This window comes from Lipophrys pholis (assembly GCF_963383615.2).
Source record: "Lipophrys pholis genome assembly, chromosome: 11".
NCBI lineage: Eukaryota > Metazoa > Chordata > Actinopteri > Blenniiformes > Blenniidae > Lipophrys > Lipophrys pholis.
Window position 1 is genome coordinate 7,322,701 of NC_137631.1, and position 144,179 is coordinate 7,466,879.

Consider the following 144,179-nt stretch of genomic DNA (forward strand, 5'->3'; position numbering starts at 1 on the left):
AAATACAATATCGTATTCACTAGAAATTGTCTTTGTACTACATCTGACATGTTGGAGATGTTAGGTAGTGTCATGTGAGCCTTTCTTGACTGCATGGCATCTTGTTACAAACCGTTCTTTTATAATAACGTTATGATTGTTGAAGAAGATTAAAATATTCTCAATTCATAGTGACTGGTGGATGTTTTCAACAATCATGATGCACTCAAAGCAATTATTTCTCAAATAATTCTTGATTCTGAACCAAAGTGAAAGGCCGTCATCTCATAATGCATTTTTCAAAAATTTTTGGTTTCTGTTTTAGGTGTTTGTGTGCGATCATTGTGTCTTCATGAAAAGACAATTGAAAGTAATGTAACATTTCTTTCACATTTGTAGTGAAACTTAAAAATTTAAATAGACTAAAACTGAGAAAGTACGAAGAGTAACATATAAGATCACCACATGTAAAATATAATATATATATCATACAGAATATGGTGGCAAAGCCCTGCACGTGCAAATAAGATCCAAGTGCAGGGGTGTTAGACGAACGAAGATTACTTCTGCAAGAGCTTTACCAGCTCGGAAAATTTGCAAAAATGTGCAGAATCTGAAACAAACCTGTGGCCTCGACTCTCCTGTGTGCTTTTTGTTTAATATAAAACTCATTTTGGGATTATAATGTCTACTTCCACTAGACTGCCTTCTAATTGTTTTCCACGAACAAAAAAACAGGGTTTTTTTGTTTTTTCCTACAGCACATAAAACATCAGTACCATTATTTTGTTCAATATTATACCATTAATTAACATGATTATTACTGACTCAGAAAAAATTCTCATAATTTTCTTGAGCTGTAAATACAATTCATTTAAAAAACCAAGAACAATTACATATAATGCTGCAGTCATGCAGATCTGTCTTCATGGATCTGATTGGTGCTCATGGATTTGCTCATGGAATTCAACAGGATATATGAGGAAGTTTACCGTTGAACTGGTAGCAAGGTAGCATGACGCTGAAAGTTATGGCGGCTCCCTGTGGATCCTCCATTAGGCCGATGGCACTCTGCAACAGCTGAACCCACAGTGACATGAGAATCCTCTTGTTCGAATATAATGTTTAAATGAATTAATCACAGGTAGCATGGCTAAAATGATGCCAATTCCACTTGGCTGATATACATAAAGGCACTGACTACATGCAACAAACACTGGCCAGTTATTGCAACTTTAACCCCTCGTGCATGTCTGATATGACCATTTGTTGTAATTACATGGCGGTTTTGTAACATGGCAGGTGATTTTGTTTTGTTTCGATTTATACAGTGAGGAATTAAGGTATTTTTTTCCCAGATCACACTCAAAATATAACAAGGTATTATAATAATAACAGAAAAATGTACATAAATGTAATCTTCTGTATTTAATTTTGTATTTCACACTTTCAGGCACAAAGTGTCTTCCAAACCACACCTGTGAACATTTCAGCTTCAGAGAACTGAACTGTGTAGTGTAACATTCTTAGTTTTTTAGAAACTGTTGTAGAGGGAGTTAATCAATACGTACATTTGCTGCATTTGCACTCTTCAAGTCCATTAAAGACTTATCGATCTGCTTTAGTTAAACTCACAGAATGACTGTGATCTCATTAAAGAAAATTAATTCCAATGATCTTAGTTTTCCTGATCTTAAAAACATTGTTTTAAGCAAAATACTTCACCTAATAAATGTTGAGCAATGTATTAGCCACACATGAATGTTTCTAGTAAGATTCTACTTATATTTAAATTCCCTGTACAACATTATCAACACTGGAGGTTAAAACTTGTGAAATCATGTGGAGGGCAGTCTTTACTTATGACACCGCCACTGTGAAGGAGGGGGAGACAATTAGAATAATACCTTCCAAACATTGATATCCAGTGTTAAATACTGGTAAATAAAGCTAATCTATATTCTGGTCTCCATTCATAGAGTATTTCTTCTGGCCTTAATTAGTAACTCTAATCTTTCACCTCGTGCTCATGGACCATGGAACCACTGTTATTGCAGTTTTATTATGACAATTTGTGATCAACCACAGTTTAATAATGAATGAATTAAACAGAACTAAATGGAACAACACCATTCTTGACTGCTTACCTCACCGAGATTACATGATGTTACTGCAACGGCTATCTGACATGATCATCGGGAATCTGAATCTGACGAATACATAATGAAAATTACAATCCTCTCCCCTTTGTACGGTTCTCCTGTTTTCATCTTTCTAAACTGTGTCGTGGAGGACTTCTGCTGCTACATTTTCTCAACACTTCTATCAAAACTAGAACGAGCACTCGGTAGAGCGAATGCCTTCGCCAACGCCACGTTTCTTTGCGGAACCAAGTTAGCAATGCTAGCATGTTAGCTGTTATCTCATGTCAATGCTAACTGGCCTGTCAGATAGCAACATCGCTTTGCTCAACACAGAACGGAGACACACAGAGATAAAGCACTAACCGAGTCAATGCGCTCACACACATGTGTTTCTGGATACTTGTTGAATTAGCTGTGAGCTCCGGAGCGGAGTTAGCAGTGCGCGAGCAGGCGGCTATCGACAGCTTCCTTGTTGCAGCGCTTATGAACACTCCCTCCTCTTTTGGGGAACCCAAAATCTAATGGATTGGTCCTTGGATGATTACAAACCATCTCTTAAAAATTCATGCAATTCGGGTCAGTAGTTTTTACAAAAGGTTGGTAAAATACATACAGATAGACATACATAGCGATAGATAGATAGATAGATAGATAGATAGATAGATAGATAGATCAGAAATTTCAATAATCCAGGTCAGAATGTTACAGCATTTATTGAGGGATGACAAGAAATCTTTAGGATAAAAATCCAATTCAAAAAATATATACCGTTTATGTCATTTTTTTAAATAGTTTTTGCTCATGCGTAGTTCTGGAGCCCCCCATGAGACGGCGCTCTTCTGGATGTCCTATAGCAGGGGTCTTCAACCTGAGCCTCGAGAATCACATGTGACTCTTTAGTTCCTCTGTATTGGCTCTCTGAAGCTTTCTGTCGAACAGTTTCCCTCCATTTTGCATAGCTGATTTACTTTCAATAAGACTCTTCTGGTTAAATTGGTTCAAAAACTACAAAAATAACTGTTTCTAAGAAGGCAACAAACTGCAAAAATGTCTACAAACCAGAAACAACTGTCAGAAGGAAGATTAGCTTTAAAAAAAAACAAACATTAGAATGCAAAAAGTAGTCAAAATGTTTAAAACTGTCTGGAATGGAGCACAAACGGGTCTAACGGTTAAAATGGCTTCAATGACGAGCATGACTAGGAAACAATGATCAAAAGTTAAAACAACCAAACTAGCCGAATCAGTTAAAATAGGCTAAAAAAGTTAAAACTGCTCAAAATGACAACAAAAGTTAAAACAGCAAAAATAAATCTAAATTGTAGTCATGAAATGTAATGAATGTGCGTTTAGCAAAACTACATTAATCATTTTAATAAGTTGTGTGACCTTTTCTGATTAAACATTTTTAGTGGCATTTGTTTCACACTGTCTTTCAAGAAATATATAAGTGGAAGTCTAACTGCGCACGCACGCACGCACGCATGCACGCATGCACAGTCCAAACAGCCATTTTAATGTTTACCCTGGACAGTCATCTCAGGACGAGAGAGATAACATACACTCATGAGACTAGATGTACTTTTAAAAAGAGGCAGTGAAGAATTGTCAGTGTTACTGGCCGCGTTACCATCTCAACAATTTGTAATTAGAAATTGTGGAAATGGAAATGTCTTGCAAAAACCTACTCACATAGCAGGAGCAAGCAATATTTTGGCAGGTGGCGTTTCCTCTCATGAAGCACAGCTTTGGAAGGGAAAAAAAACAATAAAGCTCCACATGTCACTCAAAATATAAATGTTATGGTGAGACAAAAAAAAAACAACCCCAAAAAAACCTGCTCCTGCCAGTCTGAAGTCGTGTCAGACACACTCGGCCTTGTTAGAAGAGCGAGAAGACGATAGATGCTGAGGCTGTTACATGATATACTCCATCATAACTGTGGACCCAGACAGTTAACACACACAGCCCAGTGGTTTGCTACTGTCTGCAGCATCGGGCAGCCGTACAGGAAAAACAAATACAATTCCGCTGCCTGGTCGTCTGCAGGAGAAACAATCTGTCCACAAATCCTCCGAGACCAGGGGAGAGGAATGTGTGTGTGTGTGTGTGTGTGTGTGTGTGTGTGTGTGTGTGTGTGTGTGTGTGTGTGTGTGTGTGTGTGTGTGTGTGTGTGTGTGTGTGTGTGTGTGTGCGCGCGCGCTTAGGTCTGTTGGCACAAATAATTCCAATATTTAGTGCATTGCTTAATTTGACAGTTATTTTAGTTATACATTCCTACACAACATAGTTGAAAATAAACTTTAGTGAGTTTTAAATGAGTTGTTACTATCATTACAGTTGGTTACTAATCCCTCTCCTCCAATATGAGGGGGATGAAGTCACTTTGTGCTTATTGTCACATACAAGAGGGTAACAGAGTTCAAACAGTTCAGGTGTGTGTTTGATTGTATACTTTCATGTGTACAGAATAAAGAGTTAATTTCATTAGTATGGGCTGTTTTGAGAAGGCATTTAGGTCTGTTTTGTCTTTTTTGTGAGCTGCAGGCCCACACTGGTGTCCCGCTGGGAAATCTGACACAGGGTCATTTACATAGCAATTGTGACTTGAGGTTTTGCAGAGGGGAGGGGGAGTGAGGAACCTCTGCCGACAGTGTATCAGTTTCATGTTATATTGTTAATACTATTGATTATTATTATTATCATCATCATCATTTTTATGACTGCCCTAACTGCTGCCTAAATGTGCTTGTGAAAATTTGCACGCACGTCAGAAGTGGAGAAAATGTTTTACATTTTATAGTCTTTGCACGTGTGTCTGGCAAAATGGCTCCACAGCGCCCCCTAAATTGTTTTTACATTTCTAACATCTACAGGCAACAGGTTTAAAAAGTTTCACCTATGTCCAAAGAAGTTCGGTAGACATATGGAGCACATCGAGCTGCAGAAAAATGTCGCCGATGCCTATTCTGGGGGCTTTTCCACCAGTAAGAACCAGGGGCCAGTTCAGAGCCAGGGCCGGATTTGGCACCAGTTCTTTGTCTTTCCACCGCCAAAGAAAAAAATAATAACGCGTGGGAACGAGATGATAAGTCGCTCCCTCAAGTTAATAATGCGAGGGAATGAGATAATTTAATCCGCGATCGCGGAGCCGGTGGATCTCGAGAGAGAGCTGCTGTGTGTGTACACACACCTGCCCTGTCAGCTGCGTCTGATATATAATTTAGAAGCAATTGTCCATTGTCGTTTTTTTCACGCTTTTAATCGTAACATCATTGTAACTAACTTCAAGTCCAGGTCTTGTTTTGTGTTATAACCGCAGGCTGAGGTCTACATGCATATATATATATATAATATGTGTGTGTATGTTGTATGTATTTCATTGGTTTCAGACAAAGGCGAGGCTCCACAGCGCCACCAAAAAACGTGGAAAAATTCATGTCAAATCAATGGTTTCTCACTCTGACGTACACTAAACCTCACCATGAACCACATTCCAACGTGCGTGGGAGTGCGAGGGCACATTCAACGCTGCTGGCAGCTTTCATTTTAACTTGGGACCACGAGCCGCATCACCAGTGTGAACTCAGTTTGACGGAAACAGACTAACTCCATTCCTGTTTTTGCTAAATCAAATACACAGTGGATGACGATGTATTGCTGTGAGACCAAAAGACCGTCTCTTGTGCCTTAATATCTGTATTGTGATCTCATACGATGAGCGAAAAGCAAACATGAAGCCACACCAAGGCAATTGTTTGGAGACTTCTAAGATTAAAAATGTTGAAGCCCTTGCACATTCTCCACTATTTTCCATACCTTTTTTTTTGGTCTTCTGTGTCTCATAGTTTGGTTTGTTTATTTTCTTCCTTAAGGCTCCTGCAGTGTAGATGGATGACCTACAAGATGGCTTAATTTATGGTTGTAGAAGTCGCAGAGGGAAGTTGTTAATAAACTCATGACTGCAAAACACTGCAGAGTCAGTAGGAGACTTAGCAGAAGGAACATCGGATTGTAGCAATTAAACTTGCATCCTGGGTATTTATAATGTCGATGCAATATTCATGATAAACTCAACTTCATTTGCACAAGGTGGCGTTGTCGCTTCCTTCCTCCACTCACAGTTTGCATTTTCTCCCTGGGAGAAGTGAGGGGCCTTCTTCAGTTACTCTGGGTTCCACCCACAATCCCAAGACATGTGCATTAGTGAAATGTTATTAAATTAACATTAAGTGAGTTCTAATGTAATAGAATATGTGTGTATGTCTGTTTATCTGTCTCTCTTTCTGTGTTCACACTGAGATGGACTGATGAGTCCCAGTGACCACAAATTGGACAAAACTGTGAAAAAGATGAATTGATGGACTTCGATTTGATTAATGTGTAATTTATGAGGTTCGTGCAAAAGCCAGTTCACTTTTCAGATTGCGGTATGACACACGCACGCACCAACATGCAAAAAAGAAATCTCTGCCAAAATAGTTCCAGGATGTGTATCTGGGATGAGGTTGCACAGAAACAGAAAGAGCTCAAAGTGTTGAACTCTACATGACATATGTTGCAGAAAGAATACATCTTTTCATTGAATGTTCTTTCTTCTGGGAGTCTCGAAAACATCTGAGCAGCACCAGTGATTTGTAGATCTAAGATTTTAAAAAGTAGATTCAATAAGTGACTCCCACTCTTTTCATTTTGAAGGTACAAACATGTGTGTTCGAGGGTGTTTTGACACACGAGACGTTCAAAGCTGTTTCTCTCTCTCTCCCTCCCTCTGCTGGAGTTCCCATCGTCCCCCAAGACCAACGGTGTCCCTCTCTTTAACACACACACACACACACACTCTGAAATTTAAAAACACAGACTTAATAAAAAATAAAAAAAAACACCCTTTGAAACTACCAAGACTGGCTGCTCAAATTTTAATCACCACATTTCATTAATTCATTCCTTTTTTCCACAAGCGCGCGGCTCTCCATCCAATGAGCGCCGCCGCGCCGACGTACACAAGCCTCAAGAGTTATTTTAGTGAAAGAAAACCATTCAGAATATTCATTTTCTTTTACTGAAAATTAATCGCATTTGTTTATTTTCTCCTTTACGGCGCAGGAAAAATAAATCGCAGCCCTGAATGTGATCAAGGCCACGGGTCTCGGGGAAAACAAAGAGGGGAGCTTTGGAACGTCGATTTAGATGGAGAGTCGATGCTGACCTGCCCTCCCGTCGTCCCGAAAGGCACAAACAAATTAAGGTGCACGCAGCAAACAATTAAAACACAATTCTTGGCGGTCGACCAGATGTTCCGTTGAAGACAGGTTTGTTTTATCTGGAAAGCTTGAGAAACAAAAAAGGTTTTCTGTTTTACACCGACTGTCTGATGTTGTCTGGGACCGACTGAGGCATCATTGGCTCATTTCACACCATACCGTCATATGCACTTTAAGCCTTAATAAGTTCAGATCCGACAACAATTTCCACAATGTGTATTTGTGCAATACTTCCTCAACATATGTCACATTGTTAAAACAATTTTTTTTATAAATCTCAGCGCAACTAAACAAAAAAGGAAATGTAACGGTAAGTATAAGTTTAAGTAAGTGTAATCTACCTAAAGATAATGAATTTAAAGATGAGTAAATCAGTCTGAAATGTAATGATATTGTCATATTGTCCACAACATGCTGATATAAACACAGTAACACTTCATGTTGTTTTCTGGTTCAGTTTTTAGTTTTTACATGAAAGAAAAAAAAAAGTTGTGACCTTGGTACTTTTTGGCTTGAGAGAATCTGTAAGATATTTTTTTCTTTCTTTTTTTTTTTATGCGCCAAATCATCGTTTGAGCTACTTAAGATAAGTAAAAATATCAATAGTGAAATTGTAAATCATGACTGAAACTTGTAAATTGTAAATCATTACTGAAACTTCACAGAAACAGGCCGAAAGAATGATAATCAGAAATCTGAGCTCCACATAAGGTGATATCCTGAGTGCAGTATTTTGTCAGTATAAATACCATTTTAAGTTTTATTTTTTTTAAGGTTTTTAAGGACTTGCAACTGCATTTCTGCCAAATGTGTATAAATTACTCTCTTCCTGTAAATGTAATGCAGCGTAATCCTTTTATTGAGAATGAGCATTCATAAAAACTGCTTCACTGAACATATCCGTACAGTCCATACTATCCTTACCTTGCTTTTTCTTTTTTTTTTTAACATATTTTATCTAAGGAAATTATATGGTTCTAAGTTAAAATTCTGAGCACTGGATGTCACTTGAAGGCAGCAACAGTGAAACAGTTCGGCAAGTAGAGATAAATTGACTGAACTCAGATGAACCGGCAACCAGAACACACAGAAGATGCCCACGATATACCACGTCCACCAGGTGAATACGTTCACATACTTGGGTACAGGCGAAACACATCAGGGCAGGGAACAGCAATCAGACATGAGGAGGGGGAAATCAAGGAGCCTGACACAAGACACAGAATTAGAATATCCAAATAACACAAGAAACAAAATGTGTACCGTGACACCATGCAAGCAGAGATTACCTGGAATAGAAAACAAGACAGTAGTGATTTCTCATTATTGTCTAACCAGTGATCCTGCATTCACTACGCAACATCAGACACATTGATTGGAATGATGCAAGCTGGATTCTGGATAACTCTTTGGACGGTATTAAGTATTTGGGTGACATTAAGCATTTACACTCCAGTAACTTTTGGCCTAAGCTTGTGACCACAACTGTATATTAATTTACAGTCCCGGCTCTGGTTGTCTTGCAGCAATTAACATCCCACTGGGTCCACAAAAGAAAGCCCACTGGGGGATGACCTTTAAATATCTGTAAACATGAGTTTTACCCTCTTAATTGGCTTCTCAACAGTGATGGCACATACAGTAAGTCATAATTAGTCTTTTAACAGGCCCGCGTGTGGTGCCGGGGGATACTAATGTGCAGCTGGTTTTGTGTGCGCACACTACACAGAGATGCATGCAAACTTTTCTTATACATAGCCTATACTGTAAGTATGTTCTTGCTTTATAGTCGTCGGCTGGCCGATCAGGCCGAGAAGCGATTGGAAGGCCGAGCAGGCTGTAATTCCGCCCCAGTCTGTGCAGCAGCCACCCAATCACTGACATATTCGGAACTTTTTGAAAACACTCCAATTCCATTTCCGTGTAAATGGAGCAAACTGCTACTTTTCTTAAAGTCACACCACAGCTTTAGTAAACAGTTCTTCTCCTTGTGCACGGGTTGATGGAGCATAACAATGTTTCCTCCAGAGTGTCATGACTCCCAGTCTTTAGTCTCCTGGGACTTGATAGTTTTATAGTTGACAGTCACCCCGAATAGCAATCCGACCTATATACGAATGTCTGTGTACTCCCCATTGATAATCTTTATGGCGTATTGTTGTCTGCATGCATGTGTGATTTCATTACAAAAACAACCAGCTGTACCAACGCGTGGGCGAAAGTGAAAACGACATAGTTTCTGAACCCAAAACGTTGTGTTTTCACTTTGTTGTGTAAACGAGGCCTTAGAATGGCTCGGGTAAGTAAAGGAGAGTATCTTTGGCAGCTTAGAGCAGCTTTAGGAGTATCTGCAGAAGATATCAGACAGTCTGAAAAAACGCTCGCTCAGCTTCTCAATCTTTATGGCAATAACATTAAAATGCTTTGCAGTGACTCGTGTACAAATGTATATATATTCACACCCATGTACATGAGGACAGAAACAGAGAAACAGAAAGCAGAAAGTACAAATGTAGGGAGTCAAAAGTACGATGTTGAGTAAAGCACACATAGACAACCAACTTCAGTACAATAGGAAATATTTGTACGTAATTACTTTCCACTTCTGTTACTGGCAAGTCACTCACAACGGGAAGTAATCCCCCCCCCTTGATGAAGGAGTCCTCGGGCCCCGGGCGCGCAAACGAAGTGTCATCTACCATCTCACAGCAGAAACAAGGCTCGACTTTTCTGTGTCCAACTTGTAGATATGCAAAGAATTACATCATTTTAAATCTCTCCGCCAAAGGAATTCAACTCCTAAGTTTGGCCGGAAGATTTCACACTAATTTGTGAGTTTTGCAAAAGTGAAGAACTCAATGTGAGAACCTCTGAGAGCAGTTTCAAAGGGAGGAGAAATTTCAATCATTTTCATCCCTGTGAAACAGAAAGCAAGGCAGAAAGAAACATTTCCAAAAGCAAAAGATGTGACACATGAAATATTCAGGTCTCCGGGGAGTCAGGGAGAAGTGTCTTCTTGCATTAGCAGCCCTCAGATCGTTTCCCCTACACAAAAATGTCTGCGATGCATGGCTTGGGACAGTGAGGGCGATGGAAAAGAAAATCCCACGCAGGGAAGCGGGCTCTTTTGAAGGCGTAATGAGTTTTGTTTATGATTTGCTTCACTCTTACTGAAATGAATTATGCAGATATTCGTCATGCCTGTTGAAGTTTGACTCCTTTTTGATGACCGATAAGTAAAACACAGACGATTCGTTGATGACTGAGCGTTTGATTTGACCTTGAAACCTCTTCTGATTGCTGGTGGATGAAAAACAAACGGGTGGCAACAACAGATGCTGCCAGCAGAAGATGATGTAGAGGGAGGAAAGTGCGCAGAAACTCCCAAAAACTGGAGGGAAAAGAAAAAAAGAAAAAAAAAGAAGAAGAAGAAAACTCAGAGCTACAATACTGGGTCTCATGGTCATGGTCGAAACCAAAACAATATCAAAGGAACCTGTGTTTTTAGGCCGTCTGTTTAGTCCTCCTCTGCGTCAATACATATTTCATTGGGTCTCAACAAAGCGAGGCAGGAGCATATTCTATCACAAAGGCCTCTGAACACAGTCCCGCGTGTACGCTGGACAACACCCGCGCGTGCACACACAAAGCAGCTCAATTGTCTCCACACTGGGTTGGAGTGTAACAAGTCCAGGCTCAGCATTAGTGCCCTTAGGTGAAAAAGAAGCTACAGTGAAAGCAAGAAGACCTTCAATTGTCTCTCCAAGGAGAGGAAGGCTTATGTAGAAAGAGAGAGAGAGAGAGAGACACAGAGAGAGAGAGAGAGAGAGAGAGAGAGAGAAAAAAAGTGCTTTCATCAAAGAGAGGACAATACAAAGGAGAAGTTCTGCACATCAGCTCTTGCATATGATGTCCCAATGACTTTTGACCCAAAGGTTGTTGTTTTTCTTTTCTTTTTTATTAACACCCTTCAAGACATTGGGTTTTTAATGTTTTTATAATGCTGCGCCCATGAATAAATTTCCAATGTGTGAAAAGCTGGCAGTTTGAAGGCAACTTTTTCCCAGCTCTGGTCGTTCTCTGCTTCTGTAAGATTTAGTCAGAGGGTCACGGAGGACCAACAGGTGGACCTTTGGGCCCAGCGTCTCTCTCTGTTGCTCTGTGAGCCTCGTTCAAAGGCTCGCCTCATCCCTGTGTGGCAGGACACATGTGAGCGCAGCCCCTCCGAGATGGCTGCAGGTCGGCGCTGGTGGGGCGCTTTGGGAATGTGTTGCTTTGGAGCGCTGCAGTTGCACAGACCTTGAATGCACCTACGCATGAACACAAGCTGACTGCAGTGTGTTCACCTAAACTGTTTCTATTCAAAGACTCTTCGGGTTTCTCCGGGGAGCTACATAGAGAACAACAGCCTCGTCCTTTCAGCCAGGTCTTAGGCCAAAGGGAGGTGAACAGCTTTCCTCACAGTCTTTTTTTTTTAATTTTTATTTCCTGATAATAACTTATGCCAAGTGCATGAATGTAGCCACATTTCCAGAGATTAAAATGGTATTTTCCCCATTTACCCAGCACCCATGACTTTTAATGTACTTGCTACTCTGCTGTGGATTAATGGATGTGCTGTTCTTGAAATGAGGTAATGTCAGGCTTATTGTTGACATCCACAGGTATCTGCCACAGAAGCAACAAGGAGTAATCTTCAGTCGATTGCTCCTCTTCTGTTGTGGAGAAAAATAATGAGATGGACATGCTGAGAATAAGATGTTTCAAATATATTTGTTTTTGAAGGCAACATAAGCGTGGAGGAGGAATCTACTCTCTGGCCTTTGGGGGACACTACTCAAGCCATGTTGGGGACACAGCAACCATGTGGACGAAGGTACTCTAGATGCAAAAAACTATGAGAGGTGGAAGAATAGCACTGCACATGACCCTGGATACTCCAGCCCCACTGTGAAACATGGTGGTGGCAGCATCATGCCGTCAGGATGCTTTTCTTCAGGTGGGACAGGGAGGCTGCTCAGAGTCGATGGGAAGATAGATAGAGCCAAATAGAGGAAAATCTGTTACAGCAAAAGACTTGAGGACTGAGGTGGACGACGCCCTCTCGCTGGACAATGACGCTGAACAGCCAGAGCTCTAATGTTAGAGGTTTAGGTCAAAGCATATTCACCAGCAAGTATCGTCCAATCAAAGTCCAGACCTTCATCCAACTGAAAAATCTCTGGCGTGACTTGAAAATTGCTGTTCCCATACGCTCTCTGTCCAATCTGACTGAACTTAAACTATTTCACAAAGAAGAATGGGCAAAAATGTCAGTCTCTAGATGTGCAAAGCCGGTGAAGACAGACACACGTATTTCCTTTTTTTGATCAACGCTAAGAATTAGAAAGATAATGATTTATCCACACAGAAAGTCCTCCCCAAACCCCGACCTGGAATCAAACAGGAGACTTTCAGAGTGCTAAAGGTCAGAGTGTAACCATTACACCACTGAGCAGCCCCACATGAGACCAGTAAAGTCTCACATTTCTCTGAGGATAAAATCCAAAAGGTCATTCAGATTTACCAGTTGGGATGGGGTTCTCTTTATGTGTATAGTGCATCATAACAGTAACTCAAATGATAAACAACACTCAACATTTGTTAGATAATTGCCTTTACTCCATGCATTGCATACAATAATGGTTTTCTCCTTAAATAAAAAGCATTTTCAAATACAAGTCCAATATTATACAGATCGAGTGTCCAGAAGCAAACATACCAACGTGATGGGGAAAAATGGCAAATTAATACTCGATGGGACATAAAGGTCTTTCACCAGCAAATCAAAGTATGCCGACACAAAAAACGCTTATTGCAGTATGCCTCAGATATGAAAACAGAATCCTAACAATGCTTAATAACTGAAATTACTGGAAAATGTAAAAGAAAACATTAATAAACTCCACTGTAATGATTTATTGAAACTTGGGGATTCACATGAAGTGAATATAAAATAAAAAATCTTTGTAAAAAGGTAATTGAGATTTGGTTCTCTAAAACATTCAGGAGAACATAGATGATTTAAAATGTGCAAGGATTCTTTTCTTTGGAAACAATATTTAGAGACCAGAACAAAAAAAAAAGAAGAAAAAAAAAGAGAGAGAATTGCACAGTGGTATAATATTAAGTGTTTCATTTCAGGTTAGACTGTTCATCAAGAAGCACAAACACAAACCAAACACTCACCAATTCAATAACTGACATGAGTTTCTCAGAAGAATGGAATGATCCGTCGACCTCTTTTTCTTTCCATATCACATTCACCGCTTTTAATGGACTCGCCGAGCTGCACTGGGCAACACAGTTTATATACATTTGCACAGATATCTGTAATTCAAGCTGATGCAATGCAGTTTTTTTTTGTCTTTGTTTTGAATTCACGCACATCCACATCGTTGAATATTAAAATTCATTTAATCTTCTGAGTACATAAAGTGGCAAACAAGGCTTCAGTCATTAAATAAATGCACTGCCGGGGCTCGGTCTTGCATGGCGACGAGCACGGGGCTCCCTGCTGGCTTCTTGTGGCGTGCAGGCCGTCATACGAAGCTCTCCTCCATGTTGGAGCAGAGCAGGAAGGAGTCGACCAGGCGAGGTTTGATCAGCTGCTGGTGGTCGGCCGCCTCGATGCTGTCTGGACTTCCTGCCGCCAGCCTCCTCAGAGCGGCCTGGGGACAGAACATATACATGCCTAAAATCACTATAATGCTCTTGCACACATGTGTACGGTCACAAAACAGACAAATGGGAAGGTAAATTGATGTAATAAAAATTCAGTCTCACCAGTCCGGGACTTGTTTCAATAGCACTCATTGAATCTATTTTTTTTTTAATACATCTCACATGATGTGAGGAGCACATAAGTTATATATGTGACATCTTGAGCCAATTCAGCCAGGAGAGCCTCCAACATTTACATTTAAGATTACAAATGGTCTGCGAGAGCTCGGTGGCCTTTGAAGGTAAAAATTGAACATCTACAAATGCGCTACTTAACCCTTGGCTAAAAGGATAAAATGGAATCACATTAATTTGAATAGACCGACAAGTGTGTTACAGTCGAGTAGAAGTAGAAGAAGAAAGTATTTTTCTCGCCGTGGAGAGGCTTGCCCAATTAGGCCGCTGACCATTATGCGCTTCAAATCCCCTCATCGGCCCTAAGATGTGGTCGTAATAATTACAGCAAGAATGAGAGAATGATGAAGTGCGAAGAGCAGTATTATTCATGATATGTACATATTTAAACACACAACGTTTGAGATGATGGGGACCAGTCAGTTATCTCAACACGGCTTTAACATACTGAGGTTGTGATATACTTTCCATTTTCGAATATTGCCCTGTGGATGTAATTAAATTGAGCAGTGATTTGTTGCAGTGATATTATACATGCAGGCCTGTGGTTTAATGCCCTTGTACTACTGAAGTCCCATATAGCGAGTCAGGCTGAAAATGTATAGTATTTTCAAGGTATGCCTGAAATAGGCAATTTGAATCTTTGAATGATGTATTTATATTCAGGACACAGAGTCGTTTACACATCTGTAAAGCTCTGCACACACACACACGCACACACATACACCCACACACACGATTCACAACCTACCAGGCAAGCGACCAGCACCGAGTCACTGTTATTTCTCTCAGTAGGGGAGCGACACAGTTCAATAAGACGAGGGATAGCTAAAGACAGCAGAACACATATTCAGTTACAAGCTTGAGTTATTCTTTCATACTGACGTCCAACTGAGACGCAAAGCAGCAGCACACTGCACTTTTTACTATTTTCGGTTGTGTGGTTTCTGAAATAAAAACAGTATTGACAACAGTGGGGTTTTTTTTTTGTTTTGTTTTTAAAAAGAGGGGAAAAAGAGTTTTCTTTCACTGGCTTTTGTTGTGGTTGTGTAAAGTATCTATAACCCCGGTTCCAAAACAATAGAGTCAATGTGTGAAAATGTAATTAAAAACAAGAGGCAGTGATTTCATTTAAAGATATATACAATTAGATGCTGTGATGAAGTCATTTTACCATTTTAAAAGAAGCCTGATTTTGAATAAGAGGGCAGAGACACTCATTATGTAGCAAGTCTATATATACAAGGGGAAAAAGAGGAGACCACCTGCTGGAGTTTTGCCGGTAACACATTCAACGTCTCACCCAACTCCTAGTTTTGTACTTGTTTATTTTAGAGACTAACTCTGAAATACTCATTCAATACTCAGTAATATTAGTGATATGTTGCTAATTCGCCACAATGGTTGCAAAGTGCTTCTCCTGCTGTCTTTCATTATTTTTTAGTAATTACTTTCACAGACTTGTGTTTCTCTGCCCCATTTAAGGTATGTGTTTAATGAAATTCATGATAAAATCATCAAATATCTTGGTATGATGAGAAGAAAATGTGTGCCCGTAAGAAATAAAAAATCTTGTTTTTATCGACATCTTACACACTGGAACTTGGGTGATAGAACTCAATTAATAATTGGAAAAAGTACTTTTTTTTTTTTTTAAGTAGACAGTGTAGACATTTCTATATCAACTGTATATTCTGTCTTCAATTGAAAATGGAGAACCTCAAGGCTCCATTCAAGGTCCTTTTTCATAATGATCAAGCTTGAAAATCAGTGTGAACAGATATTACAGTCTAAGGAACAGCATCACAGCATCAGCTGCATCACCTTTGAGCTGGATGGCTGTCTGTGCTACGTCCTGGTCTCTGCTCAAACGTGCCAGTGTGACAGCAGCTTTCTGCTGGACGCGTTCGCAGGCTGCGCCCTCTGACGGACTGGGAGATGACGGCTTTTCCCCCAGCAACAATAACAGTCGCTCTATCCCTGAAAGACACAATACACTGCTTTAAGTTTAAAAAAAAAAGGAGGACAAAGGAAGAAGTACTTTCAGCTGAAACAGTCCAGACACACTGATCTGAAACTCCCCAGACAGACAAGTACTGTATACACAATTGAGACACTGTGAATCAGAAAGAAACCAGACATTAAAGACATAATGGTGAAGGAAAATGGACCAGAGGTGTCACTGAAAAGCAAATAAAATAATACAACACCTCTCAATACAATAGAAGTAAAAGATAAAGCAGCAGAGTCAGACAGACCTTCAGCAGGTCGTTATTCTACAGACACTCTGGCTCGCTATCAAGCCCACTCAGAGAAAACTATAAAAATGTGACTGGAATACAGAGAGAAGGCTTTAAATTACAGTTTCAGATTCTTGTCCACGTTTGTTTTTATCTCTGATCTTTATTATATCAATTTAAGCAACATTTCAGACCACCAAACCACCAAATATATGAATGAATCTTTTCACTGAGGTGTTTTTAGGCATAAAAAAATGTAATACGTAAATACATCATTATACTGATAGTGTTCCTGTTTGGGTTGGTTCATCTCTGGAAGTTGATACAGTGACTCTAGTTAACTATAAATAAATAACAAAACGAATCACATGCATGGTGGTGTTTGCAAAGTAGTGTAAAGAAGGTGGAGTCAATAGAATATGTTCTGGATCTGAAGGACACCCAGCACCACGTCGCAGGAAAAACATAAAAAGCAATGATGGAATGAAAGGAGAGATCAGAAGCAACCAATTAAATCTTCTTCAATGGAAAGATCAACAGTTCTATCAAGCTGAATCACATAGGCTACCCGGTGCTGCCCCCTTGTGGACAAACGGAGAATCACAGCGTTTTCTTGAAGTGGTGTTGAGATTTTCATGATTCCTTACAACTAATGATGGAAATCATAAATAGTTTACCTTGCTCCTGCATGACTTCAGGAGCACACTGCTCCAAGACTGAAAGGTTAGCCAAGATTGTCACCACCTGAAAATTCAAACAGCGATAAATAAAAAGGTTGGAACTGCAAAAGCTCCTCATGATAAGCATCAACAACATAAATTGATATTCTTGCTTTTTTTTTTCCCTCTTCTTTTTGAGTATGAATGAAAGTATGTACCTGGTCTTTGGAGTACGGCGTGTCGACTCTCTGGCGGTCTTTGCAGGCTTGCAGCAGGATGTGAATGGCGTTGAGCTGCAGGAGAATCTCACAAGCCATGCTATCAAAGAAGGTGATATTTGCCAAGGCTGCAGAGGCCAAGAGGAACACTTCACCACAGGAGGCACTCTCGCACAGCTCTGAGGGAGTGAGACAAGACACCAGTTAACAGCGATCCTGTTGTGGGGCCTAGTAGAGATCAAAGGTCGGGGTGGGATTCTGCTCACTGATCAGCGCAGTAACTATGTCATGCATGCTCTCCAGGAAGCTGGCGAGGTGCTGTGTGGACGTGTGGTGAGGAGACGTGATCTGGGCCACCACGGCAGCCGCCTCTGCACGGGCCGCTTCCACACTGCTTTCATCGGTCAGGATGTCGGCGAGGCACAGGATCCCGTCCACCTGCACAGCAGAGGCGGAGCAGAGTCTGACGGCAGCAACACGAAGGCAGGCTTATCTTCTCCACTTTACTAATCGTCCCAACCTTATGGCAAACCGAGTGCATTTACAGAGTATTTCTAAAGAAGGAAAGTAGAACCTGAACCTGATCTTTAGATGTGAGGCCACCACTGTTGATTCAACCTACAGTATATCTGGTAAAATACTCTGCCTGTGTTTGTGGGAAACACTTTGAATAGTGTCTTTGGGGTCTCTCTTTCACACATTCAGCAACTGAAAAAAAAAAAAAATCCTACTTCATGCTGATGATGTGTGAATAAACTCAACCAAACCACATTTCTCAGGTAGCAGACATTTCATTTAATTTACCCATGTAAAATATCCATGCATCAAACATATAGTACATTTCTAAGATAATAAAGTGTTTAAAGAAATATGCTAAATGGAGAAATGAAATGGGAATTGTGTTCAAAGAATCCAAATTTTGACAAATAAAATGCTGATTATACTCAGGAGGGACTTATGGCCTTAAAAGTAACAAAGTAACATGACAAATACTCAAAAAGAATACTTTGTTGCAATGATATAACTATTTTTAATTGATCACTTCTACTCCTGGCACCGTTCCGACCCGCTCCAGTAAGTTGTGATAAGTCATGCCCATGAGCACCTGAGTTCAAAGGGCACATTTGGTTTTACCAGGAATGCGAAAAACATGGCAATAATCATCAAACACATATTTAAGCAACCAGAATAATAGATGGTCTTAAAATAATGTTAATTTGTAAGATCTTATCAAAGCTTTGTGAAACTACTTCTGGGATGGCTTGTTTTCTTGTATCATGTCATCTGGGGGGAATTTTATTTTACTTTCTTCTTTATCTTCTAAAAGTGTGTTTGATGTTCTGCCCTGTCTTGCTAAAACATATAAAGTTAACCATGACTCAAAGATGAAGTCCTTCAGCACTGCTGCACTGCTCACCCTTTAAAGCTCTGAGATCTGGAGCCTCCCCGGACACTGGGACGCGACAGTGACGAGCCCAAGGTGTCAGCTTGGCTGAAGCTCGCAGCTCTGCCCGTAAAGGCATCACAATTAAAAAAAAACCTGCTTCGATTTAATGGCCACCTCCAGACTGGATGTGCTGCCGAGAGGCTCTTTTATATCTGACTGGCATCAACTCAGGGTGTGTGCATCACCAGATTTCAGGGAGGAGCTTAACATCATCACAGCAGAACTGGAGATCCAGGGATACTAATAATATATATATATATATTTTAAAGTTTCTACCTAGTTATGAGAGTGCTTATTGATCTCATCTTTGTGTTTCTGGTTTCTTGTGTACAGAGAGGGTTTTCAATCTGGAGTGCAAGGCCTTTCATGCTCCGGGGTTTTCAAAGTCAAAGTAAGATGATAAGACACTCTGAACTAGAAAAGTGTCCAGTGTTTTGGATCAACTGAAATGTTTTGGTAAATCAGAGATCAGAATACTGATTCCACAGGCTTTCTTAGAAATAATGTGGGCGTCCCAAGAGAAACCACCAGAGAAGCACTGACGTAGATCAGAGGTGGTTTGGGTTTCATCATATCTCTAAGTTATGAGAGACTCATTATCAGGTTTCTGCGGAGCTTCATGAATAAACATTAGCTTTATGCAGGTAGACCGTGAAACTGAAAATATTGGGACGTCACCCTCCAGGAGCAGGAGAAACACCCTCTCATTTACAGTACCGGCTTGACTCGAGGGCCTCTGCAGGGTTTTGAAGTGTCCCTGCTTCGACACACCTCATCGTAATAAGAGGCTCATTAACACGCTTTCTGCTGAAATTCATGAAATGAAGAACTGAAGGAGCTGCTATATACATGGAAAACATGCACCATCTGTAGTGGCCACGTCTGCTGGAGAGGCTTCTTTAAGAATAGGAGTTGTAGTATCACGGCCCATCCACTGGAGGGCAGTATTGCTCAGTTATTTCTTTATTTCGCTTTGATTTGTCTGCAGCGCTTGTCAAGTTTGCGCGTGTGGATGATTGCTTCCAATCTGCACTCACTCATGCCTGGGTCACATGATGAAGCCCGTGTCTAAATTGGATTTTAAAAAGTGCATTGCCCAAGAGATTGAAGGTTTGGGTTTCTCATTTCTTTGTGAAAAATTTAAGAAGAACAACGTCCATCTGACAGAGAAGCTGCACAACTCATTACTTCCCCCAAACAAAAGTTTCCATACGAAGTGGAGCAAACCATCAGCTCTCAGCCACACCTGTCACTCTTATTACCGACGAGCATCGCCGCGCGCTCAGCTTCACAGGGCATTTCCCTATTTTTGTCCCTGTGGACGTCAGCAGCATTGTGCCAGTGTGATTCACTGACGTGGAACAATCCACCCTCCCCTTACCCCCGTACATCCACCCTCCCCAACCGGCCTCCCTCCCATACCCACATCTCATCCTCCTCCTCCTCCTCCCTAAAATAGGATGTTCCCCGGCTTCTCATTTACCGGACAGAGGATGTAGCTCATTCAGTTTATTCTCAGGACCAACGTCACATAACTTCAGTTAATTTTCTTTAGGAGTCATGCCAAAGTTTGTGGAGGCTGCTCACTTGAAGAAAGTTGACTCTAAGCTCAGAAGAGATACTAAACGATGACACATCTTGAATGGAGACTTTCTTGTCGCATGAAGACAATGTAACTCAGTGTACTTACCCGAACGCTATATCAGAGTATTTCCATTTAGTTCAAGCTTCGACCTTATGTCTTTAGTTCCTTTTGGTATCCTGTTCAGGGCGCTCAAACACACCGAGACAGACAACCACACACACACGAGCATTCGCACCTCGGGGCGGTTGCAGCGTTACCCTCACATGCATGTTTTTGGACTGTAGGAGGAGACTAAAATGAAACCAATGCACACATGGGTATAAAATGCAAACTCCACACAGAAAGGCCCGGCCAGGAGTTCAACAGCTCCTTTTTTGATACGGTTAAAAAAATAAAATCCAGTACACAATTTCACTGTCCACTTTGCAATCCAGTATTAATATCCAGCCTGTCAATCAGTAATTCCTTTGGAAAAGGAGCGACGATGGCGCCAAGAAATGAGGAGTACTTGTAGGTTCTAGTATGGTGTTAACGTTTCTTCTTCTTCTGCTTCTAAGTTGCGATACCCTGAACTCTGTAACACAGTGTGTGGAAAGCGCGATGACGTTCAGAGGCTAAATATATTTGTTTCCGTTTTTAGCTATTAGACAAAAGGTGAAACCTTTACGTACGTCTTGCCGCCATTAACCTTCAACACCCGATGAAATTCTTTTTTTCCCCCCGCCAGCGCGCTATGGGCCCTTTCTGACTTCACGCAACTCACCATGTTATGGTTCCGCAATGCTCCAGTTGGGGATAAAACTCTAAAGTATATCAACTATCCAGCCCCGCAGGTACGTGCTGGCCCTTTTTCTTGATCGCTCTTCAACGCTGACAGTTGCGCTTCTCAAGCCTGAGCGATCGCTGGTGAGTAACTGGTGGCGTCGCCTTGCCTGACAGCTTCTCCTGCGGGGACGAGGCTGCTTAATGTAGTGCGGACTTTTGTTCAGAGTGTTCACACCCGGATGATTCACGCCGTCCCAGCTGCTCCACGTGTGAACGGGTACCGCTGTGGCATCATTATTCCCACCAAAGTTATATTTGCGTCTCCGTAAAAGCTCGCCGCGCACAGGTACATCTGCTGTTTAGTCCTGCTTGAATTCTCGGTAGAAAACAAACAAAGGCTGAACAAAGATGGGCGTCTTATTAGTCTCCCTGACTCACCTTCTTCCTCTACACACACACACACACACACACACACACACACACACACACACACACACACACACACACACACACACACGAGTCATTCAGGCCTAACAGTTTGACCAGAGGTCCTATATAATGATCTCAATGCTGTGTATCTTATCACAAGTCACACTTTCAATTATCAAGAGGGGAAGAATGTGTGATTCACCTACACTCAGTCTGATGGCCGTTTCCTCTTTCTATATCATACAGTAAAGTTTTAATGGTGATTTGTCAGCACTGAGGGGAGTGAACTTTATGAACCCTTTCACACAAGAAAAGTCAACATCGACCAAAAAAAAAAAAAAAAAAAAAAGGGAAAATGCTCCAGTTGCAGGAAAAAGGTTAACCTTGATATGGAGTCAAACTTTTGACCTCTAAACCAGCGAGGATGTGTTGCTGGTGCCTTTTTCTATCGTGATGCAGTTCTATTGATTTTTGATTTGGGGGGGAAAAAAAAGCAAAAACAAACGTGTAAATATAAAAAGGTAAACTGTTTTCTTTCTCAAAAAAACATCTCACTTGGGAGCGAAGCAATATGGCCTTTATAATCGGAAATAGTTATATAGTATATTGGAAACTAAGAACAACCAAGACACCCTTCACAGAATTCCTGAATATTTGACCTGCAAAAGGAACGGAATACTTTTTTTTCTGTCTGATTGTACATCTTTTACTACGACATGTGTTTCTATGCCATCTCTGCTGGGAGCTTCCAGTCATAACACAGTAAAAACGAGAGTGTGGTTGAAGACAGATAAAACCATCGGCGTGAAACAATATCTGGACTTAATGTCACCGCAGGTTTCACTGGAATAAATGTAGGTTCTCACTCTTCTTTTTCTGTCCTGCACCACACAGAATTGGGGATCTCATATGATCGTTTGTATTCCAATTCATTCAGGGTTTAAAGTTTTCAGGCCAGAACTTATATTATGTTACATATGTTGTGACAGTCTTATCTCTGCACCAAGGTGTCAAATCATTTCATGTGCATGACAGGTGATGTTGTTGGCTGTTGGGTTCTTGCTTAAGTATTTACTGTATTCAATGGGGGTAGAAAAGGCTTAGATAAAAAAGGTTTTAATGTGATAATCTAGTTCAGATTCTAACCTAATTCATTTTAGTTCAATAGGGATTTGTCCATCACACTTTTTATTTTCATATTAAGAGCAATGTATCTAAAGATACTCACAATTTGACAATGCTTGTGTGTACAGTTGTTTTACCTTGTCGAGTTGGTTGATGCCTTCCTCCACGCAGCAGATGGAGGCCACCGTCCTCAAAGCGTGGGCGTAGAGGTCTCTGAAGCGGTCCTGTCTGCAGATCTTAAACAGCGCCACCACGGCTCCCTCCTGCACGAGAGTAAGAAATCTTTTAGGCGTGGAAAGACGCCAGAAATTCACAGATCGGTTAACTAAACAGTAGAATAAGTAAGACTGAATCCAGCGTCATCCACTGCTTAAGTCTTGTTCACGTGAACCTGCTAAATGTCTGTTTTGTTGTAATTATGGACATTTTCATATGATGATGATTTCATTAAATTACATTTTTTCGGCTGGTGGTAGGTTCAACTGGGAAATTACTTAAAGCTCAGAAGCTTGTACTGAAGTTTTTTTTTTCCCCTCTTCCAGATTAATCACAGGCAGTGTATTTATTATTCCTTTACTTTTATTTTCCAAGAGAATAAAATGCGCGCGCGACTAATTCACAGCTGTGCACCCCGTCCGACTTTCACCTGTATTTCAGAGTGAAATTACCTGCTAATTCTTTCCTGCTGTTTAACAGCTTCACCGTGACTATTAACAGTATTTAGCGTGAAGCTTGAGGTCATGGACCTTCCAGTCGTTTCGCCTTTGTTGCCGTGTTTTCTTACATCGTTACTATTAGCGCGCTCCTGCTCTGCAGCTGGCTCATTGCTGCCGTGTCTCATGTGTGCAGCCCAAATTACAGGCAGCATTTGGCCGCGTTTACAAGGAAATGCCCAGAGTCTTCATTTAATACAGAAGAAGTATGCACGACAACGTGGTAATTAACGTTCACCCAAAATAAGATCCTTCCCTCAACCTTAAACGTGATCTTAACCACAGGGTTGTGTTGGCCAAATATAATCACAATGAGATTAAGAGCACGTTGTGTTTTGTTCACCCACCATTCACCCTGACAGCCTCCCTGTGGTTCAAGCACTGTACAACCTTTATCGAAAGCCAGGCTGCAATACATCCGTCATACATTATAAGGCAGAGAACACGCTAATAATGCACCAGGGAATTTACTGGGGCTCGGACCCCAACAACTTCAATAATCTCCATCCCATCTCTAACCTACCATTTCTTTCTAAGATTGTGGGGGGGGGGGGGGACGACACGTTGCATCGCAAATCCACAGTCATCTCTCCGACAACAACCTCTTTGAACAGTCTGGCTTTGGTCCTCACCATAGCATGGAAACAGCTCTCATTAGACTCGTTAACGACCTTCTGGAAGCAGCTGACTCTGGTCTATTATCCATCCTCCTCCTCCGAGATCCGAGTGCGGCGTTTGACACCGTCACCCACTCCACCCCTTTCTTCCACAGATTGGAAACCATTGGATTATCTCACACACCCCTCGACTGGTTCAAATCAAACCTCTCCGGCCGCATCTCACTTTGTTCAATTAAAATCTTTCAAATCCCAGCTGTCCCCCCTTCCTCCTCTGGTGTCCCCCAGGGCTCCGTCCTGGGCCCCATCCTCTTCATCATCTACCTCCTCCCCCTTGGCCATATTTTTCCGAAAATAATAATATTCGATTTCCCTGTACCTGCAGATGACGCCCAGCTCTACCTTTCCACCAAACCCACCTCCACCCTCCCACCAACCTTCCTCTAAAACTGTCTACAGGACATTCAATCCTGGTTCTTCCTTGACTTCCTCAAACTAAACAGTGACAAAACAGAGGTTGTCCTCATTGGCTCCAAGTCCACCCTCACTAAACCTCACAGTCTTTCCATCACCATCAAAAGCTTCTCTGTTTCTCCCTCACCTCACGTTAAGAGTCTGGGTGTCATCCTCCACAGCTCACTATCATTTCAAGCTCACATCTGAGTGTATGAAAGGTGCTAACAAATTATTATTTTTTTTAAGTATTATTACCCACACACTCGTGAATCCTTAAAAGAACAAATGGAAACCTGCTCTTCTCCCAATGTCGGCTGAAATAGGTTCAACCCACACAGTCCCTGTCTTCACTTCACAGCTTCTTTGCTCTACAGTCTCCATGTTGCCTTTAAGAATCTCACCTGAACTCATTTGCAAAATGGATGGACGGTTCCAAAATTGCGTTGGCTGAAAACAAAAAGTGCACAATAGATCAGAGAAAGGACTTTATTATTAAAACTACATGAAACACCCAGACCCAGAGCTGAGGAAATTTATTTTATGTCTGCTTGCTGTAATTAGTCCTGCAATAAACCCCACTTTTTTTTTTTTTTTAACCAAATTGTCAGTAAATTTGAGAAAACAATTGCCAATTTGTTTGAAAAAAATACTTTTATTCAGAGTACAACTCTCTACAGACTCGCTGGACAAGCTTCAAACCACCAAATTGTTGCTTAAAGTATGCATTATTGTGCAAAATGATGGATAAAATTGTTCCTTCCGAGACTGCTGTGAGGTCCAACAACCCCCGCTGATCTAAGCCAAAAGCAGCATGCTGGTTTTAAAAGGTCCAAGAGACCCAAAATGACCGATGGATTTGGCCACCATTACCCCGCAAGCTTGCCAACCACTGAACATATCAAATGGCTCGCGCAATCTATCATGTCAGGTAAAAACAGCCAAAATATACATATTTCATGAATGGAAAACACAGAGCAGAAAAAGGGATTATCTGCTAACCGTAATAGCTGAGCATTTTCTACTTGGGTGTAAACAAACAGAAATAGCTCCTATGTTGGCTCAATGTCCACGCTAAAGCACCCCTTTGAAAAAAAAAAAAAAAAAAGACAACACTTGGAGGTATTGAACTGCATTCACTGCGCAAATAGATAGAATTACCTGGAGGAAGACGAAGGCTGTAACTACCACCATTATCCTAATAAGGCCATTATACTGGGCTGGCATGTCTCATATGCTGCTAAGGCCATGCTGCTGGGACTTTGAGTGCTTAATCATCCCGCCCTCCAGTCTGACCGCTCGTCCCTGTTTTCTGCCTACGCAATACCAGTCCCTCATATGTGGAGGAAAAGCCACCGCTGGATGATAGAGTCAGTAAACCTTTTGAAACTCCGGCATACTGATTCTAACTGCTCAGGAGGCGATGGAGAGCCTGTTGATCCCATCATGATACTGTGACGCAAACGTCACCTAGAAAATAACGTCAAGAATCTGAATGAATCCACTTTCAGCTTTGGTTTAAATTCTTTAGCTTTTACTGTCGGGATTGTGACTAATAAACACTAAATTAAAGTTTTAATGGGTTTTTTTGGGGCCCTTATTTACATGACAGTTGAAGTGAAAAGCCATCATTTTTGCATTTTCGATTTTTGAAAAGTTTTTCCTTCACACAGAGACAATGGTGTAGTTTTCACGTTGGGCCCCTAGTAGGTGCTCTTGGTTGCTTTTGAAATGAAACCACGCATGAGCCTTAAAGAACCATTTGCTTTAATCGTGAGTATACGGATATCCGTATGGACAGATGATGAAGTCAGATTGCCATTCCAGGTGACTCTCAACGATGAAACTACCAAGTCCCGGGAGAAGATGGGTTGGGAGTCGTAACACTGTGCAAAAGAACTATTCCCCATGGTTGTGATGCACATGTGATATAGCACCGTTGTAGTTGTAGTTGCGTTTTTCCCTCGTTTCCAAGGAGACGAAGATGGAGCGATTTCAAAAAGTTGCAGTGACTGCGACCAACGTTGTCACGTGAACGGACGACGCAACAAATACTGTCCGTTTTCACATGAGAACATTTTGTAAATGAGGCCTTGGCTGAAGACTATCACTTCATCAACACGCTTTTCAAGCTGTAATACTTTCAAAATGCGGAGCAGATATCGCCACCCACCTAAATGTATAGAGTGCTCCTCAGATAAAAGTGAGAAATATACTCAAGGCTTCCAGCTAAAGCATTGAGACCACCTGTCTTATATTGGGTAAGCCCGTCTCCTGCTGTCTCAATAGACGCATCGAGGCATGAACGCCACCTGACCTATGAAGTTGGGCTGTGTTTATCTGACACAAATATAATAGCAGCAGATTCTTTGTGTCATGGAAGATCCCAGGTCAGGCTTTTTTTGTGAACAAATGCATCCATTAGCCTAATTGCTGGTTCACTATTTTCCTTCCTTGGACCAGTTTTGATATATTCAGACCTCTGCAGACGCACACAAGCTTTGGAGATGCTCTCACTGAGTCTTCACAATAGGAGGTTTTGTAAAACTCACTCCAAATCTTTACACTGGCCCATTTTTCTGATTCACTTTCGTCTCATTATCTGATCATTGTTATCATCTGACACAATCTGACACACACACACACAAACACACACATATATTCTGTCACTTCACACATTGTTAAGCTTGACGGTCATTTCTTTCCCTTCTCGTTGTCAAACAACAACACGCGCCGTTGCCTCCACTGACTTCATCCTCGTTCTTTAAACGGGGCCCACGGAGCACATTTATTGTCACGCAGTTTTGGTACTTGCCACGTTTGCACCATCATGAGAAGCCCGACTACCCGCCTAAAAATGCTTCCGTATCCGTGAGTTGGCTTGCACAGGCCTACGTAGCGTGTAATTCCTTTCCGTCTAGCAGCCTTCTGAAGCTTGTACTTACTCAGACGATGCAGCAGCTTCTTGAGGCTGTTTGCATCAGAATTTTGGAAACACTGAGGCTGACTTCCACTATTCATAAGAAATATTTGGAAAAAGAACGGTCCTTTGATATTAATTTCGATCTAAAGACAGATATGACTGGCGACTTGTCTTTATAGGGATGTGATACACTACCTACATGAGCTGCAGTGGACTTCTAAACACACTCTCCCCACACAGTTGTGATGACACACTGACTCTCACCAGGCCTGAGTTATCGTCACACCCGGCGCTCTCAGAGCAAGGACACACATATTAAGAGCCTGCCAGCATGGACACATCTACATCAGTATCCATCATGACAGTAGGTAAACATCGAGACAGCGAACGTGTGTGTTCATCATGACATGTTTTGCTCCCCAACAGTCCAGCTGCTGTTTGATTTACAGAGCAGCTGTAATAAACATGGTCAGTTCTAAGGATGTTTCTCTCACTCTGGTCACCTCAGTGTCAGATTTTGTATGTTGGCGTGTGTGTTTCCTCTCTGGATCCGAAGGTGATGGGAAATAAATACATAAACTGAATAAGTATGAAAAGGAAACATGCCCAGCTGTGGTGTAGCTTGTAACTTGCTTTTGGTGCGCAGCAGAAATGCCCGTGTAAAACGTTTGGCGTCAGTGTTAAATAAACTGTGTTGGTGTTACTTTAATGCCACGCAGCTATAAAATAACTTTGCTGGTGTTATTTTTAACATTTTCATATTGTCAAACTGGAGTGTTGATTAGCTGGGGTCAAAATAAGCCACGCCTACAAACACGCCTGCAAAATGAGAATCTTTTTTTTCAGTGCCATTTCTTTTTTTTTTTAATTCGGTGGACAGAATTATAGAATAGAATAGAATAGAATAGAATAGAATAGAATAGAATGCAAAGTGAGGACAGTGTTGCATATTGGAGCAGTGGTTAGCACTCTTGACTCAGAATGAAATATATATACGACGCCGATGACGCTTCTGTTTCCCTCCCCCTTGCAAGCAAAAGTAAAGATGAGGTTTTTCCAACTCTCCATTTTTGCCGGAGTTTTCAGATATAATTGTTTTCAGTGGCTGGTATATATCCTTCATTTAACCAGGAAAATAAAACTGAAATAAAATAAGACTGGTAGCTTTGTTTACGTGTAAACGAAAGGCCCAAACGCATTGAAATATGCAGATGGCTACAGGTCGAGCCTTCTGTCTGTCTTCTGCCTTAGAACAGTCATTTAAAATAACATAAGTTCATCAAAGGAACAAAGTTTACCTCTATCCCTGTTAGTTAGCTTTTGCTTCAACCGAAGTTAGAATATGCCCACGATACTGGAGATGCATTTCTGACTTCAAATATCAATCAACTTAACATGCTGCTGCTTCCACTCCGTGTCACTGGTCATTAATCCATGTATCTGAAGAACAGGTCTTGTGTTGATTTCTGCGTTATGCCGTGCTCCAACTGACCGATGTAACCTGAGCTGTACTTAATGAGAGAATCAGTTATTAGACTGACCCACACAGTGCTGACAGCTCAGCTAATGTCTCACATTACACACCACGAAGGCCGTCTAATTAACAGAGGTGATTAAAGTTCAGGCATAAATTACTTCTCCAAGTTACTTTTATGAATAAATTGCGAAATTAGGAAGTAGTAACTCAATGTCTTCGGTAACTTGCACAACACCACTCATCTTTGTGGTAAACAGATGTGTTTTGTTGAGTTTTTGATCTTAATAATGATGATTGCAGCAGAGAAAGTTTGATTGATTGTCTGTACACTACTTGTGGAGAATCAAATGGCTGAAAGAAACACATTTATGGGGCATTTGGCTGCTAATACATGCAGATGAGGGCGTCACAGACTGGTGATTAAACAAGGCAATAGGAAAAGATTAAATAAATTAGATTAAGTTTAGTTCTGTATGAGTAAGCAAACACTTGCATGCAACAATATTTGATCAAATATTTAAATACAAAAATGTTGTTTAATTGTATTTTACTGTAACTCTCTCACCAAACTCAACGATTTATGATCTTGTAAATATTACTCTACGTTGTGTTTCTCTGGTCATACCAGCAACATTGGCGCGTCATCTTGCGGACTAGATCAATATAAATTACAATAATCACACAGTTAATTCATTTTCCAGGGGAGTTGTCACTGCTTTGCAGGCTGTCGTGTGTCTATAATATGAGGATTAACATTTTTACACTCCACCCATCTTACACAGAAAAACAGTCACTGTGCACTGTCGGCAGCAACACTGCCAAAGCCATGGGCAAGATGGAAAGATCAGCTCCTCACGCAAACAACAAACTGGACTTATTCAAAAGAGTAGCGTGAGTAAAGTTGTCAGGCTTTGTGAAATCACAATGAGAAAATATTTCGAGGGTGAGGCGGATGATATTCACTACTGTGAAGGGTGTGTATGTCAGAGTGAGACAAACAGATGGATGGAGGCTAATTAATTCAAGTGGCAGGTGGATGTGTTCTGTATCGGGTATTCATTAGCAGCCATTGGCAGTCGGGTTTCCCACAGACACCTCCCCGAGGGTTCAGCCAAACGGAGAGTTAACAACGGCTGAGTGGATTGAAAGGTAAAGACACCTGAGCAGCCCGCATATGTGATCAATGCCTCGTCTTAATGGGAGCTGACAGTATTGATCTCACAATCTGGCCGCAGAAGGAGGAGGCGCGCATATGTGTGTAGGCCATCAGGAAGGGTCTTATCGAGAGTGTCCTGGAAGCGGCCGGTTTACTAATGGCTGACTGAGACTTGCTGTCCGGGCTGTCTTTTCTTATCACACAATGAAATAGCCTTTTAGAGGCATGTAGGAACAGATAGCTGGCACGTGCCGGTCACATCGTCAGTATGGACGCTGGTGAAACGTACAGCTCAAGGCAGGGTAGGTACCCTGTATCGCCAAAGAAACCAGTGAAAATAGGACCGGCTGAGTATCCGTGTAGAGTTTACATGTTCTCCCTGTGCATTCTCTTTATAGTTATGTCTGTGGTCATCTTTTGTTAGTTTCTTCCAATCACAAGGAGGTGATCGCAGTAGGAATGTACAGTGGCATGCAAACGTTTGGACGCCCCTTGTCAAAATTACGGTTAATGTTCAAAATGAAGGGATTCCCAAAGGGCAAAAGGGTAAACATCAAACACTCTTTTGCAATGTTTTTAGCGGTTTACGTGTTGTTTATGTGTTTTCCACACATTTAGAGTGAAAAGGGGAAAGCAGCACCCTGCAGAAGAATGGTAAACTCAAAAGACTTGACCTCTCAGATAACTTTGGCCAAGTTGACAGTCCTTCGTCAACCAGTCGGGATCATGGCTGTGTTTTATCGCAAGCATCTTTTCTTTGGTTTGATAAGATATTCCTGAAACATTATTGTGTGATTTAAACCTGCATTATTACCTGCTTGAGACCTGGCCTAGGTCTCATTTTGGTGGGATAAAGGATATTTTTCATTAAGAGACAAATCCTAAGCAATTTTAAGAACCTCTGAGACGTTGGTATCTTTTTCACCAGATCTCAATCTCTAGATCCCGAGACAGCAGTTGTCCTCATTTTGACTTGTCCCTACAGTCACCTGGACTTAGGGACGGAGTCAAAGGGGACACTAAGATCTTCGGACTGCCTACAAAGTGTCCTCTCAACAGAACTAACATCTGGGTACTTTGTTTTGCTCCCTCAGTCCAAAGATATGCAGTCGAGCTTAACTGGTGACTTTAAATTACCCGAACATGTTTGGCCTCTGATGGATGGGTGAATTATCCAGGCCTTCACCCTTAGATTCACCTAATATCAGCTCTAAGGCACTTTGACCCCAAGTTGGATAAAACCGTATAGCAGATGGATGTTTTGTCATCAAATAGCGCCGTCATTGAACACTGGGCCAAGGGTTGTTACTCTTGTTGGTCATGGACCGAGTCCACTGCTAAGCCCACTGTACCTTGGCAATGATGCTGCAGAGCTGGGGTCCGTCCTGGGTGAGGGACAGCAGGTTGCTAATGGCACTGCCGATGGTGTGAACGCTGTCTGATGATTCAATCTGTTTGATCAGGACCTGCAAGGACAAAGAAACCTTGAGCACATTCATCATGACACCAATACAGTCAATGGTTCTCGACAGTGTCGAGGGGCTCGTTTTCAACGCAGAGGGTGATTTAAAGCCTCACTGTACAGCTTCTCTGACATAGAATCAAATTTATTGTGATAGCACGGCTTGATGGAGCCAGCAACCCATTTATCATTTTCCAGATGCAGTACAGTACACACTGCATTGTCTTGGCTTCAAACGGAGACATTACACAATGCTTCACAAAATATTGACAATGTATCTCAATGCAAATTGAATCAGCTCAACTGGACTTGGTTATATGTCTTTGCCCATTATTTAAGTGGCTTCATCATGAATAAAGTGCAAATCATCTTCTATTCCTACCTGGACAAGTGACAATATACATAGACATTAACACTGTAATAGCATTTCATACAGATCATGCAGCATCTATTTGGACTGAATGTGATACATCGAGCAGGCAACATGCGTGCTATAAACAGTTATAAACTATGCCTTTCTGATGTTTAACTGAAGCGAAGCTTTATTTGTTTTGCAGCTCACAGTGGAAATCATGTTTGAGAGCAGACCCTGAATTAACGTGCTTTTTAATGTTTGTTTTATATTTAAGAATCATTTCACAGTGTCAGGAATAAACACAGCCTCCACTGTTAAGATGCTGAAATCGAAGTGCAATTAAAAAAACAAAAGAATTTCCTCCTCACTTGGAGCTCTGTCATCATTGCATGTCTCCTGGAGGTTTCCCAGCTTTTTTTTCTTTTTCCATCAATTCTCTCTTTCTATTTGTTTGCAGGCGGTGCTCCTCTGTGGTTGTTCTTCTCATCAACCTGCTCAATACTTACCGCTGGCTGGCCTTTCCTTTCTCCCTCTGCAACCATGTTACTTCAGTCTGTTCATGCAAGTAAGCGTCAAACTCGTAAGGTCGCTTCAGTTACAACTTCTCTTCAACTTGTCTGCTCACAGAGGTTTTTGTTGTTGTTGTTGTGTGTTTATGTGTAAACTTATGTACGACTGGATTTATTCTGTATTGCGACCATAAACAAACTGAAACATAAAAAAAATAAAACCATTAGATTGGTATTAACCTATAACAATAACCTATAATAATAACACCAAAGGCTAAAGTGACTCCTACATAACCTTATCAGAAGAACGTGAGTATAAAGATTGACGGATGTTTTTTCTGGCGGCCTCAAAAGCGGCAACAATCGCGTATAAACACAATGAAAATACTTGAGTTACATACCCTAATTTCATTGGCCAAAGCCATGTCAATCATGTTGCTGAATGAATCACTGACGTCCGTGAGGATGTCATGGATGGCCTCCCTCATCGACTTCAGGAAGAATTCATCATCTGTGTGAAGGCACCTGGAGGAAAAAGTGGAAAAACTACTCAGATCCAGCTACTTGTACGTTGCTTGGATTCTACTCAATTAGATTCAAAAAATAATTATGTTTAGATAAAAGTTCAAGTAAAAGTTTTGGGGTTTTTTCAAAATCGATAGCCGGTAATTTATCTTATTTGATTCAATTTAGCAGTATAAAACATCCATGCATTAATAGATTACACTGTGATGATTTATTTAGTGTACAAAAAGCAGGAATGTTCACTGTTAAAATACAGAATTTATCAAATCATTGAAAGCGTGAGCATAGTCAGTACTATATTTTACTATATATTAAATTACATGATATGGTTTAAAGTGTCCTTGGCCATAAAAACATTGCATACTGGAAAATATACTAAGTACATGTACCCAACATGCTTCTTTATTATAGTAATGACAGTTTGTAATTCAAAACTTGGACACTTGAGTGCAGGTCAATGTTGCTGCTCTGTAGAGTTTCACCTTTCCGTGATATTAGTCAGCTCCATACACTTTTCCAGTAAAGATTTCTCGTACTAGAAGAGATCAGGGGAAAAACAACAAGATGATCAAGTATCAGACAACCAACTGTTTTCATTTTAAATAAATTACATTTGGACTCTTAAAGCCGCATCCAAGATCATCCGTTACCTTCTGCATCTCGGGCGGTGTGCTCCGTGCAGCACTGTACTCGTGCACGAGCGAGCGCACGTGGCAGTTGGCCCTCACGGCCGTGCTGTGGACCCTCTGCCAGCGCCCCTTCTCCAGCCGCTGGAACATTTTGCCCAGCTCTGTGCTGACCACCAGCGCTCGGCGAAGGAGCGTCTGCAGGTTGTTCCTGGCCACGTGGTCCCCTGCGCCGGCCCCGGAGGCCACGATCAGCTCTCCCTGCTGGGAGTCCTCCTCCACCCCGATGGGCTTGGCCTGGAGGACGCACATGCACTCCACCTCGGTCATGTGGCGGAGGTCCTCCATCCAGCGCTGGACAGAGTCCACCTGCAGGGACTGCAAACGTGCACTGTGGGGAAACGAACACAAAAGACTGATAAGAGGCTGAGTCGGGGAAAGACACATTTTAAACTTGGACTGTGGAGGGCCAGAACATACATTTTATCCCATTGTGCTCAACATTAATATATCTTTTATAAAAAAGATTAAAAAGTTGTAATAAGCTCCCATTGATGATCGTCATCGATCTCATACGTCTTTGAGTGTTGTGTCCAAAAATGATATCAGTATGAAGTACAGGGAGAAGAAATAATCTTTTCTATAATAATCTTTTTGTATAACTTCCTATTGACCCCTCAAAGCACAACAGAAATAGTGCTTGTGTTCACTAGATTCATCAAATATGTCTTCGAAGAGTTAACAGCATCACACACATGCAGTGTAAGTTTCCTGCACTTCATTCTGACCAGCACAAATCTGGATTCTTCATTTCTTTCTTGGATGTGAGGCTAGATTCTTCTTGTCATTTGATTAATCTCCTTTCCTTGCACATTGACTTCTGAACTAGCTGTGTCCTGATTGGTCCACACTGATGTGTGTTCTGTAAGCGTACATGCTCTGAAGATTCATGAGGTACATGTATCCTACACATGAACAGGACTGTTATTTAAATGTGTTATATTGCATTGTTAACATGTGAAGGATGAGTTCATTCAGCCAGTCAACTCTTATCATTAAAAAGTGAGACCAGTAAACGTTATAGTGCGGTTTTTCTTTTTTTTCTGAGTTTGTCCTCATTTTGGACACCTTCTCTTGTGTAATACACAATATTTAAACTTGATGTTATTTCAGTGCTCTTGTAAATTTGAACCCCCTTTTTTTGTATTATGCTCTGTTTTTTCATTTCCTTGTTGGCAACAAGAAGCCCTGCTGAGGGAATATCTTATATATATTTATATATATTTATATATATTTATATATATATATATATATATATATATATATATATATATATATATATATATATATATATATATATATATATATATATATATATATATATATATATATATATATATATATATAATTGCCAGAAATATTTATCCACTTTTATGATACAAAGAGGCGGCATTTTCTGCTGGGTAATTTCTCTATATTTGTGAAACCATAATATATGGCAGCATGGTGGTGCCTTTCTCACCTTGTTGTTTTCATTGTTTTTTTTAAATGAGGTTTCAAATTTTTGTTTTCATTTTCCAGTATTATTAGTGCAAAAATATTTCACTAATTTTAACCATTTGATTGTGAACTGGATGCACATGTCTTGCTTATTGCCCATACAATCTCTCAGATAATATGGATTTAGAAGCAAAAAGAACCAGTACAGTCTTGCACAAAGTGTAGCTGACTTCAGACAAATGGTGTTGGGCATTGTGTATCTTCAACTACGGCGTTTCTGTGTGGTGACATGACACAGAATAAAGTACAATGACGCCGACCTGAGTTCATTTGCCTCTATTGATCAGGGTCTGTAAAGAAAATTCAGTTTCGTGCTTCTGAATCGATTTGCTTTGAGAACATCGACGGAAAAACGCCTATTTAGTCTCCGCGTTGCTTCTCTGTATTGATTCTAAACCTAAATTTCAAATCGGTGCACAACTGGTATCACACAGTGTATTCGGTGTAATAGAAAATTACATGTATGTGGAGGACAGTGAGCGGTGCTGACCAGCCTACTTGCTGAAGCGTGAGATGATTCATATGAGACAACTTCCCTCCCCTTTGCCTCCTACACATTAAATCACACGCTTAATCAGGAGAAAATTAAGAAAGTGTTGACCATAAATTCAAGCCGATGGTAACGATGACACATAACCTGTGCCATGCTTGTCCTTTTCCTAATGTCCTTTTAATTTTCCTATTTTTGTCTTAAAATAATGTTAGATAAACAACAATTGATTGTATTTCTGCCGCAATGAACTGCAACCTGCGCCTCCCTTGAAAACAAACTGAAGCAGTGATTTCAGAACAAACTCGTTGATGTCATTGAAAAAAATAAACCAACAACCTCAGTGTAAGTTTACAGCAACATTTTTGTGAAACGCATTCATAAAAAAATAGATTTATTAATGCGCTGATCTGATTCCCAACAGTTTTACTACACCAGCCATTATCTTTACCAATAAAACCTCTTTAACTCCTTTAAGGCCGTACAATAAATGAACAGCCCTCAATCCTAAAACACCTAAAATCAATACTGTGCGCTCCAGGTCAATTATCCACCAATAATTGCCGCCTTGTGTGCTTGTTAGTTTTAACCCCTCATTTCCCCTTCAGTGTGACAGCCGCTCCCATGATGTGCTGCTCCGAGTAAACAGTCCTCCTGCACACTTCAATCTTCCCACTGACGCTAATGAAAGGGAAGCTTAAGGGGGCAATCCAGACCCCTACACCCGATGAGCCAGAGTCCCCTGGAAGAGGACGGGTCGATGGATACACAACCACTTCTGCTTCGAATCAACACTGGAGGAAAACGTCTCTGGTAAAGATGGATCCTCCACTCAGCCTATTTGGTGTTAGCTTCACATTGAGGGAAATGTCTGCTTGTTAGGGACACTTTAGATATCATTTTGGATAATGAACGTTATGTGACCCCAAAGAGGTGCAGTTGTGTTTGTGTGTGTGTGTGTGTGTGTGTGTGTGTGCGTGTGCGTGTGCGTGTGCGTGTGCGTGTGCGTGTGTGCATAACAAACATTATTCTTTGAGACCAACAGCCACCATCATTACATAACATTTTCAAGCCAGCTGTCAGCAAGTCCTGGTTATAAAAGAATGAATCATTTGAATGCCACTACTCTGATTAATAAATTATCAAAGCTCTGTGAGGAGCAGCTGTGTAAAGACAGGAATGACTCTGTAATCTTTGTGGTAGGCTACATCACCCTGCTGAAAGAGGTTCTCCTGGAGATTCTGTTTCAATGAAAGGGAATGTGTAACCAGCATCACACTGCTTGTCTTCCACACGTAGTGCATCCCAATGATGTGGTTCTCACTCATTCAACTTGTTGTCAAACGTGAAGTGTACTATAACCCACCAGACCAGATCACCTCCCTCCGCTGTGCCGCGGTCCAGTCGGGACGCTCATGTGTTCACTGGAGCAATTTGACAACATTGACTTGCTCTGCAGCTGCACAGCTCTATAAGATGCTAAATTCTGCCAGTTTTCTATCAGAACAGCCACGAACTTGTGCACTTGTTCTCCTTGGATGATTCCTGAGAGAAACTGACCACTTCAGACCAGGAGCTGCACTTATCACAGCTTGGCCTTTCTCCAACTCACTGAAATCCTTACCCAGCCAATTTGTTTTTACCTGCTGGACAGAATGTGCAGTTGATGCATCATATATTAAACCCACTATCACACTCACTAGAAAATGAACGTTACCTAATTCACACACCTGCTCACGCCCGTCAGTGGTCATAATGTTACGGCTGTCAGCGCAACCACAACCAGTCGACCGTGGAGGAACTGCCATGTGAAAGTGGTCAAACGCGCCGGCTGGAGAGCGAGCGAGCCCAGCGGCTCAGACAATAAATCTCCCTGAATTTGTAAAGAGGATGATGATGTAATTAGCAGTAAATATGGGCAAGAATACATAACTGCACAGCACAATGTTCCACCGAGTAACAATCACTGATATGGAGCTTGTTCTGCTAAGTGGGGTGAGTGGCTTCACTGTGATTATCAAGTCTTCTGAAAATGAAAGAGTTATGAGGTTTTGTTTAAATCAATCCAGGTGATTAAGTAAGTTAATTTGTCCTAAATGCTCTTTGCCAATGAAATACTCCCAATCTTTGTTTCTGCTTTGTGCCACATATCCCCCCCCCCCACCACCACCACCACCAAAAAAAAAAAGATTCTCAAAATATAAATCATCTGAGATAAATCACTTCCTGGTGAGTAACACAGTGACTCAAAGTAGATGAGGTCAAATTAGGCAGAAAGAGCTTGATTACCAGCCACTACTGCCACAATATGGAAAGTGATTAATTTGCACTGTTTATTGGTGATTTACTGGACGACACAGAAACAGAGGCATTGTTTACGGGCTACCATATACTTTACTTTGACACTTGAATGCTGAGAAGTCATGAACAAATGACTGTGTCATTCTCCCAAATGTAGAAACGGCGAGCAACTTCCCGTTCAGAGGAAATGTGGCCAATTCAGACCATTTTCCTCAGTTATATAACAGCATCACATAAGGATGAACTCATCTTGATTTCCACGCCCGGCAAGCCACAAAATGTTCCCCCTCAGTCGGTGGGGTGGGGGTGGGGGGGGTGGGGTGATAATAATAATAGGTTTGTTTTCCAAAGGAGGAGAAGCGGTGCACTTCAGCTTGCAGGGAATGACAAATATTTACATGCGGGGCCAAGAGAGGGTCAGGCGACAGCGGCTCTATTATCTGAGACGGGGATCCCGGAGAGATGAAGCATCGCCGCTTCTCATCTGCTGGGCTGCTGTCAGCCAACAGAGCGACGGTGGCGGCAGAAGAGACGGCCATCGCCTAATAGGAGACCTAGTTTAAAAAAATCAACTTTTTTGCAAAGACGTATGAAGAGGATGAAGTATTACTCATGCATTTGCAAACAGGAGCCCGCTTTTAAATCATGATTGTTTTTTTTTTTTTTGCTTCAGCATGCTCGTTAGTCAGATCTCATAGACGTGATAGAAACTCTTTCAGCTCCTGAAATAAGTAGGCAGTTAAGCATATCTTAAAAATCCCAAATGTAGTTGGGAGCCGTTATAATGTTTGGTGGCAAATGTTACCAAGAAATGAGAAAAAAAAAAACTCCCAAATGTCGGTGGAAAGTGGCTGATCCACGTCTCAGAGAAGGCGAATCCCTGCAAGATTCTATTGGCGGGAACCGTGTCGGTTTGCCACGTCCAGCTCATTCTTCCTGTAATGCATCAGGTGAAAATGATAACTTGTGCTTTTTAGATGATTCCCTTTTTAACTTCCCGCGTACTTGAGGCACTTGGAGTTCTGCTGGATGAGTCACTGAGAGGATGAGCCCCAAACTGCTGTGTCCCTGAGCTCAACTCGGCTTTATGAAACAGAGAGGATGAGTGCAGGATCACTCTGCTCCTGTTTGAAGGGGTAAATGTAAATTTAAAAAAATAAAAGCTGCCAATAGTATATTTTCAATACACTTCCAAAAAGTTCGTAACGTTTTATTCGTGAAGTTATTGTATTTATTTCTCTATTTCTGTCTGCAAATACTTTCTTTCTCTTTAATTGAAAAATAATGGATAAAAAGCACAAAAGCTCAAAATCTTCAATTTTTTATTAATAATCTTGTAAGACCAAACATCTGCAATCTTATGTCTTCTTTAGTTTGTGAATTTCTTTAGTTTTCTGTAATCTTTAAGAAGTAAAAAAAACAAAACTAAAATGTATTAAGTTAATGAAAGAGTATACTTTTGTTAAATTACTAGAACGCAGGCATTTAGGCAGATTATACTCAAATGTTTGTTGCTGTTTGGCTCAGAGATTGTTAAAAAATAACAATAATAAAAATAAAAAAAACAGCTGATCACCTTGAATTGGTTTTATATATCTTTTTAATGAATTAGAAATCATAGCCTGAACTTGAACCTCCTCTCACTGTAGTGTTTACCAATGTTACTTGTCTTATTGGATTTGATCGGAATCGTTCCTGTAAAAATACTATCGCAGGATAAAAGGAAACTCTCTGTGAAAAACTCTATGATTGATTCATGCAACTAACTTGTAACCTGCTGAACCAGAGGTATTTTCCAAAGCATTTTTAATAAAAAGGCAATTTTGTTTTTATTATGTTGACTTTGATTTATTGTATTAAGTTAATTTAATCATCAATTGCTTCTTATTCCTGAAAACTGTTTTCCTGTGAAAACATAAAAGCATCCCTCCCACCTATTTTAACGGAATGCTTCATTACAGCGTGTGAGTCAGTTTGTTTGAGGCTAAAAACAGAAATATCCACAAGAGAGCATGCTGTTAGCACTAATCTCTTAGCGTGTGCAGACTGTGGGTCATTTGCTAATTGCATTATGAAGACGGTGACTAAAATGACAGTATAAATGTGCTTCAAACCGCATTGAATCACATCTCCTTTCCACACTCAACTCAGTACACACGGGCGGCGGAACTCTTTGTTAGTTAATGAGCAATGGAGGATGATTTGTGAAACTTTCCAGCACCTGCCGTCACTCAAACGCCGCAGTTAAAGAGCAGCAGGAACTCATTTGTTTTTGGGGCCTGGTAGCCCATTGCAAGGTTTTGCTGTATGTCTCACGGGAGCTTTCAAATAATTCAGGTGTTGTGTACAACGCTTCTCACACCGCGACCGCAAGCTGAGTAATGTCTGCTTCTCGTTGGTCGTCTGCCTGACGAATGGTCTCACCCAACTATCGACTTCACAAGCATCCCACTAGTGTTATGAATTAAATGGTGCACTCTCCGTGTGGCTCCAGCACATTTAGAGGTGCTGTGTCAAATCGACATGACTTCATGTACAGATAGGGTTACTTAAAATATACTACGGTCCACACACTTCTGAACGGATTAAATGCAAGGAGCAGGGGGAAGTTGACTAAGCAATGCTGGTTTGAATGGGATCACTTTGGAATGGTTTTGTTTGAAAAATAAAAATAAAATACAGAAACGTGGACAGATGGATGGATACATTTACTTTCTAATGGTATTCCAACAGTAATAGTTGTCCCCATACTTGGGAATGACGCTCCAGAAGCGAAGAAAGTCTGTCCTCTCTCTCCCTGGCTGGTTTCAGTTTATAAAAAGTGTTTTTGCTCCAACCAGCCAATCAGAAATCAAACCCCATATAGTGTCATCAGGGGTTTAGCCAATCCCAGTCAAGGTAGGCCCTCACTTTGACCTTCCCACAATTAGGCAGCTCTGCTCTGGCACATGGCACAACGAGAGGAAGGACTTCCTCCTCTTCCCAAGATGGTCATGTGTGGGCGGAGCCAGTCCAGCTCACACAGACACAGCAGATTCTGAATGCAGCTCCTATGATCCAACATTCCAATGAATGACCCCTTTTGACACTTACCACAAGATGACACATCATTTCTAGAATCCTACGGACTCAGTAAAGGATCACCGTTTGTAATGCTAAACCTGTGAATTTTGGGTCTTCACCAAAAGAATGGGTTTGTCAATATGAGTTGCTGAAATAAATTAACCTCAAGGTGGTTCAGGTATGGGTACGAGTTGTGGTAATAACCCACTGAGGTGAGACTTGTTAGCTGAGAACACACTGGTCAGATTCCTTTTCTCGGCTGGTTGGGGAGCAGCTCAGGGTCCCAACAAAGTGGCTGGGGTAATAACTCCTGGGTCTATTTTTTTTTTAAATTTTTTTTTTTTGCACTCCATGTTTAAAACCAGAAATCCACATGTACGAGGTGTGAAAAAACATACGTGATGGATGGAAAACATGAAATTCAGGAAGCCAGAGGGTCCATTCAGCCCGTGGGATGAGAAATACATTAACTTCCAGGGCGAATGTCCACAGTTTATGGACATTTTTGTGGGTAAGATCGGCTCCAGCCACCCGCTGCCCTAACATTTGGTAAAGCCATATAAAGTATTGATGACACAAAGTTTTCCCCGAATAAAGATGTTACCATTCTGTCCACCGTCGGTAGCTCTATTTCATTAAGATTAGCAGATATAACATGAAGCAGAGACCGAGAACTAAACAGCTGATTGCAGTGACAGCGGGCCCCCTCTTTGCTCTCACAGTTACATTAACACCAAATCCACAATGCTTTAATGCCCAATGAGAACTGCAGAGATTGTGCCGAAATTGCCAGTTGTTCTAGTTAGGTTTTGTAAAAAGTTCATTAAATGTGAACATTTTCAGAACGTAGTGTTACTTCTTTGCACTAAAACAATGAAATGTATGTTATTAAGCTGTTGTTTTACTTGTCAGTCCCAGTCGAGACGATAAAGGGTTGAGGTTTCCACCTGAATTAGATTAAGATTGATAGTCCTGGATTAATGCAAATAGTGTTCGATTTTTAACTTAGTTTAATTTCTAGGATAAAATATCCACATCGCTTCCTTGATTTGTCCATCACCGCAATGCGAGCACCATCGCAGGCCAACTATCTTGTTTAACAGGAAAGACACATGGCAACATGTGCTGCTTTATGGTATTAAATCTGTTTTGAGTTTGACTGACTGAGCGTTCTTCCCTCTGTCTGCTCATTTGAAAGTCATTTCACACAGTACAAGCAAAAAGGAGCACTTCGCTGTCGTCCAGTGTCTGACTTTCCTGAACGTCAGACTGACGCCTGACGTTGCTCAGGAGCGAACGGAAATGTGTCTCACATACCACGAACAAAACCACAGCCGAGCGAGGCACGGCAAATGGAAATGTTAAAGCAGAATGTGCTGCAAGATTTTGAAGACCCGGCCATCGTGGCTTTGGCTTCAGGCGAAGGAGGAAACAAGGACACTCTTGTCCCATAAAGAATTAAATATGGAGGCATGGATCCAAAGAGATGAAATAGGATGTTAGAGTTTATCCCTTTTTCAAAAACTTGAATATTTCTTATCAGAACAGCTGCACTCGAAATTTAAGTTTTTTTTTCTTATTCTGAAACAGCTTTATTGTGTTAAAAATTGAAAGATGAGAAGAGAAATATTTTTGAAATGTTCTTAAAAATGGTCCATATAAATGTGCCAGTCAAGCCTTGATGATTCTTTAGGTGGAGGTCGAGCTGGCACTTCTCCTGAGGTAGCACATGTTCAGGCGGATTTTGCGGTTTCTGTCTGATGGTACAGTTGAATCCTGGCAACGTGGGCCAACATCTGACTTCCAGATGTTTCGGAGGGCTTCTAATGTGCGGCCCGGGCCAGATTCACCTCGTACAAAATGAATTAACCACGCTCCCCACCCTTCAGCCTCATTCTTTATCTCTTTGTCTCAATTCTACCTTTCACCTCGACCTTATTTCGCTCAGTCCTCCACACATACCTGCTTAAATGCACAATAAGACGTAATAACAAAGCTCTGCAGTCGTATGTGAAAGACATCAAACTGTGGCTTTTCAAGGCATCTTAAACACTCTCCAGTTAAATCTCTCTCTCTCTCTCTCTCTCTCTCTCTCTCTCTCTCTCTCTCTCTCTCTCTCTCTCTCTCTCGCTCTCTCTTTCTCTCTCTCTCTGGTTGCTACCTCTTTTCGTCCAAGCCTTTCAATGCTTCTATCCACATCTGCAAAGCCACGCTTATGCAACTTTTTTCCCCGATTTCTAGTCACGTGCTGCTTGTGATCGTCCACAACACATAGTAGATAACACATGCAAACAAGTGAAGGCACAGAATCACATCGAACCTGTTCGGGAGCAGCAGAATGACTCAACAAGTCTCTTTCAGACTGTAACCTGAGGCCTGATTGTGTGTGTGTGTGTGTGTGTGTGTGTGTGTGTGTGTGTGTGTGTGTGTGTGTGTGTGTGTGTGTGTGTGTGTGTGTGTGTGTGTGTGTGTGTGTGTGTGTGTGTGTGTGTGTGTGTGTACCCATTCCATCTGTGTTTGCAATTTATTTTAATACAATTCAGCCATTTGACTCCTTTCAACAGTTGATTTACCGACTGTTAGCGAGCCGTGTGCAGCACAAATAGGATTTATGTTTGAGTGTGTGTTGGAGAGACAGGCAGTGAAGGCAACTCGCAGATTGTGTCTTTGCGCGTGTGTGTGTATGCGGGCGCACGCGTGTGTTCTTGTGTGTGTGTGTGTGTGTGTGTGTGTGTGTGTGTGTGTGTGTGTGTGTGTGTGTGTGTGTGTGTGTGTGTGTGTGTGTGTGTGTGTGTGTGTGTGTGTGTGTGTGTGCCTATGTATGGCGTGACAGCTCTACTGATGTGATATTCAAGGGCATTCACTGTGCATCCGCTGCAACGCTGTATGAGCATTTGTAAACACCAAACTGTCAGAAGATATATATTCAAATTTATATCAGTGACTGAAATAATTTCAACCGCAGAGGCTTATGAAGAGGCTTTCCCCATTTAAGAAAATAAGCATTAGGCATTAAGGAGTTTTAAAATAAAGACATGAATCACCGGTGGTGGTTGAAGCTGCTTCGGAAGTTGAGAGCAACAGTTTATAAAGAATCATGAAGGACTGGAAACGGAGATGTTTATGAATCTCAATTAAAAAGGTGTGATAGAATAACAGACATAATAGATGCAACAAAATAGGAGAGTTTTAGATATGAAAATGACCAGATGTCCAGCATGAAGTTGAGTTTCCTAACAGAGCGTGAGTCCAGCTGAAGTCTGCTCACATATTTCTGCTCCCTGTCAACTGTTCGTGAGCGCTCGACAGCAGCGCAGTCCTGTTTTTGCATGGGTTCCTGATTGTTTGGTATGTGCACGTTTCTATTCTTGGCTACATATGTCCAACAGATTGGTCAGCATATTGGGCTGAAATCTTTTTCTGCTAAAAATGAACAAAAGCAGAGTTAAAACTCTCACTCATTGATTCCAAATAAAAGATACAGCAGGGATGAAAGAAAGTGGAAAAAGTACTGCAACTCAGGCAAGTCTACAAAGGAAGGATCATTGATTTGAAAAAGGTATTGACATTAATGACAGATGTGAAGTCCGACTGCACAAAGTTCCAAGACTCGGAGGCTCCAGCTTCAAAAGCACAGCCACATATGCTTTAAAGTTGGATTGAGGGACAACTACCAGAAACCCAAAGGTTACATGAGGTTATAGTTCCACGTTGCAGATCATAGCAGGCAGATGTCTGACCATGTAAAGCTCTAAAAGTGTCCACAAGACTTGTGCTGGAAATAAAATTTAGAATTTGACAAGGCATCCGTGTAAAGATTAAGTTTGGAGAGAGAAATCTGGCAAAGTACTTAGCAGTGACATTCTGGGCCGCTGAGACAAGTGAGCAGGGAATTCGCAACAGTCTAGACAGGATGGGGGGAAAAATCATGAATTAAGGGCCTCTAGACGACATCTCTTTTCTAGAATTGAATGAACTACAGACAATTACCTGATGGTTGTTTTAATCAGTGGGACGGTAAGTAAACTAAAACATGTCTTATGGTAACTATTACTGCAAAAAAAGGGCAATCTTTTTTAATACGGAAAAAAAACCTCTTCATAAACATGGTATATGACAAATAAAAGGGTATCGGGAATAGAACCTGGAGGTACACCAAATAACTGAGCCAAAGTCTGTTTAACTTGTGACTTTGCTCTTAATATTGATCAAAACTTTCAGTGGTGATAATCAATGGAGTAGATATTTTCACAGTAGTATACCATTCACAAAAAAACAAGAAAGACACATAAATCCAAATTGTTGTGCATCTAAAGTTTGAAGGAGCTGCTTCGCGGCTGATGATAACTATTGAGACGACGGTAGAGGAAAAACATCTATGAAATATCCAACTCTGTCAGTCGAGTAACAAGGTTATATTTTCTGTACAGATGTAGGATCCTTGTGATGAGAACAGTGCCCAAAATGCAGACAATGAAGAAGAAGAAGAAGAAGAGCAGGTGGGCTATGTTTACTTAAACATTTCTGAGCCTGTTCTGAGGTAAAGCAGGAAAATGATAAACCCGCTGCAGGAATAAGAGAACCGCCGCCTCCATGGAACTGAACCGAGGACAGATGCTTTGTGTGCGAGAGCAGGTGAGGTGGCATTTGTTTGCCTTGCCTCTAAGGTTTTTGACCCTTGCACCAATTGCAGTGAAGTGCCTCCCATTTGTTGACCTTGGATCTTCACCGCGGCCGCTATATTGGTTTGCTGAACCAACAGCTCTATCCGGCCGTCAGTCAGATATTTCCTAAGGCAGACATGAAGGTGGGGAGGAAGTGATTGTTTTTAGCGTCAGCTCAGACTCATCAGTTTGACGAAACTTGCGCTGATACCGTACAACATCTGAAGATCCACAACTACATTGAAATTTTATCTAAAGTCTTTATGGTTTAAAGTAGGCTACTGTTTTTCTTTACTTTTCCACATTATAATTCAAATGTCTTGCAGCTCCAATAGAAGTGATTCAAACGAACGTCTTGTTATCAAACCATTCAGAAACCATAATCTCATTTAAAGTTGAAGTAGTCGCGGTGAAACTTTGAGAAAAGGGTACTTTAAATGTTCACAAGCAAACAGTATAATAATACTATATTAATATAAAGTCATGTGTTAAATGTATTAGTTAATGCTGTTGATATTGCATATTATTGTATGAGTAACGCAGACATGTTTAAATGCAAGATCATAATAAATGTTACAGGTGCGCCAGCTGCAGGTTGAATAAAGAGACTTAATGAAGCTTTCAATTCCAAAAGTAGAAACTAGCAGCTGTCAATATAAAACTGTCATTGCTTATAGATACGCTTTTGACATCAAGAGTATTTGATAAAATACAGCAAGCCTGGCATCCAACCAAAATTCAAGACTTGGAAAAATGTGAGGAGTTAAGCACAAGAGTTTGGATGCATCGTTTGTTCTTAGATTATGAAATGATTTTATTCGATATGTTGTTCAGTCTCCTACTGAAGTACCAGTGTCACTGAAAATAATGTATGACACAAACCACTTGAGCGCTCCAGAAGTGGACTGAAATGTTTACCAGCTGTTGGGAAGTGAGATTAATTCCATAAACTGTTCCTTGCTGATGGGAACAGTGTAAATGCTAATGCACAAGAACCTCTTTGGTGGTATCAGTGAGCGCTCACCATGAACAACATTATGCTGCAACAGAAATGTCTGCCTAGTTATTAGATTCATGTGGTACAGTGTAGCTCTCTGTGAACTTACAAGATCATAAATAGTTTGTTCCAGGCCGAGCAAAACCACCTTAACATCACATGATTAGAACGAGCAAACAGCCTGAGCATGCTGACCTTGCAGGCGTGCATGTGTTTATTTGATATTTATATGTGTCCTCACAGAAAATATATAAAGGTCTTTGTGTCTTTCACAGTTTTTTGTCTGCACAACTTTGTTCAAATAAAATTTCCAGTTGATGAACAACTAAAAACTGCTCTTCAGAATAAAGGCAATAGTAAAAAAATATAATATTGGCAAAACAGACCCGTCCTAATTTTTTTTTTTTAAGGTTTTTGTAGAAGTTTAATAACTTTTAAGGCATAATGCAGGAAAGAAAATTGTCCACTGGTGGAAGAGACTTTAACATTAAAGATAAAAGTTTAGAAGTAGCAGCCATTAATGTCATTTGTTGATGAAGAAACAGTTGACAAAGATGTGTTTTATAGAAATTAACTAAAATGTGCAAAATCTTGTTTTTCTCCTCGGCACGGGATAATAAACTTGAAATTTTCAAAATGCGTTTGATTAATAATTTTCCCCAAAGTCTTGATTAAAACACGCTTAATATATTTCAATGTCATATAGTGAACGGACAGGTAAAAAAGAAAAAGGTGCAGAGATGGCCTGCGACTTGCCTCATCGGTGATGAAGAGAGCGAGCTGCTCTGTCTGGAGCTGCTCTGTCTGGAGCTGCTCTGAGGAGTCGCCGTTCTTTCTGATGCCATCTCCCTTCAGGTCAGCACCTGAAACACAAAACAGGAAGTCTGAGGAACAACGCCGGCTCCAAATCAACATGTCTAAAATCGTGGAGAGGTGTCGTTTCAGCAGCCATAGTCATCCGACTGAATTGTTCCTTTACTTCAGTCATGCACGCCATCACACAGCTTTATTTCTTAATCCTAGAATTAGCTTTTTATTTCAAGATTACACAACTTCAAGGGGAATCCCACACACTTTGACACCGACGGCCATTTTAGAAGCAATAATCAAAGTAACAATAACGAGCGTTTGTATTTGTAATGGAAAAATAAATCTCAGCTTGGCATAGAAGAACATGCAAACTCCACACAGAGATGAGTCAGCGTCATTTTCTTTGAAACTCTGTGTGCCTGCTGGATTGTCTCCGTTCCACTCAGAGCTTGGGGGCCTTTCTCTGCGGAGTTTGCATGTTCATGTGCTTCCATTTGCTCTCACAATCACAAAACACGCGTTTGAGATGAACTGTTGTGGGAGAAGGTTGTCTGTATTCCTGCGTTCAGGATGTGCTCTGTGTTTGTCCCTCGTCAGCTGGATCCACTCCAGACCCCAACGAGAACCTTTTCAAGGGAAAAGGCTGAATTCTCATTGCGTTTCAGGGCGACGGTTTACATGAGAACAGCGTCTCCAGCTCCGCTCCGAATTATACGTTGGACAAAGAACCGATATTTAGAATGTTCTGCTCTACTGATTGATCTCCCACTGTGCATCCTCTCCTTTGTATTGCTAACCACCACTGTGTTATCCACTACAAAGTCTCCTTATTGATCCGCCTTCAAGCTTTCTATTCTTGTCTTGCCTTTTTTTTCCCCCCTCCCTACAAGTAATTCAATTATCAATAAACCTCCCTGTTTTAAATAGCTGCAAGACGCTGGTGTGCCAGTAGAATAATATTTCTTATCTTCTAATTTATTGGCTGGCTGCCAGCCAGTGACTCTCTTCCCCACTTTGAGCCTGAGCAAAAGGGGCTGACGCTCTTAAGTGCCCGCAACTTTATTCTGCTGTTTTATTGATGTATCCCATTTAGATTAGTCCCTTCTCAATCGGGAGAAGCCACGGACGCCCTCCTGAGTGAACCGTGTTCTAATCCTTTTAGTTAATGATATCCTGCTGTGGTGTGGTTACAGATTTCATGTTTACTGCGTGGTATAATTAGCAGGTAGTTCCAGAGTGGGATGGTTCTCCATCTCGTGCACACACGGCCTCTCGCCCTCAGGGAGTGTCAGGGAGCGGATCTCTGCTGGCCGTGCCCCGCTATCTTATTTTATTAAATGCTTCCAGAGTGTTATGAGATCAATAAAAGCAAACAGCTGGGGGAAAAGCGGGAGGGGCGGGATTCAAAGTGTGATGCACACGAGGCTTCACTTTCTCATACCGGCGTTCAATTTCAGTGATCAGAAGTGAAATGCAACAGAGCGGATCTATTTAGAGTGGGGTGCGAGGACAAGGAAACACCAAAGGAGTCACCGAATCTATATTATGGTTGCTTGGATTGTCGCGTAACTCCCCAGGTTACATAATTATGAGTAATAAGGTTGAAAAAGTGAGGGAGTTTTCATTTGTCTTATTTTGCAGCGTGAGAGCCTTGAGTAATTGAATGTAATGAAGAGATACGCAGATGGATGAATGGATGTCGTAATACAGACACAAAGAGGAAGAAAGCAGAAAGAGGAAGATGCAGGGGAGGGGGTGGGGGTGTGGCGGGGGGTGGGGAGGAGGGGGTCTTTTAACTGCAGTCTTGGCAGGGCTCCTCCAGAGCCATTTTCAGAAAAAGCTTTACAGTGAGTAAGAAATTATACCAGTACCGTGCCAGGGCCATGGAAGTTTGGAGGACTGACAGGAAGCACCTGACGTTAGTAGAAAAATCCCACTTCTTTACGCCGTATCGCAACACGAGCGGAGGAGAAAACTACGGAAGAGGCATACAGATAATTGCACAGTTAGATCGCTACAATAGAGGCGTGAATTAATTATACTGCTTCTGTAATTGAGAATAGCGTCACACTTCTAACAGCTTCCATTACATGTGCCTGCAGCTCGTTGCCGGGCTCTTCTGTGGATTACCCTACAAATGGAGATGAGATGTCCAATCAGGCAATTCAGTCCTGAGCACTTAGAGTGTGCCACTAAGTGCTGTGTTAAGGACCATTGCACTGAAAGTGATCACTATCTTCCTCAGGAGAGTAGCCCCAACCTGTTTTTACTCTTCCTCTCTCTTTTTTCTTTAATAGCATCCCTGGATCGATTTAGTTTTGGTACAGTGCACTGTTGTGTTTTTGTAATTCATCCAATTTAACAAATAAGAGCTTTCTGTGCAGGCTGAGCCTGTATTTCTGTGGGGGAGCAGGTATCCGCAGGTTAAACATCCCCAAGCGCATGAAGGCTACAAGTGCTGAGGAAATATGAGTTTCTGAAGCAGATGGTCAGCTTTTGACGGTATCCCGGGCTAATTTTCTTGCTGTGGTGGACATTTCTTTTCATGTCTGGGCTGAAACCCGAGCGGCCCAGAGGGTTTCCCTCATTCAGTGTCTGTGGAGAGCGTGTCAGTCGTAGGTAAAGCCAGACAAAGGACACCTCTGTCTCAGCCTCATGTCACATGCCGGGTAAAATAACAGCCACTCAGTGACTTGTGTGTGTAAGGGGAAATCACCAAGGTGGGCGTTCCAGATTTACTGCAGCACTTGTATTTATCCTCTGCATGTGTATCGAGGGGAACGTGAATGTTGGCGTCCGCCTGTGTGCATGTTTCTGTCACTCGCAGTTTTTCCAGCCATGCTTCACGTCGTTTCTGTTCCTCATTAGCATCACATAACATCCGCATATGCAATGCAGAAAGTAGCCTTCGTTTTTTTCCCACCAGAGCACAGAGGCCTTCATTTGGTCAGATGTGCGGCAACAGTTTAAACAGAGAGGGAACCGTTTGCAAAATGCTTAAACACACAATGCAACTTACATACCAAACCCGAGGGACAAACACAGAGCTGAAGGTCAAGGCTGAATAGCTTGTTCAGGATTACATTATACTTTTCCACTCTTTTATTCAAACCAACCAGCAACGTCACTATTATTGTAGAAATTGGATTTAAATCATTTTAATTCAAACAACATCACAAACTTAGCACTTTACTGTGTGTGTTCTGTTTTTGTTTTTTTTTTGCACAGACAGCTCCTAAGAAGTTTTGTGGTTATAACAGGCTGATTGGACTCGTACACAAGTTTGAAATACAAGATGTTTCGTATACTCTTTACGTGTCTTTTGAAAATGTGATTGCAAGGAACGGGCTAGAGCAGTGATTCCGAACTGTGGGAGGCCTGACCTCCTCAAGGGGGCGCCCAGGATTCTTTGATTTTAGGGGGTGGAATCATTTTTATATATTAATTAAAGATGAGAGGTAGAAGAAGTTGCTGGGGACAGAAATGCCAATTTTTGAACAAATGCATTCATGAGTAGATAAAAGTTCCATCATATTAAGAGAAGCAACTTTTAGAATGAACATGAGACACTAAAGCAAATTAAAATCTGAACGCACAGTGATAATGCCCAACAGCTACTTCTTGGTACTTAAATTCACATTTTCCCAAGATTTTGATGTAAAATGCTGTTTAAGTTAAAGTTATTATTCAAGTCTGGTATTAAGTACTAATGTGAAGAGGGTTTTGACGCAGTACAGCAATAAATGACATCTATAGTTTACAACTCCGACAGAGGATGCAGGGTGAGGTCAGCTAATGTCGAGGCCAGCACGACACTGGCCGAGCAGGACAGAGAAACAGCAGATCTCCAACTGGTTTTATGCACAACAAACTAAGTAATGAGCTCTACAAACTCCGGTAACTGCGCTATCATTCCAGAATATTAATTATTTACTGACAAAAGTAGCCTTGCTACGGTGAGGCATTACTTCATAAAAGCTCCACCAGGCTGGGTATTTGGCAGTTATACAGGTTATCGCTCACGACAATGGGTAATGTAGGCTTCATAACCTTGGATATAAGAAGAAGTTTCACTGCACAATGTTGCTCTCCATTGAATCAGTTCGGTGCACCATTGGTGTAACTTTGATTGTTAGTCAAAGTCACACGACGTAGCCAGATTACCACCAACCCCCAACATCTGCATATGGAAAATGGTCTTGGTGTGAAACCGAGCCAGTCTTGCCAGCCACAACAGTGGATAGAATTTCTATCCCCCCTGTGTTTAATTTTTTGTGTCTTTTAAGTGTTTTAAGTGGAAATGCATAGTTTTTGCATTTTCATTTCAGAAAAGTTTCACATTTACACTGCAACCTTTTGAAAATGACAGAAATACTGAAAACGTTGTCGTTTGCGTGCCAGACCACACGTCAGCACTGTTTTTTGTCATGAAACCACACACACATGCACACAGACAAACATGCGCTATAACCATTAAGAAAGGACATACAGACAGACAGACGACCAAGTTGGATTGCTATTCCAGTCCCAGGAGAATATGGACTGGGAGTCATATGCAGAAGAACTATTAACTATTAAAAGCTTCTCTAGCCTGGTTCTGCAAAGGTTCTTCCTATAAAAACGGGAGTTTTTCCTGTTCACAGTCACTTATGCTTGCTCACGTGGATTTTTTGGGTTTCTCTGTAAAAGTGTGCTAAAATTATTCTGTTGTATTCGACAGCTACATAAATAAAGTTGAATTGAATTACATTTTTGTCAGTTTTTAAGTATTCATTTGCCCTGGAGGTACAGTATTAGTCTACTACTCTATATCAGGGTAAAATTTAAATAATCCAAACAGATCTATTTTTCACGTAAAGAATAGAATTGGTGTAACATTCCATCTTTGACTTCACTTTGTGTTCTCCACAACTGCTACATCCCTGATTCTTTAAGTATTTCCCATAAATACATATACTGCGGTGAAGTCGAATGCCTCCCAGATTCTATGGAAAAACCACCAACTGAAAACAAAAGCTGGCGTGCTGAAAACAAAATACCATCCCACCACGAAGCTCCACTCAGCCAGAAACAATGATTTTTTGTTTGACATAAACAGAAGGAATAAAACTGAGGAGAAACAGGAGTGAAATCAAAGCCACTCACCATTTTTAAACGCCAAAACCGGCTCGAAAAATGTGACAAAGTTCAAGATGAAGTGGGTCAGTCTGCGTACTCCAACTTTAATATCCTTGATGTTTCAGTGGTGCCTCATTGTGTAACCCATCCCTTGTGGTTTAGTACAAAGCGCTTCTTCTCCTGCTCGTATCCAAACTCTCAGATTGAATGAAAAGCATCAACCAGAGAAGCTGCTTCTTAAATACAGTGGACATGATCGGCATCAGAGACTGGACGGTGCCATGCTGCTCATGTCCTATCATTGAGCTGGAGACTTGGTTCACGGGAGGAGACAGTGGTCACAGTCTGGCCACACAGCTGTCATGTGGGGAGAGAAACAGAGCGCCATGGGTACTGTATGAGTGGCTGGGTGGGAACAAGCGGGAAGCCGGCTGTGCTGAACCATGGACCCGACATTCCCAACCCACACAGAGTGGGCCGGCTCATAGTGGGCCCTTGTGCGTGAACGGAGAGAGAGGACCCACACAGGGCAGGAAATATGAACAAACTGCTTCGACATTCAAGGATAAGTCAGCACAAGTCTCCTCCAAGTGAAACTGAAACTCCACCAATCGACGGGCAGCCGTCAATGAATGAATCCAGTTTCCCGGATGGAACAGAAAGCTTGTGGGTCCATTTCAAGCGTTCAACAGCTCCAAACACCAAATTACAAAATGAATGTGAATGAAATTTCTCAAAGGTTATGAAATCATTAAACCACCGGATTTTCTTAATGAGTATTTACACGTTAGGCACACACAATGATTTCTTAATTAATGATATTTACTGATTTATCAAGATTGTAATGTGTGGACGAAGTGAAAGTATTTACAAACTGGGGAAAGAAGATTGAACAAATGCTTTTCATGCAGGTTAACGAAATAGACTAATGTGCTGGATCATAAACTAATACGTTCTTTAACCCACAAATAGAACAGCACCAATCAAAGTTTCCTTCATCTATTCTGGTTTAACTCCTTCAAAGCAATTCATGGACTGTCCTTTTGATAGGGTGGTATAAATACATATAGTTCACCTTATCTACTAAATTTAGCAGGTCTTGTGCAGATGTCAAAAGGGCATGACTTTGTCTCCAGACACGACGGCCCTCTTGACCTTTATCACAGAGTCTAAACGCAGAGCATTCCTCAGATAACACTTGGCATGGATGACTTGTTTAAGTGTTGATTGTGTTTGCTTTAATGGAGATTATTTTTATACCACACTATTTATAATATTGCTAAATATGTCAACACGAGGCTCTCATGAATTCCTCTTAAGATCGATCTGAGTCTCGTCCTTTTTAATTGCCTGAAGAGTTCATAAGTCACACTGAGCACGTCTGTGACTTTTCTGTCTCTCCCTCCGGAGACATTTGTTTGTTTAATCTGGATGTTACAGTATATCCCAATACGACAGCACAAAGACGTGAAACGGTAGATTTCAACCCTTTTCCAAAGCAGCATTTGCCAAATCGATTCATCATGCAAGCTTCTACAGAGCACCTCTATTTACAAGTACTTGTTTTAATTTATTTGCTTGTATAAATGCAGCCAAAGGAAACTAAATTCTCTGGATTTGTTAAGACTGAGAGAACTGAACTTCCTTCATCTTCTTCAGCTTCGTTTAAGCGCCGAGTTCACGCCGCTCCGGTGACACCCGAGAGTTGCTCAGTAGGAACAGTGAGTACAGCCACTCTTCCAAAGTGACCTTCTTAGTAGGCAGTTTGGCTCAAAGCCAGATCTTGGGGCCACTAGGACCTAAAACAAAGAAGCTCAGACCGAGAACTCGGACTGTTGTCCAGATAAAGGGTAAAAGTTAAAAACAATCCAGTTTAATCCAGAGCGCCGTAGCTCAGTTTTCAACTGCGATCATATAATCTCTATATGCTCTCAGACCCAACAGCTCGATGTATGATCATGTAACTTATACTCAAAACAAATATGGACGTTTGGACAATGAAGAATGGATGACTGACCAACAGCCAGGAAGCTGAACATGTTCCAATGCAGAGTTTCACTTTCAGGTGGAACCATGAAACTCACCTGAACAAAACTATAACGGCCCTGTAGCTCAGATGGATTTACTGTACGTGGTTGTATTGTACCTCTGAGCCTTAACACGGTTTGCTACAAGGTAAGTGTGCAACCAAATACGACTAATCAAAGAGAAAAAGTTGCTGCTTATGACTAAAATATTGCAGAATGAAAGTATCACAGGACAGCAAGCGAGTGCAGAAACTTCCTCTTCGGTCCATGGCTCTGTCTATTTTTATCTCTTATTTTTCTTCTAGCAAGTGGCCCTCAGTAAAAAAAAAAAACAACAACAAACATTTGGACATCCCTCCTATAGATGAAAGCCCTTAAAAACAAGGCATGTTAACAAGTCGTTAAGGTTTTCCCACCTGCTCTCCAGGTTAACAAATCCAACCATAAAAAAATTCAAATTTTTTTCACTTTCAACTTTTCCTATTCCGAAGAGTCCAAAGTGTCTGAATATTACACTTAATTTGCAAAAGATTTTTCCCTTTTTAGCTGCTCGCTTTTGCCTTCCGTAGTTGAGCAGGTAGTGAACAGTTTGTAACCATGAACAATACACCGCTGAACAAAACGAGCTGCTGCGTGGTTAACTCATCTTCCAGTCAAATGAGGGCATCCACCTGACTTTCCTTCAGTTTGCAACACAGTAAAACCTCCCGCTAAAATCCTCTCTATGGGTGCACGTACACAAAGCATGCATCATCAAGACCCATGCAGCATGGATTTACTTTTAAAAAGGCACCATTCTGCCCCACTGTTTTTATTCAGCTAATGATGCAAAAACAGTGTCAACATCTTGACACATCTCAGGCTGATGGTGACAGGAGCTTCAGCAGCGTCACGGGTTTCAGTGTGACACACCGTGATGTCAGGAATAGACGTGTAGGAGGAAGCACCACTAGCTTATATTTTTATATATATATATATATATATATATATATATATATATATATATATATTTTTTTTTTTTTTTTTTTTTTTTTAACAACAAAAGTGTTTTTCACTTTGTTTGAAGGAAAGTAAAAAAAAAATGCAGAAAAGATGAGAAGATAAATGCTGACAGAACGAGGTGAACTGTAAGTAAAGCACAAATACAAACACGTTTTTTTTTTTTTCACAGGGACAGTTTCGTAATCAAATATTAGATTTATATTGTAGATGGAGCTACAGGAGCTGCCGGAAATCCACAGAGTGGATTATTAACACACACAAATATTATACATAATCTGTGTCACTACAGTTATGAGCTCAAAAACTCACAACATCCATTTTATTCAATATCCTTACCGAGGTGATCCGACTGAGGAGCTTTTGCCTTTAAAAAGTGGTGAGTATGTTCCATGAATTTAAGTCTGACATTCTACAGTTTTGAGAAAAAGTATGTGAACCCTTTGGTATTACTTGGATTTCGGCATAAATTGGTCATAAAATGTGTTCTGATCTTCATCTAAGTCACAACAATAGAAAAACACAGTCTGCTTAAACTAACGCAGCACAAAAAATTAAAAGTTTTCATCTTTTTTATTGAACACAACATGTAAACATTCACAGTGCAGGGTGGAAAAAGTGTGTGAACCTTTGGATTAAATGACTGGTTGACCCTCATTTGGCAGCAATAACCTCAACCAAACCTTTCCTGTAGTTGCAGATCAGACCTGCACAACGGTCGGGAGGAATTTTGGACCGTTCCTCTTTACAAAACTGTCTCGGTGCAGCAATATTGGTGGGATGTCTGGTGTGAATCGCTCTCTTGAGGTCATGCCAGAGCATCTCAATGGGGTTGATGTCAGGACTCTGACTGGGCCACTCCAGAAGGCGTATTTTCTTCTGTTGTTGATTTACTTCTATGCTTGGGGTCATTGTCCTGTTGCATTACCCATCCTCTGTTGAGCTACAGTTGGCGGACAGATGGTCTTAAGTTTTCCTGCAAAATGTCTTGAGAAACTTGGGAATTCATTTTTCCATCGATGACAGCAATCCGTCCAGGCCCTGAGGCAGCCTCAAACCATGAGGCCACCTCCACCATATTTCACAGTTGGGATGAGGTTTTGATGTTGGTGTGCTGTGCGTCTTTTTCTCCACACATAGCGACATGTGTGTGTTCCTTCCAAACTACTCAATTTTGGATTCATCTGTCCACAGAATATTTTTGCCAGAAGTGCTGTGGAACATCCAGGTGCTCTTTTGCAAACTTCAAACGTGCAGCAATGTTTTCTTTGGACAGCAGTGGCTTCCTCCGTGGTGTCCTCCCATGAACTCCATCGTTGTTTAATGTTTTACGTGTGGTAGATTTGTCAACAATAATGTCAGCATGTGCCAGAGATTTTTCTAAGTCTTTAGCTGACACTCTAGGGTTCTTCTCCACCTCACTGAGCACTCTGCGCTGTGCTCTCGCAGTCATCTTTACAGGACGACCACGCCTGGGGAGAGTAGCAACAGTGCTGAACTGTCTCCATTTGTAGACAGTCTGTCTTACCGTGGACACATGGACATCAAGGCTTTTAGGGATACCTTTGTAACCCTTTCCAGCTTCATGCAAGTTAACAATTCTTGTTCGTAGATCTTCTGTGCTCTCTTTAGTGCGAGGCACGGTTCACATCAGGCAATGCTTCTGGAGAACAGCACAATCAAAACAGGTGTGTGTGTTTTTTATAGGGCAGGTCAGCTTTAACCAACACATCCAATCCCATCACATTGACTGGACTCCAGGTTGTCTGAGTCCTGGCTCCAATTAGCTCTTGGAGAAGTCATACTTTTTCCACCCTGCACTGTGTGTGCACTACATGTGGTGTTCAATAAAAATATGAAAACTTGTAATTTTTTGTGCTGCATTAGTTTAAGCAGACTGGGTTTGTCTATTGTTGGGACTTCGATGAAGATCAGAACACATTTTATGACCAATTTATGCCGAAATCCAAGTAATCCCAAAGGGTTCACATACATTTTTTTGCAACTGTATATTTATATATTAGAATATATATTTGTCTTTACACTCAGTTTTGACCTGACTTTTGTGTTCACACTTTACTGCAGCATATCAGACGGAGCCTGAGGCCTCCCTCTATTCCTACTAGTTCTATTTTCCATCTAAGTATTTTCCCACCGATGTGATTGTAATAGATGTGGTCATGTAAAACACCCCACATACAATGCTCATGCCAAATAATCTTCAAGAGCTCCAAAAGACATCACATAAAAATGAAAAACATTTTTAATAAAAAATGCTCATCTCACACGGAATACTGAATGACAACTTTTCTTTACATGTAATTAGGAAGTAGATTCGTTCCATATGGTCTTTAAATGATCCCACCTCAAGTAGACAGGTTGGCTCATGGATAAGGAGAGCCACCATGGTTACACACCACTAAACAGGAGTTTCATGCACATTATTATGAAAATTATCAAAATGTATGAATTTATATTACCCATTATATTTTCAATGAAACATACTGTTTAGGAAGTAGTCAAGGTAAAACAGACAAATTAAGAATTGAAAAGCTATATAAAAGCAAAATAGGCTAAGATGTAAAACCATGAGTGTAATGAGTGAAGCTGTTAGAGGAAATCTATAGCAGAGACCCTTCGCTCAGAGATTCAAGCTTCAGACGAGCACATTTTGAACACTCTCTTTTTCTGGAGTATAATAGCAGAAACAATGAAACGTCAGAATTTACTGAGTTACTGCAGCTTTGCATGAGAAAAATCATGTGGCGTGAGAGCGCGAGCGCCAATACAGAGCAAATTAATTAAGTTGTGGGTAATGGGACCTTTTTTATGTTTGCAGGAGCCAAAAAGGCTTCAATGGCCACATTATTTTTGATAATAGTAAGGATATGATGAAATGGAGGGATTTCACCAGATGTGTCTACATTTAAACGTGACGGCACAGGGCAGAAAAAATTCTGTTACAGTGAGTTGTATGGTATTAAATGTTATAAAGTTCACACTTGTGGCTGGCAGTGCTGGAAAAGAGATTCCCTGTTTAATGGATCATTTAAGTCTGTCTCACTTTCAAAAGAAAAACCTATTTTGCGGCAGGAGAGACGCACACCTGTCTGCCTCAGAGAGGAGAAAGGTTTGCTCGTCGTGTGAAATGCTCCATCAGAGACGCTCCTGACAGCAGAATCAACCCGGGTTTTTTTTGTGTCTTTGTACTTGTGTCACTCACACCGTGGTCATCTGTTTGTTGGCTTGGTTGTAGAGTGCATCCCAAAGGGGGAACAAAAAAGTGTCCTTACTTTTTAATGTAGAAATTAGCAGAGGAGCTTTACGTTCAAACAGTGGATGTAAAAGGCCTGGAAAAGCAATTTCGAGTCAGTTGTGGACGGCTCAGTGCTACACACATTTTAATCAATTGTTCGGGGTGGCTACGCTGAACACACTCCATAAAACGTTTCACAGAGATTAGACTTTTTAATATAGTTGACTTTTTTTTTTTTTCCTTTCTTGCATGTCTTAATTATCCTTGAAGATATGAAAACTCTTCCCAGGAAACACTCTTGACTGGACTGAATGAGAAGATTCCCATGTAAGGCCAAAACACTTTTCAGTCTATTTGGGTCTGGCTGCATACTTTCCCTTGGCATAATAATATGAAAGTTGAATACTTTGCCCTCGTGGTGTTTCTAGGCAACCTGTGTAGCGTATGGAGATGAGATCAGGCAGGGTCAAGTTACACACACACACACACACACACACACACACACACACACACACACACACACACACACACACACACACACACACACACACACAGACATACACACATATACACATATGAACGGACCAGCAGCCCCAGTCTCGGCCTAAGATCGGCCACCCTGTTGAACGTCACCCTAATAAATGTGGACAGATCACTACAGCAGATAGCTGCTCCACTGCAGGACAGCCATAATCACACCAGCAACTCATTCCTCAGACACCAAAGGGAACAGCTTTCCCTGACAAAGATTAAAATTCAGCTGCATAAATAACTGTAGTGCCTCACCACAAATCTGCTAAAGTGAGCACATCGTCATCCGGGTGCTTTACAGTCAACTATAAAAGTCCCCATAATTCTCATTCAAAGTAAAAAAAAAGAATTCTAAAGATGGTAGCAGCACCATACCTCCCAAGAGTGCAAAAAAGCCCCAGTCTCACTCCAAGATAAATATCCACGTGCATTGTAAGGTTCCCAGTCCCATTGACAGTGAGTCCAGTAAATAAAGGGAAATCAGCCGCGAGGAGACAACATCCAAAATCCAACAGGAGATCGTCTAGGTGAGCTCGGTAGCTCCGGTAGCGGCTCTCACAGGCCAGAGAGACAGGAACTGGATCCTGATCCAGCCCGGTTCAGTGAGCAGGACAGCGGGGGGACCTGACACCAGAGCAGTGACGGCCAGCAAAAAACATCAGGAGCTGCTTAATAATGAATGAGCAAGACGCAACTCACACACACACACACACACACACACACACACACACACACACACACACACACACACACACACACACACACACACACACACACACACACACACCCACACACACACACACCACATGGCAAATAGGGAGTTGCACTGACATAATTGGAGACAGGCTTACAGCGTGGTCAGGTAAAAGTAGGTTATGTGGCTATAATCAGTAGAAGCAAACTTGACACATGTTACTAACAAAGTAGTCTGTCATCCCCCCGCAGCACTGAGCTTCACACACACGAGACCACAGGAGTGTTTTACAGCGCAAGTTCATACTGAGTCACATTCAGTCTCGCCTTGTAAAAGTTTCTTTCATATTGTTTCACACAGTTTTAGCACACTGTAAAAAAAATAAAAGTTTGATGAAAGATAGAAAGTTAGACTCAAAAAGAACCTCCAATCTAATAGGTTTTTAAAATAGCAAGATTGAAGGGCGTTGTCGTGTATGACTGAAGCCCGACCACGCCCACTTCAGATGCAGCCTGCCATTGGCGGAGAAGCATTCGCTGTGTGGCAAAGATGGGAAGAAAAACCCAATCAGAGATGGAGAGCGGCAAACAAACAAAAGTGGAAAACTCTTTCTTTTTTTCCTCCAAAACATCAGCTGAGTCACTGAGCTGAAAAAATGCTGACCAAGACTGAGGTTGAAGTCAGAGACAGGCGTGCATCCAAATGAAAACCTGTGGTTAGACCGACTGGCCAGATTAAATGAACGCAGAGCACTAAACTGAGACGAGAATATAAACGTGTAACACCAAATGGAAACACTGTGTCAGATATGTGGCTGGTGCCATTGAAAGAAAGCGAAGCTAAGCGACGGCTGGAGAGGAATGTATACACAAAACATCATCAGAGCTCTTTTGTTTATGCTCTGAAAGTGGAGAAGAAAACACGAGAGGTCGGGAATCGTTGTTCTAAAACATTCTGACGATGATTATTGCTGCACATTGCGGGCCGGCATTGTGGATTTCAGCAATCTGGAGTGGTTCAGAGTCTACCATATTTACAACACCAACCGCAGATTACATTTAGATTGCAATAGAAGAAGGAATGAAAGAGACAATCCTGAACAAATAATTCACAAAACTTCAGGTTGTCATTAACATTTTGAACCTACCAGAATTTCAACTCAATTGTATTTAAATGGAAACGACTACTACAAAGTCAGAAGATGATATGTCCCGTGTGTAGAAGGACAGGAATTAAAGAAGCTGTAATCATAGTGCGATCTCCATCCCTTGTGGAGTGTCCCTTTTAGCAAACCAGCAATCAACCCCTGAGCAAAGTTTAACCGTTCACTCACCTGAGCATGAGAAGCATTTGTTCTTAATCATATTCATCTTTAAAAAGGTTCTGTTAATTAAGATCACTTCATTGTGGAACCGATAGTGCACCCACTGCTCTCGAGCACAATTCCCAATGGGGTACCGCCAGGTTTTATATTTGGCTCTTTTCTTATTTTTCAGATCATTTTAATTTTCAAAGGTGTACTTTATAAAGATATGTCCTCTCTTATCATTGTTGGGCACTTAGAGCACAACTGTTCATCAAAGGGTTTAACTTATTCTGTCCTGCAGGACTCAAGGAAAGTTATCATTCTTGAGTATAGTCTCTCTAAATTAAGTGACTTGGCTTGAATTTTGATCAACACCAAAAGCTTTCTGGGTACATAAAAAAAAACGTTGACGCAGCAGCTATTTTGCCCCTTCATGGTGCACCAAACTCCTGGTTCTTTTTGGAGAGCTGTTGCAGCTCAGCGTGAGATCTCAATAAAACCACAAGACACAAAAGAAAAGTCAGTAAAATTCCAATTGAACAAGTTGTTCTGAGCAAAGGTGGGAGTTCAGAGTCTATAAAAACCTTCAGGCCTAAAATGTCAATTTTCATTTTTTTTTTAAAGAAAACGTGCCCCTCTTCTTTTGTTATACAGTTTGACTGAAGTAAACCACCTGAACACTGACGTACACTTGGGATAAAATTTAAAAAAAATGCAGTCAAAGCTTCCCAAACTGCTTTTCCATCAATTTCTTAAACATTGTAGCCAAAAGTTTAAAAGTCAGCAATAAATTCCTGAGAAACCTGGAGTCATCGGCTTCCAGGCTGGACGTGCAGGCATGTGATCCAAAGGATCCTTTGAAGCAGATTCCCGACAGGCAGCGGGAGTCCTCAACCCTCAGCGGCACTGCCTGATCTCATCCTGTCAATCACACCGGGAGTGACCTCATGGCGTTTCTGTCACGCAGCTCCTTCAGTTAGATGGAGTGCCTTTGGAAATGGCATTGGCCCAGTTATGGCGCAGCGCGCACATGTCAGATAGACCAGGCAGCCACAAAACATGGGAGCGACGCTCAATCCATAAGCACAATTTATAGCCGGCAGTCTGTCTATCTATCTACGCCCACAGGCACCTACCATGTAAATTCATGACCTCATAACTAATGCCCGGACCATAAATAAACCCTCGAATGAACGGTCAATTTAGACACTACATCTGGTCTTGTGAGTGTCCTGATTTCAGAGGCCACACACACGCACACACACACACACACACACACACACACACACACACACACACACGCACACACACACGCACGCACACACACAAAATGGCATGGAAAGAGAGAGCAGGAGGATGCAATGGTAGCAATACCTCCAGTCTAGCCCACAGCTGTTTGACATTAGGAGGTGGGAGTAGAATTAGGTGGGCAGGGTCCCTGTGTGGGTTTTAGGGGAGAGGGATAGGAAGAGTAAGAATCAGGGGTGGAGGATAGGTCCACCGCCCAGATCTGAGCAGAGGAAAACAAGAAGCACTATGGAGCAGGGTGGAATGTTTTAACCCCCACCCACCCTTTTTTTTTTTTTTTTTGACTGTTATCCCACCACCAAACTACAGGCTCGGGGTAAAAGGGGGCACGCCCAGTGTCGAAGTAATAAGTAAATATCTATGGCAGAAATCGCAAGGTATGCAAGAAAATCCCCACATGTGCCTCACAGTGTACACACGTGGCACTTCAAAAAGACACTGCAGTGTTATTTTTTCCACTTCGGGCATGAAAAGTAAACACATGGGAGAGTTTTCTGGGTAATTAGAGCTGGAAAACAGTCTGCCATGTCTCATTAAGGATGTTGAATATCCCAAGTAACAATGAATAGGGGGTTTTAAATAGAGAATTTAAATGACGTAACCAGCTGTGACACTCCTGAAATGTTTAATTATTTGGAATTTTACATTTTCATTTTTCACTTTTATTAAAACAAAGGTCAGAAATGCGCTGTACATAGACCTGAAAATGAGTAATCTGATTATTCACTGAAAAAAGATATCGTGCGTTTAGTCTTTATCAACACTCATTATTGTTTTTGTTGTATTTTTGTTATTTTGTTGATATACTGCACATTAAACACATGATGGGTCTCAGAAAAAAGGCACATTGAAGGCATCCAAACGTATGCGTCTTACGGCTTTTGACATTATCAGCAACAATTCCATTTATTATGATAATCTAAAATTAGAGGTGTAAAAATGTTTAATTACATACCGCAGCAATTGGCACAGCATACTGTATGAGTAGAGAACTGCCACATCAGCACATGTTTACTTCTGACGGGTCCTTCTACCTTATCACATGACTCAACTACTGCCACAGCTGTAATCAACATCTTTATAGTTACTGTCGCAGAGAGCGCCAGACATTGGCTTTATCCAGTGTGGACAGAGTCTCTTTTAAAAAGGACAGGAGGTTATCTTGTACTCGTCCTGTCGGGCTGAGGAAAGACTCCTTCCTGGACTGATTCAGCATCAAATGTCCAGAAGTACCGTTACAAGTGGTATGCAATCATTCCCCAATCTCTGCGGAACCGAATAGCAATATCCACAATGCGTCTTCACATTCTATTTTATTTTAAATTTAAAAAACTCTACATATCGCCCTTTTATTTAAATACATCCATGACATAACCCTTAAAGTAGCAATCTGGTGATTGTTATTCTCTCTTCTTTTTTTTTTTCTGTGTGAATTAAACCAAAAGTTAAGTAGTTCCTTAAGTTGGCACATGCATGGTTTGCTTCAAAAACTGAAAGTAACAGGTAACTACTAAGTTAGAGATCATATTGACCTTTATTTCAGAACATTCAGGTGAAAAGTGCATCTTTCAACGCCTGTTCTCAGTGTCAGTCACTACCATTATGGCGCTCGCTGAGCCAGAAACAGACAGTCGTGGAGAGGATGCGGAGGTTATCTAAACAGAAAATTACACCACAAGAGAGAACGAGTAGTGACTCCCCAAGACTCCCTGAGGTGCTCTCAACCGCATCAAGACTTTTTCACGAGGAGGAGGGAGCAGCGACCTTTCCATCTCCTCGCGAATCTCGCGGCAAACAAAAGCACGACAGAAGTGAAGCCTCCATTTCCTCTCATGATCCCCCCAGCGAACCTCAAGAAGAGCCAGAGAGCAAACACAGGAGGCGGCGATCGCAAGCCAAGACTGATAAAGAGACTGAGTCTCAGTAAACCGCGACCTTACTCCAATTAGTAGATGGAGATAGAAAGAGAAGAAGGGAGCAAAGAAATAGAGGGCAAGACGCAAGCTGCTTCAACCTGGCGGTCTAATTCAACCAGTCTGATATTGATTTATCTCCCAGCCTTGGGGACCCTGAGTGGCTGCCATATTGGGCCCACCTACACAAAAATTTATACCTCCACTCTCCTAATTGAGTTCCCCACCTCAAAGAGAGACTCTCCACTGAGTCATGAACGCTGATGTGTCAACAGCCACCGTCACCCACAATAAAGCAGCGTCAAACACGCACGCGTGACGCACGTGCAGCATCCACACTCGGCCGGGCAGAAAAAATTAAAGTGGGGACTTTCTGCCGGGATTCCAAGGGGAAAGGCTTTGTGCCGTGTGACCCGCCGTGACGTCACTCATCGCCGGTCATGCTGTGCGGAGAGATTGTGCTCCGACTTGTTCACACTTTTGTTGCCCGATATCTATTAGCCTTCTCTCCCTAAATCACCCTTCGAGTCAACAGCAGGAAACTCTTTGAACAAGTTCCTCTGATCACAGTTGTTTCTGGTCGTAAAAAGTGTCCTTTTGATTAATGTCAGAGACAGCTCACTGGCTCCACGCTGCTGAAGATGTTGTTTGTCCTCCACCAAGGTCAAAGGTCAGCAGCTCAAAGGTATAGCTGCCGGAGGCACTGGTGGTCCTGCAAGGAAGGCGGAGCAAGACACTGAAGGAGCGGCAGCGCAGCATCTGGCAGGGCTGTCTTCTTCACAGAGGTAAAAAGTATATTCATGTAGTGATGTCACAAACAGACAGTAAATCATATGGTACAGATCACATTAAAAATATGAATTTGCAATAACATGCTGGTAACTTTGACTTTTTGATAAAACACTTATGATTGCTGCACTTTTTTTTCTCATTACTTGTGTGAGTTTATGTCACAGATGACAAATAATACAAAGAATAAAAACATGATAACGGAATTGCTTGAAGATTTCTATTTAATTTGACACTTTTACTTCAGCAATTAATATCATGTATATATGGCACTCCCCATCCACTGTCAGTCATAAGATTATGCCTATTGGCTGATGAAGTACATGTCTTTTTATCATGACTCCTGTTCGTTGATGGGATGTATCAGGCAGCTCATAAACATCTTGCCCTGAAAGTTAATGTTTTATGTTGATGTCTTGATGGTGATGACTCGACTGACTGGGTCAGAGTATTTCCACAATTGCAGCTCTTGTTGGGTGTTTCCAATTGGCACTGGTCAGTATATATCAAAAGTGGTCCAACCAAGGAAAAGCAAAGAACTCCTGATCAGAAGAGGCCGCCACCTCGCAACTTCCAGGACATAAAGGATCTGCTGTTAAAACACCTTCAGATGGAGTTAAGAACTTTTACAATATATAAGGAAGTTGGCAGGTCTGTGTTTTGTTTTTTGCCAAAGTGGTTTAACTCTGGGGGTTTGGCAATACTTTCTCGTGTTCAACATGAAACTAATTTAGGAGTTTGAAAAGACAAGTTAACTGCAGCCGCCTGCTTCCAGCTTCAGCTGCCGTCACAGAGTTGAGTCACTCCTCATCCGACTGCACTACTGGATTTCCTTAATGTCCCAGCTATAGGACAACGAGCGAGTGGGTGAAACTATTGAAACCCTGATATACTCCTCCCTGCAGGACCTAATTAAACAGTGAGACAGTGCAGCGTCGGCCACACCTGCGAGTGCGGTTCACATTAACCACGGCACGCCCTCTTCAGCTGTTCACCAGACAGACGAGAGGAGAGCGCACGGCACAGAATCGATGGGCGTACCCATTTATCCACCGCCAGCCACGTGTTATGAGAAAGAGCTTTACAGATGTTTAAGGGGAAGAAGCTGTCCTCGCCTGTCACCCACTGATGCTTTTAAAATTAACTGACATCTGATGAGGTGACGTTTTCTTAGGCATATGGGAATCGTTCTAACACAACACCCAGGTTTAGCTCTTACTCCAGTCAGCAGCTAAATCTGACTAAATTATCACAATTATTCTAAAACTGCATGAAATGACCAGTTATTAAAAATAAATAAATTGAAATAGAATACGACTTTGGGCTTTTGCTTGCATCCAGCACAGAATAATTTCTGAGGGAATTCAGTATCAGCCAACTAAAACAGAATTCTCAGTCAATTCCAATGTGTTATATGTGTTTTGAGAAGTAAAAAAAATGACTGATATCTTGTTTCAAGCATGCTAAATTGTACACTCACGCAGAATGCACTTTGGACTTTTTGTGCATTTTGATCAACAATTCAACATTAACCAAAAAAAATGTGACATGAGAGATCAGTGGCCTCAAAGTCAAAGTTGTGAGAAAAAAAAAAGAAGGGATTTTGAAAACGATTTGTAATGAATGTCTGCAAATAAAAGTCGTGGGAGGCCAGCTGCAGAAAGGCTTCAATGTCAAATCTCAAACCTCAAATCACCACAGCCTCCTTCCGCCTCCTCTTCATATGAGTTATTTACAAACACAAACATTTCCAGACATTGTAAATCATATCAATATCCATCTGTCTAACACAATCTTCATTGCATCTATGAGTAGATCAGCTCCCACACCTGTTAGTGTCTTTGTTAACCTTCAGTATCCTGTCAGCACAGTTGGGTGCCAAACAATAAGCCAGGTAGTTACACAATTAGGGGATTTACAAGTATGAAGCTTTTGAATTGTGTATTTTGCTTCTTCCGTGTGATTATATTAAACATCTGCAGCAAGAAACAACAGCAGGATCTTTATGCACATCTTAAACTTTGGATATTTAGACATTCAGTTCATCATTTACTTTGACAAACTATCTTGACAGCATGGTGGGTCAGGATTTAAAAGCTTTTTTTTTTTTTTACTAAATGATGTATTCTCCAGAAAGGTTACCTTTATTTATCCCATTTTCATGGAAATTATTGTTTCGTTGGATTTACAGGTAATAAATATATATATATATATATACACAAAGAACAAAGCACAACACAAGATATTTTTTTCGTCAGTTGATCCACCCAGACATTTTTCTGTATGGACTTCTCAGTCAGAACTAACTTATCATTATAATGTATTTCTGCACATAGATCTTAAACTATATAAGCTGGTGTGACACTCAGTCACAAATACCAAGAATTGTCCACCTGAGGCAGGACAACATCTCTCCCATACAGGCAGAGAATTTACCGTATTGCCCTATTTGTCAGATAGGCATTGTCTTCCATAGAGCATCAAATCTCTTCAGAAATGACAGAAAGAGCAGAGCTCACAGTACGAAAAAGCCCCTATTCTCAGTCAATACACGGAGTATTGTCGTGTTTAACATAATTGCATATGGTCAGTGTGGCATGTCTGAAGAAACTCTTTGGTAGAATATTTGCTGTTTAGTGCACTTTTTCCACCCGGGGTGACGTCAGCTCCAGTCTGTGAGGGCTGAGTGGTTTGAGGGACTCCGTTTCCACGAGAGGAGCAAAGAAAAGGAAGGAAATATTTGAAGTAGGACGTACGTGCATATTTATAGTGAAGATGAAAATATCTGAATCACACATATTTGCATGTGTGCAAAAACACTCACGGTTTGGATGCCAACACCAAAAACTCCCTGAGAGCAGATGGAAAAACATAATGACACATCTCTCTCATGCACACACTCATTTCGCCAACACACACACACACACACACACACATACGCCTGCAGTGGAGACGTGTGGTTGCCCTGTCCTCATCATTACCGCCGGCCCCTCTGTAATCTTTGTTGTTTTTCCAGTCTGAACTCCCATCATTCCCCACACGAAACCAGAACAGACTACTACAAACAATTTTTAGCCACGTTGATGTTCGGCTCCACCATGACTCACGGCAAAATCACAAGACATTATCAATTTTGAGAAAACTGTGCAGTAGCCTGAACACATGTTCCCACAACAGGAGGTGTCCAATGCACTGTCGTGATGATTTAAGAGTCAAGTCCTCACATGACACGCTAGAAAAGCGTGTGTGTGTCAGCATGTATGCAGGCACGTGTTATTAGAAGCAATTTTCCACATGTATGTTTGTTGTCAATTTGTGACGAACTCAACGGACTCTGCTGAACTCTTGCCTCGACTTTCACTTGACTTAGAGCTGCACTATTCATTTTATTCCAAACTGAAGCATGCGAAAGAAAAAAAAGAAACTTTGCTTAGGTACAGATTATTATCAGGTGACCTAAGAGCTTTCAGCAGCTTTGTTTAACTGAACTTGTCTTGGTTTATTTTAGAGTGTGTAGCTTTGTCCAACAGCCTTCATCTGCTCATTAGCAGCTGATTTGACAGCTATTTCTCTTAAAAACACAGCTATGACCCTACAGCGTGTTACTGACCCAGCAACTCACACTTGTAGTGTGATTCGTACAAAAGAAGAAGATAAATTTGGTTTTGGGAAATAATTTTTACTGATGATCAATTATCAAGTTTAGAGACTTGGACTATAAAACAAAACAAAAAAAAAAAAACACACATGGCATGCAAGTTTGCAGCTGCAGTTTGCTCAACATGGCAACAGCATCACAAACTGGAAAACACTGGAGTCAAGCTGGTCAACTCAGTCAACCAGATGTTCAGAGGATGAAGCCTGGATGTCATGCATCACATTTTGCATTTAAATCACATCCTACATGCTGAACTAATCAGTCATGGTGACTGAAGTTTTCCAAAAAGGTAATAAAAGGTTGAATGTTTGTCTAGAGGATGATTCCCAGAAGATGAAACTTACCCCATTCTCGCTGTCAGGGACTGAAGGTCTTCCTCATAGTTCATAGTCACCTCTCAAGGTTCGTCTTCTTCACTCTGAACCGTCTCTTTCTAACCTCACACTTTGATTCACTCTAGTCTTTCCCTGACTCCGTCTCCTGACTCACAGCCCTGCTGGGCCAACCGCCTCCTAAGCCTGCTGGAGTATGACTGCCCAGAGTCTCAACGTGACCGGCCTTAAAAGTTTTTCTTGGGGAGAAAAAGCCCACATCCCACTGTCAGTCAAGCGGCGGAGCATAGTTTCAGCTGGGCCGCCATCCAAACAGACATGAAACTATTCTATTTCGGTCTGCCATATGAGCAGTGGTGCTGTTAAGAGGAAGGGGTGAGAGGGGGGTGGGGTGGGGGTGGGGGGGTGAAATTCTATGGTGGAGCATGTAATTGCACAGTGACCAATAATGGCGAGATTTAATTGCAGACCTCATCAGATGGAGAGAAACTGCCAACAAGACAAGGTAGAGGACTTTTAAAAATAAGAGTTTGGAAAAGTAAAAAAGAAACAAAACAACGCAGACCACATAAATAAATGGGGAGCTGGGTTCCAGATGTGGCGGCAAAGGGAGGGAGGGGAGAAGAAGAAAGAGAGGGAGGGACAGAAAGTACGGGCCAGATGAAGAAATTGCTATGGCAGCAGGAAGAAATTGCATTTTTTGACATGGTGAAAGGGTGTTTACCTTCCCAGGAACAGTCGAGTACCATGGAAAGGGGGACTGGGGAAGGCGAGGGGATGCCGGGCCCGGCCTGATGTTGTTTCTGGACCTTTACCACGAGCACTCCTGGGTGTCCGGTTTCAAATCAGCCTTCGAAATGACTACCTTATGGAAAAACTGTGCGTTTTTAAAAGTGAGGAAGGAAAATGAAAAATCGAAACGCCAGTTGGCCGGTTTCCATTATGGGCACGACTCAGCTGGTCTAATATTGCCGGAGTGAACCATTACCATGTGATTAGGTGAAGCAGGCGGCTCCGCACACGCGTATTCCCATGCGCTCATACGGGACTGTTACGCCGTATAGCATCAATAAACATAAGGTTTAGCTTCAAGCTGAACATAAACAGCTAATTTCCTCACACATTTTACCTCATTTCCTGTTGAAAGGAACAGAGAAGTGCTCGTTGGAACTGACTGAGAGGCTCATCGCTACGAAGGTGAGTCTCAAACTAGACACCGTCAATGGACAAAAAAGTTTCAAGACAATTACTCTTTGAAAGAACAAAGTGTGAAAGTAGTTTTTAATTAGTTTTTATCTACCAGTCTTATGTGACTCACAGCTAGAAATATTAAGGTAGCTCAAGAACAAACTCACCGCCAAAACCGTTTGGGACGGTGATTAACGGGACAAGACCGTGTTTACCAGTCTGAAACAGATCCCCAGAAGATCCACTCTTTTTGTGATGGCAGCTCGTAAAAGGCAGAAAACGTGAGTGGAGATGAATGATGGGACATTGTGTCACTGTTTCCTGGAGGGTTTTAGTTACTTTGCAGTAGTCGTTCATCTTTGCTTTTTGATTCTTTCATATGAGCTTTAATTCCTTCATATGAACTGCTGAGCGTGCTGCTTTTGAATTGCCCCCACGGGACGAATAAAGTTATTGGACTTTGTCTTGTTGGATTAAGAATTCTATATCTAACTATTTTCTACAGGTGAAACTGCCTGAACTGCATAACTATTTCTAGACCTGGAGTCTAACCCAGCTGAGATTGTGTTGAGACCGTGAGACTCCATTTACACAACATTTCGAAGTGAAAACACAGAATTTTGCTTTTGGGTGTCTGTTTACATGACAAAGGTCTTTGGAGATACTGCGCGCGTGTGTGTGTGTGTGTGTGTGTGTGTGTGTGTGTGTGTTTGTGTGTGTGTGTGTGTGTGTGTGTGTGTGTGTGTGCTGCCTATTCACCTGTTTCTCCCTGATTGCCATTCAGCAGACTGATGCAAAGATAAAAGGCCTGGATGGACAAATCTACTTATGTTCTGTTTTTGCACCTCTATACTTCATGCTCCAGTTACAAGTCACCCAACACAGCCACTCCTGATAACACTGACACTCACATTACATTCATTTAGATTTGCTTTTTCACGGTATTGAGTTTTGGTTAATTAAACAAACTTTGATTCAAATAACCAGACTTTTTTTCCCATTTTGAGCCCGGTCACAACATGGCAATCCAACTTGGGTTGGACATAGTTTTCAAAATGTTGCCACGTCAATGTAAAACTTTTCTGAAACGAAACTGCAAAAAATTCTGCGTCGTCGTAAAAACACAGGACCTTAGATGCGATGACGACTGACCCCACTATCAAATTTAGATCAATGATAAGAGGCATCTAACTCTAGCAGAGTAAAACTATCAAGCTTATTTTAGTGAAAGCATTTGCACTATTAGCATTATATGTTTATGACTATAGATACATCACTATCAGGAAACATTTTTAATATAGAGTTATTATTCTTGTTCTAATACACTGAATTACTTAGCTTAGTTGAACCAAGGCTAACCCACAAATAATGCGTCAAACTTCCAAGCCCCCCAAATTTAAAGTTATTCCTTAAAAACACTACAGGGAGCATCTCCAAGCCCCAAGATGTAGAAATGGGTTTGTGGTGTAGGATTCTGGGAAATGGACTCATGGCAAGTCGTGTTTTTGGAGATGGGGGCTCGCGTCTTGGTTTCTCTTATATGAACCATCTAATTTCCAACTGGAAGGGCCCCATTCAAAGCAGCTGTGTACCATTAGGATGGTTATTCTCACTGGCATAGTGGGATTGCTAGATTCCTACTGAGAAAGGAGCTTAAAACCAAACCGACCCCTCCAATGAGCCCCTCACCCTCCCATCCCCATCAATTATCAGAGCACAGAGAAGGGTGGGAGGGAAAGTTTCCATGTGTGTCCCAGCACGGATCCGACTTTAGCGCTGATTTTTTATTTTTTTTCCCCAACAGACAGACAGACAAGCAGACAGATAAAGAGACAGACAAAATGCTTCAGTGGAAAGACCATAAAAACAACTGATGGATGACGGTTTCAAGGCTCGAGGGGGAATGAAATACAAATAGTCCCTTCTGTTTAAACACCAATGGCATAAATTCAGATATTAGTCATACATATCCTCTAATCAAGCAAATAATAAGTCATCCAGTTGAAGAGCTGGACTTAAAGTGTCTGCAGTATAGATCCATCATGGCTAATGTTAATGATTGCAGCTTTTACCATGAAAACTGTGTGTTTCCTAAGAACTAAATATGATGTTTGCCAAAAATACATTTGTTTTCTGGGTACTGACAGCGCTTGTGTGCTTGCGCTTGATGCACACAGTGACAAATATCCTGTATTTGCTCCGGTGCACACTTGGCATTCATCCGTGCAACCAAATAGGATCAACTATATCCTGTTTTTCATTTTCACCCTTATTCAATGGGCTCATTATCCCCTCAATTTCCAAACTTACATCGCATATTTGTCGTCCAGATCTGAGGAGCCTTTATTTATCCATCCCTCAAGTGTTTGTCTTTTCTTTTTTTTAAATCCTGTCAGGGATTTTTTTTTTAACCCACTGGCAGTGCGTCTGGTGCGTTATTGTTGGAGAACGTACAACTGGAGCTGTAATTACACTTTTGCCTGATATTTATCTGCTCTAATTTGGACAATTAGTGTAATTTATATGAAATAAATGTTTATACGTTTGATATCAGACGTTTCTAAATACCAAATCATCCTTGTATTTTTAATTCGAACTCATGATCCGTATTTCTTTGGAGGGTATTTTTTGTGTGTGTGTGTGATCTTCTTTAATACTTTGGAGTTGGAGGCACGAGGAAAATAAGAAATATACAAAAAATAAACACAATTCAAAATTAATAGTTTTTTGGGGATATATGTTGAGGCATCATTTATATATTTAGTTACTTTCTGGCTTTGCTCTGTTATGTTTATTTGTTTTGATTCATTTTGGTTGTAGTTTTGAATCATTTGATTTGTGCCCACATGTGCGAAATAAACTTTTCAACTCAATTCAATAATACGCATCTATGGAAAATAAATACAAAATAGTGCATTATTGAGCTTTCAAGGTACTATGCATGTATTACAAAGGTTTTTCCTTTGTATTTTTGGACAGGATCATTGAGATCCATCCAAGGTAAAGTTTACTATTGTCTATCTCAGAATAAAACAGATTTACCACCGTTAATGACACATTATTTTCTTTATGAAGTGATTTGATGACAATGCCCAATAGGAAGCAGTCTGAGAGGGTACTGCTGAGGAATCTGGATGATTAGTTTGTGGGAGTCGTCTGAGAATATGCTGCTCCATGTTTCTTATTCAGTTCAGAGAGGAGGTTTCTTGAAAGGTTACTAAAGCAGGAGTGCTCATCTGGATTTCTCTACTTTTTAATCCCACAAAAGAAAAACTGAGTCTGAACACCGCTGTTTTTATTTGACTTCCTGGGTCCATATTTTACTCCTCACATTCTTGCTTGGGCCACACAGTGGTGTAGTGCTTGGGCACCTTTCTGTGTGGAGTTTGCATGTTCCCTCAGTGTGTGCATGAGTTTTCTCCACCAACAAAACAGTCTGTAGGTGTGAGTGTGAGTGGTTGCCTGTCTATCTGTATTTGAACATTGTCAGTTGGAATCAGCGACAGCAGCCCACAAATATGGATAGAGTGGTGTTGAAGATGCATGAATCTTTTTTCATTTGTTGATCTTTTAGTAGAAAACTGGTCATTTTTGTTCACCTCGATCTCAGAGGGAGACTCTGTCTGAGTTTTATCATAACTTGAGGCAGACTTGTGCGACTCCTCAGAGCTCTGCTGAAACTTTTTGCAAGGATAATTACATTGCCACCTATTGGAGTGCTGCTGCAAAAACAAGCAAAACCCCTAAATCCTCGGTCACCCTCTGAATGCGTCTACAAAAGTAAAGTGAAAAGTGCACTATGTAGATTATTCAACCATATATTTACATTTGACATTTTACAAACTAAGATTTTGCTTGTCTCGCTATGCATACAGCAAAAGAACAAGTCTGACTGCAGGTTTGGCTGCATTTTATTAAGCAATTCCTCATGCACTTTTTTTTTTTTTTCTCAAACCACGATGTTAAACTTGTATTGTCACGTATCTCAACTGAGGAGTCAGCCAGAAAAGCTTTCAATGAGAGTAATGTTTACACACCTGAGACTGTGCAACAGCAGACAAGTATAGTGAGCTACATGCGCTCACAGTGTGTGATTGTGCATCTGTCTGCAGAATCTAATCCATTCAAATCCCAATTACTCCGTGCCTGTCAAGTTCTACTTATATATATATATATATATATATATTTATATATTTATATATATAAAACCTTTTCGACTGTGATATAATCAACATCTGAGTGATTCAGTGTCTCTCTACACCTGTTTAAAAAGCTTTGAAGAACAACACAAGTATCCCAAACCCGAGTGTATCTAAAATACATTTTAATCTTGCTGAAATTTGTTTTCACAATATTGTTTACAATATTAATCTGTCTTCGTTCTCTTCGTCCCAGCTCGGGTCTTCTTTAGCATCTCCAAACAGAACCTGTACAATCATGTTCATGTAAATTGTTCTACATCAAGGCACAAGACAACAGCCGTTGTGGGGGGGCCTTGGGTAGGCTGATCTTTAATGGCGCTCCCTCTGGCACACAAGGAAAACAGGGTACCCCTCGGGAGGAAAGGGGGAATTATGGGAAATGTAAAAGTATGGATCTGGAACAGGGTACGGAGGGATGGAAGAGATGTGCTCTAACAAGGTGAGAGGAGGAAACAAAAAAAATAACCACTGCTGCTTTCATTTTATTTTCCAATGTGTAAAAAAGAGGAACAATATATATTTTTTGTTCATGTACATAAAGTAAAGTGCTTTTTTTTTTTTTTTTTTCACTTGTATTTGCCAAAAGCAAAAGGTTTCACGAACAGGATGGAAATGGGGACAAGTTGTCCTGGGGTATCATTTTTTAGTGTGTTTTTTTTTTTTTCCTTTAACCGTAACAATGTGAGAGTGGGTAACAGGGCCAGTTGGGTGTTTATTTTCTGCTCAATTTTGTTTTTGTTGATTTTTGTTCTCAGTGATTTTGTTGGTTTTTTTCAGATGTTTTTTTCTTGTAGGGATTCAACCACTGAAAGACAAAAAGACAAAGAGAATAAAAGAAAGTCAATGTGTAATTTAAGCTTGCTATTTTATCTCTCAATACTGATTTTCTCACTTTAAAATTCTAAGAAACAGTCCAAAAATGATACTCATTGGCAGTCTGAAAATCAAATTTTTACCATTTACATATTGCTATAATTCCTAAGTGAACAAATCAGAGCATTTCCAAAGCTAAATTATGATATGATGCGTGTTTAGTCACCGTTTCCCTGAAGGTTTAGAGGTGTTCACATCTGGATGCTTCTCCTCCGCCTTCCAAAAGCCTTGGCGCCGACGTTGGTGGGGACGAAGTTGCTGTTGCCCATGCCGCCCGACCGGCTGAGGAAGTCCGCCAGGCGGTGAGTGACGCAGGTCGCTGTGTTGCAGGCTCGCTTCTGTGCTGTAACGCTGCTTCAGGAAAGCAAACAGGGGGTTAACGACGAGATCGGTTTCGTAACTCGGCCACTAAAACACTTATATACACACACTCTACGCCTGCACAAAGTTTATCCAAGTAACATAAAAATAACAGATGTGGCTAGGATATACAGGTTATAAATACACGTCAAGCATGCATATGCAACATTAATTTATCTGCATTTTGAGATGTTTCTTACCTTTGAACTTGGTGAAACTTCGGAGATTATCAAAGTCTATTTATGTTTACTGCATATTTTAAAGTGGTTGCTTTAGTGTCCCTGAGAATGAAAATGTGCTAAGGCTTCCAGGTAGAAAAATACGTTTATTGAACAGCAAACGTGGGTGTCGCATGAGTGGATCATTTATTCACGGTTAGATTAAAGTGATCTCTCTCGATTCATTTAAATTCGAGGGGCTTTGAAATGAGATCAGATGACTCCACGTACAGCACACAGAAATGGATGTCTTAACCGGCTCCTGAATTACATTTGTGAAAATTAAGTTTGATTGTCTGAGATAAGAAGAACAAATCATTCTCTGCCAAAGAAAAAAGGAGACGGGGGGGGGGGGGGGGGGGGGGGAACGGACTAAAAAGTTGCTTGCAGGTCAAAGTCATGTTCTTTTTCATGTCAATCAAGCACGTTAAATCAGCATGCATTTGCCAATCTGTAAACGACGAAGGGAGAAACTGAGACGAGGAGAGGAGACGGAGGGTGAAATTAGGTGAAAGAGATGCGGTCGAGGCAAAAGAGAGGCTGAGGACGGATGAGGAAGGGTTAGATGCTGTCAAACGTCTCGCTGTAGCTTGCATAGCTGTCGCTCTCAGGCGCACTGCGCTTCTTGCCGGGCGTCCCCGCTCCCACATTCGTGCGAGGGAATGTCTGCAACTTGTGCAGCTCCTGAGACAGTTTGCCCAGCACGCAGGTGCTGAGGTTGGAGCAGCGCTTGGTTAAGGGCCTGTCCATGCTGTCGGGGAGGGGACACACACACAAAAGAACACATGCAGAGAACAGGCTCATAGGTAGGAAAACGTGCACTTTTTCTCTCCATTCTCCGTTTGTTTGCATGGCATCTCACACACATGCGTTTCATTCTCATGCCATCAGAGGGTAATAAAAAATCCCATCCCATTCCTCAATTCAGCATCATGCCCCTCCGACTGTTCTACCCAGCATTCAAAGAAGTTGTCATCAATCCCCTCATGCGCCAAAACCTCCACCTCCCCGCCCCCGTCAGTCCCACATTTCTTACACCCACAGAACAAACAGAAACCAGTCGCTTCCCACTGTCATGCAGCTCCACTTAATTGACATCATGCACACTTATCCGTTCTGTTAAGCATACACTGTTCTCATGCCCTGCAGGCAGACTGGAAATAGTATACTGTTCACACAAAGTCAAAATCAAAGTCATCCATGCAGGAGCAGGGTCATGACAGAAAATAGGGAATTTTAGTTCATGTATTTTCGCTTTTCCTTGAAAAATAAGCGCTTCCCTCACTTGATCGGCTGGCCACATACCTCTAGGTCTGACTGAACCAAAGTAAGAAGCTAAAAAAAAAATGTATCTACATAATTGTTAATGTCACATGAATAAGGTCTACACAGCAGCACAACAAGGACCTGCCCATTTTACCTCTTGACTTAATTGAAGCCAGTTTAACCGCCTCTTTTACACTGTCATTCATCAAATCTCCCCCCCCCCCCGGTTGATTCTGTGCCCGGAGAAAAAGTTAAACAGTCTTTTTCAAATAAAGAAGCATCTTGTGTACCTGTTTCCTTCAGTCGCCTGCTGCTCCAGCTCCTCCGCCGTCATCTGAACAAACTCCTTAACGATTGCGTTGAGTAACCTTCGGGCCTCATAGTCCGTGAGCGTGACTCGGTCTGACATGGACTCTAAACCCGGTCTGTGTGGTGAACAAGGAGGGGGGGGGGGGATTTAGGGGGTCAGAGAGGGTCTTCACATAGACGCAAGGGAATAAACTGAACAATAACATATAGTCTTCACTAGAGTTTTCACTTGCAGTTAAAGGAAGGAAGGCAGGTGTAAGAGGGTGGGGCAGAGTGAATTGGGGGGGGGGGGGGGGGGGGGGGGGGGGACTAAGACGTCACCAATACTGAGACCGATGACGTCTGAATTGGAGGGCCCACGGCCAACATGGGGGGGGAAACAATCTGCGGAAAGTGGCCCGATCTAAGAGAGAGATGGGGGGGGTGACTCGCAACCAGCTGTAGATTTATGACAAAATCGATAGCTTCATGGGAACAGCGCGGGAGTGGTTTCAATGGGCTCTCTTCTGAGCTGTATCACACTTCTTTTTCTCCTGTTTTTCTCTTTTTTTCCCCCCTCTTTAAACTAAAATATTCCCTTTTTAACGCATTAATTTGGAGGTATGAATGGCATTTCTACAACTCTTCAACAACTCTTGAGTTTACATATTTTTAAACTTGAAAAAGTTTCAAAATGTCTCCATTCATTACGGTTATCGATAATGTTAACATCTTTCTACACCCATTAAGCCAATCTGCACCATTGATCAATACATATCACACCAGAGTTCTCTTATTGAGTATCTCAACCTCATTCAATTAAAAAAAATATATCTTTTTGCATCAGTTTTGTCATCCTTTCAACTGATTTCTCCTAATTCAATCATTACTTGTTAAACTTTTTCAGAATTTTAAATTTTCTTGTAAATTCCCATTTGTTCCAGGCTCTGAAGTATAAGATGTGAATGCACCGAGTATCTCACCTGGCAGGGGCGGCTTGTGAGCAGTACATCTGGCAAATGACCAGGGCGTAGGCAACGAGGAAAGCAGAGATCTTCAACATAACCATGGTCCCCTACATGATGAGAAAGACACCCGTCACGTCAACTAGTCGTACACAACATCGCCGATTTTCACACTCGCGCAACACTGACACATCTGCAGTCGCCTCACGGTGTGCCTACAAAGCATCGTCACTGATGTTGTCCTGGCAGCTGGGAAGACAAGAGGGCTGCCATTTCCTGAAGAGGTGAGTGGATTTCTACCTTCATCCCTTCAAAACCCAGGAAAAAAAACTATACTTTTCTCCTGTGAAGCGCACATCCAGCCCGGTGGCACAGGTCAGGTACGTTTGTCATGTTGTCCTCAGCACATCCCAGACCGTGCGAGTGTGTGCGTGCGAGTGTGTGTGTGTGTGTGTGTGTGTGTGTGTGTGTGTGTGTGTGTGTGTGTGTGTGTGTGTGTGTGTGTGTGTTACGAAGAGGTCCTAGACTGTGCAACGACTGTAGCGCTCGCTGGTGCTGGCAGAGGAGGGGTGAAAAAAGAAAGGGAGGGAGGTTGGACTCTAAGCTTGGCAACTCCCTAAGGGACCAGTGCATTAGTGTAATGAGCTGCCAGCACACTCACTCTCTCTCTCTCACACACACACACACACACACACACACACACACACACACACACACACACACACACACACACACACACAGTCTCTGACACACTCTCAAATCAGGTTTCTCCTGCCCATTTTTCCCCGTCACTTGCAGCTCTTCAATTCATCTTCGCTTCATTTTTTCAGTGCTCCTCTTACTTCCTTCCATACTTTTCCTTTCCTATTCGTCTTCCAGGCTTTGGCCTTCAAGCAGCACATTGGACCTTCACAAAGCGACTGGTGGTGATACTGGTGACCACAGCAGCCACTCTCCATTCCCATCACTGACTCTAACCCATCTCACAAGCACAAAAGCAGCTCAGAGTGCCATTAAACTCCCCTCCAAGACCCAACACAAGAGTAGAACACTTACCTTCAGTGATAATCACCCAGCAAAAATAAAAATAAAAATATCTCTCTACGATTCCCTGTCAAAACACAATAAGTTGACTTTCTCTCAACTTCCAGTGCAACTCTTGATTCTGTTGCATGCAGCGCCAACGCACCAGCCTATATATCCCACCACTTGGATTTGTGCATTGACTGTGTAGGTGTTTAATTATCTGCCGGCAGCCAATCACGTTGCTCTGATGCCACAGCAAGCCAATGGGATGCCTCCCCCCTGTCCTGGCTCTCTAATAAGGGATATGGCTTCGGGGCTGACGTCATTCCTCAGTCACTAAGTGCTCCATTCACAAAATCCACCAGTCATTTGGACCATTTGCTATCCCCCCAATTTGCATTGATGTCATTAATTAAATAGGAGGCAGAACGGAGCAGTGTCCGCGCAAGAGCATCACCGGCAATAAATATTTTAAGAACCTTCCAAAAATGTTACATTTCATGCTATATCTCAAATGCCAAATCAATAAGCCGCCCCCAACTCCCCCACCATTACCACCCTCCAGAGGAAGTAAGGCGGGGCCATCTGCTGGGGAGGGATGTATACTACACAATGACGCATGCCAGGGCTATTCATTCATAATGCTGCTTGGACAGCATCAACTCCAACACTACACCCACTGCGCTTGAGCTCAGTAAAGACTGTCTACAATCAGCTTATGTAATCAGCTTGTTATTGATTGGATTTGGGGTAATATGAGCTCCTTCATCAGAAATGAGAAACTCTTGCACTTTAATTCTTCCATGTAATTACCCCACCTCTACTTCATTCTGTGCAACTATCAGCGTGTCCATTCAACCTGATGCATAGGTATCACTACAAACCAACCTAAAGCAAAGTTGTCCTCTGTCAACAGGTATTGTGTGCAACTCTGTTTGCAAAAACACTCGAGTATGACGAGTATGACAATCCCCCACCTCACCACGGCAAAACCTCCAAACAGATTGAGTTTATAAAGTGATACCACAGTCAGTCCAGTAATGATGACTGCTGCCCAGGCCTCTTCCCACACATCGAGCAAACAAGTCGTCTTTGGCAAAGACCAATCGATGACAACCTCAGACATGAGCCGTTTCTCAAAAGCAATTACACAACTGTTTGTCGTGCACCGTCCCAATTCGCTCACTTTTCATTAGTGCGCAGCGCGGGTTCAGTGTATACTGTATTTGTGTGTGTGTGTGCGTGCGTGCGTGTGTGTGTGTTTGTGTGTTTGCATGCACCAAAGTATGTGTTCGAATGTTGAATATATTTGATATGTGCATATATCTATATGTGTGCACTCAGCGTCTCTGGAGTGTGGACAAAATAAATGGGTGGTCCAGTGTGTGTGTGTGTGTGTGTGTGTGTGTGTGTGTGTGCGTGCGTGCGTGCGTGCGTGCGCGCGTGCGTGTGTGTGTGGGGGTGTGTGTGTGTGTGTGTGTGTGAGATTATATGTCAAGAGTGAAAGAAGGGGAGGGGTTGTCTTTCCTCGTCTGCGTCATAGAGGAACCCCATTAGACAGGATGAGCCTTTTAGTGCTATTGAGCCACAAGGCTCAACCGTGTCAGACGCTAAATCACTGCTGAATAGACAGCTGCTGGGTCTCGAGCCACTTTGCCGCACCTGCACTGCTTCTCTACCTGCAGATCTGCAGTGCTGCACAACTTCAACAGTGTGGATCATTCAAATCAGAACTTCCTGTTCAGCTCCAATATCACTTTTAGTATTGACCCGTCATTTTAAACACCGAGCTGTTTGTTAGTGCATTGCAAATGTTAAGGTATTAATGGGTTCCAAGTTATGGCTTTATGAATACGAGCTTCAACTGAACACTATGTGGACCTCGCAGGGTTGTAGTGGATAAAGTGGAATAACAGCATTTCAGCTCATGGTGTGGGACGGCCTTTTTGTGTGGAGCTTGCATGTTCTCCCTGTCACGTTGATTTCCTCCCACATTTCCAATACCTTTGAATGGCTGTCTCTGAATTGACTTTAGAAATGTGTCTTTGTCTTTGTCCTGTGACAGACCGGCAAACATTACATCATGTGTCCGGCCTGTGCCCAAAGTCAGCTGGGATTGACTCCAACAATGACCCTCAGTTAGATTCCGTGATATCTAGACAGGATAAATAAATCCTAAATCAATACTTTGTTTTTACAACCACTGAGCGTCAGAAATGTGCCCGCACAACAGTTATATTCCCTCATGTGGACGAGTATATGTCGTCAACATGTGCTCTCATTTTCTTTTGGGTCTTTTTTTTTTTCTTGTGGGTCATCTGCATCCCACTTCTACACCCCAGGGAGCCGAAAGCGCACGCCGCCCTGACCCCTTCAAAGTTTTTCCGGCAGCTCCTGAAAAAACTTTGCAGCGAGGAGTCGATATAGTAACCTTTGAAACGAGGCTTCCTCTGGTGCAGATCAACACACCCGCCCTGGTGTAAGTTATTAGACTACTGGGAACACGGCTGCCCGCAACCACGGAGGGATTATATGATGAGGATAAACACTCTGCTATATGTTGTGTTCATGGCTCCGCTGTAGCGGGCCAATCAAGTACCTTGTGCGCAAATGGAAATGGAACAAAAAATGGTTGCCTTGCAGCTGTGACACAAGCACAGATGAGTGGTGTTATTGATATTACGGGGCATTGGAGACTGCCGTGCTATATGTCAACGTAATGGCGGAGCTCATTAAAAGGGTGATGCAGGGTGTAGGTATCCCAGGTCATACGCGCACATGTGCGCACGTACAATATTCACACGCCATACAAGTTTGAAATTGGATGCCTTTATGACACCTTCTGTGTCTGAAACTTATCGAATTGTTACAAGTCAAACTCAGCCACTGCTGTACCATGTCACAACATCACAGAAATTCATTTTCGCCATACATTTTTATTTATGAGAGAGCTTTATGTGCTATTTGTCGCACAGCATCTCAAAATCTTTTCATGTTTATACATGCAATGTTACATTATGAAAGTTTTGATAGATTTCAGAACATGTTTGTTCGCCGACTTTGCTTCAAAATGTTTCAAAATCTAATTATTGTCCAACCAAGTCCATGTTTTCATCTAATCTTAATGTGCAAATTAAGTGAAGTCTTTCACTTTTCTATAATTTTCAAGTGTTTTCTGGCTTTCAGATTAATCTCAGCGCCTTACAGAGGAACCAGAACCCAGGTTGGGCACCACTGCCCTCAGCTCTGGCTTGAGACTATAGCAACAAACACTAAATAAACACTAATCCACAGTTTCAAAATGAGCAGCCACATAATGATCTGATGTCACGCACCTAAAATCTCACACGAAGGAGATCGACCATAGACTCGATTGTCCATTATGAACTGAAAACACACATCGTGTTTGCTTAAGGGGCACAGCGCTTCGCTCACAGCTGTTGCTGCTCCGCTCTCCACCTACACAAAACAATTACGCTGAAGTTAGCCTGACATTGGATATTGGATCGCCAGTGGAAATTTGTCGTTTGGCTTTCAATAACTTGCAAAGCAAACAATTAGAACTAGAGTAATGAGTGTATTCGCCATTGTTGGAAAAGAAATTTACAACCACAGGTCTCAATACTGGAAAGTGCCACCCGAAGATGAATGGAAACAGTTTACACCCGTTCTCTGGGGCTTGATCAAGGACTTTGGGGAGATGCAGGAAATCATTATGTAGCCAGTGGATACAGATGAATGACTTTAATACTGTTGAGGATGCTGTCACACTTAGCAGAAGATCAATCCATATATCCTTAAATACCTTCAATTGTTCTGATAATATTTCTAAATAAAAAAAGCATAGTGATACCGTGTCACACTTTTGATATTTTACCAGTGTTTATTTTCTGGCGATAGTTAGTAGTGAACTCATGTTGCAAGTGACTGCTAATAAAATGTACGTAGGACATAGTCTCTACCGTTACTTTTATTTGTCTTCATGGCTTAGCTCTGTGTTGATAATGTGCACATGGCTGTAATAATGTGATGTCCCTGTGGCAGATTAGATGAGCACCATGTGTATGAGTCTGATGATTGATTCACTCATTAGTAAGGAAGATGCTCTAAAAGCTGGATGTTAGCAATTCTCTGAAGGAAAAGATTTAAGAACTAATGAGAACCAAAAACAAAAAAACTGATAAACTAAACAAGAGCAGCAGCTTCAGGTTCATATGACTCTGAATGGATCATAGACGATGTGGATACGATCAGTGATGCGGGTATTTCTGAACCAGTAATCAGATTACAGTTACTTCTTAAAGTCACTGTGCATTAACTATTGTAAATTAAAAGGTTGCATAGAGCAGGCAGTGCAAATAGCTAAATAGATAAATAATGCAACAATAGACTACAACTACATCACCAGGTATGTATCAGCAGGTGCTGGAGGCCAGGCAGTGATCAGCACTGAGCAAAACCGGTTGTCATTTTAATGTTGAGATGTAATCTAACTTAGTTACTTTTAAAAACAAGTAAGCAGTGAAATAACTAAGTTACTTTTTAAAGGAGTAACTAGTAATCGGTAATCGGATAACTTTTTCAAGGTAACTGTGGCAAAACTGGATCCGATACATTTATAGTTACTTCCACGACTGATGCTTTGTAAATCTACGACAGTAAATGAATGAGCAACGCTTGAGTAACTAAAGAAACTAAAGCATTTTACTAACACGTTGGTAAGTAGCAGCAAGATGTTACGTGATTCACAACACTGTATGTTAACTAAGCTGTATTAGTTATTAGTTATAGTTGTTTGTGTTCATAGATCACTACATTTTATTTTCCATTTAGGTGTGATGATTTCGTATATTGTTTATTGTTTCAGGAGCCCCTTGTTGCCACACTAGGAACAACTAATCTGCTTGGGTTTTTACAAAAATCCTAGTTCCCTTACAAATATCAAATATACATACAAATGTTCCAGTACAGAGACATTCACTACCAAAGGTCGAGTGTCTGTTGTGTGTCTATGATCAAGCATTGCTCAAAAAGAAGAGAATAGATACACCATGCCATGAAGCCTGGGTTACCGTGAAGGGGTCCAGTTTTGTCATTTCAATGAATACTGAATTAAAATGGTCAAATATTATTGAAAATTCCATCAGACCCACGACTGAGCACGTGTTCCTTCTCTAATTTACGAAGTAGCAGCATAATTTATAAATCCCAAGGGAGAAATACCTTACAAACTCCTTTATAAAACCCTTTCACTGATTTGGATGTAAGAGACTAACCTTCAGATCTCTTCAATTATAGTCCTGTTAACATTGTGTTTATGACTATAAGATAAGATTTTATTCACCATGCAAAGCTTCTAGTCTACAGGGTATGCTCCAGTGCATTCCAACATCTGATATATTTATTAACACAATATGCAAAAAAACTATTTAAAGTAAACCTTACAAGAATATATAACATGTATGACTGTCATTTGTTCAATGTTCTGACACTATGGATCCCCTCCAGGAGAGCCGGGAGTGTTGATAGTGTTACAGCAGGGTGATATGATGCTCAGTGTTGGGCGCCTACCAGTCAGTCAGGGCCAGAACAATCCAGATAAATCACTTCCTGAGGAGAAAGGAAGGCGAAACAGCACTTAAGTCATTATCCAAACGCAGCCCCAAGTAATGGCTCTCAATCTCCAAATCTAATCAGTGGCTTGCCACCACAAAGGAGGCTCGCCACCTGATTAAATGCGAGTTCAAGTGGTGGAAGTGGTGTCACTCTGTGGTTTTTACATGGCGGGGAACACGGACAGTGTTTGAACACCTGGCGTGGGGAAGTTCACCGGATTAACGGGAACCGGTTGGAGAGGAGGATGCGGAGCTTCAAGCGTTCATCATTCACCTATTATGCTCTTCCACGCGTCTTTCCGTTTGTTTAACCATTACAAGAAGAGGCTTGGCAGAAGGTCACAATCAGGGGCAGGTCATCAGTTACGGAAGGATGTAGAATGTCAAGGGTGCGAGCAGGTCTTTCTACAGAGCCAAGCGTTTGTTCAGCGTTGTTCGGTCCTGGACATTAAGGAAATTACATCGAATTGTTGAAACCCCAGAGCATCCCTCAGTGTCGCAGCGTGGGAGGGATGTTGGCCCCCTGGCTCTGACTGACTCACTGTCTGAGAGTCCGGACTTGCTTGTATCTACTCTACATCTCATTCAAGAAAAAGGAGCAAATGAGGAAAAGAGATCTGCAATCGATAGCGAGATGCTTACAAATGCGTCGGATGCACAGAGCAACACCGAGAAGAGTCTGTGCTTCCGAAAAGTGCCTGTTGTTGCTCCTATTTATCATGATTACACAAGAATGAATGAAGTGAGCCGACCACCAGAAATATGCCGAATTTGAAATTGAGCTGTGCGTCCTTTGTGCTTGCCAGCTTGACTATATAAAACATTATGAGACTCATTTAATCATTTTATATCATCTACTGATATTTTCTAATAAAAAAGCGAGACGCAGCACAGGGCTGGACCCTGGTGCGCTTACGTCTCAACGTCAGTCTCACAAATAAACACAGGAATCAACACAGCAGTGCTGACGCCCTAATCCAAAGTAATTGGAGAAAAGAAGTCCTAAACCTTAAGTTCTAAGTGGCTAAAAAAGTGATGGAGAGTCTATTGGCTAACCTTTTCCTAACCGAAAGCCACAAGCTGGTTTCTGCCAGGAAAACCAACTGTCGATGTCTGTTTTGTCGATCTCAGCATGAAATCGAAGACACTATAATTTGTGGAAAACGCTGCACAAAATCTTCATTAACTGTATAACCCCGGTGTAAGAATGTTGGACAGGTATAGCGTTGAAAAATTCAGCGGATTCTAAAAACTGAAGTTAAACAGCCGTGTTTTGGATTCGCTGAATGAACATTGATGAAAATCAAGTCAGTATAAAGAGCAAACAAAGTCCACTGAGCGGTTGGTTAAACAAGTATGATAAAAAGACCTCCAACCAGGATACCACAGTTTATTTTCCAGTGTTACTAGATGTAGAGGAGGTGAGCTCATGTAATGTTTGCAGGGTCCCCAAACAATAGTCCCGTCCAAAAGCTATACAAACTCCAGCCTCATCCACACAATAACAATGTTTTAATAAAATGCATTTTTAGTCCAGGAAAGAGGACATTGACTATATTCATAGCAAAATGCAGGACACATATTGGGCTTGAACTTGTGACCGAACATGTCGGGACACGAGACACAACTGTGGATCGTCCTTGTTTATACATCAAAGTGTGTCACGGCTGCCCTTTTCTTGTATTGCGCAACTGGTATTTTTGCTCGAATACTCTGATGAACCTTCAAAACGCCGCGGCGTGACTCAGGCCGGTGCCCTGTCAGAAGCTGGGCAGAGGCAAGCAGTTCTTCTGAAGTATCTTAAGGAAACTTGGCTCTCGTCTTTGGAGTCATTTCAGATTCAATCACACTTGATCAACTTGGACCACGTCCCGTGGTATTTATAGAAAGTTAAACGTTATGCGGTTATAAAGCCTGGCCCGGACCCAACAATCTGCCATCATTTCTGCCTCTGCAGCAAAGTTGAGACTTGGAAAATTCCTGGCACTTCCTGTAACTCAAAGAATCTCAGGTTACAGTGAAAACAGAGAGGAAAAATCCTTATGAACAGAAAAATAAATAACAATAATAATTACATGACTTTCGATTTCTTACCATTTTGCCAAAACCTTATCTGCAGAGTATTTTTAGGCAAAAGTTCCTATGATTTCTTCAGTCTTGTGTTTTTTTCCTCTTTCAGAGCTCACCGTGTTCTTTTTTTTTTTTTTGCATCATATCAGTAATTTTACCCCTCCTTCTATTTCTCTCTTATCATTGCTCTCATACCGCCTCAGATGAGGTGTCTCACTAAAGCATACTCATCATCCTTTTTCTCTGAAAAGAAAGAAATCTCTGAAATTGTGGACCATCAAATTCCTGACCTGTGGACTTTTTCTTCTTCTTGTTGTGTCAGCCTCGTTGAGGTAATTGAGCCTACCAGTTAATGGTTCAGCAAGCCCTGGCAAGGAAATGAATATGGTGTGTTCAACCACTGGTCCTAGAAAGAGGACAGTTTCTCTAATCAGTCAAACGCAGTTAAAAGCAACCCTTGACTCATAAAAGCCATCATTGCGACGTGATGGATCCTGAAGCACAAGAGGCCATTAAGGCATTTTAATGAAAAGATTAGCCAGAGCAGCCAGGTGTCTCCAGAGCAACACTTGATCACGCGCCCACCGAGCTTCCACATCGCGCCACAGCTCTCCACCAGTACGCAGGCACATCAGTCAAACACATTTTTCATGACAGAAAGTCTCTTGGTCACTTGATAAGAGCAACTCTGAAGGTTTGTGTAGAAACGGTTTGAAGACACCAAGCTTAACTTTTTGCCACTATGTCAAGTCTCCAAGTCCGAAAGTCAAAAAGCGTGTATATTGAATTGAGCTGACCTTTCACTGAGACCCAGAATCCCTTTGTGTGAGCCCATCCTTCATGTCTGTGGGTATTGATTGGCCTCACATCCTCATTTGCTGTCATGTGTGCTCTGCTGTAATCAACAGCACACGATTGCGTAATGTCGGATAAATTCCACCGGCCAAGCTGATGACATGATCACATAGCGATGTGCTCGGGCAAATCAGTCAATTACTTTTTATAGCGGCCTGTAATCACTGGAATCAGCCGTGCGCGCCCTCCCTAAACCACAAGCTTTCAGATCAATTCTACCTTAAGCGCACAAAGACTGCACCGCATGACATTTAAAGCAGAGGCGATATCCTCATTAGTTTTGACTAAAATATCTGAGTTTGATAAGTCCTCAGTTGATTGGTGCAATTATCTTTGGGCAGAAACTCTCTGATCTGCTTTAGCAAATGTGCATACCTACATTCTTCCCAATTTCTAAAATCTAGTTCAAACTAAATTAAATTATCGTTTGATGATGCGAGCTTTGCACAGACTGCTGCAGATCAAATTCAGAAGTTTGTTTCTTAACCAGCGTGTGATTTGCAGAGTGAGATGGAGCGATAATGCTATTCTGATCCATTCTCCCTCTCTGATGAAATGCGTTGCTCCCTTCACAGATTTTTTTGCCAGAGAACTTAATTTAAAAAAAATACAATTAAAAAATAATAATCTTAAAAGTGTGTGTCGAAGTGTAATAGTAGTAGTAGTATTAATTCCCACACATATTAAACTGCAGTTTACTGCTTTTGTTGTGTCTGCAAATCAGTGTTTCACTGGAATGACAGTAAAGTTTTATGTAATCTAATATGCATATCAGAAACTATACGGTGCATATTTTCAGATGGATTTATTTGGGCGGGGTGGTGGTGCAAAAGAAATCATTTTTATGTAAATGTCTCTGTGTTATTTTAAGCATGTAAATTGGGTGACATGTTACCTTATAATTAAATTATTGACAATGGTAAAAACAATGCAATTGGATTTCTTCTGGATGCTTATGTAAATCGCTTGTGTGTGTGTGTGCGTGCGTGTGTGCGTGCGTGCGTTTGGGGTGGGAGGGCTACATTGGGCAGAGCTGGTTTCAAATATTACAAAGTATTTTGGCTTTTTTTTTTTATCAAGCAGGGGAGAAATATACAAATAGTGTTCACAGTTTTACTGAGAATAATCAACCTAATTGCTGTGTTGACAGATTTAGCTTTATCAGGTGGCCGAAAAATCTGCAGAGGTTTTTAAAATGATGCACTGAACTCATGGTGACGTCAGTCAGAACTCAGACCGTGGTATCAGAGGGCAGATCATGTCGATCCTTCATGACGCGGACACGTCTTGACAAATGTGCTCAGGATCAACAGCAAAATGAGATGAGTGACTCACAATAAAGCTGAACTTCCCCCTGCCATAGATCATGTGTCGTCAGGGAAAACGGGTGACTCAAACCGATCCGACAGTTCAAGTTGATTTACTCATACTTTTTGTTCTCCTGCTGTTCTGCAAAAGTTTGCAAATATTACGCTGATCAATGCAGCGCAAACCCACAGAATCATCTCATCTCCAGAAGTGACCACTCACATTAGTTTCATCCCAAAGCTGCAGAACTAGATGAGCAAATGCAATTAATGCTTAAACGTTTGCCAGAGAGCCAAAAGTAATGATTGGATGTCTCCGTATCGAAGGCTTGGCATCATCAGATGTTTCTGCACTGACAATCACAAAGGATGACAAATGTAGAATCGCTCGTGGTGCACTCGTTTTTAAGCGAGCGTATTCTCTGACATCGTACCGTGTCAAAGTAATTCACAGCATCGTTGTTTTTTCCGACTAATATAGTGAAAAGAAACATTACAGTAATTTCTGTATGTGTGTCTGTGGGGGGTGGGGGGTGACCAGCTGCATTCACTGAGTTCAAAAGAAGTGTGAGTATAAAAGTCCAATGAAGACAAGGATCATGAAGCTCCGCCTGTGTGAAGATGTCTGATCGTCATCTCTCTCCTGTAATAACAGGTCATAGAGGTCGTATGAAGTTACAAATATCTCGACATCACCTCGATATCACCGTGCTGATGGACTTTGGAAAACATTTTAAAAAGCAGCAACAGACATCAGTGCATGTGGTGTGTGGATGGTATGACTTTTTTCAAAAAACTACTTTTCAATGTATGTCTTACAACAAGTTGCTCTTTGGGGATCATAAAGTTTATCATAAAGTTATTGGCCCTCTTCCTTTTTGTTTGTTTCATTGAGGTTTTGCTCCATTCGAAGAGAGTAGCTTCTAGTTATTTGGGAATTAATCTTTGCATCTTGTTACTATCATTTCATCCTTTCCCCTTTCCATGTTAGTTTAACCTTGTGACTAACAAATTATACTCATCATACTAAAGTAGATTATAAAATAAGGAAAACACATTTTTATAGTGGCAACAGTCGGTTTCGTCCATGGCCATTTCCAGTTAAATGAAGCTTGTCGGTGGCTATAAACTGCTCAATTTTAAAGACCGGCAACTTTGAATTAAAATCTGTGGTCTTATGTCAAGCAAGAGGTGTTCAGAGAGCTGTTGTCACAGGGCTGAGATAATCTTTTCACTTTGTCTGCTGTCTCAGTACAACGCACAGTGTAACTGCTGCTGGCCATCGAAATCCAGCAGAAAATAAACAAATAAATAAATGTATTTTACATGGCACTTTTAAGAACAGTTGTTCACCAAGTGCTTTCACAGTAAAAACACACAAACATGACAAAGTCAAGCGAGACGTGAGGAAATATGCAATCAATAAAGTAGAAGACAAAACTTGCAGACGACAACACTTCAAAGGCCTAAACGATAAGAGAAAGAACATATATCAAATGAATGGGGCATCATTTTGAGTAAAAAATAAATCAATGGAATATAAAAAGTTAAAATTGAAAGTAAACTTCAAATAAATGCAAGTCCATAAAAGTGAGTTTTTAGAATTGATTTAAAAGAGGTCACTGATTCTGTGAGCCTCATCTCTTCAGGCAGGTCGTTCCAAAGTCGAGGGGCCCTGGTGGAGAACGCACGGTCACCCTTAGATTTATGCTTCGAAGTGATCCACCCGAGGCTCTAAGGCTGCGAGCAGGTTCGTACGGGGTAAGTGATATAACTTGGGGCGAAACTGTGACGTGCTTTAAAAGCAGCATCTTAAAATCAATTCTAAAACAGACAGGGAGCCCGTGGAGGAAAGCCAGGATAGGTGAGATGTGTTGTCGTCTGTTAAAACCGGTAAGAAGTCTGACTGTTGCCTTTTGGACAAGTTGGAGGCGATAAAGGAGCTTTGAAGAGATACTTGAGAGAAGGGTTGCTTTATTTACTCGTTTACTTCCTGAGGGAATGTGACACTCGTCACATGGATGATGGATATTGTCACTGAATTGTATACTGAATTTTGTCATTAATGGTTATCATCTTCAATTTGGTGGCGCCATCGTGCTGTCAAACTAAGTTTATGATATCTTGTCAACAAACTTAAAAGACTGCTGAAATCGCACTGTGGGAGCTTTGACTCATCACTGGGTTGATTATGCTCGTCTAACTAAGTTATGTCCCTCCTTTGCATCTTGATCAGTCATGTCAAACACATTTTAGTTCAGCTGCAACATCCAGCCTAATTTTATCTCGAGTGGGCCGAACCAGTAAAATAGTGCCATAAGAACAACAAAAAATGGTATACATGATGAAAAATGTCTATATTTGACCAAAAAGCAAAGATTTACAACCAAAACACGACTACAGTCTCAACATAAAGCCAATATTAATTAAACTTTGTGGTGCAAAATATAGTGAAATGTCCAAAAAATACATTTCATGCACGTTTTCTCAAACTCTGACACAATGGCTTTGAGGTTAATGCTAGTTAGCTTTCATGGCAGCGTTATCGATATCTCAACTCGTGTCTCAGTGTTGTGTCTGTTACTCTTCAGTGTATTCTTTAATCAATCGATCTTTTTTAAACTGAAAGAGAGTTCAGCAACATTGAGGCTTCTTGTTAAAAACGTTGACAGTAAGTTGCCTTTAATGCCAATGAATGTTCATATCAGGGCAGTCAGAGATTTAGCAATAATGATTTAACATCGTGGGAAACGTGATCATCTGTGATTTCAGTATTTTAAAAGTCAGTGACTTGTGATTAGTGTGTGCGAAAACCTCTCATTATAGTTTGAAATTAATAGCAAGATTGTAGAATTTGTTCAAAACAACATGTGTTAAAGTTTTATCTCCTGTTTGGTCTCTTGGGGGAATCAGAAGAGCGAGAGGGCTGTTGGGAGAGACGGGGATGTCAATGGTTGCTCTCTATGTTACTGTTACTCCCTGTGGACGAAACAGGAAAGAAGACGAATGGATTATGATGGATTACGATTGAGTCGGTGTTCATGTCTAGTTATCTGGCTCCCTGGTCCTAACCAAGATGGAAAAACATCAAACGAAAAACATTAAAGTTTGAAACCAAATGATGTCTTTGACGTCAGACCAAAGGATCTAAATGAAGCTCCTACTGAACTGCGACTGGGGCGAATATTTTTGTGACAGAACACAACAACGCTGCACCGAGTGGCGGCTGGTGATACATTTCTTAGGTGGGGTTCTTCATCATTATTAGATTTCAGCAAATGTTAACTTAATTTAAATACAGTGCTTTTATAAAAGTTACTGTACTTTGAAACAAATGCAAGCAGATGCTTAATTAGATGCTATATATACTGTATATATATATATGGAGATTGAAATTAAATCCCTGCGTCAATATTGTTTTAATTGTTGATTAAGTCTTAAGAGACGACTGAATCAAACTTTTCAAGATCAGTAGAGAAAAATATTGAATTTGGGAGATTTATGTTACAACAAATAGGCCAGGCGAGGGATTTAAATCCCAGTGGAAAGGTACAATGTGTAAAAGCTTTCGTTAAAAACAATGAGCTAATATAACATAGCAACAGCGAAGGATGTTATTCCACTGGTGTCTATATATTACGTGATGTTGTGTGTAAGGGTACTGATATTAGCAAGCTAAGCAGCTCGCCGCTTTCTGTCCAGTCTCGTAAATCCAGTATCTCGTCGAGAAAATAAAGAATTCGGCCATCTTCTATAATACTGAGGCCTTGGTCCACCGTGGACCAGGCACTCCGAGGAAACGGGAGAACATGCAAACTGAAAACAGAAAGGCTGGAAGCCCGGGTTCAAACCAGGAGTAGTAAGTCTGTGAGACAAGAGTGCTTACCTACCACTACACTACTGACCCATGTGTGGAAATGAAAAGAAAAAAACAACACAATGTCCAAACTGACAGACAATTAAAAAGAGTTGGAGCCAAGACAAACTGGGGAGTGACTTTCTACTGCCATCTAATGTCCGAAAGTGGCATCGATTCGCATACTGCCCCTTTAAGCCCGATCTCAATATGAGAAGCGTCTGACATACTAACTATCCAAATAGAAATAAGCATAAATACATGAATCCCCCGCTGTTATCATCATAGTTTCTATATGAGTGGAGTCTTATGGACATCTGTCCATTATTCTCCCATACCCTTTATTTTCAAGGCGCAGGTGGCTGGAGCCAATCAAACAAGATAGGGGTGAAGATAGGAAACACCTTAAATTTGTCCCAAGTCATTAAGGAAATAAATCCTCAAAGGAGGGAACAGAAAGGTCAGTTTACAGCAAAGGGATTTTCCTGCAGTTAATTTTACTGTCAGTGGATGTCCTCTCCCCGGAAAATCACTTACAGCAAAATTAATTACCCTGCAAAGGAAAGTCTACCCACTATCTCTGTCATTGCACTTTATTTTATAGATATTTGTATTTGCAAATGTGAATGAATGGAAACTAGAGACTCTCCAACACCCAGTCAGTCCCCGTTTTGGGACAACTTGTCAAAGTTGCACTGTGGTCAGATGGAGCCACGACATTAAAAATGATGGATTCTGCCACTCAGGCATTGGTGTGGGTGCATTTCCTGGCACCGAACAATAAAAATGATGAATTGTAAAATCCTAATCACTGTTGACATAATGAGCGAAATCAGCTCCTTCCAGGACTGCATGTCTTTGTTTGAGAGAGGAGCACTTTTCAATCACTCAGGAGGCTTCGGGTGGCATCAGATGCTTCTTCCTGTTTCCGTCTTACAGGTAATTCAAATGGCACCACATGTTCTTTCACTGTCTATCTTTAGCTTGAGAAAAAGAGTCAACCTCGCAACTGATATTACTAAGTGCCCACAATGCACTGCTTTTTTTTTTTTTTTCCTTTTCTTTTTTTGAGCCGGAATAAGCCTCTTCAGCCATTTGCTAGCGAACTGCTGCATAGGCGCTTTCGTCAACACCAGGAAACTGACGGCAGCAAACAGGATCTCTGCAAGACTCCCTCCTCGCCTCCCCTCTCCCTTCACACATACGCACCGGTCTTTTTTGTTTTTTCGCAGTAGGAAACATTAAAAGTCAATGACGACATGCAGCTCCGAGATCCATAAAACTTGTGGGCGGCAGGGAGGGCGGGGTGGCTTTCCCTCTGTTTGCAGCGCCGCCGGCGACCTTTGACCCGTCGTGTTGCAGGACAGCTGCCAGCTTAATGCAACCTTGGTGCTGCCGCCACCTTTCCCACCCATTAGTCCAGTCATTTTCCAGGGCTGATACACACCGCTGACCTATTTTTAGCAACAAGGGGATGAGATTTTTCAGAATTTTAAGCCACTTGAGGTACAAAATCACCCCAATGAATAAGCAAGAGTAGGCTTGGACATGAAAGACAATATGCGGCGATGCAACGGCATGTGAAATAGACACAGCAATGAAGTCAGAATTACAATGAGTCGTCGAAACAGTGGGGCGCTTGCCCATTTAACAAATCTATGAATGGAGAAAGGAAGGGGCACACTCCCTTCTACTCCTGAAGCGGCGTGGCTTGGACCCATCACACAGTGACTCAGGCTGCTCTCCATTTGAAAAATTAAACTGAGGGAAGGCGGAGGAGCGGAGGGGAGGGGGTGTTTGGCAAAGTTAAATGAGGCCCCCAGGAAGAAAAAAAAAAAAAGAAAAAGGAAAAACATGCTGAGCTCAGCAGAGCTTCTACAATCTCAATCACATAGAAGGAGGTTGGCGCGCTGATGTAATGGCCGCCGCCGCCGCCGCCGCCGCGCTGCTACCGCTGCCTTGGCAAAGGAGGAGAGCTCGTCAGCACAGTCCTACTAATTCACCCCTCTTCCCTCTTCCCTCTTCCCTCTCTCTCTCTCTCTCTCTCTCTCTCTCCCTCTCTCTCTCTCATCCTGGATCAAGGGTACATCAGACATCATTAACAGAGAGAAAGGAGAGGGGAAAAAGTGAACAGTGGCCAAGCATAAAACCAGACACAAGGTATCTGACTCAAACTTTAAGGAAGGGACATTTAGTGGGTTTTTCTCCGACTGCACGCATCAGAGACAAAATCCCGTCAGATATAAAACTCTTAAACGTTGAAGATGAGCGCATCTTTTCTCACACTTGTCCTCCACCTGTCGAGTTGATTCACATTAACATGATATCCAGTTGGTGCAGTCTTTACTTAAGTCCCAGTCCTGTTACCCGAGTAAAAAGTTACTCTGGTGAGAGAAGTAATGAGTCAACACTTTTGCTAAGGTGGAAGTAAAAAAAAGTACATAAATGTGCTTTTAACTTTAAACATACACTAGGCCTCATTTCAGGGGAACTTTTTTCTCCATCTTATTTCGAGGAAGGTGTTGTGTGGATGCACATGCGTGCACATCAACACAATATTACAATCTTTTATCCGATCATAAAATCAAAGAATCTTCTGAATACAAGCGCCGAAAGAAAGGTTTTGTCCTGTACCTAAATTATCATTAACATCATTTGAAACTTTTTGCTGGAGGCTGCGTGTTTTGGAAATGCCTCATATTGTGTACATTTATTCTCTTAAATAAAACTTACATACAATAAATGTAGGGAGAACAACTATGATGTAAACTTTGGGTTTAACTAGTAACAGAATAGCAAGCAAAGAATGGCTTCTTCTCTGTCGCACCTAGACGGGCTGTCATATCACTTATCTGGAGACAGAAAGAAGTTCATCCTTCTCCACATTACTGCAGGTGTTTTTCTATTCATCCTCACTGGACTAACAATCTAGTTTTAAAAATAAAATACAGAGTACTGATATCTGTTTTCAAATGAAGGCAGTAAAAGCAAAATGTCAACAGAAAAATAAAAACTCAAGAATAGTATATAAAGAGGCCATAAAAAGGATTACTGAAAACACAACTAAAGAACTAGGTTTTCATGTTTTGAGTGTTTGCATGTAAAGATCTGCCTTTTGTTCTTCCTTTTCTTTTTTGAAGAGTGAAACAAGGCACAATATTTAGAGCTGATAGATACGCGCTGTTTGTAGAGAAATCAGGACTGAGAGGAAGATATTTGCTCAATTTTCAGGGTCAGAGGAGGGAAAAATGGTTGAAAATGACTCCTATTGCAGCAAACCAGTACAAGCTATGAATTACAATAGAAAATTACAAATGCCAAAACAAACAGCGAATCCATCAGGAGCTTTCTGAAAGCCTCAGTCATTGACCAGCAATCTGTGGCTGTTTCCCATCTAACGAAACAGAAAACTGGCAGTTTTAGTTTGTGAGGTCCTCCACAGGCTGCAGCCTCATTAAACTCAGGAGTGCAGGACTGTATGTTTGGGGCTCTGATCACAAGCTGTGGATGTACTGTTCTAATAAAATATATAAACACTAAATTAGAGACAAAATGAAAGTCATTGAGTTGTTTTAAAAGATAAATTGATTTTTTTTTTTTCTGATCCTACAGAGACTAAAAAGAAACTTACAACATCTGGGTCCCAGTGAGTTAAAACAGCAGCTTGAATTAAAAAAGAAAAAAGAAAAACAAATCTCCTTGTGTTGTCAAATTGTCACATAAATTATCGTTGTTATTACAGCACATCCTTATTTCTCTCGATATTTGTTTCCTACTTTGAGTTATTCTAACCCAGATTATTTTCTCTCCAGAATTATTCCCTCCAGTTTATCCTTCAGAAAAGTGCACTGGATTAGACGTATTGACTGAGTTGCTCTGTGGCACAGAACTAATATTTGTGAATTATTAAAACTGGGTGCCATTTACCTTCAGAGAAACACTGACAGACTTTGAGCTGCTGCTGTATTGTTTAGGATTTTAGGATTTTATCCCGGATGCATGAATCCAAGTGTTAGATGGTTTTGCTCATATCATTTACGGAGCAACGTTAGAAGAAGCTCCAAAACACCTTAATTATTTAAAATGTACCTATTTCATGCAGCTTGTTGTTTGTAGTTCAATATGAAAACGCAACAGAGAGCTTCAGTGGCAAATATGAGCCTTCATATTTGTCAAATAGTGATTATTTGATCGAAAAGAGACGGAAAAACTAATTAAAAGCAAGTGAAACACCCACCATGGCCGTGTGAGGGACATGTCCATGTGGCTCTCGTAGTTTTGTCTGTGAAGCCATGAAAACTCTTTCTCTAATTTACTGCTGCCTCCTAGTGGCCAGGCAAATACACTGCAGCCTCATGAAAAAGAAAAGAAAAGAAAGAAAGTGAATAGACATTTATTCAGAGCCTTGACCTCAATTTACATTGAAGTAATTGTATTGTAAAGTTTAAAGTCTAGTAAAAACTAAAATGAAAAACCAATTTACCCAAATTATAATCATCGAATATTTTTTCTTGTCTAAAACGAATGCTTAATTTTTCTGGTAAATGTTCTACACATCAGGTGTCTAACACTCGGCCCGCTAGTTAAAACTGACTGGTCGCATGGTTCAATCTGACCCGCGGAATGACCTTGCGTCCAACGTTAATGCTTTAGTAAGTTATCAGGAAAATACTATTAAAACAAGAATCAGGGGTTGATCTTGACAGGATCTTTTTATTTAATTAGACATTTATCATTGTTGAGTCTCTTAAAAAACACAATGTTTTTCGGCAAGAGGAATGGGTACGATTGATCATTGTGAGTGCCATAAAAATGTCATCTCCACTACCGGGAGGCCAAATTCAATGAGCATTTATACTGCAAGGACATGTGAAAATATGCAAAAGATGTCATCTAAAAAGAAAAACAACAAAAAAAAACAACGGTATGTCCCGATTTTATGGTTATTAAATAAACATACATGCATTTTTCTTTCTGTTTAACTGTGTATAGAGCATTTGTGACTGATTTAATGGGGGAAATTAACTGTATTCTTTTGGTTTATTAAACCAAACAGCATGTATGTAGATGTGTTTTTCCTTTTAAAATATGCATGATAATACAGCTGTCAACCTGTGTTCAACTGAACTTCATCAAGCTTTGGGTTTTGGAGATGTGACTCTTGGCCTGTAAAGAAAATGAAAGGAGTCCACAGCGTCTTGAGTGCCGCTTCAACTGAAAAGCCCATCATTATTATTGATCATTATTGTGATATCATACTTTTTGGGAAAGTGTTAGCAGCTTGTTTTAATGTGAAAAATAATAAATCCTTGAGGAAAAGAGTCTTAAAACTCTTTAAAATGAGTAAAATACAAAGCTTAGTTAGGTCTGCAGCAGAGCTTAGTTATCAGCCCACATTTCTAATTTCTGCACTTTTGTTTTTCCAATTCAAATAACTGTTGTTTCTCGTTTATTCACTGATGATTACAGAGCCTCAAGAACAGCAGTGGACATAACCTTAAGAGCCAAGCTGAAATATCAGTGATTATCCACAGTAAAAGCATTTCCACATCAAATAACACGTTGTTTATCCCATCTGCTAAATGAAGCATAAAGTCAAGTCAGTTTTTTTGTTTTGTTTTGTTTTTAGAACAAAATTTAAAGACAAAATATGGAGGACATATTCTTCGCACATGCAACAGTCGTTTTCACAAATAAGTGGTTAGTAAACTTCAGAATATCTTTCTGTGCACTCACACTGGAAGTTGAGACATGTTTGCACTAAAACATTGAAAACCGTGCTGTAATGTTACGGGCTTATGCAGCCCCTACAATTAAAATGCGCTTGAACATCCTGCTCTATTATGTTACTCTACAGAATCTTCATTTGAAAATTGTTTTTTTTTACATTTATTCATTGATCCTCGTGTAGAAGCACTTCTACGTGTCTATTCAGCCAACCAACCACCAATCTGCTATATCGGCTTCATCCACATGTGGATCAGAAATATGTAAAATAAAAAATAAACATGAAAAAGGAAAGTTTGTTTAGTTCGTCCTTAATCGTCAGTGATTTGAACTCGGAGCTCGACTTCTTTTCCCTGATGACGTTTACAGGGAAGCGAGTGGAGATCAGATCAGAGTGCAGGCGGATTAACTGAGCCGCTTTCTGAAGCCGAGATGGTAAGTTTGAATTAAATCTCACATATGACACTCTGTTCCACACTTTACTGTGTGTCTTTGGTGTAAATAATCAGCGTCTGGTTTTATCGCGTCGTAACTTATCTGAATCTTTTTGGAACGGGATAGATTGAGCCGCCCTGAGCTAACAGTTAGCTCAGTTTGACTGCAGTGTGAGTAAGCACTTCTGGAGCTGTTAGCTTCTCGTAGCCTCTTTCAAACATGTGGGCAAAGAAATAACCCGTGGATGAGTTGTTTCAAGCCTCAAACGTGTTAAATGATCCTCTCATTCCAAATTGCATTTAAATATTATAACTGCGCCGCTTCTTTGTTGGTAATTGTTAGCAGGCTAATGCTAACTAGCTAACCGAGGCTAGGGGATGTGTCATGATTTTACTTTCGTTTTGCTTCTTAGCGTCACATTTTTCTGTCAGTAAATGTGGATAAAGTCTATTCAGAGTTGTACAAACTTCAGCACAGAGATGCAATAGTCCGCATGATGTCGGCTAACTATCAGAGATAGTTTACAGAACCCGTGTTGGATCGGAAGAGCTCATGTTTGGTCTACAACTCTTCTTCCAAAGAGGCTGAACCTAAATGTTGATCAATTATTCAGCTCTGGCAGTAATTTAAAACCTCACAGGAGAAAAATACTGCCTGTAGTTTGGCTCAGGACCTTCCGCCGTTCTAGTTTCTGGCTCCTCTGGGCGACTGTGTGACGGATTAAACATGCAAGACAATTATGTAGGTTCAGTTAGTGTCGTTTCTATAAGACTGTCGTTTCCAAACACGCTCACGTTGTTTTATTTCCTCTGCAGTTCCGCAACCAGTACGACAACGATGTGACAGTATGGAGCCCACAGGTGAGCCAGTGTTTACCCTCTCATCTCTGATCAGAATGCACACGATCCTTCGATAACGCTGTTGTCTGCGTCGATGTGTCCACAGGGCCGGATTCACCAGATCGAGTATGCCATGGAGGCAGTGAAGCAAGGGTCTGCAACCGTAGGACTCAAATCCAAAACCCATGCAGTCCTGGTCGCTCTCAAGGTACAAGTCTTTTTTTTTAAATGCCTGATCATGGTGATTAAAGACACATATTGGTTAGAAGCTGAGCCTTAAACAGTTGTGATATCAAGCCATATCAATGCAATATTGTTTTAGTTTAATTATGAGAAGCTTCTTGTTCTCTGTGTCGCTGCAAATCTTACACGCAAAGTTAGATATTAAAATTAGTTCCTATCACGCAGGAACGTGGCAGTATATTGACAAAAGTTGGTATTCAAAAAGTGTTTATGTGTAGAATTAATGCTCAATCATTAGTTCAGATGTGGTTAAAAATGTTATTTTAGTTGAGACTGCCTCAAATTTACCAAAACCGTTGTTTACGTTGTAAACATAGTTTTAGGAAAGGATCTACATTCAGATAGGGCATTTTTAACCAGCATGAGTGTCATAAAAACTTAATCTTCATGACTAGGAGGCTAAATTCTGATTGACTCACTTCTACCCTAAGGACATATAAACCTGCGGGTGATATTGATGTGCTTTTCTCTTTATGCTTAGCAATGCAGTAATCTCGATGAATGTCTAATTAAAGTGAGCTTCCTTCTCCCCTCAGCTGTGAAAAGTTATTAGTTTTGGGAATTTGACTCTGTGGGCTGTAAATAATATGAAATGAGAAATCAGTTGCACTTGCCTAATCTGCACAAAGGCTTCATTCTCCAACATATTGTCCTCTCACCGTGAAGGCTCGTCAGTTTTCTCGTTTTGATGGGAAAGTGTCGTCCTAATATTTGAAAGTATGAAACACTAAATCCTGGAGGAAAATCAATATAATATAACGGAGTTCAGTTTAGTTGTCAGTCTACATGACGAATACCTGATGCCTTACTCCCGCTTCATGTCTTGTGACCACAGAGAGCTCAGTCTGAACTGGCAGCCCACCAAAAGAAGATCCTTCATGTCGACAGCCACATCGGCATCTCCATCGCTGGGCTGACTGCTGATGCCAGACTCCTCTGGTAGGTCAACCCGACCCCGGTGGTCCGACATTAAATTGCACATTAAACTCCGACCATTAGTTTTATGTACTTACTGACACCTTCCCTCACGCAGTAACTTCATGCGTCAGGAGTGCTTGGACTCAAGATTTGTCTTCGACCGGCCTCTCCCCACGTCGCGTCTCGTCTCTGTTGTTGGCAGCAGTATCCTTTCTTGAGCTCTCGTCATGTTATTCAGCCAATTTTCCCAAAATAATTAGGAGCAGCAACTTCTAATAGGTCTTGACCATAGATGAGATCCCTAACTTTCACTTCAGAAACCCAAATCCCAACACAGAGGTATGGTAGGAGGCCCTACGGAGTGGGACTCCTCATCGCTGGCTTTGATGTAAGTCTATTCACACCTGCTGTGTTTTAACGGCTTGCTAAATCAGTACCAGTGATGTGAGGAATAACCCAAGTTGTTGTACGTGCAGGACATGGGACCTCACATCTTCCAGACTTGCCCGTCTGCAAACTACTTTGACTGCAAAGCCATGTCCATCGGCGCTCGCTCCCAGTCTGCACGCACCTACCTGGAGAGATGCATGGACAAGTTCTCCGACTGTAAGACCCGGGCTTTAGATTTCACCTCCGTTCACATTCAGTTTGTTTTACGGTTTGAAAAGATAGACGTTGACGTATCTTAGCTCCTGTTTAGCAGCTTCTGAGACGGTTACAGTAAGAAGCCGGGTTTTGTTTGACAGGTAATCTGAACGATCTGGTCCAACATGGCCTCCGTGCTCTCAGAGAAACCCTCCCAGCCGAGCAGGACCTCACCACCAAGGTACCGGCCATCGCTTGTCTACACGTGACCTACGCTTTGTGTTTTTGTGTCAGAAAATGGGTCAAAACTGCTGAATCATAATGGTTCACAATCTTCCACACGTGTCCTCCCTCTATCAGAACGTGTCCGTTGGCATCGTGGGTAAAGAAATGGAGTTCACCATCTACGACGACGACGACGTGGCGTCATTCCTGGAGGGGCTGGAGGAGAGGCCACAGAGAAAGGTACTTGCAGGATTTAAACAGCTATTTTCAAACTCTTGAGTGCGTTCCTTCTAACAATCCCTCGTTTTGTTTGTGTCAGGTCGCCCCGGCTGCAGACGAGCCCGCCCCTGGAGACGCAGCGGACGAGCCGATGGAGCACTGAGGCCGATCAGTGAGCGACTTCCAACCAATCTGAGAAATCCTATGAGAAGGAAGTCATTGTGATGTGCCACCCGCGTAACTTGTCGATCTGAAATGTTCTCTGCTAACATCCATCCTTGTGATGTTACTTTTGTATGGCGAACGATGTACCAATATACAATAAACTCCTTTTTTCTTTTGGTGAATTTTGCTGCTGTACTTGATTAACATAAGTCACAGGCGTTCAGATCAGAGACTTTATTCAACCCAGAACAGAGAAATCTCAGGAAGTTAGTACCAATATGTGGAAGATCAACATCCCTGACATTAGGTCCAAAACCTTCAAACCAGAAAAACATGTTTCGCTCACATCGTTGTTGATCGCCGACACGCTTTTCTTACAGCAGGGGAGCACACCGTGTGAATAATGTATGAAAGAAAGGGACACCGGGTGGAGATCCGGGCCGGGGCGGATCGAATGTGATGATGAATTTCAACACCCGCCGTGGAAGATCTGATACACTCAACACGTTATGACTTGAAGTCCTTTCTGAAGCAACTTCATTTTCACAAATTAAGTGAAATACCTGACGCAGTATTATTGGATCAAATAGTGAAGATTTCATAAACGAGACTAATTTTCACTAGTACTTACTAAACTGAGTTGAAAGCTTCAGGGTTCGGCAGCAGGACACATCTGGAAGGATGATGTTTAAATATGAAGAAGTCAAGGGAAGGAATGAAAAACTACAACTATTGTGAGGGGTAAACCCTAACGTCTACTCTAATATGAATGTCTTAAAACAATGTGCTTTGCATCTTTTCTTCGTTTATCTAAATTTGAAAGATTCAAATCTTTGTATTTCAATAGCATGCATCGTCTACACTACTTTCTATTTGTTTCATAATTTCTCGCTGACCAAAGGTCTCTGGTGTTGAGCCCCGGGCAGTTCAATGCCCGGTGATATACGGAAACAACATACAGTACGTATAAAAACTAACATAAGGAAGTGATTTTATGTGTGTGTGTGTACATATATATATATATATATTGCCTATGTCTTAGGAAGTTCTTTCAACTATAAATACCTATTTTGCATGAGCCAGAGGAGTGTGGCGTGAGAGCTGGGTGGGAAATGTGTAATGTCCAAGACCTGTGTGTGTGTGTGTGTGTGTGCGTGTGTGTGGGTCATCTCAGTTAAGAAAATCCCGTCTCGACATTTCAGCCATTGCTTGAAGTCTTAAAAAAAAAAAAAACAGCTCTGCATAAATACTTGTCCAACGATGCTGGTGATTCATTTTCATGCTGTCACCACCTCTCATGCTGACAGAGTCCCTGAAGGCAACTTGAGCTGGAGTTCATGTCAGTTGTGCCGCTTTCTTCGGCCTCCTCCTCTTGTTCCTCCGTCTCACTGAGCCGCCGGTCGTCTCTGTCGGCCTCGTCAGGTCCTCCACCTTCTCCTGCTCCATCATGGACGTCACCCTCAGGGTGAGCTCCAGCTCCCTCAGGACTCCCACCAGGTCGTCGTCGGGGACGCCCAGGTCGATCTGCCCCCCGTCCTCCTTGTGCTCATGCGGGTCCGCCTCCTCTTCCTCCTGTCCTGAATCGATCTGTCTGTCCACTTCCTCTCGGCTCGCCGCGGTCCCCTCGGACTCCGTCACGTCTCTGCTCAGACGCTCCACCTCCTCGGGGTCTCCTCCTTCTGGAACGTCTTCGGGGAGGTCTTCCTTCTCGGCTGGTGTCCTGTCAGACTGTCCCTGCTGTCCCGGCTCCGTGTGACAGCTGCAGCGGGAATGCTCCCAGTAAGGATCGTCTGTGGGAAGTTGGAACAACTCACTCATTCAGTTGAAATGACAAACGGGCCTCACATGAGGCTTGAGCGGCGTCAACTTGAATTAACGGATTTAGAAACACCAGATACAAATGAAACGTTGATAATAATAACTACCGAGTCCAGTGGACTCGATCACAGACTACCAAGAGTGGACTATACCAGTAAATGTGACGTCCTACTGTTTGAATATTCATTCTTGCCAAATAGTAAAAAAGATAGGAGGCAAATAGAAGAAAACAAATGATGTGATTGACCTATATACATATGTGTAAGCCATTTCTTGCTGTTTATCATTATAATCTGAACTGGAATCAATTTCACAAAGAAAAGAAAATCCTGCATTGTAGAAATTCTTCATTTTCATGTCTACAGTCAACTTAAAACCTGGTAATGTAGAAATGAATCTCCACTTTTGACTGTAGGTGAAATACAAGGAGGGGTAAAGCCCGCGGGCACGGCCTCTGACCTGTTCCAGTGGTCGCAGCGCTTAAGAATTTCATAAAGCACATGGACAATTGCGAGATATTAAGTAATTAACGCAGACAGGTCACTCCTCTCAGTCCGTAAAGGCAACGTGTCTCGCACCTTCCCAGTCGTCCTGCTTCTTCTTCTCCGCAGCCATCCCCTCCACCAGCTGGCCCTCCTGCATCACCCGAGTGATCTCCGTCAGCTGCAGCAGCAGATTCTCCTCCTGAACAGCCGTCACCCCCTTCAACCTGCAGCAAAACACAGTGAAACAGGTTGGCGACACTGCAGCCACGGCACAGTCAGACGCTCCGGCTTCAGACTTCGCATCGTATGACTGTCATGTGGTCTTTGTTGTGAAGGCGGGGTGACAAGTTGGATGAGGGTGAAGACTCCTCCGGGGGGAAAAACATGCACCTGTCAGGACTGTGGTTTGCCCCGGAAACGATGTCCTCCATCACCAGCTCGGTCTCCATCAGCTTCTCCTGCAGCTGAGCCAGCTCAAAGTCGGCTGGGGACGGAAGAAGGAGAAAGAATCAGACACCTCCGCTTTGCCGTGCGACAAAGGGGTTCAGATTAAGATCGCCGCCAGGGAGACGTACTGATCTTTCTCTTCATGTTTTCTGAGCGCACCGAAGGAAACCTTCCCTCTGACGGCTTGCTGCTTCCTTTTGATGTGATCTAACAGGGAGACAATAACAGGATTAAATAGCCACAAAACACCACAGAGCAAATCCCCCCATCGCACATCGGCGGGCTTCAAAGCAACTCACACTCAATTTGCTTTTCATAAAACAGCTCTATGGTAAAAGCGGAGCACAGAGTGAACATGTTTACCTGCATCTCAAACAGCTTTTACACGTTAGATTCTAGTTCAGATGGACACTTTGGCAATATACTGCAAATAAGGTCGAGATTTGATTCTAAAACAAATTCTTCTCTTTGTTGTTTTTGCATGAAAAGACACGATACAGATCAGTAAAGACGCTTTCTGTGCTTGAGTCCAGCAGGTTAGAGTTTACCTTAAACAGTATGTAGAGGATGTAGAGTAAGATGCCAAAGCCGTACACCGGGATGATCTGTCCTGCCAGGTTGGATTTCCCTCCGGTCCCGGCGCCTGTTCCTGCTCCTTTGGCCCGAGCTATGGCCTCGGTGTTGTGCGCCCTGGAGTACCCGGAACCTGCCGCCGCCGCCACCCGCTGGCCTCGACCCTCCGGAGCCATCTGACGGTGCAGCATCGGAGGAAAACGGCCCGAACCTGCATCAGAGTCACAATCTAACATAAACTGAAATACATATTACAGACAGCTAAGAAGACTACAGTCACAGAAGTATTGTTTACTTGTTTCTGAAAATAATCATAAGATTGTGATTTAGATATTGGAAAATATAAGTCACTGTTTCGATCAGTCTCTCCACTTCAGCAGGCTGCTTTTCCCTTACTTGGAAACATGAAACCTCAAGATTTAGTGCAGCTTTTTAATATTTACTGTAGCTGAAATATAACCGTGTTTGGATATGAGATGATGCTATAGATTTTTGGTGTTTTTAGTTTAAGCTACTTTCATTTTATGATGTTATTTACACAAACACTGCACGTTTATCAAGATCAAGTCCAAGAGATGAGTCCAAGGGCTAATCTGCTGCTGATATAAAGTAGTTGTTTATGCTTCAACACACCGGAATCTAAAGAATATACCATAAACAAGCTTCTCGGAAAGCCAATTGCGGCGCTCCTCACTGCATTCAGATGTGTTTCAGGACAATGTCACATTAGGACCAGGGTCCTATTTACTTTTTGCATTATACAACATACATCACAGTGTTTGCAAATTATTAATTAAATAAATACACGAATAAAAACAGTATCATGTTTAATGTTTCTCTGTTAAAGCTGAGCTCAATAATTAACTAAAGTCCCTCTTCACAGTCTTGTATTTTTTTTACGATTGTGTGTTTTCTTAATGTTGTCACTGAGGTTGCTGTCACAACATTTCACTGCTGCTCACACTGTTTTAACATTGCTACAGAGTGACAATAAAGGACTATTCTATTTTATTCCATTCTAAAAAGAGAAATGGATTGGTGTTTTGGCGCCCCCTCCAGGGAGGAAAGTGTCACTGCACGATCAACCCACACTAGTGATGTACAACGCATATATCGGCTTGAAATACTAAACAATGGCCATTATAATGCGACTCTTGAAAGTCAGTAATTGTAAACTGTGTATCTTGTGCAGTATATACAGAGCTGAGGTCAGATTAAGGGATCAGAAACCCGTGAAAACCCGCTGAAATGCGACGCACGCACCCTCCGGCCGCTCGGCAGCATCCTTCCTGCCGCGCGACAGCAGCATCTTGGGAAGCAGCAGCCCCACGCACAGCACGAGGCAGGTCGCCAGGGTCACCTTCTGAAACGTGGTCATGGCCATCCCGGCAGGTGAGCGGTCCCCAGCCTGCAGAGAACCCGGACCAGGTGAGGGGCACTCGGGAGAGAAGTGGGGGAGGCGGAGGAGACGCGGCGGCAGCTTCCTCCTTTTCACCGGAGGAGCGGAAGTGCACGTGGCTGCAGGACCAATATCTGACCACCAGGTGGCGGCAGAGCACAGGGTGTCTGCAATACTGCTATACAGCAGGCTAGATATTATGAAGAAGAAAAAGTAATAAGAAATGGACACTCAGAAACGTTTCTGATCAAACGTTTTTAACGAAACATGCCTATTATTATTATTTCTAAAACTAAATATTGTCAGTGAAAAAGTTGAGAAATATTGAAAATTCAGTTGAAGTAAATTCATCAGAAAGGGCCTTACAAATATTATCAGTCAATCAATTTTGAATACATGTTTGACCATCAAGTTACAGTCAGAGTTTGGTTAAGTTCAGGTACGGCAAGGACACGCACTGTGTCCACTGTGTGTGTGCAGATTTAATTCTATGTTTAATTTTGAGTGTCTTTGTCAATAAGGCACTCTGAGTTAAATTCACTTTCTGAAGTGTCATAATAAAGATTACATCATGTCAGACTGTTAGTACACAATCTGAAGCATTATTGGAATACTTCTGTCATAATAATTTGCCAAATGTCTCTCCAACGGAGAGAATAAAGAAACTTTGAAGAAAACAACGGTTTGGTTTGCTTTAGTTTAATTTAGTTTAGTTTAGTTTAGTTTAGTTTTCTGCTCAAAATACAACTCAATTTCAACTGTGATTCTGGGACTGGAGACTATTTTGTAAGTAGTTTGCGCATTCTTATCTTCATGGTTTCTCCATCAGGCCAGAAAACATACATTTAAACGTAATTAGTGACTCTGCAGTTGCCTATAGGTGTGAATGTTTGTCTCTCTGAGTTTGCCCTGTGATGGACTGGCGGCCTGTCCACGGGTCGTGGCCCGCGGGGGCGGTCTCCGTCGCTGGGTGGAAGGCGGGCGAGCGGGCGGAAGGTGTCGAGTCGGCGGCCGACGGTGGCAACTGTGGACGCTCGCTGGGTCCATCTCGCAAATCTCCCCAGCTGTGGTGCCCGACGGGGTCAAGTTCACACGGGCCTCCCCGGTGGGTCGCCTCGGCTGGCACCAAGCAGCTGACGTAGAACTGGTGACAGCCGGGAGAATCCGACTGTTGAATCAAAACAAAGCATCGCGAAGGCCCATGGCGGGTGTTGACGAGAGGTGATTCCTGCCCAGTGCTCTGAATGTCAAAGTGAAGAAATTCAATGAAACGGCGGGAGTAACTATGACTCTCCAGCCAAATGCCTCGTCATCTAATTAGTGATGCTCATGAATGGATGACCGAGATTCCCACTGTCCCTGCCCACTATCTAGCGAAACCACAGCCAAGGGAGCGGGCTTGGCAGAATCAGTGGGGAAAGAAGACCCTGTTGAGTTTGACTCTAGTCTGGCACTGTGAAGAGACATGAGATGGTGTAGAATAAGTGGGAGGTCTCGGCCGCCGGTGAAATACCACTACTCATCGTTTTTTCACTTAGACAGTGAGGCGGGGAGGCGGGGAGGTGGGGAGTTTGACTGGGGGCGGTACACCTGCCAAACTGTAACGCAGGTGTCCTGAGGGGAGCTCAGGAGGACAGAAACCTCCCATAGTAGAGGAGAATGGCAAAATCTCGCTTGATCTTGATTTTCAGTATGAATACAGACCGTGAAAAAGCGGGGCCTCACGATCCACAAGGAGCTCTGGAGCAGCTGTTGGACCAGGGGCCCATAGAGAAGTGAAAAAAATATAAATATATATATATATATTTCTTTAAAAAGAATATATCTAATAATTCTAAGTGTGGTTGGAGTACCAGGGGCATAGTAAAACTTAGAAAATGATCAGAGTGGTTGAAGTGCCAGTGTCATTGCTAAACTTGGTCAGCTGAGATCAGCTCCAGAATCCCTGAGTTGGATGATGGATGGATTTACATTTTGTGACCGAACCCGTTTTAATGTATTTTCACATTTCTTTGTCTTCACCACAGTAACTTTATTTTGATTCATATTGATTCACGCGGGTATTTAGAATAAAAGTAAATAAATAAATAAGAATAAAATAAAAAGCTTCAAGTCTAAGAGCAGTCTTTCTGCTGCCACAAAGCAGAGGGTAAGTTGAGGTAAGAGAGGTACGTCGGAAACTTTACTGTGCCAGTGTTCACACTTGAGGTGTGAGTATTTGATCCAAACCAAAGTTTGAGAAACGGTCATTAATCTGCTCCATTTCACTTTCTGCTCAAACGGTCTTCCTTACTAAAATAACATCTTAAACATCTGCTGTGACATTCATAATTCAACATAGCTTCACATCTTCAACAACAAGGCTGTGTGACGTGGACCAATTATGGTATTTACTCCGGCGGAGAACTTGCAAACAGCTTTAAATATGCACGATAGGGTTAGAAAATAAACTGCAGAAGGAAATCCTCGATCCCACGAATCGAACAGAAGAAGGTCTCCTGCAACGCGGCGGTGATTTTGATGTATCTCACTTCCCGTTGTGGGTCAGCTTCGATGCACAGTGCTGCGTCGTAGGAAACGGCCTGAGAGTTGCTTCATAGAAAGGTTTTGATTCTGCTTGTTACTCCACATAGTTCAGATGGCAATGATCCTCAGAGCAATAAAAATGCGGCTCCACCAGGGCGTCTGTTCATCAAAACACCTCTGGCAAATGTGAGCACGCCCTAAATCCCACCAAGCAACCACCTATGATAAGCATCTCCTGAAGAAGTGTTTTGTCTATAATTGTCTTTCAAACTGATTATTTTATTACTTACACATACACCGACTTTTCTTGCAGAAACAAACATTTCATCACAAAATTCTAGCTCACAGTTACTTTTATATTCTTCATATTGAAATCTGCCACACTGAAGTTCTTCTTGCTCTCGTGTGATTGAGCTCCATTTAAGGCCTTAATGTTCGTTTAGGTTTTTGCTAAATGGCTTTATGCAGAGCCAAGTCTTCAAAGAGAAGGGATTATGTGTGTGTGTGTGTGTGTGTGTGTGTGTGTGTGTGTGTGTGTGTGTGTGTGTGTGTGTGTGTGTGTGTGTGTGTGTGTGTGTGTGTGTGTGTGTGTGTGTGTGTGTGTGTGTGTGTGTGTGTGTGTGAGAGAGAGAGAGAGAGAGAGAGAGAGAGAGAGAGAGAGAGAGAAATCATCTTTTACAGACTTTTAGATCTGATGCTTTAAACGTAAGTGACCATATTTGGTAAGATTCCCATTTCTTCACATTTATTCCAAACTAGTGAGTTAATTATATATTTACATATCATAGGTGTTGCTTGGGCAGGCTTTTGAGAATTTATGACAATGATGGCAACTGTTTCAAAGTTTCTTATAAACACACAAACCATGTCACAAACTAAGTGTATCTTACTGGCTTTAAAATGTCGAAAAACATTTATTATTATTATCTGAACATGTGTACTTTAATACATCTAATAAGTTAATATGTATACTAATCCGTAATTAGGTGTAAATCCTGAAGTCATGTTAGACTTAGGTAATCAATTATAATAATTTATATATTTTATTATTATAGGAGTGTAATCCAAAAATCCAAGCAATGCACATCATCAATTTAGTGGGACTTTAGTGGGTTTTATTGGTTATTAAAAAGCTGAAATCTTACCATTGTAGTTTCAATTGCAAATTACTGAGCTGCCTGGATTCTCAGCGATTGAATCTATCACATCTCAAACATTTGAAAGTGCCTTCTAAAGTGACCAATAGCTTCAATGAGATGATCTTGTTTATGAGATTTAGTAAATTGGTGTTTCTCTAACGTAAAATCCATACAGATGTCAACAATATTTTTTATCCATCGTGTGCACATCTAAAACAATGTGTGACGATCACAATGATATATTTGTATTAACTTTTAGGCTGTTTGTCGAACTTGTTTACAAGTAGACCGAGTTACGCTTGGGAAAGTCATGAAAGTCCCACTTTACCCTGGTTTTCCGACTCCAAAGAGAAATATCTGGTTCTGTCGTGAATACATGTTTCTTTATATTCCCCAGCTTGTCCTTTATGTTGAAGGTTTTGTTGTTTGGCTTAGAACATGCGGTGGTCAGAGAGCTTTTCAAGTTTTTATCTCTAAAAACAGCTGCGTGCAGAGGTCGTAAAAGGGGTTTGAGAGTAAAATAGTAAGGCTGCGGCCTGGGTCACTAAACAACAGGCTGAAACCGACTTTAAAGCTCCATAAACCTGCGGAGGGCTGCAGATTTAACTGATAATTCTACAGAGGATCTCTGTGGGCTCACCCATTTTCATGTTGTTACTCTATTTTGACTTTATTCACAAAAACGCAATGCTTTTTAAAAAAAAAAAAAATTTTTCTTTTTTTTTTTACATTTTAGCAGATTTGAACTATGTTTGGAAATGTAAACAGAACTTTTCCACTTTCGGGTGTTTTTGATGATCAATTTCCTCTAATGTAACATTTGTAGATAAGTGATGAATGTTAATTTCAGTGTAATTTTCAAACATAACATGCCAACAGTTTACAAATTCCTTATTTACTGCATGATTTGGTTAGAGAATCGACATCCCAGTCACGTTTGGACAAATACAAGGTGATTAACATGATACCACAGAAATAGTTGTAATAACTTATGGCTCCTTTCAACATAGCCATTAAAAATCACAGGTGTTGGACATATTAACACAGAAAATGAGGATAAAGGTTTATTTTTTTATTGGCTAGTTGTGTATCCATCAGATACATTATTTCTATTTATATATACAATAAATTAATATTCATACAATATTTATTGTTTTTTTTATCTGTGTGTATAGTTAAAGCTGCATCTATCCATCCATCCATAACACACAACCAGTACTTCCAAAAGGAGCTATAGCATAAATCTTTACAATTTTGTTGATCGGCAACAAGCAATACGTGGCACCATTTCTTCCTGTGGCGTCCCGACCATCTCAGGATGTAAATAACGAGAGCACAGACTGACATGAAAACCCAGTTTAATTATCTGAGCAAAAGCATCTCCAGAGCAGAGCGAGAACAGAAGAGCAGCATGCTGAGACTCCAGTCCTGCCAGTCAGGAGATGGAAAGATGGCCGAGGTGCGGCTTGTGCTCCACGGTTACCGAACAGAAGAAATACTGCTTCGCTTTGTTTCGGGATGGGGTGGGGGGGGGGGGGGGGGGGGGGGTGTCGAGCCAGCTGGGTCGAGCTCGCCGCAAAAGATACTTCAGCAGCTGCCAGAAGGGATTCGACGACGACGGTGGAACTTTGTGTTTTTGGTTGATGGACGACTCGGCTGATGCTTGGTGTGGCCGGACTGGCTCCCCTCCATCTGTACAAACGTTTCATTCTCAGTGAAGGAGGACCCTGCACATTATTTGCAAACACTAGATCGTTCTATTTCTGTCCACAGTCCACATTAAGTGCTCTGGAAAATATCATCCTGATAGATTCATAACTCCATTTTCACTTTCTGGATGATCTCGAGTCTGTCTGATTGGAAATGTCAGCGTTAAGGTTAACAGCCTCGCAGCTCCGTAATAAAGAGTTCAAACACGGGCTGCTGGAAAACGAGTCCAATCAGTGTTTTTTTTTTTTCTTCTTCTTTTTTTTTTTTTTTTCCTTTTATCCACATCTGAAAAAAAAAAAAACTAAAAAAAAAACTGATGTACGCTGCTGTTAGTTGTGAAGTCCAGCTGGCGCACAAAGGTCTGTTTCCCGCCCTGCAGAGGAACAGAAAGAGAGAGAAACATAAATATATATATATTTTTTAAATCTCTGCTTCAATAAAAACATGCAGTCCTTAAGTATTTGACTAATTGTGATATGATACTGTAGAAGTTGCGTGCGGTTCAGGTTATGAATAAAAGGCTGTGTGATTTGTGACAAGGGCACTTTTTGAACCAAAAGAAATACATTTATGTCCTTGGCAAACACCTGATATAGTTCATGCTCATGTTTCATACTTAAAATGAATATGAAAGTTCTTTTTCTACATAAAAGTCTGAATGGAGAAAGATATTTAAGGAATAAGGGCTATATTGTATTCTCCTGCATCATGCCACACTGTTATGAAAGTCTTTTGCACTCACACAGCAAAGGAAATGATTTTTCTGAATGAATCCGTTAATATTTTCCTTTTTCGTAATTTTAATAAGATGTTTTAATATTGTTCCAGAAGGTCTGACATCTCACATCTCCAGCTCTTGCTATGTATGGTACCTCAAAACAGTGGTTATGAACTTGTTGTCGTCCGCAGAAGTAGATTTGTACAAAAACCACAAACACAAAGATAAAGCTTGCAGACAGACTGTCCTATGATTCTGATTTCTGTTCGTTGGTGAGAGTGGTTGTTTCCACCCGTGTTTGGCTTCACTGCATTGTTTTGGTACATCACAGACCAGTGATGGGGGGGCCCACAGCTTTTCTTACAGGCAATCTGGGGACTTCAGGGACATCAGGACAGTAACAACTGCCCGAGAAAACAGGATTAATTGCATCAACCCAAACCTCGCTCGTTAGGAAAAGCACCACCAGAAAAAGTTAGTTGGTTTTTTTAACGTGAATGCAAGATGCTTCTCTACACCAGTTTATATTAAATTACACAAAAAATACAAAAAACATGTTATTTAGACATACTACCCTCCACGTGGTTTCAATACAATCAACTTTGGAACATTACACAGCAACATGTACGTACCAAAGAACAAAATGTGGATTATTTACACCAAAAACAGTCCTTAATCAAATGCTCCATTCATTCCTGTTCTGAGCCACATTTGCCTCACCAACAGTGACGATTAGCTGATTTCTTGGTTGGTTTGTCTGCTAATCTAAAGATCTTGTTTTTCAAACTCGTTAAATAAAGAGCAAATCTTTTGCAAGTTTTCTTTTTAAACTTCAGTAACAGCTAATTAGCTCTGGCCTGTGAGCCGGAGCTTAATGCACTGTTGTTTCCACATAAAGATTGGCATTTATATGGGGAAAACTGCAGTTTCCAAACTAATAATCCCTTTGATGAATGCAACTCTTTATTTGTTCACAGAAGTCTTAACCCACTTGGGTTTTACACATTATTTGCATTACAGAACAAAATTCCTACGATAAATAATATTCCGCTCTCCATCTGTTCACTTTGTATAATTTTGGAAGCGATACATGCAAAAACCTAATTGGTCTCTAAGGGGCAGCACAGTTTCTTGGTTTGTTTTTTTTTGACTAAATATGGCCCTTACATTTTCTACAAATACAAAAATGAAGCTTGAATGTATTTAATTCAGTCTTCCCTTTAAATACAATGTATCTCTTAGAAAAAATTTTAAAAAATAAAAATAAAAAAATAAAAAATTATATATATATATATATATCTCAACAAACAAATATTGTTGGAATTCAGATTGGCTGACACAAAAAGAAAATTTACAAAGTTGTAAACTTCCCCCCAAAATTTCAAATTTTGCAAGTTTAGTGTTCTCTGTACGTTAAAAAACAATAAATAAATAAAATTATATATATATATATATATAATTACTGTGATTTCTCAATGTCACTTTTCATTCACAAATATTCCCAAAGGAAGACATCAGTGGGCAGGGAACAAAGAGGAACACACATTTAAGATCAAATATTCTGTTAAAAAATCCAATATCAGCACGGGTATGTGAAGAAAATAGAGAAGAAAAGCTTTTTCATCACAGTTATAGTGTCTTCCTTATTTTAACAGATGCCAACGTTAACTTTATCTGTTTAAAGTACAATGCACTATTTTAATAGATTGACAAATTTATAATAATCCTTCAATTATAAACATACTGTGAAGATTTCACTGTCATACTGTATTTTAAAGACAATGTGTTTTGCTGCTGGAAAAAAAAGAATGAAGTTTTAAAGGATTTTCCTAAGGGATAAATACATGTTCTATTTCATTCAATTCTATCAAGGAAAAAATTGTAACATTATCTTGTAGTTCCACTCTGTACCACAAGGTGGTGCAGTGATTGACTGTATTAAATCACATAGCCATAGCATTATCTTACTTTGAACTGCACTTTAAACTCCAGAAATAAATAAAATAAAACTCCACCTGCACAAAGCTGGCATCACTTTTAAAGATGCCACATTTCATTTTGGTTATTAGCTTCATATTCTAAATGCTGCAGGGCCGTTTTTACATGTTTGAATGTATTAAAAAAAAAAAAGAGAGAAGAGAATCTGTTTTAGGGTGTCCCTTCTTGTCTGAGTGTGAACTCTGAACGACCTGAAATCCTCCCAAAAGAAAAATCTCTCAACTTCCAGAATCCCTGGTGTGTCCCGTGTGGTGTTGTGTGTTTTATGAACTGTATCTGTACACTTAGCGCGGTAATGACACGTTGGGCCGCCCGTGGTTTTCAGCGCATGCCTCTGAACCGGGCCAGACCCTGAAACCTTTCTCTGATGTGGATTCTGTGGCGATCGCTGCACTTGCTTTCAACTCTCCTCCCTCCATCTGGCTAGGGCGGCTGACCACTGCTCACACGCCCATAATGAGAGTCAATGAGGGACGGGCCAGAGATGTGCTGGGCTCCCACAAGCTTTGTTTGTCTGCCTTTTAGAACTTAGATGTAGTACAAACTTTGGACCCCATACACAGAAGAAAAAAAACATGCAAACACCACGTTGACATTACGTGCCTTAACACAGCTATTAGACCAATGTGCTTACGACTACACTGTTGACATCAACTCATCGTTACTGTATGATATTTACATTTATAATCCAGTAATGTTGGGGACTGTAGAGCTGAATATTTCTCCTGACGGCCATCGGATTTGTTCAGTGCGGCAGGATGCAGATGTTTTTGGGTGCAACTGTTCTCCTTCAGCGTATGCAGTGTCCCCCAGCTTCAACTGGGCCTTTTGAACTATCTGCACAGTAATTCTGCGGCACTCTTAGCAGCACAAAATCTCTCGCAAAATGCACAAGCCTGGTGAAGGACACATCAATTAAAAAATAAATAAAAAATGTCCTATTTGTGAAAACACGAGCTCCGGTGCAAAGAATCACGATTCCTTTCATTTGTTTTTCTCACATATTTGAACGTGCACTGTATGGTCTGCTGGTGAAGTAGAGTTGATCATCTTTCAAAGCGTTGATAGAAATAATTGAGAAGAAGTAGAGATCAATAGAGCACCGCGGAAAGGGACACTATCACATTGCATTCTGGATACAGGTAATAACCCCCCCCAGACTCACTAAAAAAGCAAATCAAGTAAAGATGAAGGGACGTCAATAAAAAAAGGACGTAAGATGAAGAAGAACTCAAGCTCATGTGAACTATGTGTGCACATTGTAGGAGAATTAAACATTTAAAAAAAGTATTTGTGAGTTGTTGCGAGAGTAGAGTGACAGTATGGGTCAAACAGATGTTCTCAATCTCAAAAAAAAAATACATGCTCTGAAAAACGGATGGATTTAAAAGCGTAGGAGTGGTGTTCACACAAAAAGAAACTAAAAACGCTGAGGAAGCGGACTGCATGCAGCTCAATCAGAGAAGGAACTATTCCATCATTTTATCACTTATTACTCTCACATTATACACTCTGTTCAGCTCCGTCTCAAACTTCCTCATGCAAAGAAAAGAAGCCCCTATGTTCTATTTTGATCGGAATAATTCACCCAGCAAATGCCTTTGTTTTTGTTTTTGTTCTGCATAATCATATTGATAAATGTTATTATTACCTTTGTTGTTACAGTCTTGATTGTATTATGTTAGAAACCTAATATATCAAGGTAAATAAACCTTAAACTACATTGATTCCATCATGAGCTGCATGCCAGTGTAGCGGTTGGCACTGTCAGCTCACAATGAGAAAATCCCCAGTTCAAGTCCAGGACTCTCTATTAGGGCTTTTCCAGCAAAAAGAACCAGGAGCTAGTTCTGGGCCGGTGCCAGAGCCGGTTCTTTAATGAGCACCGCCAAAGAACCGGTTCTTTTTCCACTGTTAGCGGAGCCACGTCATTGCGTCACTCCAAAACGTGATACGTCACTGATTTCACCGATTTCGCACTGAAAGCGCTCATACAGGTACAAGGAGACATATTCATCGGTTTAGTCCGGGTCGCTCCATCTAGTCTGGCCTGAACCTCTGATGCAGACCAAAGAGCCAGAACCACATTACGTCTCTTCGTATCTCTATTGGTGTTTTGTTACGTCCGTCTTGCTTTAATCCGGAGCCCCGGAGTGGACATAGAGGGAAAAAAAATAACGCCTGTATGAGTTTGGGGCTTATTTTTCAACATTTCGGCATTAAATTGTGAATTTCTGCTCCTTTCACTTTATTTCTGGACGTGTCTGAATCAAATGCCTAAACATCGGAGAAGAATGGAGGTGTAGAATGATAGAACGCAGCTCTAAAACTGTTTCCAATGGCCGTATGCAGCCGCGCACTGCATAGCGCAGCGTCTGCAGCGCCTCAACCTGCGGTCAGAACGCGAAACAAGACCTGGACGTGACGTTAGTTATAATAATGTCACCATGAAAAGTGTGAAAAAAAAACGACAATGGAAAACTGACGTAGCTGACTGACAGCAGAGGAGCTCTGCAGCGCTCTCGAGAGCCGCGACTCCGCCAGCGCGGATTAAATAATCCCGTTCCCTCGTATTATTAACTTCAGGGAGCGATTTATGTTGTTCCCACGCGTTGTTTTTTTTTTTTTCTCTATAACCACTCTGGGGCTCCGTGTTCGCTGTAGTTTACAGAAAGCTCCGAACTAGCAGCTGGTTCTTTCCTGGTCCTTTCCGGTGGAAAAGCCCCCTATGTGGAGTTTGCATGTTCACCCTGTGCGTGTGGTTTCTTCGCACAGTCTAATTGGTGGCGATCCTCAACTCCCCCCAGAAGTTTGACGTAGCAGTTTCATTTATGACAAGATGGAACAGTTGCTCTTTTCTTCAAGGTTGTTTTTTAGGAATGTGTTCATGTCTCACAGAAGTCATTCCAAGTTTCTTTGAGTTGACGGACTGGTGTTGGTGTGAGTTATCGCAACAACTTGTAACAAAAGCTTTTACCTGAGAAGACAAAAAAAAAAAAAAAAACGGGGCATTGTTGTCAAATCAGTAATAAAAAAAGTAATAAATCATGGACCCAAACAATAAAAGACAATCTTTTCTTCTTTCTTGAGGCCTACGGATCACTCAGACGGCTGTGAGCATTTGGACTGCTGCTTCTCAATCTGTTTCCGTTGTGCCTCACGAATCCACAAGTTTGGTCACGAGTCACATTAAGGACCAAATTACTAAACATCAATCTGCTTCTTTGTGCCGCCCCTCCAAACTGAACATGTGTGTCCCTGCTGAATGTCACATTACTTGAGGTTTTTCAGAGATAACATGCTGCAACATATCTTGGCAGGGTTTCTAATGTCCTCCGCCTCTGGGTCTGAAGTCCCATGTCTACATATGGTCATATTTGGGATGAGCTCTTGTGCTCACTTGTATACCTTCCAGATATCTCAGCACATGGTTTAGTTCAAACTGTCAGAACAGCTGTCCGGGACTGTAATTCATCGACATCAGAATATTACCTCTTATTGCGGCTGCCGCTCACTGCTGCCGTTGAGATGGCCTCCTTCGTAGTCCAGCTGGCACAGGATCATGTTGTTCTTGAGGAAAAACTTGTCTCCCACGCAAAATCTGCAGAGAGAAATAAAAATATATATATATATATATATATATATATATATGGAATTGGGTCTTGCTGAGGCTGAAGTGAATCATGAGGTCCCAGAGGAGCATTTCAGGCATATTTTCAGCATCCATCTACCGCTATGATAATCAGAAAGATTAATCTTGCATGATTGCTGCCTGTTTAACTACCCGAGTCATATACAAAGTCTTTAACCCTGTGAGGTTTGAAGCTGTGCAGTGGATTTCATCACATTGTGATTACAACGCGTTGGTAATATGCTCTTAATGACCAGTGAGCGCACTGGTACACCTCCCAGATAAGTCAACTGAATTTGATCTCCCCGGCTAATTGCTCCCCTAATCTTACCTCTGGCGGCAGAGCTGACAGGCGAAGCAGTCTAAATGGTAGACGTTGTCTCTGGCTCTCATCACCATCTCAAAGGCAGGGATCAGCTTACTGCAGGCAGCGCAGTTCCCCGTCACCCCAAAGAGCCTACAGAAGGAGAGAGGGCGACGAGCAGGCCGGTCAACTGGATGCACACACAGATACATTTCAGCCAGAAAAGCTGCGACGAGGGTGGGGGGAAGAATAAGGAAAAACACTGAAATGAGAAGAGGACAGACATAAAACGTCTACCTCTCTATCTCAATGAACGTCCAGGATGCAGCTCATGCACCATTTGCAAATAATCACTTTAATTACCGCTCATCGTGATGAGCTGCGCTGCGTTTCCTCCACATTATTGATGGCTGTCTCTGCCTCCAATAACACACAGCTCTCATCGTGTTATATTCAAGTGCAGCCGAGTGTGAAAAACCATTCAAATCAACCCCCATAATTGTAATTATGAGTAGATGATAGGATGAGCTTCTCATAATAAGAACTGCAGCCGTGTCATTAAAGTATGGCTGCAACTAATCATTAAGTTTATTATCGTCCAATCTGCCGATTCACCAGTCCAAAAGCTGAAGTTTTTACCATCGGGGACGAGCAAAGGAGGCATGAAATGTTCACATTTTTTGAAGCTGGAAGCAGAAAATGTTCTATCTTTGCACTTGTCAATGGACTGGAGTGATTAACTGGTTCAGCATTGCAACACGCCGCTGCCAAAATTGCTTGAACACAACCATTGTCAACAGTCAACTCATTGATTCATTAATTTGCTCTGAGCTCCTGCGGACTAGTTGGACTAACTATTCTTTTATATCTGGTCTGAATCAATAATAATTGGAAAGAAATGTAGTGTGGAGCGGCTGTCTAGTATATCCTCTGATTAAAGGCTGAGCAAAGCAGTTTGTGAGCTTGGAACAAAGTGAAAGTGCTCCTGCTCTTATTCTGCCAGCACTGTGTGAAGGCCGGGCTGCAACTTTTCTTTTTTCTTTTCTTTTTTATATCTGTTCTAATCAAAACTTCTGCAAACAACTTATTTCCCCACACATGTGAGTGTTGAGAATATCAAATATTTCTGGATTACCACTACTCAGAAGATCAACCGCTGATAGAAAGCAGCGCGGCAGAGATGCAATGATAAGAAAATGTCACATTTTATTGGAAAATGTCACGTACTTTAAGGAGCAGGTGGATGAGAGTCAATTTATCACACTCCTCTGAAAGCAACAATTTATCCGACAACTTTTGAACCCTGTCCTCAAACTACCTGGGAACAAACTCGGTGTTGTTTTAAATGGGCTGAGCCGGCCAGCTGCAGATGGCCTCACCTCTCATTCACCTCTAACAGACTGAACAAATAGCTCCCTAAGAGCCTGACACACATGGAGACAAGTGGCCGCCGCTGATTTCCATATTCCATTAGAGGCCAGATAGAAAAGGAGGTGTAGGTGGAACTGTGGTGGGGAAAAAGAAAAAAAAAGAATAAAAAAAAAAAACATCCGAGAAAGGAGGGAAAAAGCAGCGCTGGGCTTGTGTGTCCCACAGCCTGGGACAACAAATGGAAAACGTCATCAAACGAGTGACCAGCTCGGGAACAAAAGCGAGTCCTAATTAACAGAATGTTCTAATCTAACGAGCCTGAGTCCTTCGCAGGCACCTGGTGGGTTTTTTTTTTTTTCCCCTTGCTCCTTAACGAGGCTACGAAGCTCAATGCTAATTCTCTACTAATGGTCCAATTAAAAGAAATCACATGGTTTTAATCCTGCTCTTCAAAGGCTTTTGCTCTGCACCCTTGCAATGATGAGGAAAACAGGAGGCAATCTAGCCAATTTAACTGTCAAAAGGGGTTTTGGTCTCTTAAGTGCAGCGCAGCTAATGAGCGTCTTAGCTCCAACCAAATCCAGCTGGATTGTACATGAGACTAACACATGAGTTCAGCAATGTGGCTGAGATATCAGGAGTTCTCCTGCTGACCTGACACCAGACGTCGTTATTTCAGGCAAGAAACATTGAGCCTATATAACACTCGCAAGGACCGTTAGAGGCAGGCTTAAGTTTGTGTATAAGTGGTGTCGTTGAGATTCATGGCCCCGAGATTGTTGAGGTGGAAGCCAAAGTATCTTTTAAACACACTTAGTCCGTATATTCATCCTATGCTGGCGATGAGCGGCCTTTACGAAGAAGCCGTTCAGACAACCCTCGAACATTTATCTTCACTTGAGCGTTTTACAAGGAGTGTTTGAAATATGTTGAGTGTTACGAATGTCTGCCTCCCCGCGCGACAGACACACACAAGGGTGGCAGGCACTTCGACAAGATTATCTCTTGACTTAAGAGTCATATAATGAAAAATAAAAAGGTTTGGAAAGTCTCAACATCTGCATGATAGCCAGAACATAAGAAACAACATGTGTCCGGAACCTGAACTTCATCTATCAACGTCTCAAAAGAGACACTTTGCTGTTTTCACTCCGTCGATGCACCAGCTGGTTAAAACTACCACCCACATTGGAATTTAATGGACTAAGAACATTTCCTTGCACAACTACAGCAAACACACGAGCTGATTATGCCTGTTTCCAGTCTTTTTGCTGGGTGTGGTTCACAACTTCAAATCTGCTGTGACATCTTTTAGATGTTTCTGTTCTCACCATATCTAGTTACTAATCAGTAGCTCAGTCATGACGTTTCCCTCCGTCTAAGCGAAGGACTCAAACTTTACTGCGGCACTCTTTTGAGCACCATGTTGTTTTTACCACTATTTAGTCCTCACATGCCCCACTTTGGTTTGTACTCATTAGTCTAAGTTTTACTCCCTTGCTACTAGTCTTGACTTTAACATTACTGCAACAACATTGTCGTCCTGCTGCCGTTAGACTCTTTCGAGTTTTCATGTGTTCTTCTGTGGCTGATTTCATCTTTCAGGTATTCTTCGTATTATTTCTATAGTTTAGTACCTAGGAATAATAAGTCAGACGAGCATGTTAGTTCATTAAAAATGTTAAATGGCTGTAGAAAGGCTGGCATTCATAAAGCGCCAGCTACACTGTTCTGGATTCTGTCTGGATTTCTTTGACAGAGTCAAAACATACCGAAAGGTCAGTGGCTTGCAGGTTATGTTACTGTTCTCCCCACCTTTTTGCGTTTTTTTTTTTTGTCCAAACCCTCAGAGCTCGATGCTGACCCTTACATTTGTGGTCTGCTCTTTTGAACATTTAAGCCTCCAAACTGGTTCATATTCTGAAGACTGCGACATTATCCGTCTTAAAACACAAGTCCAGGAAACCCACAAGATAAGGTTTTTACCTTCAATAGACAACAGAAATGAACGTGTCAGCGGAGGTTTTGTTGTCCCAATATAGTGACTCCAAACAGTCTTGAGTAACACGTCCAAACATGGGTCCAACAATTGCTGGACTCAAATATTACTTGTTCACCGAGGTGTCACCAGGTATCCAGCGAAGCAAAACAGAGAACGGCTGATTCTTTCTATGAGCAGTCGGCTTCTCTTTTCATCCATGTATTTACCTTACCTTGATTCATACGTCTCACATTCTGCACTCCATCTCTTTGATGGTTTCTGGAATGATTTGTGGTGAAGCTGCACAGTGCAGCGGCCAGTCATTCTCTACCACCCTATAACGCTCCTGTTACCCGAGCGGAGGCCGTACCTCAGGTAGTCTCTGCGGCAGAGGATGAGGTTGGCCCGGGTGTAGAGGGTGGAGCCCACGCGGCCCAGGCGGCAGTCGCAGCAGGCGCACTTCAGGCAGTCCTCGTGCCAGTACCTGTCCAGCGCCTGCAGCATGAAGCGGTCGCGGATCTTCCCGTTGCAGCCGGCGCAGCCCCTCGGCTTCTCTCTGGACTGGAGGGACACCAGAGACACACCTGGCGGGAAGCAGTTCCAGCAGGAAGGCAGCAAGACAAAGACAGATGGAGTTACAGTCCAGCTCTGATTTCCAATGAGAAAACCCTCATCAATAAGCCTGATCTAAGTGTGCTGAATGCCCCTTTGAACCAAAGTTAAGAGAACGCCAGTTTTGTCCTCAGTCTTTTTGTGTCTCATTTTTACAAAGTGGTATATCCAGTGTCCAACGTCAACCATTTATCCAACACAGGATCACAAGCGGTTGGATTCCAGCCGAATAGAGTACATTCTGGACCGGTCTCACATTGTTTTTGAACTGCGTTAAAAAAAAAACTAGTATACAGTAAAAGATCCATACATAGGAGAAACATGCAAACTCTGACCCAGCCTCGAACCTGCCAGCCGGTACTCATTTCGTTTCGTGTGTTTTTTTAAGATTCTAACTCTGGCTGTCATTTCAGGCTCTTTGACATCACCTGCTTGTGTCTGATTGCTGTTCCCTGTCCTGATGTGTTTCACCTGTTCCTGAGTGTGTGATTGTCTTCACTTTGTGGCTGTGGTTTATATGGGACGTTCTGTGTTTTCTGGTTGATCCTGTGATTCTGCGGGAGTTGTGTTCTAGCATCTTAGCATTTGTTTCTATGTTTTGGGGATTGTGGTCTTTTGGATTTTTTTTTTCTTTTCTTTTTTTTCCTCCTAGTTCAGCCAACAGTGGAGTCTGACATCCTCAGTCCACCTTCCAGCAAACCCCCCACGGAATCCCTGTGAGCTCTAACTACATTACAGTGTGCTTTCACCAACATGTTTTTGGCCTATTTACACAAGAAACCACACTAATCCCTCTTCTGAAAGTACACGGTCAGATTGCAATTAATGTCTGCCACTATTTCCACTTTTGTAAAGTTTTGTTTTGAACCTTATATGACCTTATAGGTGACTTGTCAATACGCAATCAAGTCGTGGTTTGTTCTGAACAACGTTTCTAAGCCGTGAAAGAACAAAACCTGATAGCAGAGCAATTTGACTACATGTCATTGCACAGGTGTGGGGAGCATAGGAGTACATGCACGGATCAGAAGAAGGAAGTGTATGTCTGTACTTACTCTCCTCCTTGTCGAGCACCATCCTCTTGGAGAACGAACAACAATCCAACAACAGGAGGAATGCCAGAGAGAGAGAGAGAGAGAGAGAGAGACAGAGAGAGAGAGAGAGAGAGAGACGCTCAAACTTCTGCCCACGCTCCTCACAGTCCCCGAAGAGGAAGGGAAACATCCATTGGAAGCGTCTTATTATTATTTTTGTTATTCACTGTGCGCAGAAAATAGCCCGTGGATGGATGAAAACAGCAGCGCCCGGGTATCACCTTGCGGGGCAGGAGAGATGTCCTCAAATCAGGAGTGTCTGCGCCTTATCGGGGCTGATGTCAGTGCATAAGTATTTCTGTATCTGCTCAGGCTGCGGCTGTTCCCCTCAAATGAGCCCTGCACAGACTGAAGCCTCCACACAGCCCCCTCTCTCTCTCTCTCTCTCTCTCTCTCTCTCTCTCTCTCTCTCTCTCTCTCTCTCTCTCTCTCTCCCTCGCTCTCTCTCTCTCTCTCAACCCGCCCTCCTTCTTTTTCTCTCGCTTTCTGAAAAAAAAAAAAAAAAACTCCCACAGTCAAATGGTTTTTTTTTTTTCTTCTTCAACGCTGCGTGCTAATTATATAAAGTCATTATGCTCAGATCTGATAGTAACCGCCCCCTCCCTCTCTGAATCAATTATTCAATACACAGTCACACACCAGGACAGCCCGGGCCTGAGGTGTTTTAGAATGAGCTTATTCAACTCCAAGGACACCAATTATCTCCAGGGCGCCCAGTAGTCAAAGCTGTGGCTTTTCAGCACCACAGATGCAAAGCCGAAACCCCCCCCCCCCCCCCCCCACCCACCCACCTCATTTTTTCCCCTCTTGTGCATAGACGTACGTGTGCACCTCTGTGTTTGTATGTTTGCATGCACAAGTATTTACGGTGTTCAGTGGGTAAAAATATACAGTATTATTACAGACATTGAAAAGGTCACCCACACAATAAAAAGCAATTATAGGTTTCTAGCCTTAAGTATTCCATAAATGCTTCAGCAATACAGGTGAATGAACCTGTAGGCTCCACTTCCATTAATGGTGCAACACTACATGAATGGCATTGGAAAAAGAGATAGTGTTCCTTTCTTAAAGGGGTGGCCGAGGTTAGCAAAGGTTTCTGCAGGAATATTCTAAGATGATTGTGAGGACGGTATAGCTGAGGGTTCAGTTGAAACCACCAAATAGATCATTATGCTACTTTTGGGGGCGATGAAAACAGCATAAAGCGGTTTGTCCAAAGTGGCTGTCGACTTGATATTAGTTCTGCTGCAGACTTGTGGGGATATTATAGTGATACTGCATGTGTGAGGTCCTGTGTGGTCAGATGTCTGAATCTCTTCTTAGATTTAAGAAACTTTCCCTGCCATGTCCATGAATATAACGGAATAAAACCCTATAAGGCAGGAGAGAGGGAGCCTTAAGCTCCGTGGATTACAGATAGCAGCTTTGTCATTTAAAAGTATCTGAGTTTCTTTTGAGTAACTTGCCTTTCTTATCAATGTGCTCATAGATGCACTATTGCATGTTGTAGCTGTTGACCCTGTATGGGTCGGTCTCATGACTGACGTGCGCCTATTGAGTTCAGTTAAGACAGGATTGATGAGAAGAATCAAGAAGAAAACAGCCAAGATAAATGACCGACATGCATGCAGCAGCACACAGTTCTAATGAAGGTAAGGGCCACAGAATAGATCCGAGTTAAAATCAATTAGGCTTCGTTTACGAAACGTTTTCAAGTGGAAACACAAACATTTTGTTGCACTTCAGGGGTCTGTTTACGTGACAACGGTGCTCGGAGCCACTGGAAATGTAACTTTCTGAGAAAGGCTCCCAAGGGGGAACTTTTGACAACTCTCCGACTCCGTCTTCGTGTGGACGGCGGAAATGCTGCTGCTGCTCATGTGCACCACAGTCATAGGAAACATGTGAGTAGATGGACAATAACAACAATAGTGGATTCATGGTGGACTCAGTGCATACTCTCCCAGGACTTGGTAGTTTTACAGTTGAGAGTCATCCAGTATTGCAATACAAAGTCTGTTCATCCCAACGTCTGTGTATTTGCCATTGTTAATGTTCTTAGCGTATTGTTCTCTGTGCATGTGCGTATGTGGTTTCATGACAAAAACAAATAAACAACAGCACCCACTAATGGCCCTACATGAAAACTCAATTGATCTCAGAGTTCCTGCCATTGCCTTATAAATGGGCATCGTTTTCAAAACTCTGCTGTGTAAATGCAAAACTTTTCTGAAACAAAAATGCCAAAAGAATGCCTTTTCACATGAAATGTTGTGTAAACGGGGCTTAGATTCAGGAATTATTCCTGCGATTGTTTGAGTTCCTCGCAGTACTGAGTCCCCCCTTAAGTAAATAGGGTTTTTGTGAAACAGTAACCACTGAAAAAAACCCTTTTTGACTTAAGTAGTTGTAATTGCATTCGTAATTTCATAATCAATTGTGTTTGTTACTTCCAAAAGTAGTGGCATTACAGAAATGTGTTTCCTTGAAATACTCCATTCCCAACATGGAACGGAGCGACTGGTGGTCTACACGTTAGAGAAACAAGCCTGTAACCAGAGGTTTGCCATTTCCACTCTCGTTGATGACAGCTCACCACTGTGGGTCCTTGAGTAAGGCCCTTAACCCCCAGCAGGAATGTGATCTGGTGTGAAACTGGTACCAAATCAAACAGGAGGATCACATGATGCACTGTGGCGGCCATCGGAGGGGATCAGCCAAAATGCATTCTCTCAGTACGCCTTAAATACCAAAGCAAAAAACATAAAGCCGCACAGCTCATCTGAAACTGTTTGTCAAATCCTCCAGGGGGTCCCGTATGAATACTACAGGAACAATGGGCACATATACTGCAAAAACGGTACAACACATCTTGATCAGTATAGTGAGTCGCCACGAGCTCATTAGTGCAACTATTGTACTTTGTTTTTCCGTAAGGTTATGGGCTTTATCAGCAGCGGTTCTCAAACTGGGGGCCAGGCCAGCTTCATGGGGCATGAAGTCACTGCCAGTGCCACAAATCACCACGGAGAAATATGTGGAGAGGACTTGAAGATGTATAAATATGATTAATGAGGTACTTGGCATTAACTGTGTAAAGTGCTCTGTAATGGGTCTGCTGCCAAGATGAACCTATTGTTTATTTTAATGAGATTAATATATGAATAGGAAAAGCTGCCTTGACTGTTGACCCATGCCATGAATTTTATTTAAGAATAAAATGAGAACACTCTAGTATACCTAAGATACCCCAAAGCGATAAGATAGAGTCACAAACCAGTTTGTTAGGCGCACTTTTGCAATCCAGTACAACATCTTTTGCTGCCTTTATGAAGGCCTTTTTGAGGCTGCAGTTTTCTGTAATGTTGAGCGTCGCCGCACTGGGTGTTTTTATTGAAATTACACACTCAAAAATCCAAATATTGGTAGGGGCAGTTGAAGAAGAAGGCACAGAAGGAGTAAAATGCTCTGTTAAGACAGGACTGTGAGACAGGAGAGAAATTATACCTCTGTGTCATTTAAAACTCAACATTAACTAACATTAGATATTTTAGACAGAAATGAAGGCAGACTATAGTTGTAGTTGATGGTGTTAAATTGTACAAGTGTGGCAAATGAAGTGGCTGGGGAGCATATTTATGAAGAACTAACTTTATTTACCTGTGTTATGCCATTGTTTTACAAAAGCTAAATCATCTCAGAAACTCGGTGCATCTATCAGACCAGGAGCTTTTCAGAATATTAGAAACTATAATAAAAACACAGCAAAACTTGGGAAATGAAACCTCGAAAACAGGGTATTGAGCAGAAAATACTCAGATGGACCAACAAGACATAGGGACAAAAATACACACACAGGGAAGGCTGATGAGACGCACCCGACAACAATCCGGGGTGACCAGGAGAAGAGAGCTCAAACAGGGGTGGAGCAAAAACACACTGAAATCAGGCAAGGAGATAAAAAATAAAAATAAAAATAAAAATGTAATGTTACTTTTTACAAACACAAAGGGCAAACTGACTCACGTGCAGAAACAAATAGACCCTCGTCTTTAGTTACACATCCATCTTCTATTTGCCTTGTTGTCAACAGGAGCATCTCATACTAACAATACAGTGTCTTTTGTGTTTCAGCATAAATTCCTCCGAAGTGAAACGACAACGGTATTCGCACCATAACATGGTGAAATTATCAGAGCAGGAAAAGAGATTTGGTCAATGATTGTTATGTTGATCATTGTAAGATCATTAGATCATTGATATTAAACCATCAGTGGGGAGTTGGATTTGAACATTTGTTGAAATGAAGCCAGACAACAAGTTCAAAAGGAGGAGAAAAAAAACATTTGAAGATGTTGACTGTTCGTAGCATCTGTAAACCCGCCTGCCATCTTTTGCACTGTTATGCTGTATCATCAGTTTGGTCAAATTCAACTTGAATTGCAATTTTCCTGTCTGTATTTGAAGATGTATGCTTCTAAGTTAATGCTGATTTATCTTTTCTGTGGCGTTTTTCAATGTTATACGTTGCTCAAGAAAACCATGTAGAAATGATGTTTGAGAATTCTGATGGAGGACAAATAAATCTAGAAACATGTCTGAAACCAGATAGGTGGGAAACCAATAGCTTGCTTTTTTTTTTAAAACATATTAATTCTATAATATCAATTCTGTCTTCATAATTCACAGCCGCTATCAGAAAAAAATTTCTTTATTTCTATTTTTTCTCGGGTTTAACCTTTACAAACATCAATCACACAGATTTTCTTTCCACTTGTAAGACCTACTAGAAGGGAGATTATAGAAACCCTTGCAGCAATGATATATAATGGCCACAAAATAACATTAAAAAAGACTATAAAATTGTAACTTGAAGATCAAAGGAACATCATAATTATAGGTATGCCTGGCAAGGAAACCACTTAAAATGGCTATAGAGATGTACGCTCAGAGAGAGACCCACCACAGTCAGCCTTGTCCTTCTGTTAGAAATAGATTATTTGAATTTCATAGATGAAATGAAATAGCCTTGAAACCTAATGTTCAGCCTCAAACAAACACAAGGTCACTACGCTGCAGATTTGCGAAGAGAAATACCACACTGACTGGTAAGGTGATTATTTAAAGTTAATATTGAACACCGCAGAGGCATTATTAGTCCCTGCAGATAGATTATTGGAGCATTATAGTGATTTTCATTGGGATTTCCAAGGCCAGTACACACCCCAGTCCATAAACAACATTGTAGCCTGCCTCCAAATAGATCATCCGGCCCTAAATCCTCCTCATTAGACGCTGTGGCATAAACAACTGTTCTAACATGGCCCCTGGATCAGGTCACACTAATTAACCAGCACCATCGACCGACTATTCCTCATTATCCGCCCTCTCATCTGATCGCATATAGGCCGTCAAGACAGCTAACGATCAACAGACTAATTAATCAGCTGATGAGGTGCAAGTGAAGCTCCGGGTTCCCTCTTCATTTGCGAGACACATGGGAGCTAATTAGTTCAATTATTAATGCATCTAATTAAATAGTTTCTCTGGGTAATCATGGTTACAGTCTCGTCCTCCATCGGTTGCGGTGATAAATGGATCTGTGGTGCGTCAGAGCCCTTTTGTCCTTTATTTTGACATACACTAACTCCAATGCAACGGCTGGCTCAGACTAAACGTTACAGGCTATTCACAGGCTCACAACCCATTAGGCTAATTGCACTAAAAGCAGTCTGTGGCTGACATTAAAGGTGAGCTGTGGTTAGGGCTCTAATTAGCAGTCTGTGGAAATAGGAAGCCTTTTTTGGCCATCTGCTGCAGTTTGCCATCGTGTCCTCAGTGTGAAAAGGGCAGAGACAAATTTAGGCGATGTTTTGTTGAGGGGTTGTTTGTCAGATATAATGCCATGAGAGGCCGGGTCACTGGGAGCACACTTCATACAGTAACAGCTGAATCCAGAGACAGAAATACCAGAAAAGTGCTGAAATTTGTGGCAGGGCTGCATATGGGTTTTGCATTTGAAACCGCAGCCTGCTGTTTCTCGTCAGACATAAAGGAGAAAATGGGTGTTACGTTGCCTTAGTGCTCATTTTCCACCATTGCTGTGATAAAGTATTCGACCCCCTTCTGATTTCTCCTGTTCTTGTGTGCGCGTCATACCAAACACCGCCAGATCCGTCAAAAATAAAACCAAAGTAACATGAGGACACTCAAATATACATGTTTTATGTTACTAGTGTGTTCACCAACTGAGGCTGAGTAAAAATCTAAATCATTTCTTTCCATTTCTTACTAGATTCTGCATTGACAGCTGGTTGAAGCTGGATTGGACACACGAGACCTTGGAGGTCGCACATCGGCCCCAGTAAGAAGGAAACTCCACATGAGACGAGAATTGGAGTTAGTTACATCGAATAGAAGTGAATCAGCATCACAAGTCTTCTTCTAAGTGCTCCACTGGAATCAGTGAGACCCATCACCCAGAGGTGGAGAAGACGGAAATATAACCGTAAACCCTTCCAGAAGTTACCAATCTTTAATTAGATCCTCAATTGACGGGACACACCAGAAAAAGAATCATTGAAATGCCTTCAAACCTTGTAAAATATTTTTAAAGGACTAATTATTGGGAAGTTGACGTTGTTTGACTGAATTAGACTTTTATACAAAAAAAAAAAAAAAACAGGAGAAAATCAGTTTAACTGTCAAGAGCTCAAAACCAGTTGGAGAGTGAACTTCAAGCCAGGAACATTTGGGTCTTTGATGGTTTGGACTCAGGGCCGGTAGCCCATCGCTCTGGAGCCACATGTGGCTCTTCAGCCCCTCTGTGGTGGCTCACTCAAACTTTCAGAAGATTTTTATAAAAATTTTACAAAAGGCTTATATGTCCTGGATAAAACTGATTTAAACGGCTAAAATTACTCATCAAAATGGGTAAAACAGCTAAAATGTCCAAAAGAGATGAAACAATTGAATAAAAGCAACCGATGGCTGACAGATGAATGTATAAGATGAATGTAAAACATTTAAAATGGATAAAATACATATACTATAGACAATATATTTGAAAAAAGAAATTCACTGGAATTGGCTCAAGAGGGAAAAGAATTGACACACTTGAACTAATTAAAATGGCTAAAGCATGCAAATCAATATAAAATGGCCTAAAAAGGTTAAAACCACTATAAAGTGGCTCAATACAATTCTTAAATTTAATAAGAAGTCAACCAAAACTTCATAAATGTAACCGAAAATGCAGTTTTTTGTATAACAAAACTATATATCTAATTTTATAAGCTGTTTTATCATCATTTTAAAAGCTGCAGACAATTTTGACTTGGTGGAAAATGGCAAAAAAAAAAAAGTCTCTTTTCATCATAAAGGTTGCAGACCCTTGGTAGGTTAGAGATGCGAGCGTGTAACCAGAAGCTGACCGCCCCGAAACAAGGACCTTAACCTCACTCCTTTACCAAAGAAAGGCAAGTAATAACTTTGTTCACATGAAATGAGCTTCACCATTTTGTATTAAATTTTAATGTTTGCTTTACCCGTCCTCCTCCTGTTGAGGATTTTATTCCTTTAAAGACCGAAGTTTTTACTTTCCTCCCATCCTAACCGCACCATATGAATGTAATGAATGTAATCTTTACGTTGTTTTGATGTATTTTCAGAAAATACTGACGTTTTAACCACGACAAACAAGTCATTAAAAACTGCAACGATCGCCTCCCAATGTGATCAATGCATCTGTGCCCTTCTCTGCTCTTCTCTTCTGTATGTTAGGTGTTTGAAAAAGCTAGAAATACTCTTGCCTCTGCATGTGGTGAAAGTATTCATTTAGATAATATTGTTTTACTGCAGGTGGTGTGTTATCATTCTCAAGCTCATGTATAAAAGCTATACACCCATCGTCAGTCGCAATGTTTTATCCCAAAATGACAAACGCAGAGAGTGACATACACTCAGATTCACACCTACGGTTCACAGGTTGAGTCACTGGGATTTGTTCTTCTGCACTTGTGCAACAAGATCAACAGCAATGACCATAGCAGCTTATCACCATTTTGAATTTAAACAATCCTCCAACACACAGTCTACAGGAACCCTTTGGCAGGGATGTTTATTTTTAAGATGACATCTTGTGTCTATGGGATAGCCGGTGATTTGTCCTGTTAAAGTTAAAAGGATGAAACTGACAGATTAACTGGGGTGTAAACAGGATGTCTCCTAACTTACATCCAATAGAAATGTTTAGGTAGTTTTGGTGACTCCCCTGCACCCACAGCAGGGCCGGTGCTGTTACACCTACATGATCTAACAGAAGTGTGTGAGACACGTTAAGTTTACATGATTTTAGAAAAATCCCATCTTTAAGCGGACACATTTTAAAAATGATCACCGTACACACGAAGACGGCACAAACACTGAAAAGGATGTAGTTTGACGCTTACGTAATACACCCTCTAATGCGTGCAGGGAACAGTACGCTGTAAACTGTCACTCCACCTTTCTTTGCCCAACTCAGTACGTTTCTGTTAAATGTAAGAGTGAACAACACGAGCAGCTCGCTGAATTCCTTCATTGCTATTGTTTGCATTCTGGCACGCGCGTAGAACTATTTGCTACGACCTCAGAGCTCATGCACAGTACCAGCATTTCAGAAAGGTTCCCCTGATGACACAAAGGTGGATTGTTTCCAAAAAAGTTGCACTCTGGAAGTTCAATCTTCACTGACACTCGGAAAGTCATGCCAACGAACGGCCGACAGAAATGTGTCGTTTTCACTTGAAATCGTTGTTGCCACCAGACGTGGTTTTCATGACGTGTTTCTGTTCTTTTCATTATGTTAGTTGACGCGAGTTTAACTCTACATTGTGAAACATCTCTTCACTTGGACTCGGACCACCGGCTCCTTGTTTGAGAGTCTCTATACTTTAGCCTCAGTCATTACTATGACAGCCACTATACGTCCTCATAAAAAGCACCTGCTTCGACCTTGAGGTGCAGCCGGGTCCTTGTAGCCCAGATGTTCTGGCTGGTGATAAAAAGCCAAAAGATCATTAAACAAAAGTTTTCCCCAAGTTATTCCAAAATGTCAGTCCCATTTTCGCAATGAATATTATAATCTTAGGGAGTAGACTGTGGCTTTGTGAAGCTTGCAAAATCACCCCCTCAAAAAAGACTCAGATAACAAAGTAGAGTGTTTAAAGAAAGAATGTCATCAATCCACATTTTCAAGTATCATTACCCAAAAGAAATGCCACGTTAATCTGACATTCCAGATACCTTCGCGGGATATCCCTCGTCGTGAATCACATTTTGGAAATTGCCTTTGGTACTTTCTGACTTTTTTGGGCAGTATTCCTCTGCTGCAGCTGCAGCTTGTCACACTTGAAGTGGATGTGTTTGATCTGTCAGCCTGAAAGTTGGCAGGGCGACTTCCAAGAGCAGTTGTGTAAGGCTCAAACCTTTTCCAGGACGGGAACAGTGTCAGGTAATACGACTCTTCACACCTTTTGAACCAGGAAAACCAGACAGCTGGTAATAAGACCAAGAGAGGGAATTGTAATAGAATTATTAAACCATGTGTAAACTGGTTATTAATTTGGGGGTATTTCAGAAGAACTAGTGTCTTCCATTTAGTCAATCCCTGCATTCGTGTAAGAACAACAGCTTTCCCCCGGTGGCAGTGGGACTCCCTTCAGCAGAATAATATGCGCAGACACGCTGCAGAAATTGCTCACGAATGGTTTGAAGATCATAACAAAGAGTTCAAGGTGCTGACTTGGCTCCCAAATCCCAGTCTGAGTCCAAGTGAGCGTCTGCAGGACGTGCTGGAAGAAACAAGTGTGATCCGCGGACGCTTGCTTCACAACTTAAAGGATCTTGGTGCCGGACACCACGGGACACCACGGGACACCTTCAGAGGTCTGCTGGAGTTGACGCCTTGACGAGTCGGATAAATACGCAGATGGTTTTAATGTTGTGGCTGATTGTAAGAGATACATGTGATTACGGATAGGTTCGAGCCACACGTGCACGCAGTTAATCCTAATCATACATGGCCACATACAGTAGACATTACACACTTGATATGTACAGCGGGTGCACGCACACTTCCATTCTTCCTCTCTGCTGTAATGTAAATTGACATTGATGCGTTGAGTCTGCTGACACGAAGAGCTTAGAGGGCTCGCTGCGATATCAAATGCTTCATCAGATTCAACTTATTTGCTGACTTTTGGCAGCGTCCGCGCCGGGCGGATGCCGACATCTTTACAAAGCAGCATTCACAGTATGCGCAGACAGCAGGACATCACATTTGTTGTAACAGGAGACGGAGTCGGCCCCCCGAACAATTCAGATAGCATATGAAAAGGATTACTGCCATGATCTCTTTAAATACTGATTTATATTCATTCGCCGCTTATAAAACCAGATGATCCAGATGTAGCCTATTAAAAAATGCTGATTTTTGAGCTCGCCACACTCATTAAATTCAGCAAACGTACCTTAAATTTTGTCTCTCCGGCACTAATTTCATGGAAGCAGCTATTTCCAGCTTGTGTTTGTGCACTCCTGATGTAAATAGCAAAAACATGTCAAAGGGACCTTTTCATATTAACTCAAAATGAGAGTTTCCTTGAAATAACCAGACTGCATTGCAAATCAATCAATGCACATTAAACCAAATGTTTAAAATGCGTAAACAGCTTATGTATTGCAAACTTAAAATTGACATCAAAGTTGTACTTACTTCAATCTTTTGACTTTGTTTCTTCCCTTTTGAGTTGAAATAACTAATATTTTTTTGGTTAACTTGAACTAATATGTGGATAAGTAATCTTCAGATAGAAGTATCCTTTCACCGTATAGTCCAGTTACTTATGTATTTCCATTCAAAATGCTTCGGCAGTTGTTAAACCATACCAAACTGAAAATGTATAGTCTTTAAACTCCCCAAAGATTTTGAACAAATGTTTAAATTAGAACATCATGAACCTAATTAGTCCTTTATTAATTCCACCTGTATCACTCTTTGGGTGGTGTGAATTGGAAAAATATTGAAATCTTGCACCACCAATATATCATTCTTTAGATATATAGATCTTTTTAATTCAATAAAATGAGGTTTTCCATCAGTATTTGACAAAAAAGAAAAAGTCAGACAACTATTTATTTTCACAATCAGGATTGCAGCCCGGGTGCGGTGCGGTGAGGAGTGATTGAAGCAGCATCTGATGCTGCAGGAAACTGCTCCCGCTCCACCGTGGATCCATTTTTTGTGGAGGTTCAAGTCTCTGGAAGCCGGCCAATCCCCTGTCAGTCTGACTAAGCCGCCGAGTTTTTAGATTGGAGTGGGGATGTGCTCACCAGCTGTGAGATTAAGGGGAACTGATCGATGGCCTTTCTGATTGGCTCTCGGGGTGTCCCAGCAGCATCCAATCCCGGCGGTTCGGATGGTTGTCCGCAGCCGAGCCAAAAGCAATTCTTCCTCGACACGGGGGCCAAATAAGATCAGTGACCTGAAGCTCCGGGGCCACGCTCAGAGGGCCCGTCTCCGTCGGTCCGCGCCACTCACTTCTCCTGAGAAAAATGAGAGACCAGGCAGGAGGGACGAGGAGACGGAATCAAATTAGAGTTCATATGAAAAGCACAATGCAGCCCGACACGTTAACGCTGCACTTGTTTTATTTAAAGGTGTGTTTTCCTGACGTCTTTATTAAGTGCCCACGTCTGCCGCCTTTCTGCTTGGCTCTCCCCAGAAATTACCTGTCAGTCAAACTCGGTGGGAGGCATTGAGACGTCTTCGGTTGAATCTCTGTAGGTGGAGCTCTTCTTCCTCTTCTGCTTTGGCTACAGTGGCTCCGGCTTTTTATGTTTTTCTCTCTCTATATATATATATCTAAAGTGCTGAAAATGTAAAATGCATGATTTCCTGTGCGGGGACGGATATTTTCTTTTCGAGGGAAGAGAGAGAAAAGTGTTTCATGAGCGAGGTGGAAAAAAAAAAACACGTCTCTGAAAATGTCAGGGTCCATTTGCTTAAAGAAAATAATTCTATTATCATATCATCTGGAAAATAGGATTCGGGCTACATTAAAGTTGAAGAAATGGCGGCTGTCACCGTGGAGCTGATGGCGCCGTAACGGTGGGCAAATGTTTGCCACCTTTTCGCTGATCTCGCTCTCTCTCAAAGAGCTGCCAAAGAGCCTTGTGCAGGGATTGGGCTTTTATTTGCCACCTGTGCCGCGATGAAGACGAACATGAGGAGGCCGCGCAAATTCCACAACAAACAACGTCTTCTTGGATGCGGGGAAGAGACGACGAGCAAACAAGAGGAGGCAATTTTATCCAAAGCACCATTTTATTTCACTCGCCGCGGTGCTCGGCTGACTTCCAGCATCTCAAAATGTAAAGTAGATAAAGCCACCGATCACGTTTACTTTTCATAAGCGCCGGCTTTTATACCTTTTTCTTTTCTACTTCGGCTCAATCTTTGCACCACATGTCCGTTGATTATTTTATTCAAATTTTTTTCAAGACCACCTTTTCCAACTTAAGGTCATGGTCACTGACCCGATCACCCTGAACAGGTCATAGGTCAATCGCAGGCCAAACACAGGGAGACATACAATCACACGCTCAAATCGCTATTCGCACCGGCGTGTGTTGTTTGTGTGTGTGTGTGTGTGTGTGTGTGTGTGTGTGTGTGTGTGTGTGTGTGTGTGTGTGTGTGTGTGTGTGTGTGTGTGTGTGTGTGTGTGTGTGTGTGTGTCCGTGCAACAACTAAATTAAAACGTTTTTTTACTTTTACGTAGGATAAATATTTAAAAAGTGACAGGTCTCTAAATGAATTTTAGTTTCACACAACGTATCAAACCTTTTTTCGTTGGGATTTTTCTATTCATTTTCTTCACATATTTTTTACGAGGGTTTGATTTTTCTTTTTGCACCGGCGCCGTCGTTGATACTCATTTTTATCATTTTGTTAGGATTTCAATGTGTATTTGAATTTTACTGCTCAGTTTATGTAGAATTTAATTTGTCATTGCAGCTACTCACTGATTAAGCAGTATTCAGACAAAGAAAAAGGCAAAAGGCAAATACGGTTATTTTGCTTTAAGCATTTCATTGATTGAGGTTCAACTCATGTTAACAAAAGTAAAGATTTAAAGCACAATATGTCGAATTCTTTATAATTTTGATTTGTAGTTTTTTTACCACCTTTTTTGTTTCTTTTTTTTCATTTGAATTAAAATATGCATTATTACAGCTTATTCTAATCTCATGATTATGACAAATTAAAATATATTTTAAGAAACTCTGTGAATCTCAGTAACGATTATAATAGAAAAGACTTTCACTTGTCTATGGAGCCCAAACACAGTTTTTATTGTGTAATATATACATTAAAAAGTCAGATGTTTTCGATATTTTTTTCTGTCAATAACATTAACTTTGAGGTTCTGTTTTACTGTGTTATGTTTTAGATTTCATTCATTTGTCATTATCTGTGTCCTTGTTCTTCAACTATCAACTGCCTTTGATGTGACTTGTTTTAATTATCTTGCTTTTGTGGTCCCTTTCCTTCTGCGACTTGGCAGACTTTTTGCATAGCTTCGTGGAAATGGTTTTCATTTTTGCATTCCTTTGTGGTTACTTTGCATGTCTGTGCTCAGTTTGTGGTCACTTTGCAGTGTGTTACAGCAGCGTACTGGGAATTTGTAGTTGTTACTCTTCCACTTTTGGTCACTTTCTTTGTTGCTTTTCATTCCAGTATAATGTTTGCTTAATCATCTGCATTATTATGTTGATTTTGCACCTTTTTACAGCAGTTTGGTATCTCTGGTCATTCACCATGTCACAGTTTCTCCTTCACTTGATTGTGGAAGTGTGGAAGGAACTGGATTAAGTTTTTTTTTTTTTAAATACACAGGGAGCAAATGTAACCTGTACAAATGCATACCTTCGTCAATCTGGAATGTGGTGGATGAAGTGAAAGGACAACAAATGAAAAAGCAATAGATAATAATGTAAAATACAACATGATTTATCTATTCAACTTATTCTTTTTAACGCTGGTTGCCTTTCCTGTTGAAACCAGAACCTCGATTCTCTCACTCTTCAGTCTTCAGCTTCTCAACTGTTCTGCAGCTTCATGTTTCAGTATGAATTCATGTATCAAAAGTACTGATAAATAAGGAAACATGATATTCTTGCGCCGTAGTGTCGTGGTTGGCCTCAAAGTGAGAAGGTCATTGGTTTGATTCAAGGCTGGCACCTTCTGTCGGGAGTTTGCATGTTCTCCTGTGCGTGCATGGATTTTCTTCAGGCGCTCCTGTTCCCTCCCAAATCATGCTTGTGAGTTCAACTGGCACCCTATAAAAGCCTCTGACCTTCATCCATTACCGCCACCATTTACTGCTGCTGTTAACAACAATATATTTTAATTTGAATATAACGTGTGCAATAAAAGTTAATCTCGACCAGATTAGACTTTAAACTGCAGTTACAAAATGTTTGGTCTGTGAATTAGCTTTTATTACGGTTGAAAGGGAATACAATCATCAAAACAGGCCTTTAGTGATACACAAATCTAACAAGTGTGAAGCACTTTGGGACAGATGAGAGTTTATGACACTTGCATGAAGCTGCAGTACTGAATTAAAAAGTGAATGACGATGGGACAGCAGACCTCGGCAGGAGCCAAATACAAAACTGCTTTTCAACCACATTCAGTTATTTCGTGCAGTTTACCTGTTGAAAAAGTCTCTGTTAAAAGCACATTTGTTGCACCAACAATAAAGTATATAAAACACTATAGAGACAAAAAGTCTTTGGCTGATCAAAGGGTTTGCATAGTCGGCCGTTGTGTAAAAGTGTAAAATTAGATACTTTCAGAAATACTCATCAAAGTGTAATTTGTTACTGTCCCCATTGAGAGTATGTGTGTCTTTCTGAAATTAAAACTTCCTACGATCCAATGCAAAAGGTCACGGCATCATTCTATTTATCTGTGTCGCCATCTAGTGGACTTGTAGAGCACTGCAGGTTCGTTCAGTGATCAAAACAGGCGCATTAATGGTGTTTCTCACTTCTCCTGGCTTCACTCTGGCTATTTTTAGTCGACACACATGGGGAAGTCCTCTTTTTTTATTAGGCTTTAGAGAAATTCCTCCACTCACAGTCATCTAATTAAAGTTAAACTCAAAAGTGAAACAGCGGCCCCCTCGGAAGGAGTCAAACAGCCATCTTATTAAGCAATGTTTAACTTTAATTTCCTCTGGAACAACCAATGTTTTTACAGTATTTACAAGAGGAACATTCATCTACAAAACACTGAAAATGAGACTTTACTTTTTTCATAATGTGTGGTACATTTTCTCTGTATGCCATAATGATGATATAACAGGCTTTTTTCATTTGGTTCAAGCCATTAACTGGTATAGTTATATAATATTTGTAGCTGTATAAACTAAATACAAAAATGTTACTCATACCGGTGGATGTGTACAAAATATTAACAGCAGCCTATACAACCAGTGCAGCTCTGCTGCTTGAGAGATAACAAAAGGGGGGAAATGGAAGAAAGCACTAAAATCGTGATTTTACAAATAAAAACAATTGCAATATGCAACAATTTTAAATGGTGATTAAATTGTCACATTGGCTGTATTATTGTCGGGTGAACTGTTTAAAACCAATGTCGTAGTAAAGTTGTGTGGACTGGCCTTGTATAGTATAACTTCAGTGCAACACAAAAGCCAAATAAAACTGAAGCAGGGGTTTAAAAAGTGTGGAATGAGGGGCAACAGAGGGGCCACTTAGTAGGAACAAGTATAATAAAATGATTTTATTAAAACTGATTTAATTCTAAATGGACTAGAGACAGTTATATCAGATGGACAAAATCCAACCACATATGATTACCTGCTTAAGACAAAGCATTACAGTAGCACACACTGAAAACCCCTGCTTTAAAATGACCACTTTAGTAGAATAAATGAAGCCCGTTCAGCATGGCTCAGCATGGTGGGAAAAGAGGGATGCAACAGGGGTCAGGAGATTATAAAAAAAAAAGAGCCATATTATCCATAAAGCATAGCCGTCATCACACACTTCATTGTGGTGCCATGGAAATACGAATGTGCAAAGGCTTTTAGCTCAGAGCAAATGTTCATTGATGTGGTTGCTTGAGTGAGAGGAAAGTGGGTTTCCAAGGACAGAAAAAGAAGATGCATGAAAAGATGAATATTCTGTATGTGTAAATGTGACAAATAAAGGCTTCAATTTCTCACTGGGACAAAACTGTTTTCCAAAGACGGGCGGTTCTGAAAAACCCCGTCCTCAGACTCTTATCACCACACAGATGTAGCGCTGATAATCTCACTCAGGGAGGAATGGGATGTTTTTAGAAACCTCAAAGCTATTTAAGGAGAAAGGAAAGAGGAAAATGCATTAACCCCCCCCCCCCCCCCCCCCAAAAGAAAAAACCCTCGAGCTGTGAGAGCTGAAAAGAAGTATCAGTTAAGAAATGCAGAAAATTCCTCAACAGATTTGAGCAGGACTGTTATCATCCGTGGCCAGGAGGATCCAATCTGTCATCAAATAGAGGAAAAGAATGTTCCTAATGAAGGCAGAGCTCAGGTTGGCGCTGAAACATGAACTTTTGGTTTTAAAGTCAATAGTCAAACTTTAAATTTTTTATAGTTACTTTGGTCACAAATCTAATTGACATGATTTACGGTCTTGTGTACTATATTGTGGAGGAGATGACATTGTTTATTATTCTTGACAATGACGCAGGTATGCTTTTATATAGAATTATAGAATTATTACAGAAATATGCATACAAACTGGAATTTCCCTTATGTACATTGTTATAAAAACATCCTGAGCTGCAGGCAACACAGCACTCAAATACAAGGACTTCACTGAATCTTACACTAAAATGAACCCACAGTGTGCTTTTTTAAAAATACATGTTTTAGTAGAGTCTTTGACTGTGATTTCCTCTGGATCACATCCACAATGTTGACGTCTTCACTCAGCATGCAGCCGTCCTGGCAAACAGTTGGTGACACACTGTGAGCACATTCACGGAGAAGACCATGACGGTGCCGTGCAAATCTACCTCAAATATTTGGTTTCAGTATGAAATTGGCCAGATTTGAGCATTTCAGTGTCACTGGATCATCAGCAGCTAATCAGTCTGGCCTGTCGGCAGGATATCTCTTCAGGATGGACAGAGGAGCAGTCCTGATGAGTGAAAGATGGACGATGCGCTGATTTCCCAGTATGTTTCAAGTCTTCTTTTTTCTATATTACAGAAAACTATGCCGGGAAAGAAGCACGAAAACCTGCAAAGTATTCAAAGTTGGCACGGGGTGGTTTCATTACTTCTCTTTAATCTTGTTTACTCAGGCTGTTATTCGACTTAAGTCGTAGTCTTTGTATTTTTAGGCTGTATTTATACGAAGTTCTGCTCTTTACAGCTCTTTAAAAACACCACTGAATGTAGGAACTTTTAATTACTTTATTAAATTTATCACAAGCAGGCTTCCTGTCTGATTTGTCCTGTTTGTTCATTCAGTTTGCGCAAAAATACAATAGCTGACGAAGAGTCAAAAGGTCTAATTAGTCAAGCACTCACATTATTAATGTGGGTTTGAATGTGTAGAAAATCACCTCACAAATCAACGAGCTGTCATCCATCAGAGAAATCTGAGGATTAACAGTGATTATTTTTTTTTGTGTGTGTGTGTGGGGGGGGGGGGGGGGGGGGGGGGGGGGGGGGGGGTTGTGCTTTCCTGTAATGGAAATTAGATTAAATTGAAGAAAAGGAGCTAAATCTGATACAAAACCTGCCAAATATCGGTACAATATATTAGAGCACACAGATACTTTCTTTAACTGCACTGAAAAACCAACGTGTCCTGAACCTCTAGTGGCCATACCGGGAACTACAGGGGGTAAAGAAGAGCTATTTATTATTTTCTGATGGCGAGAAGAAGAAGAGGCTAAAACAAGCTTTGTGTGTGTAGGAAGATTATGAGAATGGCTGATCAGCATCCAAAGGACTGGAGTTTGTTCCCAGAAAGATGACGACAGTCAACAATTGTTAGGTGGGTAATGTTGACTTCACAAACATACTTGTAACAGGAAGATCAGGACTTTTTTTTTTTACTAAACCTAACCGAGTGGTTTTTGTTTGTGAAGGATTTGGAGTATCAAAAACTGATCTTGGACTTGGTAACTGACCCATTTCTGTGTTTGCCTTTAATTCTGATGGTCTATAATTACCATCCGAGTGTTTGCCCACCGTCCATGTTGCTGGAGTTTTAAGCCCAGTGGGTGATCTATTCTCTACCGTGACCCTGCGTAGCATTTCAGAGATTTCCCTTTAACTGTGCGAAACCACGTTCACTGGCAGCACCTCTCCTCACACTGACTTCCTCCTCTTGCCAAACACGTTGTTGATGAGCTTGGCCATGGACTTGGAGCCGCTGTAGCGCCGCCGGTCGGCCCGGTACTTCAGGTGGTCCATCACCTGCCGGATGAGCTGCGTGAAGAGGTTGGCGATGTCCTGGTAGCTCTCGGCTGCCGAGACCTCCTGGAAGTGGCAGCGGTTCTCCTGCGCGAGGCAGCGGCCTTCCTCCTCGCGCACCTGCCTGGCGTGGCACAGGTCCTGCTTGTTACCCACCAGGCACACGGGGACATCCGTCTCCCTGGAAACACAGACCACCGCTCTTTAATTGTCATGGTCTTCATTTTGCGGTCGATCGGGTAAACGCGGGGCGATTTGGAATTTCTGTCGGAAACCAGAGCACCTCAGGAGAACACATGCACACACACAGGGAGAACATGCAAACCCAACGCAGAAGGAACCCCCCCAGGCCCAACCTGGAGACAAAGGACATCCTCACTGGTTAACCTTCGTTTCACATTGAAGTCTGAGAATAAACTAGATAAAACATACAAACAAGCAGTAACAACACTCATCTATGTCTATTGGAGGCAATTAATTAAGTGAAACTAATTTGTGTTAATTGATCCGAGATTGTAGAATTAGAATTTTATAATTTAGTCAGATTTTCTTTTTACTTAAATTATTGTTCAAATTGCATCTTTTTTTTCTGTCTTAAACAATGCAGTTGTGGAAAAAGGCTTGACACCAGTTTATTATTAGTGCAGAGAAAATTAATATTCCATAGAGTAAAAAGTTTGAACAGAAATCCTTGTGTGTCCTTTGTGGATACAGGGATCAGGTCTCACATTTATACAACAACATTTGTAGTCTATTTCTTCATTTAAATGTCATTTTCTATGGTTTGGGTCGCATTTGGGAATCATTTGGGGATTTTGTTTGTTCGCTCGCTTTACGGATGGAGCACAAGGTGTGAGATCACATCTCAACAGTAAATATTCTTACATGAGGAACTACAATTGACACTCGGTGGAGCGCGTATTTTCACCAACACCACATTTGTCACCATGGCAACCAGTGGATTACAAGGTTATTTGATCCACCAAACCCT

The 144,179-nt window shown here is 41.4% G+C and overlaps 6 protein-coding genes across 12 annotated transcripts in view; 1 reads left to right on the top strand and 5 right to left on the bottom strand.

Annotated features, from left to right (window-relative positions):
- Positions 1 to 13,022: 13,022 nt before the first annotated feature.
- On the bottom strand, positions 13,023 to 69,725 carry insc (INSC spindle orientation adaptor protein). Of its 4 annotated transcripts, none has more exons than XM_080474388.1 (14): positions 69,397 to 69,725; positions 49,325 to 49,428; positions 47,400 to 47,506; positions 33,593 to 33,959; positions 33,425 to 33,477; positions 32,819 to 32,942; positions 31,444 to 31,557; positions 22,890 to 23,015; positions 17,668 to 17,839; positions 17,402 to 17,580; positions 17,202 to 17,268; positions 16,109 to 16,264; positions 15,036 to 15,112; positions 13,023 to 14,097 (listed from the first exon to the last, which is right to left on the bottom strand). In XM_080474388.1, the coding sequence occupies exons 3-14, from the start codon at positions 47,486 to 47,488 to the stop codon at positions 13,969 to 13,971; spliced, it is 1,653 nt and encodes a 550-aa protein (XP_080330514.1). In that variant the 5' UTR covers positions 47,489 to 47,506; positions 49,325 to 49,428; positions 69,397 to 69,725; the 3' UTR covers positions 13,023 to 13,968. The 4 variants fall into 4 exon arrangements, with proteins under 4 accessions (XP_080330514.1, XP_080330515.1, XP_080330513.1 ...); XM_080474389.1 differs by lacking the exon at positions 69,397 to 69,725 and adding an exon at positions 52,599 to 52,937; XM_080474387.1 differs by lacking the exon at positions 49,325 to 49,428.
- Positions 69,726 to 74,867: 5,142 nt separating this feature from the next.
- On the bottom strand, positions 74,868 to 79,918 carry LOC308116675 (calcitonin gene-related peptide 1). 4 transcript variants are annotated; one of them, XM_080474975.1, is made up of 5 exons: positions 79,801 to 79,918; positions 78,763 to 78,854; positions 77,782 to 77,916; positions 75,814 to 75,998; positions 74,868 to 75,579 (listed from the first exon to the last, which is right to left on the bottom strand). In XM_080474975.1, the coding sequence occupies exons 2-4, from the start codon at positions 78,846 to 78,848 to the stop codon at positions 75,839 to 75,841; spliced, it is 381 nt and encodes a 126-aa protein (XP_080331101.1). In that variant the 5' UTR covers positions 78,849 to 78,854; positions 79,801 to 79,918; the 3' UTR covers positions 74,868 to 75,579; positions 75,814 to 75,838. The 4 variants fall into 4 exon arrangements, with proteins under 4 accessions (XP_080331101.1, XP_080331103.1, XP_080331102.1 ...); XM_080474977.1 differs by lacking the exon at positions 79,801 to 79,918 and adding an exon at positions 78,964 to 79,292 and having other exon boundaries at positions 75,241 to 75,579; XM_080474976.1 differs by lacking the exon at positions 79,801 to 79,918 and adding an exon at positions 78,934 to 79,195 and having other exon boundaries at positions 75,245 to 75,579.
- A 19,632-nt stretch (positions 79,919 to 99,550) lies between these two features.
- Positions 99,551 to 103,011, top strand: psma1 (proteasome 20S subunit alpha 1). The gene is made up of 10 exons (XM_080474877.1): positions 99,551 to 99,635; positions 100,451 to 100,495; positions 100,581 to 100,682; positions 101,553 to 101,656; positions 101,751 to 101,839; positions 101,953 to 102,023; positions 102,112 to 102,241; positions 102,382 to 102,461; positions 102,581 to 102,685; positions 102,765 to 103,011. Exons 1-10 carry the CDS (start codon positions 99,633 to 99,635, stop codon positions 102,825 to 102,827), a joined length of 792 nt encoding a protein of 263 aa, XP_080331003.1. The 5' UTR covers positions 99,551 to 99,632; the 3' UTR covers positions 102,828 to 103,011.
- Positions 103,012 to 103,050: 39 nt separating this feature from the next.
- On the bottom strand, positions 103,051 to 107,635 carry ric3b (RIC3 acetylcholine receptor chaperone b). The gene is made up of 6 exons (XM_080474649.1): positions 107,416 to 107,635; positions 106,128 to 106,363; positions 105,708 to 105,786; positions 105,523 to 105,616; positions 105,226 to 105,356; positions 103,051 to 104,619 (listed from the first exon to the last, which is right to left on the bottom strand). Exons 1-6 carry the CDS (start codon positions 107,534 to 107,536, stop codon positions 104,165 to 104,167), a joined length of 1,116 nt encoding a protein of 371 aa, XP_080330775.1. The 5' UTR covers positions 107,537 to 107,635; the 3' UTR covers positions 103,051 to 104,164.
- A 4,923-nt stretch (positions 107,636 to 112,558) lies between these two features.
- On the bottom strand, positions 112,559 to 124,985 carry LOC308116879 (rhombotin-1-like). The gene is made up of 5 exons (XM_080475341.1): positions 124,597 to 124,985; positions 123,300 to 123,513; positions 119,605 to 119,730; positions 119,135 to 119,243; positions 112,559 to 113,299 (listed from the first exon to the last, which is right to left on the bottom strand). The coding sequence occupies exons 1-4, from the start codon at positions 124,763 to 124,765 to the stop codon at positions 119,138 to 119,140; spliced, it is 615 nt and encodes a 204-aa protein (XP_080331467.1). The 5' UTR covers positions 124,766 to 124,985; the 3' UTR covers positions 112,559 to 113,299; positions 119,135 to 119,137.
- Positions 124,986 to 142,674: 17,689 nt separating this feature from the next.
- LOC308116639 (ras-related and estrogen-regulated growth inhibitor-like protein) overlaps positions 142,675 to 144,179 on the bottom strand; it is a 10,210-nt gene continuing 8,705 nt past the window's right edge. The window contains exon 5 of the mRNA XM_080474924.1: positions 142,675 to 143,369. Within this exon, the coding sequence (XP_080331050.1) occupies positions 143,084 to 143,369 (286 nt within the window). The 3' untranslated portion in view covers positions 142,675 to 143,083. The remainder of the gene's footprint in view (positions 143,370 to 144,179) is intronic.

Coding starts and splice junctions, on each gene's coding strand:
- insc (XM_080474387.1), bottom strand. CDS start 47,488: ATGGCATCAGAAAGAACGGCGACTCCTCAGAGCAGCTCCAGACAGAGC. Junction 32,943..33,424: donor CTGACTAATATCACGGAAAG/GTGAAACTCTAC, acceptor TTTTTCCTCCAG/GTGCCTTCACACAGATGATG. Junction 15,113..16,108: donor GACAGCCATCCAGCTCAAAG/GTGATGCAGCTG, acceptor TGCTGTCTTTAG/CTATCCCTCGTCTTATTGAA.
- LOC308116675 (XM_080474974.1), bottom strand. CDS start 78,848: ATGGTTATGTTGAAGATCTCTGCTTTCCTCGTTGCCTACGCCCTGGTC. Junction 77,917..78,762: donor TCACAAGCCGCCCCTGCCAG/GTGAGATACTCG, acceptor TTCACCACACAG/ACCGGGTTTAGAGTCCATGT. Junction 76,977..77,781: donor CAGGCGACTGAAGGAAACAG/GTACACAAGATG, acceptor CCTCCCCGACAG/CATGGACAGGCCCTTAACCA.
- psma1 (XM_080474877.1), top strand. Junction 100,496..100,580: donor TGACAGTATGGAGCCCACAG/GTGAGCCAGTGT, acceptor ATGTGTCCACAG/GGCCGGATTCACCAGATCGA. Junction 101,657..101,750: donor GCTGATGCCAGACTCCTCTG/GTAGGTCAACCC, acceptor TCCCTCACGCAG/TAACTTCATGCGTCAGGAGT.
- ric3b (XM_080474649.1), bottom strand. CDS start 107,536: ATGGCCATGACCACGTTTCAGAAGGTGACCCTGGCGACCTGCCTCGTG. Junction 106,364..107,415: donor TGCTGCCGAGCGGCCGGAGG/GTGCGTGCGTCG, acceptor ACTCTGATGCAG/GTTCGGGCCGTTTTCCTCCG. Junction 104,620..105,225: donor GAAGCAGGACGACTGGGAAG/GTGCGAGACACG, acceptor AACTTCCCACAG/ACGATCCTTACTGGGAGCAT.
- LOC308116879 (XM_080475341.1), bottom strand. CDS start 124,765: ATGTTTCCCTTCCTCTTCGGGGACTGTGAGGAGCGTGGGCAGAAGTTT. Junction 123,514..124,596: donor GGTGCTCGACAAGGAGGAGA/GTAAGTACAGAC, acceptor GCTTCCCGCCAG/GTGTGTCTCTGGTGTCCCTC. Junction 119,244..119,604: donor TGTCAGCTCTGCCGCCAGAG/GTAAGATTAGGG, acceptor TTCTCTCTGCAG/ATTTTGCGTGGGAGACAAGT.